This window comes from Acinonyx jubatus, chromosome D3 (assembly GCF_027475565.1).
Source record: "Acinonyx jubatus isolate Ajub_Pintada_27869175 chromosome D3, VMU_Ajub_asm_v1.0, whole genome shotgun sequence".
NCBI lineage: Eukaryota > Metazoa > Chordata > Mammalia > Carnivora > Felidae > Acinonyx > Acinonyx jubatus.
In genome coordinates this window covers 89,945,119-90,086,953 of record NC_069392.1, presented here as the reverse complement: position 1 = coordinate 90,086,953, position 141,835 = coordinate 89,945,119, and the positions used below count along the sequence as shown (strand labels likewise).

At 54.4% G+C, this 141,835-nt stretch overlaps 1 protein-coding gene across 5 annotated transcripts; it reads left to right on the top strand.

Moving 5' to 3' along the window:
* The first annotated feature begins 21,744 nt into the window (after positions 1-21,744).
* Positions 21,745-139,238, top strand: MBP (myelin basic protein). Of its 5 annotated transcripts, none has more exons than XM_053206054.1 (10): positions 21,745-21,875; positions 46,103-46,178; positions 72,244-72,331; positions 106,168-106,604; positions 113,136-113,213; positions 127,640-127,747; positions 128,632-128,667; positions 129,031-129,063; positions 132,173-132,280; positions 137,722-139,238. In XM_053206054.1, exons 2-10 carry the CDS (start codon positions 46,128-46,130, stop codon positions 137,764-137,766), a joined length of 984 nt encoding a protein of 327 aa, XP_053062029.1. In that variant the 5' UTR covers positions 21,745-21,875; positions 46,103-46,127; the 3' UTR covers positions 137,767-139,238. The 5 variants fall into 5 exon arrangements, with proteins under 5 accessions (XP_053062029.1, XP_026925006.1, XP_053062028.1 ...); XM_027069205.2 differs by lacking the exon at positions 21,745-21,875 and adding an exon at positions 24,588-24,727; XM_053206053.1 differs by lacking the exons at positions 21,745-21,875; positions 46,103-46,178; positions 72,244-72,331; positions 113,136-113,213.
* The last annotated feature ends 2,597 nt before the right edge of the window (positions 139,239-141,835 follow it).

Below are 141,835 nucleotides of genomic sequence, written 5' to 3'. Positions count from 1 at the left end.
CCAGGTACTAGGTATATAATCCAAAAACAAGCCAGAAGAAGCCATTGTTCCATGGAATATAAGGCACCACTAGCTTGTGTCACACGCCCACAGAAAACTGCTCATTCTATCATTCATTCACAGATACTGAGCTCATAACAAGCAAAATCTCCATTTATTCACAATAAACAAAATATTCATTTACTGAGTTTCTTGATGGCAGACTGTCAATATTCTTGGTCATATTGTCCATGGTCTTGGTCACTTCTTGTATGAGGGCATCTCACCAAACCACCTTAGTAGCCAGATGGCGACTTGTTCAGAGAGAATTCCAGTCAGCGAAAACAGTGACGATGCATAATCAGGTGTAAAAATTCGACATGATTGGAGCCATTTAAAATGAAGTCAGGGTGACTGTTGGAGAGAAACCACCTTACCCACTTTTGTTTGAACTGGGTCAAAACCTCTGGACTCATCAAAATGGCAATTTTCAGGTTGACACGGGTCATCGACTTCAGCTACCAGGTCTCCTTCATATCCTGGGAAAATGGGCCATCTGGGGGCACCCTGGAGACCCAGGCAGGAGTGGCAGTCGGGTTTTAGTCCTCAGTAACTTCAAATCAGGGGAAAATGAGAAAAAATGGGAAAGAACCTGGGGACATTTCAAATTTGGCAAGAGTTGGCAATTTGGGCAACAGGAGCCAGTCCAAATGCAGCCAGGCCTTAAATCCATCTTTTCCACAAGCAGAAAAGTCAACTAAATCTCTACCACGCAAGAGTTTGCATATCCGTCAGTTAACCACAATTTACACAAAATATAACATCGTTCAAAGACAATGAACAAGGATCTGATAACTCAGAAGGATGGGTGTTACAGAAGGTGCAAATTTTCTACTGAAATACGAAATGTCTCTCTACAGCCTTTTGATCAAAAGTAATCTCAAAGAAAGATTATTCTTGTTCACAAAATAAAACTGATCTCATTAGACTTGGCTTCATTTATTTTTACCTAGGTGCTATAAGAATGGTAATTTTCCATATAGGCCTTCTTAAGATGCTTTGTTAGAGGTTTTCTTAAGGACCCTCAGACTGGATTACAAAACATTCTTGACACTGGGGCGCCTGGGTGGCTCAGTCAGTTGAGTGTCTGACTTCGGCTCAGGTCATGATCTCTCAGTCCATGAGTTCGAGCCCTGCATCAGGCTCTGTGCTGACAGCTCGGAGCCTGGAGCCTGTTCGGATTCTGTGTCTCCCTCTCTCTCTGCCCCTCCCCCATTCATGCTCTGTCTCTTTCTCTCTCTCTCTCTCTCTCTGTCAAAAATAAACATTAAAAAAAAAAAAACACTGTTGACGCAAGGAAGCTAAGCCAAGAACTTGCACCAGATTTCACTTGCAAAACATGTAGATTTAGATGAACTCCTCTCTTCTTGAGGTCTCCAAACTATCTCAAGTTTCCTGAGTCTTCCAGGAAGTGACCATCCTTACTCACTTGTGAGGCTTGGAGCCCGGTGAGCAAAGTACCAGACAAGTTTTGCCAAGAGGACTTTGAAGCATCAGCTCTATAAGGCGGACCTTAGCTCCTTGGAAACATCTGGTCCCATGTGATTCGGCGAGCATGGTTCCCAAATGTGACGTTCCAGTCAAAGTCTCAGTGGCATAACCAGTGTTTCCAATCATGCCCTTTTCATGAGGACAGACTCTTACTGAACCCGTAAAGATAACCATATTGCCATGAAATTAAGAAGACTCCATAAATGTTTCAGCATTCTAGATGCATCCAGCAGGGAGAACACGATGTCATTTAAGTGATTGTCGCAGATTACAAATCAAGGTGTATCAAATTGTTATAAATTGTAGAACTCTTAGAGGAAGGAGAAAGAACTTTCTTGCACATTCAGAAAACAGACCACGAAAGCATCAAGCATATTCCAAATAAAGCCCACAGTCATCCCTCATCAGCTTGGCCAGTCCTATTGTAATTTATTAATTCTCGTTCTACTTGATCCTGAGTTAAGAGTCTCGGGATCCCATCTGTTCTTCGCTGGAATCTGAAAGTCCTGACTCAGCCACCAGTGGAGCTCCGATGGTTTAAATGATGCCGTTGGAAGCCTGTGCCCGCGAGTGCCTGTCCTAATGCTGGTCCACGGGCTCTGCGGACGCCCTCCTCTGTAGAAGGTGAAGTGCTCTTGCCAGAATCTCATTGCAAGCAATTTCCAGAAATCAGCAGAGTAAAATTAACAAACAGCTCTCGATGACAAAAGACTTAAAATAACTATGGTTTATTTACTACCAATAATTTTCAAAAGTGAACGATCTGATGAGTTCACTACAAGAATAATACAACTGACGAGGGCTTTAGTTGTTTTGTGGCTTTCAACCCAAGAGAAAAAAGTCAATCCAAGTGGGTTTTAGACAAAAAAAGATCCATAAACATAATCATTGACGCTATTTTCAAAGAAGGAGTGTTTGTAATTTGTAAGAATGGATGAACATAATTCTTACAGAGAAAGGTATCTTCAGACAGAGCATACAATATCCTTGACTTAGTGCATCATGAACACACCAAGACTTTATCAAGAATATCAGGTAAAGAGACTCTCCCATCCTGGAATAGGTCCTAAACCCCTGAATATTGAAAAGACTACATAGGTTCATGACATGAGTCCCCGGTGGAAAACCAATGGCTTAGAAAATGCTAAATTCAAGTTAAAGAAGCAATGTGTGACAAAACTAACCCTTTAAAGGATAATTGAAACCATGACCAATAACACCGTGTTATTACCATGTTCTTACAGGTAAAGCAGGTGGGGACTCAGACAGACAGACATCACAGATGGTGAGGACATTCACGGATCTGTGTGTGTCCTGTGCAGCAGGACATTTACCCACACAAATTTAACCTAAGGAGAGCTGGCATCTGTCTGCAGCAAATGCAAATAAGAAAGAAGAGTATAGAAATGTAAATCATAATTAATAACACTTCAGTATTCGATCTGACTTGCAAACGATGCATGTATCTAAAGAAGACGTCAATCAACTGAATTTAGTATCAGTCCAAGATTTTCAAAATACCTAAAAGTCTAGAGAACTACTTTCAAGTTGGAATAATTACTCTGGAAATCAAGTTTGTCAGAATAATGATTAAATATCTGTTAACTTCCCTTTTCCATTTTGTACCACATTAGCCATCAGGAGAAGCAATCTTAGAGCCCGCTGGGTCTGTACACCCATGTAGGGTTAGGATGAATATACCCAAGAAGAGACAAAATGCACCCTTGGTTTATACTTCACTGTGACAGCTCAAAGAATAGGGTTTGTTTTTATTAAAACAATAGTAAACTAGTCTTGTTTGCCAAAGACTTATCAAAATTGTGTGAACCAGAATTTTTGAAGTATTTCCAAACTGATTTCTTTAAGAACAACTTTTCACATCGAAAGAACTACAGGTTAAGTTTCTTAAATTTCTGAGAATTGAATGTATATAATCACTTATTTATCTATGAACCAATCAGAATAGGCCTTCATGCAGAGACTTTATAATCTAATTTGGTAACACCATCTGGAGGTAGGAAAACACCAACATTTACACAATGAGAAACAAAGACCTTTCTTTTTTTTTTAATTTTTTTAACATTTACTTAATTTTGAGAGGCAGAGACAGAGCAGGAGCAGGGGAGGAGCAGAGAGAGAGGAAGACACAGAATCGGAAGCAGGCTCCAGGCTCTGAGCCGTCAGCCCAGAGCCCAACGCGGGGCTCGAACTCGCAGACCGCGAGATCGTGACCTGAGCTGAAGTCGGACGCTTAACCGACTGAGCCACCCACGTTCCCCAAAACAAAGGCCTTTCTGACTGCGGTCTACACACACAGAGGGAAAGCTGACAGCTCCCATTCTAAAATTTCAACCATGGATGAAACATAAACACAGAAACACAACTTGCCACTTCCCAGTGGGCACGATGACACTTAACTAATTTGAACAGAAAAACAAAAACAAAAGCGAAGACAAGAGAGCAACAGATTCTCTGAGAATCTGAGCCAGATTCTCTGGCTCCATATAACAGAGACAATCTCTCCATAAACCACTAATCCATTCACAGAGCTCGCCAAATGGACAGATCATGAAGCCAAAAGAATTTGGCATCCGTAATGGGGTGAAAATTCCAAGGAGTAAAACCCATCACTGCTCAAGGACAGAGCACAGAGGGCCAGAGGGCCTCCTTTCCCGGGTGGAGACAATGGAAATCCCAAGACAGTTAAGGAGATGACTTTCTTTCGGCAATTCTAATAGAGATTGTGCAGTAATGAGGGACGTTTCAAGCAAGAGGGAGACACCGTGGAGTTTCGGGAAATGAGAGAATCAGGGAGCAAGGCAAAGGGGGTCTTACCTCAGAATACGTCATCAGTCACCACAGAAGGCCAGAGCTGGGGGGTTCGTGCCCATCTCTGGTACCTAGGAGAGCAGGGCCCGAGGACGGGTGAGGTGGAGGGAAGAAAACAATTCAGGGGGTACACAGCGCTCAGACGTGTCCACTGCCAAGGGGAGGCCTGACTCACACTGGGCAGAACCGCGGAGGCTTTATCTGGAAAACCAGCTTCATGCAGAGCTAGGGCTCCCCAGTCATCACCGTGTGTAACTCAACTTTTCCCCTAGCCTTTCAAAGTCTCGAATCAGAGACGCTACACCGTCCTTATAGATTTCCAATATTTATGATGCAAAGGAATTTAACAAGTTTTTCACCAGGAACCAATATTTATAAGTAAATTTCAAGGTTTTGGCCAGACTTGTGTAAATAAAAATTGGACTTAGTGTCATGAGTTCCACAATTTTTCAAGTCCATTCTGTTCATACCCCTCAGTTTTTAATCACCGATTCTGGCCAAAATGCTAAGCAACAGTCAACAATTCACACGAGGCATTAATTTCTGTGGTGTTTGGACGGGACTTACGGTCTGTTGTTTCTCAGTAAAGAACATGCTGGAAAGGCATCCAAAAATCCATCACGTATTCACAATGCTGCTAGTTTTTTACTTTATAGTCACAGCATTAAAGAAAAATAACGTGGAACATTTACATTTGCATTTTTAAAAGCCCTGCCTGAGGAGAGGAAGCATTTTTCTCGCATAACCGTCATTATACAACAAAAAAGAAAGTGGTGATCACAACCTTGCATTTAGACACTGCCTTCCTCCGAACTGAAAAGTCATGGGAATTCGGAGCTGAAAAGGACCTTGCAGAGAGAAAATCAAGTTCAAAGGTATCACGTGTGGTGGGGAACCGAGGCCCAGACAAACATTAAGTGACTTGTAAGGGTAGACTTCACGGGGTGATCTTGGGAGGGTCTGACGTAGATGAACTTTCGAAAGTCTTTGCACGGGGATGCATATAATTATGCCGTGAATGTCGCCAGCTAGTCTGGGTGATGGGGAAGGGAGTCAGGAGAGGTGGACAGCATGGCCCCACGTGGCCTCTCTCCTCGGGGCTGTGGCTGGCTCTGAGCTGGTACTCAGTGTCCGGCAAGTTGACCTTTCTTCCCGAAGCCATTCTTGTAGTCACTGTAGGATGTGAAAACGTGAGAACAGCTAGTCTGTGCGTCTTCACTGATCATCATTTATACAGAATCAAAGAGTATCGACAGATGTCTCGATGTCCGAATAACACTTCCTCGAAAAATTCAAGATCCTCCTGGACGACCTCCGTGAGCCCAGCTGCCAACAAACGCTCCAACACAGGACAGATACGCGGAAGCACCACCTATCAGTCTTCATTTCCAAACTCCAAGCTTCATTTCCAAACTCACGTCGAGAGCCCGGGGAGCAGATGATACCATGTGGGGCAGGTTTCCCAGGGGATCACAGCTTCAGTGATTTCAGAAATCAGAAAGAGGGTTGGCACAGAGCTCCTGCCACAGGAGTGCAGCTATGGATGTGCGTGAGCTCCCAGGAGAGAAACTTAGAGAAGGAACTTCCAGAGGCCTTGGGTTCTCCTGTGCCAGGCTTCTTGCTGAGCCTCAAGTGTTACTAAATTTAGAAAGGAGATGGGGAAATTAGGACAACAGACAAAAGTCCTAAGATATGTCTTTTTCAAAGTTTTGTTAATGTTTATTCATTTTTGAGAGAGAGAGACAGAGAGACAGGGTGTGAGCAGGAGAGGGGCAGAGAGAGAGGGAGACACAGAATCGGAAGCAGTCTCCAGGCTCCAAGCCATCAGCACAGAGCCCGATGCGGGGCTCGAACCCACAAACTGTGGGATCATGACCTCAGCCGAAGTGGGACGCTTAACTGACTGAGCCACTCAGGCGCCCCCTAAAATATGTCTTGATTGAAGAGTATTTGAATTTCAAAAGCCAATTCTGTCTACGTCCTCTTCCAGGAAAATGGAGTAGGACTTCTACCTCCCCCCACAGACTAGTACAACGATAAATCCCGGACAGAAGTCACATTCAATAAAACCAGAAAGCTTCTGACCCACGGGGAGAAGCGGCATACTGGCCGCAGACAGTGGACAGCATGGCGGTGAGCTCCCTGCAGTCTCTTGTTGCCCTCATGAATTCCAGGCTTTGAGCAGAAGAAGCCACAACCAAGAAACCTGGTAACAAGTGCTCAGAGGAAACACACTAAGACATAATGGCAGAAAAGTAGCAGCCAACAAAAGAGATCCACCAGGAAGAAGCTGAACAGAAGAAGGCTGGTTAACTATCCATCCGAAATGAAACGTATTTTAAACGCATATCCCAGGGCGCGCAGGCAGAGGCTCTGAAGCCGAGGGCCCACTGCGCGACCTTGGGTGCAAGGCTTTGCTTTGCTCTGTGTGCCTCAGTTTGCTCATCAGCAAACGGAGATAAAGAAGTGGTTTCCTGCTCTCTGGGCATCTGTGTCTGTGACCAAAGTCTCCTCCTCGTAAGGACACCGGTCACTGCTGGTAGGGCCCCCCCCCAATCCATCATGACCTCATTCTAACTCAACTCATTACATCTGCAAAAACCCTACTTCCAAAGAAGGTGACATTCAGAGATTCTAGGTGAATACGGATCTTTGGAGAACACTGTTCCACCCTGTATGGGGCCGTCCCACAAAATAACTGGACAGTCCCATCAAAAGCCTCAAGCTCATGGCTGAAGAGACAGACGCTGACCCTGTCTTAGGTTAGACAGGCAGAAGGAACGACTGCTAACTCAGCGCGGAATCCTGGGCCAGCGACTGGTGTGAACATAGGACATCAGAGGGACAAGCGGGAAATGCACACCAGGTCTGTAGAGCACTTAACAGCGTTAGTTTCCATGAATGTAATCTGGCCGCGTCTGTCGCTGACATTAGCTGGAGCAGAGTGACAGATATACGAGAGAACTGTCTACAGAGAGGTTCACAACATTCTGTGGGTCTCAAACGTATTTTAAGTGAGAGGTTTTAAAAATGAGTATGTCTGCGGGAGATTGAAACTGCATGCCTGAGAAGCTTTAACGCAATGGACACACACTTCCAACGGTCAGGCAGTGCAGGCCGGAAACGGTTATGAAAATCACCCATGTGCCGGATCACACAGCAACTCTCAGCAGAGACCCGAGAACTGGAATCAAAGCAAGCACGTCCACAAGGCAGTCACGTTACAAATGACTAACAAAAAGGTGGCTACGACCCACCCCACACCCATCTGGAAATGAATCACGCACGGAAGCATGCATTTTCCCACGCACACGAATAAGGGTCAGAGAACAAATCACGAAGGGAATTTTTAAATAGTTGAAATGAACAAACATGAAATCTTTTATGAGATAAGGCTAGGATGGACAGACACCTATCGACTTCATTGCATATATCACCAAAAAAAAAAAAAAAAGACCAAAAAGGAAGAAGCTAAGTGTCCAATCAAGAAGGTTGATTAAGTGTAAGGGTTCACCGGTGGCTCAGTAGGTTAAGTATCTGACCGGCCCATGTCACGATCTCGCAGTTTGTGGGTTCGAGCTCCGCATCAGGCTCTGTGCTGACGGGTCAGAGCCTGGAACCTGCTTCGGATTCTGTGTCGTCCTCTCTCTCTGCCCCTCCCCTGCTTGTACTCTCTCTCTCAAAAATAAATAAACATTAAAAACAAAGAAGGTTGATTAAGTGTAAAAACGCCCAATGAGCACAGACATATATGAGAATGTTTACCGCAGGAAACTCTTTAATATTAAAATGTAGACACAACCTAACAGCCCTCAGAAGGGAGACAAAAGCCTAGGATTCATTTACACAAGAGCATCGACAGTGGCTGTTGAAATGAGTGAACTACAGCAACAGGTATGTTGCAGATAAATCTGAAAACCAAAATGTGAAACGAAAAAGCAAGCTGTGTAAAGATGCAATGTGGTCTAATACCACTTATGTGTTTTACTTTTTTATTTTTATTTTAATTTTTATTTTTTGAAATTCATTGTCAAATTGGTTTCCATACAACACCCAGTGCTCATCCCAACAGGTGCCCTCCTCAATGCCCATCACCCACTTTCCCCTCCCTGCCACCCCCCATCAACCCTCAGTTTGTTCTCAGTTTTCAAGAGTCTCTTATGGTTTGGCTCCCTCCCTAACTTTTTTTTCCCCTTCCCGTCCCCCATGGTCTTCTGTTAAGTTTCTCAGGATCCACATAAGAGTGAAAACATATGGTATCTGTCTTTCTCTGTATGACTTATTTTACTTAGCATAACACTCTCCAGTTCCATCCGTGTTGCTACAAAAGCCAGATTTCATTCTTTCTCATTGCCAAGTAATATTCCATTGTGTATATAAACCACAATTTCTTTAGTCACTTATGTGTTTTAAACGCACAAAATATCTGCGAAATGAAAACCATGTGAGCTTTGCCTCCCCGTGTCAGGAAGGCACCAAAGCGGGCACGAGAATGATGCCCATGAACCTAAGAGAGGCAGGGATAGAAAAGAGAGGAAGGAGCTTCAGCTTCACCTGTGTCGTCACAGGTTCCAGCAAGAACGGAGACACCTGAAGCAAATCCCCCATGCTGCTCACGTCTGTCATCCTCATGGGGTGCCTGTGGGTCTGTAGTACTTGCTCCTTTTCGGTATGTTCAAAACCCTTCATAATCAAGGGGTGCCTGGGTGGCTCAGGTGGTGGAGTGTGCGACTCTTGATTTCAGCTCAGGTCATGATCTCACGGTTTGTGGGTCCGAGCCCCGCTGTCAGTGTGGAACCTGCTCATGATTCTCTCTCTCCCTCTCTCTGACCCTCCCCCACCCATGCTCTCTCTCAAAATAAAACATCATAAAAAAAATCCTTCATAATTAAAGCAAACCGCTGGGTCAATATTTGTGGTGATCATTTTAAATCTCTGTCAATTATCAAAGCATTACTTCCCCATCCTGAAAATGGAACATATGTCTTTATATGTTGGCCAGGAGTCAAGTTCCCAGAATCAAACTGAACTTCAGTGTGACTTATCTGAGCAAAGGTTAGGCTTTCAAAAAGCTCTTTCACCCGATGTGACATCCCGGGGCCATGTGGGCTGCCGTCCAAGCCAACATCGGCTCGCATTGAATACGTCTCCTGAAAAGAAACACAAAGTGCCACCACCACTCTTGTCCTCGGATGCATGCAACAACCTGCAGAAGTCCCCCGGTGGGCTGGGCTCTGAGCCGGCCCCCAGCAGGTGTGTTCTCCCGGGAACAAGCGCCCAACACGAGTCCTCACCCCTCCCGGAGCGGACGCGGAAGCTTGGCCAGTTCACACCGCCTGCCCTGCTAGGGTCTCACCAGTGGCAAGAGATGCCCTCCCCAGTGTTTTTGTGTTGTAGTTTTCTTTCCACTGGCACTAACCACACTCCGTGTTTGGTGCTCGATGCCTGTGTGACCTTCCCGGGGCCACCATCACAAAGTACCACGACCTGGGTGGACTTGTGGCCCCACAGTCCTGGAGGGCGCTCGGCCACCCCCGCCCCAGCCTTCCGTGGCCGCTGGCCCTCCTCGGGGCCCCGTGGCTTGTGGCTGCGTTGCTGTGGCCTCTGCCCCTCCCCCGCCACATGCCTCCTCTGTCTGCACTTTATGTCCAAAGTTTCCTCTTACAAGAGCACAGGTCACTGGGGTGTGTCCACCCCGATCAGCCTGACTTCATCTCACATACGCAACGTCTGCAGAGACCCTCTTTCCAAATGAGGTCACATTCGCAGATGCCAGAAGTTAGGCGATATTGCTAAAGTGAACTCAACTAATAAAAAGTAAAATGTCTTCTATTTAACAAATACATTAGATTAAAAACAGGTCCCGTAGCTCCCGAGTCGAGGGGTCCAGAGGTTCCACTGCCCTGGGACAGAGCTACCCTCTCGGGATGACACACGGGGCCTGGCATGACGGGACCCTCCCTCTTCCTGCCACCCCCCGGCTGTCCCAGCGCCCATTCCATCCACCTGGGAAGCTGCACCACCCCCCTACTGCACGTCCTCTGCCCTGCAGACTCCTGCTCATAGTTCGGGCGACTCTAACATCATGAGAGTTGTTTTTAACAAATACGATGGGGTTCATACACCTGTGAAAGGTGTCATCTTTCACAGTCGTCCAGTGGGAAGCTGCACACACAGACCCTGGGCAGTTGCACGCTTTGCTCACTGCTCAAAACGTCCTGGAGCCTCTTCTTCAGAACCACCTTCAAAGACGGCTAAAGACAAAGTCGTCTCCTTGTTACCTCAAAACAGCAGCAACACCTCATCAGTCTTCCCTGTCCCTCAAGAGACAAAGATTTGCCACTCCCAAGAATTGTCACAAGATTACATCTCACAACGAATGAACACCTTCAAAAAGGGCAAAATCCCCTCACAAAGTAAAAAGGCGAAAAGAACCGCTTTTTTCCAACTCCCATCCCATGAGGCTGATTTCCCTAATATAGAATTTTTACAAAGCATTAAGAAAAAGGCTGATAAAAAGGCCAAATATGCATAGGAAAAGAAAGTAGGGAAAGGCCCTGAGCAGAGAAATCATATAAAATGAACTAATCCCCTGGAAAGAAGTTGATCGCACACAGTAGTCTCTCCACTGGGGGCTGGCTCTGTCCTCCCAGATCCGCACGAGAGGAAGCTTGATAACACTCCATGGGGCCAGTGAGAAGCCAGCACCATCGACGTAACGTCAGGTCACAAGCTGCCCCTGACGCTGAGGGCGGGAGAGACCAGAGAACTGGGTGGGGAACCCCAGATGGGCGGGGGCGGCTGCTGTAAGGGCCAGGGAACCTACCTGGGGGGGGTTGCCCTGGACCCCAAGGCGAGGAGGTCTCCGACTCAAAGTCTGGAGAGAAGTCTTAATGGGGCTCAGTCCCATCCAGGTGCCCTCAGTACCATGCTGCTCTCTCAAGGCTGCCCGCCCCCACCCCGGACCAGCTCCTAGTGGTGCCGCAGGATCTGGGAGCCCACAACACGGAGCTTGTCCTGCCCCAGGCCCCCCGCTTCCGTGCTGTCCTCTGGGACCCTGTATTTTATGCCACAGACCACATTTCAGCTGGGCTTTCCAAATGATGAGTTATTAACATGCTTTGAGCAATTTCACAGTGTTCTGATTATTTAAAGAATCTCCCTTGGTTACTATAATTTTTACATTGATTTTTAAAATTACACATGTTGCTTTAGTTCCCTGTGTACAGATGCATAAAGCTTTGACAAGCAGAAAGTCTTACTTCATTGTTTATTTGGCTTCTGAACATCGATAAAATAAATGACCGTGGTAATAATCTTTTTATTGATTTCTCACAGTGATGGGATTACACCCAAAAAGAGTTTAAAAATTACCCACTAAACAGGACCCCAAGCTTTTTGAATTATACCTGAAGATTCTGAAATATTTTATGACGTGCTACTTTTGTGTGTACAATTCCGACTTTTCGTGATTTTGTGTGTATATTCCAAATTCGATACTGCTAGGCAACACATTCTTACCAACCGTTTTCCAAATACAAAATTACTGGGTCTCCTGTGTGGCTCAGTCGGTTAAGCACCAGAGTTTGGCTCAGGTCACGATCTCAGGGTTCATGGGTTTAAGCCCTGCATCAGGCTCTGTGCTGACAGCTTGGAGCCTGGAGCCTGCTTCGGATTCTGTGTCTCCCTCTCTCTGCCCCTCCCTTGCTCGTGCTCTGTCTCTCTCTCAAAAATAAATAAACATTAAAAAAAATTCAAATATAAAATTACCAAAGTTTAACTGAAATGTATTGTATCATTTAACAAATATTTATGAAATGTTCATAACATGTGACGCAGACGGAAAACTCTCTTAGACCTACTCTTGAAAATGACAACGAAGAGAGGGGCTCCTGGGTGGCTCAGTCGGTTGAGCGCCGGACTTCAGCTCAGGTCATGATCTCACAGCTCATGGGTTCGAGCCCCAGGTCGGGCTCTGTGCTGACAGCTCGGAGCCTGGTGCCTGCTTCAGATTCTGTGTCTCCCTCTCTCTCTGCTCCTCCCCTGCTCATTCTCTCTCTCTCCCTCTCAAAAATAACTAAACATTGAAAAAAAATTTTAAAGAGTTTGTGGAAATGTGTAGAAGGTGTCACATTTCCCCGCCATCATGGTCTCCTACTGTCCCGCTTATGAATTTTTAATGGCCCCCGGTTATCCCCAGTGTAAATCTCAGAGCTCTTGACGTCAGTGACCTCTCCTCTCTTACCCGTCCAGCCTTATTTCATGACACCACCTCCTCCCTTCCACACTCTCCCTCACGTCCAGAACTTTCTACACCCTGTAGTTACTCCTTCTGTCACTAGCACTTAGTGTCGTGTAAGTTGTGCTGAAATACTAACCCTTGTTTTTCACGTCTGTGCGAGCACTTGCAGTCAGGTCTGTTCTGGGTAAAACCGGGAGGAGGGAGAGCTCGCGGCACCCCAGCGCGCACAGCCAGCCCGCCTCCACCGAGGGTCTGCCCCCCAGCCCCCCGGAGCTCTCTCCTCCCCGCTCCAGGAACCAGATCAGGGAAGACCCCAAACCGGTCCCTGCGACACGAAAGTAGCTAACAGCTTCCATTTCATTTGCCGCTCTGGTAGCATTTGCATCCTATCATGAATCAAAGCCTTAAAATCAAGTTATAACGTTATCATGCCAGACTTGCTGTCAGCAGCAGCAGAAAATTGTGTTTGGGGGGAAGGCAGGGGATGACCTTTCAAATGCCTACAGTTCCAACTGTCTCCTGCCCTCACGTAAGCCTGCCCTTGGCTGCACTCTGCTCGCCGGGCAAGCATTTACCGCACAGACGAGTAAGCCGCGTTTTTCACTCAACTGGCTATTATCGCACCTGCTAAGACAGGACCGCGCAGCTATCCGTCAACACACAGCGCACATAAATTTCCACGATAAGCCAGAGATGATTAAATAAGTTTTGTAGAACAGCATTTGAAATTTTGCTTTTATCTACATTTTTCATGATAGTCGGCAGAGAACTGATTGCCCCCATCCAAGAAGAGAATAATTCGGCATCTTAAAGAAGTTCAGAGGCGCACATTAGCACAAGAAACACATCGAGCTGCAGCGAGCTGGGCCCACGCGGCCTCGAGGCCGCTTCAAGCACTCTGTCTTTCAGTTCCGCCAAATGCTAGTTTTTCAAAGCATCCAGATGTCTATCCCGAAGGCAATTATTTCCTTAAAGTTCATGAGGAGTTGGAGACAAACAGAAAATACATCTTAACATTTGTCTGTTTATCCCGCGGCCACAGACGTTAAACAGTAAATTCACGACGACTCTAGGCGTTGTGAGGAAAAGGGGGCCCAGGTATAAATTCAGCCACTGACACTAGGACATCCACGTTAGCTGAGAGAGTCCGTACAAATTTGCGAGTTCTCTCAAGAAACACCGCCAATGCCCCCGTGATGGGCACGTTCGCTGTGTCCAGTTGCCTGGGCTGTGGTGCCCAGCTGTCCGGTCACATACTAACCTAGATGTTGCCATGCAGATATATCGTAGACATGATTAGTATCTTCAATCGGGTGACAGTAAATAGATGACCCTTGAGAATATGGATGGGACTCATCCAATCAGTCGAAAGCCTTGGGAGCAAACACGGAGGTTTACTGAAGAAGGAATTCTGCCCCAGACTGCAGTATCGGCTTCTGCCTGAGTCCCCAGCCTGCCTGCAGACGACGAGCTCACCGTCTCCGGGGTCTGTGATCCACTCCCCGGGCATCAACCTCGTCGTGGGTGGCAGCTGGATCGACCCATACGTAGACATCCACGGCCCATATTGGTTCTGTCTCTCTGGAGAGCCCCAGAGGGAAGCCACCTTCCCCTACCGGAATAGTAATTCATTGATGACCCACATGCGACAGTTTTTGCAAACGTAGAAGCCCTGTGAATACATTTAGATATACTGTCTTAAAGAACAGATTCTTCATGGCATTAGATCGGTTTTTTCAAGCCATACCTGGTGCCCTGAACACATCGGCAGAGTGACTCAACAGGCCAGAAGAGGCAGGAAACCTTCCAAAGGGCTTTATCATTTCCAGGATTCACTTTAAGATCTGATTCCCTGTGACTGGATCGGTCAGAACCATGCAACTGGAACTTACATGTGCACACACGGAACCACGACACCAGGCTAATCTTGAGATGCTTCCCTGCTGCTCCCGAGGTCTAACGAGAGCACACAGCTACTACTTAGTCAGCTTTAACTGTGCTTTTCTGCCAACTTGATTATTACATATTTGTCTCATTTCACTGCAGTGAAATTCACATGCATGCATGAAAGATCCTCATTAACTCCTGGGAAGAGACCTGCCTGACTGTTTCTCTGTAAGGGTTCATTTAGGAACCCTCTAAATGAAAAGTGGAAATCGCGGGCTATCTCCAAGGGGATCAAGTCTGGTGTCCCAGAAGAGATTGTCACATTAACATAAACTGACACCTGTGACCCGTGGCTTCTCCTCAGCCGTATCTCCTCACGGCTCCCTACCTGCACCATGTCGTGCAGTGTGGCAACGTGACATGTTACAAGATGCTGTGAGTCCTGGGTCTCAGTCCGTGGTAGCCGTGATTTTATAAAGGCAAGTTTGAATTGTACATGGAATTATAAGTAATTCGCTGCAAATGAATGAGGGGACCTTTCTTTCAAAAGATTCCTAGGGCTTTTGGAGCGCCTGGGTGGCTCAGTTGCTTAAGCATCCAACTTTTGATTTCGGCTCAGGTCATGATCTTGTGGTGCGTGAGTTCGAGCCCCGCGTCGGGCTCTGCACTGGGTGTGGAGACTGCTTGGGGTTCTCTCCCTCCCTCTCTGCCCCTCCCCTGCCCACGTGTGCACTCTCTCTCTCAAATAAATAAACTTAAAAGGATCTTCTGGTTTTTTTAAGTTCTCTGGAACGCTGGAATTTGGGTGGCTTTTCTCAAAGCAGGGGTCAGGTTTTACTAAGAGTATAAACATAAGCCTGTGCCGTGAAGTCACCAGTATCTAATTTGGATTAATTGATCGTTCCAGCCATATCCATCCCATAATGATGGCCCAAAGCGTCAGGAGTGCATTTACCCGTGGTAGCGTGTGTTTCGTCCGGGATGTTGAGTGGATTAGGTACTTCGACCAGTGGAGACTTTCTGTTATTATGTGTAACAGGAATGCCACGGTTCCACTGGTTCTCAGAATTTTCCACGGTGCATCCGTACACATTTTCTCACTTAATACTCACAACCTCCTATAGCTTTACCTTTCAGATGAGCAAATTGTGCCTTAAAGAAAACACGTGAGTCATCGGCAGGATATGATAACCCGGGGGAGTCAAAAGTGGACGTGACCCCCGAGGCCGGTGCCCTCTGCGTCCTACCGTGCCGTGTTCTCTGGCCCCGACGCCTTCCCCAGCTCCTCCCCGGACACTTAGCTGCTTCAAACCCACTTGAGGACTCCCGCGTAAGGACGCCTCACGTTCCGAGAGCTCTTCCTTCCCCACGGATGGCCGAGGACCGGTCTGCGCGTAGATAGATGTCTTTATTCCGTTCGGCTTCACGGTGTCACTCTAGTGACCAGCTGTGCTCCAGTATACTCCAGTGATACCTTGACAGCCACACAGAACAAAGGAGGGTTGATGTAAGAGGCCAGGGGGCCTTTGCGGCAGACTCACACACAAGGAACTGAGTCCCCAGCAAGACCACCAGCCAGTCGCCACACCCCACGGTGAGCAGTGAGGAGGGGGGTGGTCGGGATCTATGTACTGACACAGAAGAACTAGCTTATGACATTCTGCTCAGTAGGAAAAGCAGATTACAAAACAATAACACAAAATAATGGCACGATTACAGTTTTATAAACAGAGACAGAACGAAAATGTCTGGAAGTGAAAATGCACGCCATGCCCAAGTAATCACTTCTCAGGAGTGTAATCTGAGGCTTTTTATTTTAAAAACAAAGTGTGTCTGCATTTTCTAACTTTCAACTGCAAGCAGGTGGTGCTTGAGTAATCGTGTTACCAGTCACTCCTGGCTCAGCCATCACTGTCACACCAAGGGCCCCCTCCCTCCAGGGGCCTCCAGGGGTCAGGGCAGGGAAGGGCAGGGACAGCACTGGGCCCCACACCTAAGCACTGACAGGCGTGAGCACTTGTAACGCCTCTCCTGGTCTGCAAGATAAGCATCTTCGAACCCCTCAGGACCTCGAGTGCACTTTCCGCTCAGCTGAGACACCACCCGCCGATGCTGAGTGGCCCACAGCGGCATTGCCACCGCCCAAGGTCCGGCCTCCAATCACCATCCCAAGGCACACCCCACCGCTTGTAAGGTGTTATTTGCAGACATCTAAGTATATATAAAGATATGGAGAGGAGGGCGGTGGATGGGGGACAGAGAGAACGGGACCAGAAAATATTTGGAAAGGCAGGATCGAGCCCCCTAAATTCCCCACTAAATGTTAGAAATGCGAGTTCCTTTTCGCCGGTGAGCGGCCTGGTGCGATTGGGGTTTGACGTCGCTCGGCCTCGGAGCAGGTGTGTGTGGGCGCGAGGGAAGCGCCGCGGGGTCTCCCTCGGGCACCACGGCGGCAGCTACTCCTGACGCCCCGAGGTGCGCGGGGGACGCAGGCTCGCACGGGGAGGGGTTTGCGCAGCGCGAGGCTGCAAGGGGAGCAGCTGCCCAGGCCCCGAAGACGGCGGATGCCGCTCTCTCACTTCACCCTGCGATGTCACGTCATCAGCGCTGCATCGACGGGCAGACAGCAGGCGACGGTCGGAGAAGCACGTTCGACCTGCTTAAGGGCATAAGCGACTTAAACACCCCTCCGCGCCCCACGCTCCCGGCTACGGCACGCGTTTCTCCTGACTCGTGTCTTACGCTACCAGAGCTGTCCTCTCACGGCCTCCACTCGGGTCTCCTCTGTCGGCCTGGCTGTGGTTACCCCAGGCGCTTTGGACAAACCTTTTCTATTTTCCGTCACGGGTGGGAAATGCACCGACGCGGGCAGACGCTTCCTTAGTCTGTATGGTCCTGGCCCCAGGCGAGCATCTTACACCCAGCACCTCACGGGATCCGTGGGACAGTGGACGGATAAGGGCGGGACCACTGCCACCACTTACAAGTGGGGAAACCGAGCCGCGCAGGGGCCAACCAGCTCGCCCGAGATCACACAGCCTCTTGCAGGGCAGAGGCTGGAGCCAGACTTCCGCCTCCTGTGTCCCTGCGGTCCCAGTGACAAAAGTCATTGTTCTGTGCGTGTCACATGTGAGCGTGAGCCGCCACTACACTTCCTCCAGAGTGACGCCCTCCCTGCTGACCACCGGGGACCACGCAAACTCAGCCGGCCCCACCGACGAGGCCCCGGGCTCTCACTCGGAGACTGAGCCTAAATCAGGAGGCAGAGCCGGAAAGCCCAGGGAGCACCTGAGCTGCTGCGTCAAGCCGCACCTGAAGGCAGCGTTCTTTGTGACCTTCCTGTGGCAGCATGCAGTGGAGCCCTTTTATTGCTCAAGCCATGGTCACGCTGGCTCTCTTCCACTTGCACCTGATACGTAATTTGGTCCCAGAGTGTGATGTCGTTACCAGCAGCTTTACACGGAATGAATATAGAACGGGCTGCACTGGAGACGGGCAGTGACTGGCCGTCCTTGACATTTGAGAGTGAACACACAGCTACACGATGTCGGCTGGCCAATGACACCTGGAGGCGTGTGGCCGCAGGACGGCAGGATGTTAGGACAAGTCCCATTGGGGCAGGGGGAGCACTGAGCACCTCAGGAAGCAGATAAGCTTACCCTGCAGCTGGCCACCGTCTGTGGACAGAGCGGACCCAAACGCTGGCTTGGTGTTCAGGACACCTGTCGCCCTCTAGCATGCCATCCAGTCTATGGGGCAGCCTGGGGACCAGGAGCCTTGCAGGGGTGTCTCCCCACAGGGCCGAGCCCAGGGACAGCAGGGACTTGGTAAAAAGGGAAGATGGGGACAGACGGTGAGCCTGACCTTCAAGCAGACCCCAGGCTACTGGCTCTCCGCCATCTGCCGTCGAGGGGTGGACAGGACGTGCCCCTCCCACCGCCTCCCACCGGCGCAGGGCAAAGCACTTCGGTGCAGAGCGAAGCAGAGGGACGCCCTGTTCCAGGATCGAGTCCCCGAATGCTGGCTCACACACAGTGACTGAGAACGAGCCCTGGGCGGTTACTAAGCAACCGACAGGAAACTAATAGGACAGAAGCCTGACTTGTCAAAAACACTGTGTTGCCAGGGAGACTGATGCTGACGGTGAGGTCTCCTCACCCCTCGGATCCCTCCAGCCGGCAAGTGGCCTCACACTGGGCTGGCTGGAAGGCACCTCAGCCCCAGGCCCTGGGGTGGCCCCGTGGGCCCGGGCCTGCGGGATATTCTCCCAGGAGCCCGGGCTGTTCTGTCCACCCCAAAGGGCCAGGCTGTGGGGTTTCCTCCCTCCTCTTTTACAACGAGCCCTTGTTTCCCTCTACCATGGTGGGGGGGGGGGGGGGCAGCCACGGGTCCCCAGACCCTCAGGAGCTACCCCCCGGTGAGGTGAGAGGGCTTCACCTCACCCGAAGGCCCGAGCCAAGGGCGGCCGTGAGTCTGTGTGAGGTTTGCTTTCTTCTCATGCAGGGCTCGGTGAAGGTGTCTCCTGCCATTCCGGAAAGTGAATGTCTGTGCGGAAGCCCTAAGTGGCATCCTGCCGTCTCTTAGCTGAGGACGCCACCGTTCAGAGTCCCACGTCCCCTCCGTCCGAGATACGGCCTCTGGTAGCACGTGCACTCGGGGCAGCTGGCCCCGTGCCTCGGCTCTGGGGCTGAAGTCCAGACAAATCACGAAATCCCACCTGCGGCCAACTGGCCAAGGGTGGTCCCAAGACTTAAAGTGTCCCAACCGACCGCAGCCCTCGACAGGCAGGGCAAAGCATGAAGGTAGGGGGCCCTCGGCTGCCCCGTGGGACAGAGAGACAGAGGGACGGAGGGGGAGACACTTACAAGGGAGGGAACTGGGAGTCAGGGGCTGAGAAGAGAGAAACCAGCTTCTGATCACGGCTTGGGATTGGCCGGGACACCCACACGCACACCGACACGGGACGATTTTCCTAACCCGCCCGGGGCCCTGGTGCTGCGCTGGCCAAGCCACTGGGAAGTTACGTACACGGAGATGTGGGTAAGCTCGCAGGATCGGGATGTGTCCTGGGCCCTGGCTGGTCTGTGAGGTCCTTCCCGGGGTGGACAGGACTCCGGCGTGGGCAGGGGGGTGGCAGGACACGTGGGGTTCTGTCACGCCGCTGGCTCCCGGGGTTAATTAGTGAGGCCACATCTGAGGACACAGGATCTTAGGGACATTTAACATTTCTTCAAATCTGTCACAGAATAGACCGCTTTTCTTTGTGCAAACCCGGTCGTATCTTCGGCTACCGTAGAGATAAAATCACCGATGATCCCGTATGATCCAGGCTTGTTTGCATTTCTTTTAGTAGCCTGTGAAACATGCCCTCTGCCAAACAGAAGCTAATTCTATTTTCCTCACCAAAGCGAAACCTCTGGAATTGCTGCCTTTGGTTGCCGTAAGAACACTTATATACAAATGTTCGATCCCAGGGACAGGATACAGATTTGCAGGTTAATTGAACCCTCGCGTGGTTTCTTTCATATCAGCCATTAGGGTCAGATGTTTTAAGATGGGACATAATTAAAAGCCCCAAGGTATACCCGTTTCAGTAAAAACCCCCGGGTTGCATTTATCTTGCACTATTGAGCCAGAAGCTTCAAGTACAAAACCACCTGCTGGTCACGGGTGGTGCTGAGCCTGTTATGACACCGACGTGCGAGCGGAAACGTTTCCCGAAGGCGAATGGGGTTCGTTAAAGTGTCAGACGACCCAGAGCCCCGCCTCACTTGCACTGTGAAGAAATGAAGTCCCAGAAGAGCTAAATGCTTGGTCCAAGGGCTCAGGAGAGACCGGCTGGTGGGCTCAGGCACTCGCCTACCAAGGCCCTGGAGCCGACAGAAGGACCCTCCCTGACCCGGACCCACTGCATCACCACTCTGTTCTGTTTGTTAAGAAGGGTTCCCAAGTGTTACGAGCTCTGGGCCCCGTGACACTTGTCCCCACGAGTGTACAAGAGGGTTGAGGAGGGTCCTTTACCATCCTTGAGGAGCACTTTCAGACAGGAATGTAGGCAGCCAGGGGCCCTGCTCTCTGGAAGGTTCCATCAGCTTGCAAATGGGCTGCACTCTTTCACATCCTAAACAGTAAGCATCTCCTGACTCCCCCATCCCCCCTCGCACCCGTGTCTTCACCCTTTTAGCAAACTCCCGGAAGGGAGGGTGTGCAGGCACGGCCTCAGATTGCCCCCCCACACTCAGATCGTCACTCTGGTCCTGGCGACGGTGACCCAAGACCTCCATGCCGCTAGACCTGGGGGCCCCCGCCGCACGTGGCCACCTTCCCGAGAATCATTGGCTGGCTCCTCCCCCCACCTGCCCCATCTGTGGTGGCAAGCTCCATTAAACACACCCAGTGAGCCTCCGTTCAGACCCGAACAGGCGCGTCCGAAAGAGAGCGGCTGACCTCTCCCTGGTCACTCAGTCCTCCAGCCGCTCAGACTCTGTGCTGTGGCCCCAGGCCCAAACTCCCATCTCTGTTCCTAGCCACCCCCTCCTCTTCTCTCTCCTCCAGCCACAGTGGGCTCCTACAAGTCCTTGAACACGCAGACATGCCCACCCCAGGACCTTTGCACTCACCACCCGCATTTCCTGGAATGTGCTCCTCCACCCACACCCCTGAGACAACCACAGGGCTTGCTCCCATCACATTGCGAGCCCCCTTCCCTGTCTTGTTTTTCTCCTGGGCACTTCTTTATAAGGATCAAGCCCTCATTCGACCCGTGATCTTCCTGTTGGTGAGCCCCCGCTGCTAGGTCCAACCGCTGGGACAACTGCAAGGACAACGAGGACACCAAGGAGATGCTGCCCACCCACCGGGGCCCTTGCATTCCGGAGGAGGTCCTTGGCGCTGGGCGCGTGGGGCAGGACCGTGTGAGAAGGAGGCTTTGCGCCCGCCGCTGTTTGTAAGTGCCCATCCTGCCGCGCTCTGGGCGCAGGGCCCCTAACGGGGTGTGTTATCTGAACAGCCAGCCCGCCCTTACAGAGCCCTTATCTCTCCCTCTCCCCCTCGGCTGGTGTCCGGTCCCGCGAGAACCCCCCCCCCCCACCGCCCGGCAGAGGCCTGCCTGTCGGTGAGACCCCTCCCTCCCTCGGCCTCAGTGCCCCTCCCCACCCTGCTTGTCCCAGTGGGCACCTTCTTCAGTCACTCTCAGCAGCGGGCCCTGCGGGCCTGAACTGCAACAGCGATGACAGGGGGGTGTCTGCTTCAGCTGCGCCCTCGGGAGCCCAGGGCCCTTTGGGACACGGGAAGCAGGTCCCGTCCCAGAGCTGCCTGGAGGACGCAGGGCAGTGCCTGGAAAGCCCTTCGTGCTGGAACCAGCAGAGGCCCGAGCACGATTTCTAAGGTTGGCACCGCACACCCTAGGTCCTCCCAGCTCGCGGGGGGGGGGGGGGGGGGGAGTGCCCGCCTGCCTCCTTCCCCATCTGGCTGTGCGCCCGGAAGGGGAAACGGCCACCGGGTTTTCTCGGCGCCCGTGCAAACACGACCATGCGGCCCCGCAGTGGGGCCCTGAACCCGCACACGGGCTGGGCGAGCTGGGGGCGGGGGGATGGGCACGGGGGCCTAGGGCACACAGGTGCTTGGAGCCGCTGTGGAGGCCACGGGGACATCTGCAAGTCGGGAGAGGAGTGTGGGGTGACGTGCGGGGGGTGGGGGTCGTGGCTGCGGTCTCGAACCCTCAAGTGTTTCCTCGTTCACGCGTCTTGTGCCGCGTTGTGCTTAATTGCACTTTCTGGAGCGCACGCCCCTCGTCTACGGGTGTTTGTGACCCGAGCCGAATCCACCCACCTCCTAACTGGGACGTGTGAGGACGCAGTCCACCCCTCCAGCCTTTGCAGCTACATTTTCTGCTTTGCGAAGGTCACCGGCAGACTGTTACTGACAAACCGGGGTGAACGTGAGGTTCTGTCCTCGTCCGAGCAAAGACACAATCACCAAGGTGCAGTTTGCTGGTGCGGAAGAGAAAGAAAACTCAAAATGCATGCCGTCTTGGCCACTGGAAATTATTTAGGTTCATTTGCTTACTTCTCTGGCTGGGGTCATCTGAAGTTCAGTTCCACTCAACGCAAATTACGGAGTGTGTGTCTGCAGTAGGATGGAGTCCTGGGGGGTCCCTGCCCTCCTTGCCCGATGTGTACGTGGGTCGGCGGGAATTGTAACAGGATCTTCTCAGAAATACCAAAGAGAGGGCGAGGCTTGGGTCATCTTTCCCTCACTTGTCGAAAGACCTCTTTCGGTTTTATTCAGCAAAATGGATGTCTGTGTTTGGTTAAGGGTGCGTGGCCATGCTTACACAAAGCGTGACTCTCCCGAAAGTCTCCCGACTTTCCAGACGCTGGAAAGCCCTACGACTGGACCTTCCAAATGCCACCTGTCGCTTTACCGAATAGGGTTCGTTACTCCCTCACACACATCTTCTTTCAAGTACCCATGGATATGAATTTGGGGGCACTATATCTCCCAAAAATACGCACGGCGGAATTTTATAAATACTTTGAAAAGCATTTTAACCGCCAAGCCGGAAATTTGCAAAGACCCCCGCTGGCGTTTGTAAAGTTTCTATAAATCCCTGAAAACCAGCAGAAGCAGCTGGAAATGGAGGAAGGATGCTGTTTCAGTGCGGCCTAAGGGACTCCCCCCACCCACCCAGCTTTCAGGAAAGTCTGCAGGGTATGACCCCAGGGAGGAGGGGGAGGAGGAGCTGTTTGTGATGCAGAAACAGACATCCAAAAGGAAGCCAGGTTCTGGGCTCCTCGGGTCTGAACTTTAAGAAGCTTGGGGTGGGGGTGGGGGGGGGGCTGGGAGTGGGTGAGTCAGGGACCTGGGAGCTGCCTAGGTCTGACTCAAGGCCCTGTGCGCCCTCAGTATTAGCCGGGCTCCCTCACTCTTGCCCTGTTTCCCCGTTTCTGACCCGGAGCCCGAGGGCATGAGGCAGGAAAATTGTAAGTGTGGCACAGGGGCGTGAGGTTTCCACTCCTCCTCCTGACCCCGCACCTCACACTCGGGAATCTGTCTTTCCCGAAGAGAGGATCAGTTTGAACATTTATATTACTGCGGACAGATTTCTCCTAGAATCACCAGCACCTGAACTTGGTTGCCAGACCCCTGGGGTCCATGAGGGCGGCCGGTTGGGGCAGACAGCCGTGAACCCACACACGGCTGGCCCAGGGGACACAGGCTCGCTACATACTTCCCCCTGCTCCTAACAAATACCGCCGCTCCCTGTGGGCTCCAGGGCAGTGACAGATTCAATTCCCTGACCCCGAGTCCAAGTCAGCTCTCCCTCCCACCTCCGACCTCCCCACGGCCAGGAGGAGGCCTGGAGCCTGCCGGGGAGAGCCCACCTGCCCATCAAGTCCATGTGTCCAGGTGACTCATGTGCAAACCGCAGGCTCCCTTCAGGACCAAAAGTGTGGCACTGACCAGGGGCCCGCCGCTTGGGTGACCCAGGGTTCTTCGCCCCTCCCACTTGGCCGTTTTCTGGTCTGTTTTGTGTGTGTTCTCTCCTGCCTCCTCTGGGGACACGCGGAGCCCCCACGGATTCCCTGTTTGTGGTGCCGGGATCCACGCAAAGCTAATGACCCGGGGCTCCCAAAGGCCAGCCCCGGGAACTCAAGGGGAGTCGGTGGGTGGATTCGGGCCCGCAGCTGCGCTTTGGACCTAAGTGGCCAGGCTGAGAAACGGGGGCCTGGAGACGTTATCTCAGGTCCCTCCTGGCGGCCTGGGGGTGGAGGGGGTGGGGTTGGGGTTCAGAGGATTGGCCCCGGGAAAGGTTCCCAGAGAAGCGGTTCGGAGGCGGCCCAAGCCGGCCTCGCCCCGCCCGCACCGACTCTGCGCCCCGGTCCCCGCGCGTCCGCGGCCCTCCGCGTGGCCAGGCGGTCCCCGAGGCGGTCCGGGCGGCGGGGCGGGGGCGGGGCGGCAGGTGGGCGGGCTCCGCGGGCGGCCGTGTTTACCTGGCTCGCAGGAAGCCGGGGCGGCGGGGGCGGGGGGCGGGGTGCGCTCCGGGCCGAGCAGCCGCTGTCAGTCACCGCCGCGCGCCAGCGAGGACGAGCCTGCGGCCCTGGCGGCCCGCGTCTCCCTCCCCGGAAGGCGGCGCCGGCAGCTCCGGGACCCGGCCGCCCCCGAGGGGGACCCGGGCAGCGGAGAGACGGCGTGGGAGCCCGCGGCGCCCCTCGGCCTCGGAGCGGCGAGCGCGCGGTGGGTGATCGCGGCGGGGGCGGGCGGGGCGGCCCGGAGCGGGGACCGCGGGGACCTGGGGCGGGGGGGTGACGCCGGGCGCGGGGCTCTCCGGGGCAGCGGCGCAGGTGGCGCGCAGGAGGCCGCCCGAGGTCTCCCTGCGAGCTGGTGGGCGCGGGTGTGGACGCCGGTCTACAGCGGCGGGCGCGGGAACCCGACGGGTGGCCGGGTATGGTCTCTGGCGGGGTCCGGCGGCCCCGTCGCGGGAAGAGCGGGAGTCCTGGGGTTGGCGGTGGGGGTGGGGTTCGGGGGTGGGAGGTGACCGAGGTCAAAGGAGGCGGCTCTGGGCGGCGTGGAGACGGGTGCCGGAGGCGGCGAGCTGAGGAGCAGGCTGGGGGGGGGGGGGGGTCCCTACCCGGTTAAAGTGCCTGCAGATTCCCCGCGTGGAGCCCCGCGGACGCCCCCGCCCCGCCCCAGACGGACCAAGTTTCCCTTTGATCGCGGGGGGGCGGGGACCGGAGACGCCTGGCTTCCGCTTTCTCGGGGCCTGTCCCAGCTCCGTCGCGCGCCGCCCGCGGCCACCGGGGTCCACCTGCGCCCACCTGCGCTCCTGGCGCCTGGGAGCCGGCGGCGCGCGCGCCCCTCCTGGGCCCGACGCGGGGTGGGGGGGGCGGTGACCCCCAGGGTGTGTGTGTTGTGCTCTCAGGGCGGTGGCGCGCAGGTGGCCCGGGTCTTGTGGGATGCTGGTGGCAGCGCCTGGTTTCTTTTAGGATCTGCTTTCGCCCCTCTTATCGGAAGGCGGAGTGGAGTTTGCAAAACGTGTACGTTTTTTTTTGGGGGGGGGGGATCTCAGTAAGGCTCTGGCAGGAAATAGGCGCGTTCTGGTTCCTGTTCTCTGTTTTCCAGTTGCGACAACCTGAGAGGCAGCCACATGTGTTGTGTCCCTCTCTGCTTGAGGTAGCAGGGGTGTGTGCTGAGGGGTGTCAGTGTGGTTCCGGGGGGCCGGCTCATCCGGCCAGGGACACCCACGCTGCTAGAAGGAGGTTTCCAGAGGAAGTGGAGTGTGGGGAGCATCCTACCTGACACCCGTGGTTATTTGAGATTTTCAGCGGCCAAGGTCAGGGAGACATTTCACAGACCATGGCCTTCAAGTCAGGGACCACCCTGAGAGACATCACTGCCAGGTGTAGAGCCGGGGAGCCTGGGACACAGCGGCTCTTAAAGGGTAAGCCGGGTGGCCCGCACGAGGCGGGCAGCCCAGACAAGGAAGAATGGCCATCAGTAGTTTTTGGTGGGTTTTTTTTTTAATGGAATGAACAAAAACCTGAAGGGAAGGAAACCGGTTAAAAGTTACTGCACAACATCGCTTAACAGTAACTCTCAGGGATGGGACTGTTCTGAAATGACTACTTTTATTAACCTGGGGTCACACAAAAGTATTTGGTTCAAATCCACTGTGAAAATCTTTACCTAAAGTATCACACTCTGCCCCCAGATAAGGAAGTTTGGGAAAAGTCACTTGCTCTGTGATTTGCCTCTGAATCCTCCGTGGTGGTTCTGAACGCTGGGTCTTTCTTGCTGCCTGGTGGGTGATGGCAGTGACTTTGTGCTGAAAACTAGACCGCAGCCTTCCCTGGGATGTTCTGTTGCCACCCGAACTTCTAAATGTCAGTTGAATCATGTGGTCGCCGACAGTCAAGTAAGACGGTGCCACCCCAGGTTTCCACAGCCTGTCCTTTCTAGCCACCGCCAGTGTGCACCCTCCCCCCTCCCCCCTCCCCCCTCCCCGAGCCCTTGGCACCACAAGTCCTGTTCCCCATTTTCTACAATTTCATCATTTCGAGAATGCTGTAGAAATGGAGTCTTACAATAAGCAGCCTTTCTTTTTGACTGGCTTTTTTTTTCCCACTAAGCGCAATTCTCTTCAGATCTGTCCAAGTTGATTATATATCTGGCGGTCTTTCTGTTTTATTGCTGAGCAGTATTTCTTGGTACGGATGGACCACTCTGGATTCTTTGGTTTTCAACCATTCACTCTTTGAAAGGCACGCTGATCATTTCCAGTTTGGGGTTATTGAGAATAAAATCGCTGTGGCCATCCACGGACAGGTTTTCCTGCGAACATAGTTCTCATGTCTTTGGGATACACGCCTAAGAGGTCAATTGCTAAGTCATATGGTAAGCACATGTTTAATTTTATGAAAACAAAAACAAAAACAGAAACAGCTACACTCTTTTCTGGAATAGCTGCACCACTTTGCATCCCACCAGCAAGGGAGGAGTGACCCAGGATGCGCACAACCTTGTGGGCATTCAGCGCCCTTGCTGCTTTTTGTCTTAGCTGTGAGAACAGCTAAGGTGTCTAACGTGACGTCCTGATTTTAATTTGCACTTCCCTCCCGGGTAACGATGTTGAAGATTTTCATGAGTGTAACGGCCATCTGCGTATCCCGTCGGTGAACAGCCTGCTCGTGTCTGACGGGCTGTTTGGCCTTGATCGTTCTTAATGTGTTCTAGACGCGGGTCCCGGTGGTTTGCAGTGATTTCCTTTTATGAGTTGTGATGGCGGGGGTGGGTAAGTAAGAATTTTCTGTGAGCCTGACATCCTGGAGGCTTTTCTCCCGTTGTTTTTTCTACGTATTGCAGTTTTGCATGTTCTGCTGAAGGCTGATTTAATTTCTCCTGAAGCGTGGGGTGCAGGTTGAGGGCTTTTGGTTTTGTTCGGCTGGTTCTGGCCTGAGTGTCTGGTTGTTCCCAGGGTCACCCCTCCCTCAAGGTGCTTTCCTCCTTCGTCAGATTTGTGTGTGTCTGTTTCAGGGTTGTGGGTGTCTGTTCCGTCCGCCAGGACTACACTGTCTGGATTACTGTCCCGGGGGAGTAAACCTTAATGTCAGGCAGACTGGGTCCTCTCTGCTTTTCTTTATTAAAAGCATGGTGGCCGGGGCGCCTGGGTGGCTCAGTCACTTAAGCGTCTGACTTCGACTCAGGTCATGATCTCGCAGTTCGTGGGTTTGAGTCCCTTGTCGGGCTCTGTGCTGACAGCCCGGAGCCGGCTGTGGAGCCTCTGTCCCCCTCTCTCTCTGCCCTTCCCCAACTCGCACATGAACTCTCTCTTTCTCTCCCTCTCAGAAATAAATAAGCATAAAAATTTTTTTAATTAAAAAATAGAAATCGCGGTGGTTCCTGAGGGCCCTGTGCCTTCCCACGCAAGTGTCACAACAGGCTTGCTTACATCAGAAAACTCTCCGTGGGATTTTGACTTCCTTGTGGCTAATTCACTTTCTTTGAGAGTGAAGGGGTTAACATTTTCCAGAACAAAAGAAGGGAAATGCGGTTTTATTGGTAATAAGCGATGAGCCACGTTGCACGCTTAGTGTTACGGTAGAGATAAATACAAAAAATATACCAAAAGGCAAGTAACAAAGGGGAAAGAGCATGGGGAGACGGGGCTGAGAGGCAGAGAGCAGGGCAGGGGCCGAGAGAGGCTTTCTCAGTGCCTGAGGGCCTAGTTCTTGGCCACACCCCCCCCCACACACGCAGAGACACATACACCCACACACTTCTCCACACACACAACCTGACATGCACACCCCCACCTGCTTGCCCCTGGATTCCATGTGTGCTGGCCGATGTTGGGGACACTCCCCCATGGGCACAGAAGAGCTGCCACTCTGTCCCCAAAGGTTATTTTAAATAAGGGTTAGTCCTCTGAACCTCTCGGCCCAGGAGTTTCTGTTTATGGGACACCTGTTCTTGGATATAGACAGACATCTTCAGGACATCCATAAAACCCATTCAAAGGCCTAACTAAGCTCCCCCTCCCCCAGTCAGATGTGTTTTCTGGAAGGACACAGACGGACTGATGGTGCACTCTGCAGGAAGGCTGTGTGTCCATGGGTCCAGGCCCTCCCTGGCACCCAATGGGGAAGCCTGGCAGTGCTCCTTCTCAGGCCCTCAGCCAGCCGTCGAATCCAGCAGGCCCCCTCCCGGCCACCCCCTAGTGGCACCAGCAGGCCCAAGGGCTCAACCCCGCCCCGTGCCAGGCCGGCCACACGAGCGCCTGGGGACCGCTCAGAAACCAGAGGCCTTTGCAGAACAGCTCTTCTTGGGAGGAAAGAAGCAGATAGGAAAACACTCACTTTTTTCACGTGCGGGAGCATGAGAAGCTCTCTCTTGATGGGGGTAAGACACAGCACAGCAAAACCGACCCCGACTTTGAAAAGGGGTCAGCGGCTCGTAGATGATAACCAAGCGGGTGACACCTTTCAGAGTGTGAGGGGGTTTCTCTGAGGCCCGTAGCCACAGCCTTCTTACAGGAAATGAGCTTCTGCTCAGAGCCCCTTGGCTGTTTTTCTTGAGGATGAAGTGCTTCTCTTTGCTACGTGTTGTACAGTTTATTTTTTTTAATTTTTTTTTAACGTTTATTTATTTTTGAGACCGAGAGAGACAGAGCATGAACAGAGGAGGAGCAGAGAGAGAGGGAGACACGGAATCGGAAACAGGCTCCAGGCTCTGAGCTGTCAGCACAGAGCCCGACGCGGGGCTCGAACTCACGGACCGTGAGATCATGACCGGAGCCGAAGTTGGACGCTTAACCGACCGAGCCACCCAGGCGCCCCTTGTACAGTTTAAAACACGACGGTAGTCACAAGAGCCGTTCAGTATTTCATTAAGTGCAGCGGTTTTCAGCAGCACACGGATTGTGATTTATGCCATAACGAAGGCTTCGGGTTGGTTTATATATCTCCCCTGTTTTAAAACCGCCCAGAAAGGGGCTCCTGGGTGGCTCAGTGGGTTAAGGGTCCCACTTCAGCTCAGGTCATGATCTCGCGGCTCGTGGGTTCGAGCCCCGCGTCGGCTCTGTGCTGACAGCTCGGAGCCTGAAGCCCGCTTCGAATTCTGCGCCTCCATCTCTCCCTGCCCCTCCCCCTCTCCCTGCCCCTCCCCCCCCCTCTCTCTCTCTCAAAAATAAACAAACATTAAAAAAATTTTTTTTAAAAAAACGCCCAGACAACCGCGAGGGTTGCTGACGGGATTGTACTTGCTTGCGGGTTTCCTTGTGATCGGTGGTCAGCATCTGGTGCTGACCACCTGGACGTCTGGTGACCGTGCGCTCTGAGTACTCGGCAGCTGGGCCCTCACTCATCACGGCGCCACGTACCCCCCCCCAGCCCCGCCCAGCGTGGGGCCCACCGCCTGTGCTGCCCCCCCCGCCCCGGGGACCGGCCCAGCATCTCCACCACCCAGCGGCCTGGGGCCTGGGGAGACCCGGCTCCGCGAGAGCAGTGCACCTCGCTGCACCCCGTTGCGTGAGATTCGTGTCTCAGAGAATGACTCCTCTTTGCTGCAGCGCAGTCGGGTGACGGTTTGTTTTTGTCGGAGAGGGTGACAAGTGTGGCCGTGCCGGTGGTTTTGTTTTAAAGTTTATTTAGAGAGGGAGAGAGAGAGAAGGAGTGATCGCCTGTGAGCAAGCGGGGGCGGGGCAGAGAGGGGAGCGAGGCAGAGCCCCAAGCAGACTCCCAGCTGTCTGCACAGACCCTGACGTGGGGCTTGATCCCACGAACCGTGAGATCGTGGCCTGAGACGAAATCAAGAGTCGGACCCTTAACCGACTGAGCCCCCCACCCCGCCCCCCGGGCGCCCCCACGGCCCCAGTGTTTTAAGTAAGGGTGGGAAAGGCGGGGCTCCCGAGGGCCTCGTCGCCACTCGCTGGCCTTCCTGCACAAGTGCCGTCCCCGCCTTATGAGGTCGGGCACCGTGGGATCTCCCCCACCCCAGCCACGTCCTGCCCGCCCCTCCAGGGACAACGTCGGTCCCTGCCGGCGGGAGCTGAGAGCCGGGCGGATGCTCTTCCAGCAAAGACCTCGAAAACACACGAGGCCACCACCTCCCCAACCAGCAGCCGAAACAGAGAGGAAGGACTCACGCAGGCACAGTTTTTCCTTATCCGGGGTCCCGTGGAAACCTGGAGGCGAAGCTCGCACAGAGCGAACCACCCCCCCTACCCCCCCCACCCCCCCCCCCCCCCCCGCCTCTGTGTAGATTGCCAGGAGGCACAGAATTGGCTTGGCGGCCGGCTGGCGGGGAGCCCGCGGGCCCCGTGTCTTCTCACGAGGCTGCTGGGACAGGGTTGGGTCAGCCAACCACCTGCGCACACTTCATCCAGATTCCTGTGGAATGCAGAGTCCCGGGCCCCCATTTCCGCCGCACCACCCACAGCTTGGGGATCGGGTGCAGGAGTGTGTGTTCTCATTAGGTCCCCAGGAGACTCCGAGGAGCCTGCTCTAAGGGAAGGAAGGAGCCACGTCCAGTCTACACGGGGTTATCCGAGTGTACACGCATGTGCTCACACACGTTTTCATAAGGGCACCGAAATCCGTGTGTTTCACTAATCGAGTGACTTTGCGTCAGAAAGAGGGACCCATGGGAAATAAATTCTGTGCTTTCGTGTTTTTATCTGTGTCTTGTTTGTTACTGTCTCCGTATTCGGAGAATAGCTTTTATTTCCTGCCTAGTGAGCCCTGGCGCCTCTGACGAGGAGTATTTACGGGTGCCCCTGTTCTCATCCAGATGCCTGGACACCTGAAGCCTAACATTTTTTCGAAACTTGCTCTAAAAGCAAACACTACGAGCTGTGTTGCAGGCTTCCCAAATGCAGCGAATGCATGATTAATCTTTTAAAACCCGTTGACCATGCTCCGCACTGCGTTCCCAGGTCCACCAAGATAAGACGGGTGTGGTTCTTGGCCCGAGAGGCTTCTCCGTATTACTGGGGGGTTAGATGCACACAGACAGGTTTCCCAGGGCAAAACGTCTGCCCACGGCCCCTCGCTGCACACAGACAGCCACGCCTCGGGACTGCTGGTGAGCGGGACCCCCGGGGAGAGAGAGGGAGACAAGGCAGCCTTCCCCAACAGCACTGTGCAGTGAGGGGGACTCTGCCCTGCACCCAGGTCCCTCCCAGGCCTCCTGCTCCCCCAGCAGCTCCGCACCGCTCCCTGGGGTGGCCTGTCTGGCCGTCCTGGAAGTCCTGCTTCCTCATAGGCCCTCTCGTCCCCGGGGCCCTTCCCTCGCTGTGTTTCCAGGGTGTCCACCTTCCCCGCTCAGCTTTTAGCAGCGGTGGCTCTCGTCTGTGGTTTGGTAGCATTTTGCCGATGAGGGATGGGTGTTGGCTCCCGCCTGTGCATTCTGGGAAACCTCCACGTATGTCTACTGGCCTGGGTGTCATTTCACAGCGTGTGGGGCTCGTGCTTGCCGCATCCACGGAGGGACGGGCTCTGCTGATTCTGATCATCACCAAACAGCTGACACAGCAGGGTCCGGATTGTGCAGGAGTACGCCCAGTCCTAAGGTTGACTCAGCTTACTGTCCTGCCTTAAAAGACCAGATAAATTAAAGCAGGAATTGAATAGAATTAGGAAGTAGTGGTGTGTGTGTGCTTGTGTGTGCGTATGTGCACGCGTGGCCGTGAGGGTGCTGTGGTTATTTTCATTCTGGTTCTTTGGTGTCTGAAAATGTAATAACCTTGGACTAGCTGGGACCGAGGGTGTCTGAGTGTCAGCAGCAGCTGCCCTGTCCTTCCTAGAAATATAAAGACGATCGATGACACTTCAGAGACGGCATAATGCATCCGTAGCTTCCGCTCATCGCTGTGTGTTGCTGTCTGAAAGGCGGTGTGGTTCCAAACGAGAGATGGTGGCTCTTTTATTCTCTCGTCGTTTGCATATGTCCAGACTCACTTTGGAAGAGAGAGGGATTTAGACCAGATGCTGGAAGCTGACCTTACTCATTTCAGGCTGCTGGTGGGAACTTGCTCTGTGAAGCAGGGTGTGAAAATGCACTGAAAATGCAGTGCAAGGTCACGGTCGAAACCACATTAGGGAACCGTCCTAACACCATCTATAAACTCGGGTCCGTAGATCTGCCTTTACAGGGGATTAGCAACACCCAAGTGAGTGTGCTGTAGGAAAAGGACGTTTTAATGGGAGAGTACATTAGAACCGGGACAAACTTCAAACCCCTCCAAAAGTAAAAACACAACTGAATTTGCTCATGAAGAAAGAGACGGTTGCCGGTGGTGCCTTTGCACGAGCTACCGTGATCCGGTCACCTCAGACCTTGCGTCTCCGCGACGTGACTCCATTTGCTCTCGTGACGTGGGCTCCAAGAGGAATTTGAGGAAGGCACCCCGGGCTCAACCAGGGTTTGTCCCTGACCTCCTCCAGTGGAGTGACACTTAATGACCGTGACACCTGTCATCGGGTAGGGTCCCGGGCGTGGTTGCTCTGGGCTCCCTGACTGATCACAGACATCTGATGGTGTCTGGTGGAGGCCAGGGGAGGGCAGGCCCCTCGCCGTGCCTACAGTGAGGTCTTGGGACAGCCTCAGCCGTGGGCCTCGCTCGTGCACCAGTGGTCCCTGCTGGGCTCCTCTGCCCCGGCAACCTGGCCGGTGGCCAGATAACCAGGCTGCCCTCCACCTGGCGGCCAGTCGCCGTGCCAGATGCTGCTTGGATTCACCTGGCTTGGGGTGCTTCTGTGTAACGACATTTGGGTGAAATTTTATTAGAACCTAATGTCTGCCTTAGCACCCTGAAAGGGTAATTAACTCACGTAAGAACGCTCGCCCCTCGACATCTATTACACACTGTAGTATGTTTCCACGTGGTGTCACCCAGGCCTGTCGTAACCAGTGACTGGTGAGCTGAGCACAGGTGGGGCTTTATGTGACCCTGGGGCCACCTTGTCTTCTGAAGGGCTGTGTGCCACGTCTGTGCTGGATCACCTCCCGGACCCATAGGAGCCCGTGTTTGCCCTTGACCATGGGCACCTGCACACAGCGTGTGGGGGAGGCTGCTGGTCCGGGGCTTCCACACCCTCCACCACATCTGCTCCTCTGGTCCCCATGTGACCAAGCGTCAGAGGGCTCCGTGCGGAGCTGAGGGCGGGGCCTGCGACTCTGGCCACCGCCCTGTGTGCTCGGCACCCCAACCAGCGTGTGGACCCACACTTCCTTTCTGGTTCCTTCTGAGCAAGGGCTTCTGTTTTAAGAGGGCTCTGCCTCGAGACGGCCCTTCAGTGCGCCTGGATCCGAAACTCCTCCCCTGCCGGTGCACCAGGCTGGACGGACCTCCCGGCCGCTCCTACCCCCCCGGGCCTCCCCACGGTTCACAGGTTGCTCCGGTTCCGTGGGATGCCACAGACCGACGACGGGTCTCCAAACACACGTGTGCCGTGTATGTGTGTGTGTGTGCACGTGTAAATGGGCATGTGCACATGTGATTGAGAGAGGGGACAGCTTCGAGTGCCTACGACGTCCTGGTCACCGTTGTGGTGCTGGGAAGGTAGCAGTGTGCCTCTGAAACTGGCCTCCGACAGCCTGTGGGGTTTTCTTTCCCGGGCGGACCCTGTCTCGCTCTAGAAAGGTCTCGGGCACAAGTAGGTTAGGTGAGGTCTGAGGATCTGCCTTCAAAGTGACCGGTGTCACACGTCTGTGTCCTCCTACCGCCCCAGATCTCAGAAGAGGGAGAGACACAGCACAGACGCACCGTGCATGGGCGTGCACGGGCGAGTACACGCTCGTGTGGGCACGTGACGCAGGCCAGCTCTTTTCGCCCTGCTCCTCCGATGCTCCTTCTGGCACCGAGCACCAAGGAGACGCTCGCGTCGTGAGTTTTCATACATCTCCTCCTGGACTTGGCCTCTGGCTTCAGGAAGCCAGCTGTCGTCAGCAGTCGGACACAGCGTGGGCGGCTTTGCCTAAACCTTGTCAGGAAACGCTCCAGTTGCAAAGACACAGGGAGTGCGAAGTCTGTGCTCAGCCCTGGTGGAATCTGAACGCCATGAGCGGCTGCCGAGTCTGGAGCCAGCCTTGCCCAGCCCCTTGTTTCTCCAGAAACACCGCAAACGGGGCCCAGAGAGGCCAGGGGGCCCATCCACGGCCGCCTCACTGCCACGGGCAGGTGGTATTAGAATCCGGGTGTTCTGCCCCAAGCCTGTTTTCTCCCACACGTCCTGCTCCTTTGCTCTTTCAAGTGAGCTAGTTCCGCTCTGCCTTTGGATGTCCCCGCCCTTCATCTGAATCTGGGATGCGGGTCAAGTAAGAAATGCTGCGGCTTGTATGGAGTATGAAGGGTTAAGACCCCTCATGATAGTATTATAGCACTTTATAGCCTACAAAAGGCCATCCCAGACGATCTTGATTTTGATGGAACAAGAAAATCATAAGGCCTCAACCTGGTAGTAATAAATCAGTGCCTTCTGAAAGGATATCGATCTTCCTACGCCTTCAAGGTACCACTTAGAAACCAAATGCTGCGCAGAAACTGCTTCCGAAGCTCAAGTTCAAAATGCAAGCTTCCGGCAATCTTGTGTTCACAATATGCTTCCTGCACTCTTGATTGCCTGTTATGTAATTATTCCTTTATTTTTTTTTTAAGTTTATTTCTTTTTGAGAGAGACAGCATGAGTGGGTGAGGGGCAGAGGGAGAGGGAGACACGAATCTGAAGCAGGCTCCTGGCTGTCGGCACAGAGCCCAAGGCGGGACTCAAACCCACGAACCTGGAGATCGTGACCTGAGCTGAAACCAAGAGTCAGAGGCTCAACTGACTGAGCCCCCCAGGCGCCCCTGTAATTATTCCTTTAAGTGCCATTTTTCAGGAACAGCTTGAAAAGAGACTTCATTGCATGATGTGGTCGTGTCAAGCTTCATTATTTACCGTTGCTTTGCGGTGGTTTTTATGCAGAAGGAGGTGAGGAAGGAAGGCTTTGTGAAGTTGTCGCTAATGTGTTTTGTACCAGGAGAGCATACGTTAAAAGGCCTGAAATGGAGGAAGAGGGGCCCCCTCTGACCTTTGGATGGAGCTTTTGTCCTTAATGAAGCCAAGACTCAATGCATGGAGAAATCCTTTCTCAGAGGAAATTGGGGGCCGTGCCCAGGTGCCCGGGTCCATTCGAGGCCGAGCTTGAGCCGAAACTCGGGGACCGTCAGAGGCTCATCTTCTGTAAACCAGGAGCTCAGAGCCCCCCCTCAGCGCAGGGGGAGCACAAAGAAGCCACACCGTTGATGCCTCCAGCTAGCACCTGTCACGTCGTCACCCCATCATGACGGCTGCTGTCAGCCTCCTGTATCCAAACCCACAACCCCGTCGCTGCGTCCTGCTCTCCCGCGACGCGTCTTCCCGCCGTTTCTATAAATACGATTACCACTCCGCAGCGTCCTGGACCTCTCCATTGCGTCTCGAGAAGTGCAGACTCACCCAGTAACTTGTGGCACGCCCAGGTGAGCCTTGGGCCCACTAGACGGCTCCGAGCCGGGTCTCCTGCAGGCCATGGTGGGTTGGTGACCAGGCGTAGCATTCTTTTCCCTGATTGCAATCTGGAAGGTTCTGGAAAGAAGTCACTCAGTACTGTGCTGCGTGCCTGTGTGAAGATAAGGTGCCAGTGAGATCTGCTGTCTCTGTGGGACCACTTAGGGGTTGGTGATTTGGATCTGGAGGTTTTAGATCAACAGTTCTAGGATCCGAAACACAGCTTTATCTTAGTTAAGACTCAGACTATGCTCTTTTGGCCCCAGGCCACACAGAAACCTACTGCCCGAGCAGGCGCATTTCCTCCCTGTGCTTAATGATCATGAGCCATCATGCCTCATGTCAAGGAATGCATGAGTCGTCGTGGAGGTGGGCTGAGATGCACTGAGTCGAACACGCATCGTTCTGTCGTTTGATCACTGGCCCGGCCTCTGAGCAATGCCCAGAGCGTCTGAGTTTCTTCTCACTGCCGCTGACAGTGCCCCGGGTCACGAGACACCCCCGGATCTCTGGTGACCGGGAAGGTGTGGCTGATGGCCGGCGCCCTGGGCCGTGTGGCCTAACACCCCTGTGATGATGTCGCACACGTGACTCCCCGCGGAGGCCGAGGAGGGGGATGCCCGTGGGCCGGTCCCAGAAGGCAAGGCCCCTGCGGGGGTTGATTATCCTCTGACCCAGGGTTTGTATCTTCAGGTGCCTGTAAAATATTAACCAGTTGTTTCCAAGCACCTCCGGGAAGTAACATTCACCGTCCCAGGTTTACGCGTTTGGAGCCACGTGGGCCAGAACCCTCAGCGCCAGGCGGGGAGCGTCTGCAAGAAAGGGCATGCCCTGCCCACCCCTGTTACTCAGGCTCTAGATACCTCCGCTCTGAACCCCCGCCTGCCTCGTCCCGGTGCTGGGTCCCTGGCTGGGACAGCTTGTGCGCTGCCTGCCTGACACGGAGCCTCACAGGGGCAGCGGGGCCCAGCATTCGCTCGTGGTGACGGAGTCGGGCCAGCGGTGCTGCGGGGTCTCCAGACTTCCCACCTGCCGGGGGAAGGGGGTGCCCCGATCCGATCCTCTCCCCATGCGTCGGCAAGGCCCGTCTCAACGTGACTTGTGATACGGAGCAAGGCCAGCTTCCTACCGCCTGTTTGTGCACGGAGACTTTTTTCTCTGTGCGCAGTAGCAGGCCGGGGAGGGGCCTCGTGGGGCGAGACCCAGTCATCAGCCAGGAGGGGAGGGGGAAGGGGGTCCGGACCGCTGAGGACTCTCCCTCCAGTGACACGAAATGGGAGAGAACAGGGGTGTCACCAGGCCATTCCGAGGCCCGCATGCCGTTGAGTCAGAAACTCAAACCGAGCCCAGTCAGCCTCCCTCGGCCTCCCTGCCTCCTTTCTCCTGGGGGCTGTGTGCTCGCACACACACCAGCGTCCAGACGCCTGCTCTCATCTCTGCTGTACGAATCGTTCAAGTGCTTGCCCCGGAAATTGCTTCAGACTCCCCGTTCTCACCTCGGCTCCCGTAAGCTTTCCCACGGTTGACGAGCATGTCACCTGCTGTTCGCTGCCGGACCCCCACGCCCGCCGTGAGGTCTAGCCCGCGAGTGGCCCTCGGAAGTGCTCTTGGCATCCTCCCTATCTCGTTTCCCAACGTGCTGGAAAGAACCCCCAACTTCCAGATGCCCCCTGTGCTCCCCTCCCCGTGCTGCTCACGCCGCAGATCTGCACGCGCCCGTTTGCCGTGACGGAGCCTGGTGCGGACGTGCAGAGTGTGGAACAGCCCGGCTCAGCCTCACGCCTTTGTCCCCAGGCTCAAAATTGCGCCACAGAGAGCGCAGCCGCTCCGGCGTGAGCTTGAGGACGCCCAGCCCGGAGCCCGCGTCGCGGCTGCTCACCGGTGCCTGTGGGTTGAATCCGAGGGTTTTGACCGCAGCTTGGTTTCCGAGACGACGGCTCGCAAATCCTTTTCAGCGTCTTTGCCCAGCGCTGTCTACTGCGGAGACAGTCCCGCGTTCCCGCTTCCTGCACGTGTCACGGTGCGGCTGTGTTACCCGAACCTCACAGCCGCCTGCTCAGGTGGGTCAGGCAGGTGTCACCGCCCCCTTTACAAGTGGGGGCCGAGGCTGAGGTTAGGTGAGTTGCTCAAGGTCGGGGGGCCAGGTCGCAGCCAACCAGGGGCCCAGACTCCGAGTCTGTCATCCCTCAACGCTGCTTTCATCCTGAACGACGAGCTTCTGAACTTAAGAAAACGCTCCCTTCCTCCCACGTCTCCTTTTGTGAGATGGCTCAAAATCCTTAGAACGCTACCCCTCCTGACTAGGAAACCTTTAGACCTTTCAATTGAAGAAAATCAAACGAGACCCTGTTTGCTTTGGGTGCATTTCACCAAGGGTGTGTGGCCTTCCCCGGGGTGGGCGGGACGGCTGGCGACTCCCTCTTCGTGTTCAGTTCGCCGTATTGATGGACACGTCACGTGTGACTGACGAGCGTGTGGAGCCCCGCTCACCACTGGGGCGGCCGGTGTCGGGAGATGCTGGGATCTCTGAGGTGAGCGGTCTCCCCGCGCAGGGCAGATACGGCGAGGGTGCTTCCCTTGGGAGGGTCAGCCTGCAGCTGTCCTGGGGGTCCTTCTGTCTGTGGTTCACGTTCCCAAAAAGGAAATGATGATGCCCCTTTGGCAGTTTCACAGCCTCCTGTCTTACTACCTTTATTCAGGTTACCCCATTTCTGGGCTACCCTGACTACACCCTATCAGTCTAAACTCTACAGTTTTCCTCTCCGTGTTCAACCCGCGATTCAGAGGTCAAATAGACCACTTCTGTGCAAATCCACAATCCTCCTCCTGCTTTGCATTCTTCTAGAATGTATAGTCAGACCACCTCCAGAATCCAGCAGCACACTCACGAGCACCTGGTGATTCCAATACTCGTGATTGACACACTCCGTCCCGAGGACCCAGATCCCTGCCCCACGGCAGGTGTCCGCAGGGCATCTCCTGGCTACTGGCTACTGGCCCCCAGTAATGAGGTGCGGGGGCCATTCGGACCCAGGACCCAGATGAAGTAGGAACCGTAGTAGTGACAGTGAAGTCTGTCGACCTTTTAAAGTCTAGTAAAAAGCAAAAATCCCGTCAATGGTTAATGACAAAGTACGTGGACTTGTGAAAACGTTGCCTTCGTGATTTAAAAAATGAAAGAAAGCAGAAGTTCCCAGCCCGGTGGGATTTTACATCCTGCTGCTCTAAGTACATGTTAATGCTCCTCTCGGCTGGCAATGACTCTCAGGGTTCCTAGGGGGTAGATTTTAGCAAATTCACTGTGGGCTCTACGCCTGGACCCGTCTCTGGTCAGTGCAGACCCCAGCCCGTCCCTCCCGGCACCCCCCAGTGCCCTGCCACTGCGCTTCTTACTGGCCCCACCCACACTCCCGCAAGTGCACCCAGGACGGGGAAAACATTGCTCTGAAACAGCACACGTGAACAGTCGCACCCGAGACCGATGACAAAGGCACATCGCCCTCTGGCTCGACACTGATCACGAAGCAATTATTTATTTTAAAAAAAAGGTATTACAGGAAAGTTGAACTTTTCCAGTTAAGACATGTGTGGAAGATAGGCTCTTTGGGGTCCTAATTAACTCCCTGTGTGTCTCACTCTGCATTCGGCACCTTACGTGACATACCAGCCATTCTGTAAGAGGGGGAGAGGGAAGTTCTCCTGATGTGTGGTCAGGGCCGTGGCTGTCGGTCCATCGCGTTACCGAACCCTCCACAGCACGGTGCTACAGGTGTCCGATCCCAAGGGAAAACCAGAAGCCGAGAGAGATCAAACTTGCTAAGGAAGCTCTACAGGTAACAACTATTGGCAGGCAGGGAATTAAAACCCAAATAGTTTCTCACGTGCACTTCTCACCAGTTATTCTTGTGAGATACCCGGTAGGGATTTAAGAAAGCCTCTGCCCTTCCCGTTGTTAAACGTGTGCACCCCGCCCCCCATACAGGTGTTTAAAGGAATGGGTTCCTGCAAGTTCATATTGTTTTCAAGGCTACTTGCTAGAGTAAGGTCTTACTTACTTTTGTTGTGCCAATTAATAATTTAGAAAAGTACGATGCTTAGATCTACTGCAATGGTTTATTCCACATAAGGCATATTTATATGTTAAAACAATCCCTAGTTTTACTGAAAATACTTTCCTAAAAGCACGGTACCCTCAAATCTAGATTCAGTCTTCTGAACTTCACTTTCTCAGCTGTGAAACGGGAACAAAGCTTACAGGGCTCTTCCTGTAATTGCGTAACCTACAAGGCGGATGCCTTGAGCCCAAAGGCACCGTGAGGGACAGTAGCAGACCAGCTCCCCACGTCACCCTGCCCCCGCACCGCCGCTCCCAGCTTCGCGGGCAGCTCCAGCTCAGTCCCCACATTCTGGGAGGTTTGCGTGCACGTAAGAGGGTCTGGGTGATTTCTGGGAAGACCGGTATCGAGACCTTCTCTGTGTCACAATAACGTTAGCCCATTGCCTGTAAAAACGCACGTGGTGGTGCCTCAGACACAGCCAGTTAGCGTTTCCGTTTCTGAAGGCTCTTCCGTAGGGGAACCACTGTCTCTGGAGTCCCCTGCTCGCGGTCTCCTTTGTCGCTTGCGTGGTGACTACAGTCTCGAACCAGCAGAAGTGCTCAGTTAACTTGCCGTGCTGGGCTGCTCTGTGGTTCGGGGAGCTCTCCTTACGGGCTCCTTGTTTGGTGTCGCTTCTGGGCTTCTCAAGGGCCGCTGCTGTCCCTGCCCCCTTCCCTTCCCTTGACCTTGTCAGCCTGAGGGGATGCCCCTGCCTGTGGGAGCCCCTGGAAAGGTCTCTGCAGTACACATGCAGTCAGCAATGGTGGCTGCAGCTGTTTACCCCCCAGCACGTGCTCCCATGCACCTGCTGGGAGGATGGAGGGACGGAGGGACAGAAGCCAGGGTGCCTAGAGCCCCCCACGGGGTGCCTCGTTCTCACCACTGGGCAGTGAGAGGGCTTTTCTTCCCTCCACTTGAAAGGAAGCTGAGGCCCAGAGAGGTGGAGCCAGCTGCCCCACGTCGCCCAGCACAGCCTGCCCTGGAGCCTGGCTCCGACCTGCCGCGTGTGCCCTTCATAGAGTGAGAGCAGCTGGAAGTGTGGTGTCTCTGCCTCCACATCCCTGCGCACGTCAGCCTCCTGTGCAGGTGCACCCAGACACCCCCCAGGGATTCGGTCCCTGTGGGTGCCTTCAGGGTGCCCTCCGAGGTGCCGTGGGTCCCAGCCGCACAAGGGGCGAACAATAAACCACGAAGGCCCAACGGCTGGGTTGCTTTCCAGTAAGACTGGATCACTCACGTGTGAGGCTTATGCTCACTTCTAGCTCCCCCTGCCCTACCCCCAGCTCACACCAGTGTGGGTAACCGTGCGGGCATTATGGAAGGTTCCAGAAACCCCCGGCGCTGACCAGGAGTGTCCTCTGGACCTGGACTTCCCTCTAAGGAGAGGGTGGCAGCCGGCCACAGCCAGAGGCCATTCGCCCTCCCCTCCCCCACCTTCGTCTTGTCACTGTTGTACAAGAAGCTTGATGAATTACCCAAAATGCCTCACGCTCCGCGGGCTTCCTTGCAGCACCCCACACGTTTGCCAGAATCCTGCTCTCTCGAGTCACTTAATGGCAAAAATGACGTGGCCCAAAGACGCCCTGCCAGTGTCCCACCTGTGTTCACGGCGGGTTCGCGAGGCCGGCGGCTGGCGGTGAGTCCCCTGTGGTCCCCGTGGCGGTCGGGCCGTCACTGGTGGGTGCGCTGTGGTTTGCCCGCGGTCCTACGAGACGCCCCTCAAGCACCACAGGTGCCTTGGAAGGCGTCGCCCCACGACGAGGCCCTAATCTGAGACGAAGATCGGATGCTACTTGTCACTCGTATCCCCGGTCTTTCTCTCCCCTCCCAGTTTGCATGTTGCGCATTTAGGGCTGGAATCTGCACGCTCGAAATGATACGTGTAAAGTAAGTTCTCCTTCGGTAAATCCGAGAGGCCAGTCAGAGCTACCTCGTTTTTGTACGCCTTCAAAAGTCTCACCCGGACTTGCGTTACTTCCGTCTATCCCGGGTCCGGTGGTCTTGACCTTTCTGAATATTGATTAAATATTTCGGGAATGGGATTCCCAAGTATAGCCTGAAGTTTTGCTTGGAAGTGTGATGAAGTTTTGATCAGGACAGACCAGCTTGGAAAAAGCATTACTTTTGCAGCTGGGGAGAGATCGGTCACTGGGTTTCAGCCGCAGTGTGTGTGTCGAGGTTAAATCCTTAGAGCGTGTCTTCTGGAAGGACGGAACATCTCTCTGGAGTTGCCCAAATGCCAGCCAGGGCGACGGTGAGGGAGGCGGTGGGCACCAGGGGGTAGGGGCTGGGGAGCAGGGCGCCGGGTTGGAGACCTGCCCAGGTGAGAACACTGAACATCGCTCGTTACGTTCAGACAGAAGACGACCCCGGAAGTCCAAGTTGTCGACTTCAAGTTACTCCTTTTGCCTGTGTTTCATTTTTTCCCCTTCACCTGTTTCACCCACCCACCCCCCCACCTCCCCTCTGGTGCCCATCAGTGTGTTCTCTGTAGAAAGAGTCTGTTTCTTGGTCTGTTTCTCTCTTTTTTTTTTTCCTTTGTTGCTTTGTTCTGTTTCTCGAATTCCACACCTGAGTGAAATCATATGGTATTTGTCTTTCTCTGACTGACTTATTTCATTTAGCATAATACTCTCCAGTCCCATCCACATGGTTGCAAAGGGCAATATTTCATTCTTTTTTATGGTTAATATTCCACTGTACGTGCGCGCGCGCACACACACACACACACACACACACACACTACATCTTCTTTATTCATTCATGTATCAATGGACACGTGGGCTATTGTAAATAATGCAGTGAACATGGGGGCTTGTATACCTTCAAAATAGTGTTTTCATATTCTTTGGGTAAATACCCAGTAGTACGATTCCGGGATTATAGGGTAGTTCTATTTTTAACTTTTTGAGGAACCTCCACACTGTTCTCCACAGTGGCTGCACCAGTTTGCATTCCCACCAGCAGTGCAAAAGAGATCCTCTTTCCCTGCATCCTTGCCAACACTTGTTATTTCTTGTTTTGTTTGTTTGTTTTAGCCGTTCTGACAGGTGTGAGGTGATATCTCATTGTGGGTTTGTTTGGTATTTCCCTGATGATGAGTGACGCTGAGCATCTTTTCATGTGTCTGGTAGCCATCTGGATGTCTTCTTTGGAAAAGTGTCTATTCATGTCTTCTGCCCATTTTTGCACTGGATTATTTGTTCTTTTGGTGTTGAGTTGTATCAGTCCTTTACATATTTTAGATACTAACCCTTTGTCAGATATGTCATTTGCAAATGTATTCTATAGGTCGTCTTCTAGTGTTATTGATTCTTTCCTTTGATGTTCAGAAGCTTTTTGTTTTAATGTAGTTCCAAGAGTTTAGTTTTGCTTTTGTTTTCCTTGCCATAGGAGACAAATGTGGTGCTATGGCAGATGTCAGAGAAATTACTGCCTGTGTTCTCTTCTAAGATTTGTGTGGTTTCAGGTCTCGCATTTAGGTCTTTAATTCATTTTGAGTTTATTTTTGTGTTGGTGTATGAAAGTGGTCCAGTTTCATTCTTGTGCATCTAGCTGTCCAGTTTTCTCAACACCATTTACCGAAGAGACTGTCTTTTTCCCATTACATATTCTTGCTTCCTTTGTCAAGATTAATTGATCATATCATCGTGGTTTTATTTCTGGGATCTCTATTCTGTTCCATTGATCTGTGTGTCTGTTTTTGTGCCAGTACCATATGGTTTTGATTACTGCAGCTTTGTGGCACATCTTGAAATCTGGGATTGTGATACCTTTAGTTTTGCTCTTCTTCTTCAAGATTGCTTTGGCTCTTCAGAGTCTTTTGTGGTTCCATATGAATTTTAGGATTGTTTGTTCTAGTTCTGTGAAAAATGCTTTGGTGTTTTGATAGGGATTACATTCAATGTGTAGATTGCTTTGGGTATCATGGACTTTGAACAATATTTGTTACTGCCTGTGTTTAGTTTTGAATAGTCAATTCTTATTTCTAAAACAGAGTGGGAGATCCCCAAGTGTGTAATGCGTTGTTATTCTGTGTCCTCTCTTCATCTCGCAAGTTCTCAGTATTCAGTTAAAACCCTGCGTGGAATCCAAGAGAAGTCAAACCTCATAGTAACAGCTGCTTCACATCCACATTCAGACCCAGGTCTCCTGGGAGAACACCCACTCACGTTCCCTGACGACTGAGCAGACTCCCAGATGACAAAAACGAGTTCTCCCTTTATTGAGTAAAGTACTATGTGTGCCCAAACCTCCATTTTCCCCGTGAGGGTTCTGTGGTGATCCAATTTAAATGAATGAGGACAGAGATGACAGAATCACACCGGAGGCTGAAATTATCTGCAAAGGTAAACTTGCATCTTTAAAAGCATGCATTTTTAGGGGCGCCTGGGTGGCTCAGTCGGTTGAGCGTCCGACTCCGGCTTCGGTTCGTGGGTTCAAGCCCCACGTCGGGCTCTGTGCTGACAGCTCGGAGCCTGGAACCTGCTTCAGATTCTGTGTCTCCCTCTCTGCCCCATCCCCACTCATGCTCTGTCTCTCTCTGTCTCTCAAAACTAAATAAACATTAAAAAACTTGTTTAAAGCATGTATTTTTAAATATTGGGGGTTTCTTTCACTCTCATGCATCAAAAATGAGGAATTCACCTGAATCCTCTAAGCTTATGGTGTTTTCTCACTGCCAGAGCTGTGTCTGTGATTTGCCAGAACTCATTATTGCCACGTCACCGAATCTTTCTCTTCCCGGGGCCGTCACTGGAAATGGGATCACCTGCCCCAGTTTCTATTTACAAAGCGTGAGGTAGGAAGGGTGTTCTGTCCACACGTGGTTGGCTGTTGCCAGTCTCTGCTGTGTAATGGCTCACGTACTCACACACACCCTGGGAGGTGACGCTCGAAAATCCCTTTCTCACCCATCCTGCCCTCAGTTGGGGTCCTGTGGACAAAGGCAAGGGCATCCTTCAGGGTCACTGAGAGGCATCCAGAGCTATGGGAGGCTTGGAAAAATTCAGATCTCAAGCAATTAATTCCCCTTTTTCCTGAGGAGTACCTTTTGGGGGGGCAACTCTTGCCTTTCATCCAGGCATGTGTAACGTTTTAGAAATCCTTCCCGTTTTCAGAAGACAGTTCGTTTTGTTACCTTTCAAGGAAAGCTGTTTCACGTTCAGCAGGGAGTCGGTTCTGTCATAGTCGTTAAAAAGGGTTCCTCGTGGAAAGTTACATTTCGGAACTGCCCCTAAATACCAGCACCTGCGGCCCATTGATGGTTCACAGCGACGGAGTGAGCGCGGTCTTGGTGGTCGGTGCACGTCCAAGGGTGAAGGTGGAAACACAATTGGTGTAGAGTGGGTTTGGCTACATTCTGCCAAATGTTGATCCTTTTGGGGGGGAAAATCATGAATTTGCTGCTGAAGTTTATGTTAAAAATACAAATGAGGAACAGAGTTGTTTTTTTTTTAATCCAACTTTATCTTCCTTGCAAATGCTGCAAATTCTTGGGATACTTGTCTGATAAGCAGTCCTTGGTCTGATCTTGCGGTTTCTGTGCTCACGTGATTCCCCAAACAGTGAGCCCGAGTGGACCGCCTCTCATTTTCAGGAGGGTTGCCCTGTTCTGCCTGTCAATGCGTCTCACCATGCCTGGGGTGGGGGGAGGCGTGACCCCCAAGTGTGTGTGGGTCGCCGGGTCGACACCATCCACGAGTGTTCTCGACCCGGGTTCTTTGTTTACAGATGAGAACACACTGGAGAGTCTTGGAGACTGAACAGAGTGTGGGTACGGGCAGGGGCCCCACTTCCCAGTGTTTGGCTTGGGATCGGGGGCCAACAGAGGCACCCGCTGGTCAGGCTTCCCGTGCCTCAAGTCTGGGGGTTTTCGTTTTCTCCTCTCAGAAATGGGCAGAACAGAGCACGTGTCACAGGACTGTTGCTCGGATTGGAAACTTTGAGAGTCCCAGCCTTAAGGCTAACGCCTTCTGTTTTTCTTCTAGCTTCTGACCAGCGCACCGGCTCAGGATGGGAAACCACGCGGGAAAGCGGGAGTTAAACGCGGAGAAGGGCCACAAGGTAAGAAGCGAGCCGGGCTCAGAGCATCCCTCCAACAGCGTTTGGTTTTGTCCTTAAACACGACCCTCCCGATGCACACGGTGGCTGCCAGGGCTCCTGGTACAGCTGGTGGATTGTTACCCCCTACCTTAGAAACCTCTAGGGCAGACAGACCGAACCCCGCACGCCTCCGCCGGGACCCCAGGCCCACGACCTTGCCAGTGACACCCCCCTCCCTCCCGTCCCACACCATCGCCGTACCGCCCTTGGAAAGTACAGACGCGCCAGAGGGGAAAGGGCCAATAAAAATGGTCCGATTCCTTCCAGGGAGTCCTAAGGAGTCTCCTCTGTATTTTCCACACCACATCTGCCACCCACCAGGCTCCTGGTGGCCTCACGCTCTGGCCGGGGCTTTTTCTCCACCACCAAAGGGTCATTTCAGATGAGGAAAGGGGGCTGACATGGGGTGAGACGTGCTGAATCTCCCCTGACTCGGGGGGGGGGGCAGGCAAGGGAAATCACTCCTTGTCCTTGGTGCCTAACTCCACGGAACCTGACACGTGTTACAGCCCCAGACAGATGGCAGTTCACAGCGTCCTGGCACTGAGGCACCCCCAGCGCCACGTGGGACCGAACTGAGTGGAGGCCCACCCCCTCGTTGTGTTGCGTAGCATAGTCCTTATATGATAACAACCCACCCAGCAGCACTGGGTCCTTCCTGCTCGGTGCTTGGACCCCATTTCTGTACCAGCCGGCTGCGACATGTTCCGGAATTTGCTTTCAGGTCTTCCCCTGCAAAGGAATGAGTGAGAACTCCCTGTTCTTGCCCATGTTTTACCTCAACTGAAGTTGCAAACAGCATCATCTAGTTTCTTGACTCACGATTTCAGGCCCAAGGTGAACGGGAAGGGAGTTACGTGCCTGTGACGTTGCTATGGGTTCGGAATCCTCCTTTTCCCGCCGAAAGGGGAAAATTTTATGAATACTTCAACGATTCCAGTCAATACTGAACGGGGACTGACTTGTTAATTTTTAAAGGTCAAACCATTCTAGTGATACTCTCGTTGTCATAATGGGCAGAGGGGTTGAGCTCTGTGCCGGGTTACCGTGGAGCCTGGAGATGCGGGGACCGGGGTGCCCTCTGACCCAGAGCAGAGTCTCCCCCAGAGGTGAAAGTGGAGAGGGGCCCTAGGCGGAGCTCTGGCCTGTCAGGGCCGCGGGAGCGCAAGTCTTGTAGGGACAGATTTGCGACTCCGGTTCTAAACGCCACTCTGTGGCTCTCCGTTTCTTTCCTGTCGTTGGACCTCATAAAACCCAGAGACATGGTCTTAATTTGTTAATTCTACCTAAGAAAGGTTGTTGAGCAGCAGTAAAGCCTATACTTGAGGCTCTTGTCTCCTGACATCTGATGTGTAACGTTTGGATGGTTTGCAACATTGGAAATTTACGGACACTGGTTCCTGCAGGTGGTTGTTAGGTGTAAAAGCTCTTTGTAAAAAAACTGTTTTGTAACTGGATAGAAAATGTTTGATGCCGTTCAGAGCGAGTGCCAGAGATGTTACACGGCACGTAAACTTGTACCAGGACAGAAAACAAGTACACGAGCTCCTGCCATACTGTTGCCCATTCTGTGTGTTTCTGCATGTCATCCTGTGAGGCGTGTTTTGACTCGCGGGAGAGTGGAAGGAAAGCTTCTGTTGTGGCAGAGCGCTGGGCTGACCTGTTAGTGGGGGGCAGCTGCAAGGCAGAGTCCCTTCCGTTCCCCCCCCAAACCCTGGCCTCCTCCTCTGGCGGGAGCTGCTCCCTGGCCTGTCCACCCCTCACCTCCCGCATCGTGCCGTGCACGAGGGTTTTGGCATTGGTTGTTTGCACAGCTTCCTGGTCCGGCCAGGCCCTCTGTCCAGCGCTGGGGAAGGAGAGGTAGTCGCTTCCTGCCGGGACCTTCCAGTCTCCAGCTCTCGGGTTTCTGCCCGTGACTCAGCACCTTGTGCCTTCTTACTGGCTTCTCTCTCCTCCTAAAGAGGATGTGTCGGATGCAGGAGGGAGGAGCGTACGGAAGGAATTACTCCTCCAAAGGTGAAAGGAAAGGCCCCCCTTTCCACCCTGGCATTGCTGGTAACCGCTGGGGCAGGACGCACGGCCGTGTAGCAAGGTGGCTGACAGCCCTGTGCCCGTGGCCCCAGCACAGAGCAGAACACCCCATGGTGAGTGTGAGGGACAAAGACCCCAGCCCCGGGAGGAACCACGGGAACAGAACGTTTCCGTGATTCCTTCCCGTTCCCAGAAATGAAGAAACCCCTATTTTGCCTTTGATTCCCCATGTTTTTAAGACTCGTGGTAGAATTTGATTTCCAGATAGCACCAGCTCACTAACTTATCAGCTCTTTATCAGTCGCTCCCTGTCTAGCAAGGTGACTTGGTAGAACCAAAATGTCCCAGCTGCCCTGGATGAGCCAGAGGGCACCCACGTTTGCTGCTGAAACAACCCCCCCCCACTCCCGGCTCCAGGCCAGACTCACAGGGTTCTCAGCAGGCCCCTCCCCGTCACACAGAGGCTCCTGGAAAACTGGTTCCACAAGCTAAAAATAGACTCCCCTGCCTTTGGGGAGGCTGCACCTGGCTGATGGCCCTGGGGAACCTGGCAGGACACCTGCACAGGGAGAGGAGACATTTGGCTCACTGGCTACTACCGGATTCCTTACCTTTCGTCGGCTTGAATAGAAGGTGTCAGACCAACTGTTCCTTGGGAGGAACTGCGTATGCAACAGGCCCCGAGCAGAGGGTCCGTACATGACGGGCACTTGGGACATGGTCTTTATGCCACGGGCCCTGAGCAGAGGGTCCACCGATGACGGGCCCTGAGGTTAGGGTCCATACACCTCAGGCACTCCAGCCAGAGACCACGTATGTTGCTTAGGCTGCCCTGGGTTTGTATCCCACTCGGCATGGGACCCTGCATTTCCCCGTTTCCCAATTTCCTACCTACCTTAAGGAATTAGGATTTCCAGTGCCCTTGAACTATTTCTTAACATCTGAATTCTCAGCTTTGTCCGTTTTGTTTGTCTGTCTGTTTCTGTTTTTGAACACTGACATCAGTTTCCTTGGGAATGAACTTTAAAAAAAGGAGCCCTTAAAGTCCTCTGATTTCTTTCTTCTCCCGTGAAAGTAGAGGGTGTCACTCGTTAGAGTCATTCCTACTGAAATGTGAAAAATAAAGACAGCCAGTAGTCTGTGTTGACATATTTTCTCCTTTTTCCAAAATGAGTGAAATCAAGTGATGAGTTAAAATGTTGAAATCCTAGCCAAGCACAACAGTCCTGAAAACCTGCTTTCATCTGGGGGTGGCCTGGACTTCTCCTCGTGGTCGTATCTGGCCTCACATACTTTCTCCACAGGTGCCTGGCCATGTTTCTGGAGGTTTCTGTTTAATCAGCCTAAGGAAAAATAGACCACACTGAAAAACAAAATCTGAGAGCTTGCAAACATTCACATCCAAGTTTTACAGTGGGGAGTAACTTCGTAGTTTGGTATTTCCAATTAAACGGATTATCTGGGCTGTTGTTCAAAGCCGAGCGCATGCCAGCCAGGAACCACCAGCCCGTGCACGTTGCCTCTCCGGGGACGTTCACATCCCTGAAAAGTTCATTCGCGTATTTAATGATCATTAAAACCCACTTCCTTGATGAGACTCTCCAGAGAACATTCGAAGGATGCTCTGAGAAAAGAGGCACCAGTTTGCAGATGTACAAATATACCCAGCAACGTGCGGACCGTCTTTCCCTCTGACGGGAAAGTGCGTTTCCTTTGAAACCACCGACATCCCCGCTGTGCGAGGGGCAGACCTTGTCTGCCCGCTGGCTGGTTCCTCAAGGCCACGCCTCCACGGAGCCCTGGGTCCAGCAACTTCTCATCCCAGGTATGGGATGGATGCTGTTAGGTTGCCCCGCCTGTTTGGAACGTTCCGTTCTGGCTGTACCATCCTCAAGGGTGAGAAGGAGTTCTGTTTGAAACCATCATTGGTTCGAGCTAATCCTCTCTCCTCCCCACATGGAAGTCAAGTTCAACAGGGTCCTGACCTGGGCCAGCTCTGCTCGTGGATGTGTCCCCAGGCCCCCTCTCTTCCTGGCGCTGCGGGTGAGTGTGGCCAGTGCACCCCTCCCACCGCCAGCTCCAGGTCGCCCGGGCTCCCCCGGGGTCGCCAGCCTGCGAGCCCCGGGCCGGGCGCTTGTACTCCCTGCAGCCGCCCAGGCTCCAGCCAGCAGCCTCGTGAGACTGACTGAGCACAGAATTCACCCGGAAATACTTCCCTTCCTGATTTGACTGCAGTGCGTTGGCAATTGTTAGAGCCATAAATGCATAATGTCTAGTTTCGAGGCACATCACCTAAAGGAAACTTTGAGAACCCAGATAATTCTTGTGTTAATCATATGTTTAAAAGCTTCAGGAAGTGAAGGGGTGCCTGGGTGGCTCAGTTGGTTAGGCATCCGACTTCGGCTCAGGTCATGATCTCACGGTCCGTGGGTTCGAGCCCCGCGTCGGGCTCTGTGCTGACAGCTCGGAGCCTGGAGCCTGCTTCGGATTCTGTGTCTCCCTCTCTCTGTGCTCCTGCCTTGCCCACACACTCTCTCTGCCTCTCAAAAAGTGAATAAACGTTAAAAAAATATTAATAAAAAACAAAAAAAAAATGAAAGCCTGGGGAACTGAAAAGCAGAAGGTGTTTCCTTACAGGCACGTACCAAATAGTCTGATGGTCTGAAACACGGACACATCTAGACAACATCTAGTAAATTCATAGATGGCGAGGTAGAAACTTCCACTGTGCCTTACCCTCAGCAGCACCTCAGAGCTCGTTCTCTGTCAGTCCTGGTCTCTGTCTCTGCATCTCTGTCTCACACACACACACACACACACACACACACACACATACACCCCTGTAAAGGATTCCTCCCGACCCTGATGGTGGAACGTTCAACTGTCTCTCAGACGCATGTGGCCCAGAAGCACGTGATGTGCGGCTAGCACGACCCAAGAGCCACATTTGAAATGTTATTTATTTTTAAATCACTTAGACTTAAATGGTCTAAGTTTGGAGGTGTGGCACGGCCCCGCTGGATGTTCCGTCCCCATCACCCTAATCCTCAGGGTACCTGGAACCCCGTCAGATAAGCGTCAGCACCTTTCTGTCGGCGAAAAGAATTCTGGTCTCTGTCAAAGTCATATAGTTTCGTGCAAAGGTTAATGGTACCAGAAAGTACCATTAGTACCAGAAGTACCAGAAACTGCCGAGGGTGATGCTGGTGCCCTACAGTCTCCGACGGTGAGAAGGAGGTCTCGGGGCGCCTGGGGGGCTCAGCCAGTGGAGCATGTGACTTCAGCTCAGGTCATGGTCTCACAGCTTGTGAGTTTGAGCCCCGTGCCGGGCTTCACCCTGACGGCACGGAGCCTGCCTGGGATTCTCTGTCTCTGCCCTACCCCCCTGCTCTCGCTCTCTCTCAAAAATGAATAAACATAAAAAAAAAAAGAGAGAGAAAGAAGGTGTTCTTGCCCCCTGCAGCCCGGAAGGCCCACAGCACGCTGCTCTGTCTCCATCTCGTTCCAAGGCGGGCTGCCCGGGTCAGAATTCAGGCACGTGCGCGTTCAAACAGCGTATGTTGACACAGGCTGTTTCGGGATTCAATGAGCACTCGAGTCCACCCTCCTGCTTGCTTCCAGAGAACTTCAGTGAGCGCCGAAAAAGAGAGAAATACAATAATGTGAAAGACATGCCCTTTGAAAGAAGCCTTCCAAAATCTGTGAATAGTCAATAACCTTCTCATTACAATTCTGGAAAACTCACGGTGAGTCTGCATCTGACTTGAGCACAAGCCAGAGAATGTCACGCGAACCATCTTCCTGCCGTTGGGTTTTGTAAAGTCACGTTCGCGCTGGGGACCAGAGCCAGCTCTGGGGGGGGGGGAGGGGGCTCCCAACCCAGCGGGCAGGTGTTTGTGCCCCGCAGGGAAAGGCCGCAGTGCCCACTGGTGGGCATGTCGGTGCTGTGTCCGAGATACAGAGTTTTTTTTTACCAACTTTAGAGAATAGTCTTACTAAGTATTTACAGCAGATTCTAGAACGTGTTGAGTCAGCAGTGCTCCTGCCTGTAGGACGGACTCAAAAAGAAAGTCCCTTATCACCAATTTGCGTAGAAACATGACCCTAAGGTTGACTCTGCTGTCGAAGGGTCGGAAGCAGGCACTTGTTTCGTCAGCTGAAGCAAGAACGCTCACACCTTTGCGGGTCGGGCGGCAGTGAGTGGACAAACACCCGTGTAATTACCGAAGACAGAAGGTGTAATTAGTGACACAGCCACCCCTCAACAACCCTTAGTAAAAATAGCGCCAGGCTGATTATGACGCGGTGCCCCAGGCCACGTAAACCCACGAGCCGAGCCGTCAGCAGCCAGCCTGTGGACCGTCAGCCCGCAGGCTGACCCTTCCTGCTCCCTGCCCGGCGCCCCCGTGGCTTGGAGCCGGCCACCCTCCACCCTGGGGGGACCCCTTCCATGCCCGCTCCTCCTTCGAAGCCAAGGCCTCAGGATCCTGGGCCTGCGGTTGGGAAGGGCTCCCGACAGTCTCCGGGCTCAAGACCCCGAGGGCTCCGGCGTCTGGTTTGGGGCTTGAAAACCCCGCGGCCGGGACAGCCGTGCGATGCTCATGTTCTGTGTCCTTGCATGCTACCGTAGGGTTTCTGAGGTCTGCAAGTTCGTGGGCAAAGCTGGTTTTTATCAGAAACTGTGACCCAGTTCGCAAGCTGCTAACTTGAGACCCGAGCGGTTGTTAGATGTAAGTGATATATTAACACTGGTTATTAAAGTGAAATCAGGCACCAATAAAATAATTGCGTAAAACTACGGACAGGACAGAACACGCACCAGATGTCACATGTCCTCCGTGTTCGCCCGGCCTGCAAACCTGTCTTCTGTCTCCCGTCCCGGACTTATGTCCTTGGCCCGAGACGAGGCGGCCAGTGCTCCTGTGAGACAGGCCTGTTTGCCGGCTTGTTTCCAGCTGGACGCACCGAGCTTTCTTACTTCACTGGCCGATCTTCCCTAATGGCTCTGTCGCTGCGTCTGTGATGCTCTCTTATTGTGCGTGTGCGGACGGGGAGGAAGGGGAGTCCGAAATCTTGCCCTAGCGTCAAAGGGAGCACGGAGCGAGCAGAAGCACAGCTCCTTTCATTCCGTGTGTGTGTGTTTCAATCGAGAAGGCTTTTGAGCTTGTGATGAGTGTGCTTGCTCTGCATGAAGCGGTTTTTAAGCTCTCTTTGGGGTTTACCTGTGACCGAAAACATGGTCTCGGGTGGGGCCGAGCACATACTTGTTCGTGAATCATCAGTGACGTGGAGGGTGTTAGACGGGGGGGGGAGGCCTCGGGGACAGGTGACGAGCCACGTTTCCCGGAGCCGGCCGTGCTGGGGCTGAGGCCGCTTTGGGTGCTGAGTGGCTGTCATCACCCCCCGTGACTCAGTCCCTTGCCGTTCTGGCAGCTCACACAAGGCTGGCTGAACCCCGTGTCACAGTCCAGGCCAGGTGAGCTCAGGGACGCCACTGAGGAACTTAATCTTTGAAGGCAGATTTGTCTCTGATACCGACAGGGAAAAGCATGTCCTTTCATATGAAAACTCTGTGCTGCTTTATTATTAACAAGGAACGTGGGAATGCAGGCTGGTGCAGCCCCTCTGGAAAACAGGATGGAGGTTCCTCAAAAAACTAAAACTAGAACTACCCTACGACCCAGCAACCGCACTACTAGGCATTTATCCTCAGGATATAGGTGTGCTGTTTCGAAGGGACACGTGCACCCCAATGTTTATAGCAGCACTATCGACAATAGCCAAAGTATGGAAAGAGCCCAAATGTCCATCGATGGGTGAATGGATAAAGAGGATGTGGCATATATATACAATGGAGTATTACTCGGCAATCAAAAAGAATGAAATCTTGCCATTTGCAACTACGTGGATGGAACTGGAGGGTATTATGCTAAGTGGAATTAGTCAGAGAAAGACAAAAATCATATGACTTCACTCATATGAGGACTTTAAGAGACAAAACAGATGAACATAAGGGAAGGGAAACCAAAATAATATAAAAACTGGGAGGGGGGACAAAACAGAAGAGACTCATAAATATGGAGAACAAACTGAGGGTTACTGGAGGGGTTGTGGGAGGAGGGATGGGCTCAATAGGGAAGGGGCACTAACGAATCTACTCCCGAAATCACTGTTGCACCCTATGCTAACTAATTTGGATGTAAATTTTAAAAAATAAAACAATAGAACAAGTTAAAATAAAAAAAAAATTATAAGCAAGGGACAGAGAATATAAAAAACAGTAAGGTTTGAAATAAGTTAAATACAATTTTTTTAAATGAAAAATGTAAAACTCAGTTGACAGGTTGAAGTAAACGTTAGATACAGCTGAAGAAAAAATTATTGAATTAAAAGCTAGATACGGAGAAGTTACTTGAAAGTAGTCCAAAGATACAAAAATATGGAAAATGTATGTTCCTAAATTATGGAAAGACACAAAACACTGATTCCAGAAACCCACTGATGGCCTTAAATAACAAATACATATATGACTATATTTATATAGTTAGTCATCTGACATTTTTTTTGAGAGAGAGAGAGAGGGCACAAGTGAGTGAGGGGCAGAGAGATTGGGAGAGAGAGAATCCCTTGTGGGAGAGACAGAAGTGAGGCTCACCGGAAGCAGGGCTCATCCCCACCCGAAGAGGAACTCGAACTCATGAACCGTGAGATCATGACCTGACCCAAAGCCAGATGCTTAACCAACTGAGCCACCCAAGCGCCACAGTCATCCAACATTTTACATGAAACTGTGGAGCACTAAATGGAGTAGGATATCTACAGAAGCCTGAGCAAAAGGGATGGTTTTAACCTGATAGCTGGAAGACAGAAGCAGTGGGAGACTCTCTAATGTACCTAGAAGAAAATAAATGTCAACCTAGAACTCTATACCAGCAAAAGTATTTTTCAAGTCTAATGATGAAATTTTGAGTTTTTTCTATCTCAATGAAAACTGAAAGTTTACCAAAAATTCTCACTGAATAAAACTCCAAAAGTTTTCCTCACTCAGAAAGAAAAAAAAGAGAGAGAGAACATCTTTATACTTCGTAAAACCCTCTTACGGTACTTTGAACGAAAGGAAATGTAAAAATCCAGGTGTCAAAATGTTATTTCCTATCTTTTCTCACTTAACTCCTTTGGCAGTGTGGTTTTAAACGTTTAAATTTGGAAGCAGGAGATTTTATGTGCTGGAATATGCTTGTGAAAAGTTGTCTTCCGTGTGTGTGTGTGTGTGTGTGTGTGTGTGGAGGGGGTGTTTCGAGCCCGCCAGCCCCAAACGCCGTGAACACTAATCACCAGCCTCCAGTTCACCTTCTCCTGCTCAGCCCAGCTCCGCAGTCACATGCATCCAACCTAGTCTCCTAGCCGTGACCTGGTACCTGCATTACTTTAATTGTCCTATAGTTAGGCAAAAACCTAGATAAAGTTCATTCTTCATGTTTCGGTGGCTATTGGCCCTTGCAGAACAGACTGTTATTTAATGCACCCTAAATTACACTTGAGCACGAGGCATGTGTCACCAAACACGGGCCATACGTCAACAAGTAAGGCAGGTGGGTGATGACATTAATTACACACGGCGTGGTAGGATTAGGGCAGGGAGGCGTGTGCTCCTGCCTCGAAATTGCGTTAAGACACGTAAGAAAACACCAGCGTCTTCAGATTTAAAAGTAAAGGCTAGCTCCGGTGCTGCTTTCCGATGTGTTTGAGGAGGGCCTTGACGGCTCAGCTCTCCCTCCAGCCAGGCCATCCTCTCCTGCCCCCGGGGCCCGGCCAGGCCGCCTCGCACCTGCCGTCTAGTCTCTGGCTTCTCCCAGACCCCCTCTTGCAGCTACTCTGAGTCACTGTGCTCGTGTAGCACCCTACCCCCAATGACAGGTCCCTTGTGTGTGTCTCTGGGGTTTTGCCCCGGATGCCAGCACCCACTGTCAGCCCGTTTCCTCACCCGTGAAAGGTGCCGTGGGTACCCCGCTGGCCCCGAGCACTGAGCCGTTGTGTGCATTTGGGCATCTCGCCTGTCTGCTCTGCACGCACTTGTGGGGCCCTGCTGTCCCCAGGCTCTGTGCTATGATTTAGAGACACCAGTTTGCACTCAGTGAGTGGAATTTACAGAAGCCGCTTCTGAAACCCTGAACTCTGCATGCATGTGGTCCCAGGTGGAGGCTTAGAGCCCCCGTGGGTGCGGGAGTGGCTTTGCGAGGACTTGTGCAACAGCAACCACTCTGGGGATCCTAGCACCACCTCCAGGAGGGACCAGGGTCCCAGCTGGCTCCTCACTGTCCAGACCTCCTCCCCCTGGTGCCTGAGGAGCGTTGAAAGAGGCCAGACTAGGGGTGCCTGGGTGGCTCAGTCGGCTAAGCGTCCGACTCTTGGTTTCAGCCCAAGTCACGATCTCCTAGTTTGTGACTTGGAGCCCTGCATCTGGCCCTGCGCTGGCAGCAGGGAGCCTGCGTGGGATTCTCAGTCTCTCCCTGTCTCTGCCCCTCCCCTGCTCATGCTATCTCTGTCTCTCTCAAAATAAATAAATGAACTTAAAAAAAAAAAAAAGAAGAAGAAAGAAAGAGGCCAGACTTGAGCCAGATTCAGTGGGGGAGGGGACGCAGCGGCTGGCCTTCTCAAAGGGGAGTGGTGGAACCCCCAACCAGGGATGCCCTCAGACACCATAGCTCCTGGGAGCTCTTGGGCTTCTGTGCAGTGGCCCCAGCCCAGGCTCATCTCAGGGCAGGAAACAATGAGAGGAAATGGCCTGATCGAATGCATGTCCTTGTCTTTCTAGAAAGTAAGGCCTCCGTGAAAGCACGTGTGTCTAAGGGACGCTCAGTGACGCTGACGGCCACGTTCGCTTCATCGTCTAGGCTGTCCTGGCTCGTTGTTCCTGAGGCGCTAAAATCATGGGTCTTAGATTTTTAGACCCATGAATTAGTAAAAGGGCTCTTGTGACTGCCACCCACACACCAAATAAATTGAATGCAAAATCCTTTTTTTGTCCTTCTATTCTACTTTGTCACAACTACAGTGTTTTAAAAAACGGTTCATTGCAGCGCATTTCAAGGTGAAATGTGACGTGGTATTTGTAGAATATTCCAAGAGTGTATGATTCTTCCTTTTGACGAGCCATGTTTAATGCACAGACTCCTCTCCTTTGATGGTTCGAATGCAAAGTATGTAGTTACTCGGTTTAGGAACATTGCATTTCATGCCTTTCTTGCCAGCTCTTCAGTGTTTTAAAAAGAAAATCAGTCTTTGATTTTCTGGTCTTTGTTCGTGAACATACGTGATAGCACTCTACTAGGAGACAGAGTGTGGTTTTTTAAAGTCACAGTGCCCACAGTGCTCAGAACACCAGGATGCTTCACGAGCAACACGGAGAAACCCAACGGAGTGCATCTGTCCTGGGTGACCCAGCCTCCACGTGACCTGTCGGGTCCATAAAGACTTGGTTCAAAATATGTTTATAATTTGTATCTTCACCTAACTAGATGCTGCCTTGATTTTATCGTCAGTTACGAAACAAGAGCGGTCTGTGGCCTGAAAAAGAAATTTTCTCCTGAATGTGCCTTTGCAGCCAACGTCACGTTCAGACCCTTGATGGAGGGAGGACTCGATCTCATCACCCCTGGTGATCGGACCTATCACCACCTGTACTCCTGGAGTTCTCCAGACATTCCCAGTCTCTTAATGGAGTCCACAGATGTAGCCTGATTGGTTTCTCCGGCGCCGAGAGCCCGCTGGGGCCAGGTCTGCGGCTCTCACGGCTCGGCCCCCATCACAGGGACAGCAGGGTTCCTCTTGGAAGACGAGCGTGTGCGTGGACCAGGGATAATTCCATGTGCAGTGCGAGTGCGTTTGCTTAGAGCGAGGACACCAGAGTGCAGGTGCAATTCTAGTTCTGTGGGAAATTTCTCTTTCTGTTTGAACCTTACCGCATTAACAGGCTCACGAAAGCCTGTTTGTTGCTTAAAAACGATTTTACGTTCACCTCTTCTAAAGTAAGGAAAATAGAAGAGGCAGGTTTGCAAGATAAGTAATGGTAGCTGGCAGGCTTCCCACACGGGGCCGTTGGGACCCTCATGGCCACTTTCAGCAAGGAGGCCGGGAGGCTGGCATCGCTGAGGGCTACGGTCAGAAATACAGAAGTGTTAGACCTTATTGTCCTTCTGCCCTGTCCTCATTGGGGGAAGCAAGTGGATAAGCATGTGCGGGCATGGGGGCATATGTTTGGGGAACATAAGTAGGACCCCGAGGTTTTTATTACATGAAACTGAAGGCAATGCATTCAGCTTCCAGTTGAGAAGATGAGAGTTTTCCACCGCCTTGTTCTGTTTTCAGTAATGTAGAACATCCTTTGGAACTGAATGAACTTCCTTACGTGAATCGCCTTTCAGTGTGTTTTCATCGAACTTGCAATTTACTCTAGAACTCTAAGCGAAAGAGCTACGCTCAACAGTCTCTCTCTCCCTCTCCCCCTCACACCCTTCTTTATGTGACCATCCTTCTCATTTAAGACGTGACCGGCTGATACAGCAGTAGCTTCCAGGAATAAATGGCAAGATATTTGTGTTCCGAAAATAGAAGTTACTGTGTCCGGTTACGCAACGGGCCCCGATAAACAGTCTTGCTGTGACGCTGGTCAGTGCTTGTTTTGCTGTGACTTCTGAAAGTCACTGTTTAAATCAAACCCTGGGCTCATTTCTTTGCCCTGATTATTGGAACACCACAGTCCTAATTACATTACAAAATGATCTTGGCAGAGACGGTGGCTTTAACACTCAAGTAGTTAAAAGAGCCACTTCCTAATCTAGGGTAACGGCTCCATAAACCGCCTCGAATACTGAGCTCCAGACTCCCTTCCAGTGATGCGGGGACCTTTCGCTGTTAACTGCCTGCAGGCCCAGCTCCCACGCTTTTTAAAAACACCTTTATGAAGATGTAATTCACATGCCGTACCATTCACCCATTTGAAGTGTACAATTCGGTGGGTTTCTGGTGTATTCACAGATATGCAGGACAGTCACCAACGGTCAATTTTAGCTATTGGCGTCATCTCAGAGAGAAGCTGTCATTCACAGCTTCTCCATCCAGCCCTCAGCCTCCGTGCCCCGGCCCTCAGCAACCACCAATCTCTTTTCTGTCTCTAGGTTTCCCTGTTCTGGGCATTTCACCCGAATGGAATCATCTGATAGGTGCTCGTTTCTGTCTGGCTCCTTTCGTGGAGCATAATGTTTTCAGAGCCCACGTAGCACGGGCCAGCACTCCATTCTTTTTTACGGCTGAATAATGTTGCGTTGTGTGGACGGACCACATTCGGTGTATCCGTTCACCCATGGATGGGCATCGGGCTCTTTCCACCTTTTGGGGCTTATAAATACCACGGCTAGCAGCAAAAGCTCATGTACGAGCTTTTGTGTGCACATGTGTTTTCTTTTCTCTTGTATCGTTTCTTAATTAAAAAAAAAAAACCTGGATTTTCATATACTCTTGTTAGCAGAAATGCTTGCTGTGTTTTCTTTGATGCCATTAAAACAGACAGGTCTGGATAAGGAGCACTGACTTTGCAATCTCACGCCATGGAGACTTGTAACATCATTGTTTGTTTCTTTCTTTCTTCTGGGGTCTGCGATATTGAGCAGGAGACGTTTTCTGTGCCTTTGTCCGTAAATGCATTGGAGGTAATCACTGTCGCCAGGTGTAGAAATAACCAGCCTAAGACGTAGAATAAAGTCTTCCAAAATTTTAATCCCCCACATTTCAAAAACCAGTCTGGGATCCTAGCACTGAATCCCACGCAGTCCCCACAGCGGATGAGCCAGCTACGTGAGGAATGATGCCTCACCTTTAACGTCATAGCCAGAAGCTCACCGGGTCCTGGCTATGGGGTGCATTCCGCTCTTTTTCTTCTAACCAATAGTTCTATTGAGATAAATTCAGATACCCTTAACCTTCACCCATCTGAAACGTACAGCTCAGTCCTCTTTAGTATCTTCCCAGGATTGTGCAGCCATCACCACAGTCTGACTTTATAACGTATTTGTCACCTCTCAAGGAGACCTCGCAGCCACTAGAAGCCCCCGCTTAACCCCGTCCACCCCAGGCAACTGCTAACATACTTCCAGTCCCTCTGGATTTGACTGTTCTGGACGTTTCGTTCATAGGTGATGACGCAGCATGGATGTTTGGCGACCGCCTCCTTCCGTATAGCACAGTGTTTTCAAGCTCATGCCTGTGGCAGGTGGCAACACTTTGTTCCTTGCTGTTAAAGAATTATATGCCCTTGTAGGAATAGGCCACATTTTAATTATCCATTCATTCGCTGCTGGTCATTTGGGATGCTTCCGTCGTTTGGTATTGTGAATATGCTGCTACGAACACTCTTACACAGGTTTTTGCCTGGACGTACGTTTTCATTTCTCTCGGGCGTGTACCCAGGAGTGGATCTGATGAGTCCTACTACGGTAACTCTGTGATGAACCGTGTGGGGACCCATCAAGCTGTCTTGCACAATGGCTGCACCGTTTTACTGGCAGTGTCTGAGGGTTTCCGACTTCTCCGTGTCCTGACCAAGTTACTGTTGTCAGTCTTCTTGCTTGTATCCGTCCTAGCGGACGCAAAGTGGTACCTCACATTGTGCTTTTGATTGTATTTCCTTCATGCACGATAATGTTGAGCATCTTTTCCTGTACTTACTGGCCATCTGTCTGTCTTCTTCAGAGAAATGCCTATTCAGATTCTTGGCCCGTTTTTTAAAAAATTAGGCGTTTTGTCTTTTCATTGTTGAATGGTAGGAGCTCTTTACATATTCTGGACACGAATATCTTATCAGATAGGTGATTTGAAAGTATTTTCTCTCTTTCTCCAGGTTGTTGTTTTCCTTTCTTGATGGCGTCCATTGCAACACACAGTTTTAAATTTCGACGAGGTCTGATTTATCCATTATTTCTTTTGTGCTGTGTTCCGGGGTCCCATCTAAGAACCATTGCCAACGGGCCCCTTGTTCTAAATTAAATCTGGTTCTCACCTTCGGTTTCTAATCCAGTCATGTTGTCCCCTCTCTCAAATTAAACTCAAAAGAGTTTTTGATGACTTACAAAGTATTTGAATTTGTTACCAGCAAGCACACTAGTGAATGGATTTACAGTTTTCTCTCCTTCTCAAATACTTCTTTTGGTCTAGACCAGGGGCTCTCAGCTAAGAGTGACCCTCCCTTCCCATCCTCAGGGACATTTGTCAACGTCAGGAGATATTTCTTATTGTCACAGCAGCAGGATACCATGAGCATCACGTGGGTAGAGGCCAGAGACGCTGCGAAACATCCCACAGTGGACAAGAAACCCTACACCGCACAGCCAACACTCATCCAGCCCACGGTGTCAGTAACACAACACCGAGAAGCCGTTGTCTAGACTGTCGGAGGCCTGCCCTTTTGCACTAATACGTGCATTCTGTGTCTGCATTCTGAGTCTGCAATAAGGAGGTCACGCCGTGGAGATGAGCCATGAGTCTGGCTTTCATTTTGCTTCAAATTCTTTACTTCGATCCTAAGATCTTCCAATGTTTTTCTAGTTTCTTCTGCTGCTTCTCCAGACCCAGCCTAGAGCAGGAGTCAGTATGATACTTCGTTTTTTCGTTTTTTTTTAACATTTATTTATTTTTGAGACAGAGAGAGAGAGAGCATGAATGGGGAGGGTCAGAGAAAGAGGGAGACACAGAATTTGAAACAGGCTCCAGGCTCTGAGCGGTCAGCACAGAGCCCGACGCAGGGCTCAAACCCACAGACCGTGAGATCATGACCTGAGCCGAAGTCGGACGCTTAACTGACTGAGCCACCCAGGTGCCCCTGATCCTTTGTTTTTAAGAAACAAACCAAAATTGCGGAGTAATGAGTGCAAAGTTGTAAGAACTATTTATATTACACCCCCAACACAGGCATACACACACACACACACACACACACACACACACACACACACTCATACTCAGGAATTTTTACTTCCATGGTTTCAGACAAAGTTTATCACCACATTTAAATAACAGGAACATACAGGAGGATGTTTCCATGCACATAAAATAGCGGTGATTTGACCCTCGCTCCGCCCTAGCCCATGAAGAGCGGCTCAGCCCCAGACCGCGTCGGCCAGACAGACCTTGGCCGTGGCTTCTCCTCTGCTTCGGTGGCACGTGCATCTTTGGGATGCAACCGAAGGATGGAGCTGTAGGCCTTCGGCGTGTACACAGCCAGCCCGTACAGGGCCTGGACTCAATCCGAGCGTAAGAGAATGTTTTGCCTCTTGAGTAAAATAAAAGGGAGCGAGTTTCCCTTAGCCTCCACAGTTCTCCGTACAAACGTGCCGGCAGCCTGGCCTTCGCGTCCCCGGTGCCCGTGCCGCCCAAGCCACGGCCGAGGAATTGTCACCCTGCCCCGAGCCCTCCGGGGCTGGGTCCCCAGCAGCCCTCCCCTCCTGGGAGCCCGTGTCACCTGCCAGTGGTGTGGGGCCGGGGTGGCTGCTCTTCCCACCTGACGAGTGCTTGGCCCTGTGACCTCCGTCCACAGCTCTTCATCCCCCGCTCTGAGCACGTGGGGACCGTGTTCTGTCTCTTCGCTGACTCTGGAGCCTGGAGCTGGGAAGCATGAGGGTCCTTCGGAGGCTCACGTCGGGGGAGATGACAGCCAGTGCTCTGTGACTCTCCCCTCATTGCCTCCCCGGCTCTGGCAGGCCTGCTCTGTGGGGCCAACTCGTCTTGGCTCACCGAGCCGCCTTCCTGGGGGCTTGGTGGATGGGGGGGGTTGCTGAACCAGGTGTGTCCTGGGCAGGTCCTAGGAAGCCCGGGCAGGGCCAGGAGGCTTCCCTGTCTTGGGGTGCACAAGATTTGGGCAGGCTGGGCGGTGGAGCCATCCCAGCCCCAAGTGCAGCCCCTGGCCGTAAGAGGCTGTCTGGGGCTGTCTGGGCCACGTGAGGCACACTGTTGACATGAGCCGTAACCCCCCCCCCATCAGGAATGCTCTGCCCCCCCCCCCCCGACACCTTCCCCACGCTTCTGTCCAGACCAGAAACGCCCTTTCTGCACATCTGCCTCGAGGTTTCCGTCTGGGCTCTGACCTGAGAGGCTGGTGCGTGAGCACACATCATCGGAACCTCTCTTGGCTTCAGTGATCTCAGTAGTAAAATGGGCCGGTTGGGCGGCCTCTGGATTCCTCCCAACTGTAGAAGTCTTGCCTCCCTCTGTCTCCTCTGAACTCAGCTGAGCACAGCTGCCCTGGAGAACTTTGAGCTGGAGAAGGAAACATGTCAGGTTGGGTGTGACCGTGAAGCGGTCAATGCCAAGAGACTGCGCCATCACGTGGCCGACGTTCGGGAGGCCGCCTGTTCTGCAACCAGCTCTTAGGAGGACGCCCCAGCGTCTCTCGTATTCTACACATCCTGCAGGCAAAGCCTCAGGATGGTGGGGCGGGCGGGGGGGCGGGGCAAACATACTGTCTCTTGTACAGGATTCGGGGTCCCTAAGCCAAGATCCTTCTTCCAACAGCACAACCCTGCACATCGGGTCCGTGCCCACTGACCTTAAGAACCGGGGCTTGGTCCCCACGGGCTCGTAGGAACCTGTAGGAACCGAGTGCCCAGATGATGAGGTTCTAGGACTGCTGTGGGTAATCAGCCATCTGTGGTCTCTGATCCAGGAGTCTCCTGTCTTCCGTCAGCACCCATGACACCAGCAGGCCAGCTCGTCAGCCTGCAGCCTGCATAGAAGTAAGATCTCGGGTTTTTCACGGCCTTCAACACTAACCTGGTGTCAGTTCTTTCCAGAAAAGTAGATAATGCAAAAGTTTCTATCTTATGAACCGATCTTCTACACTTGTCGTGCTGAACATCGTTTGCATTATAAAAACAACAAATCGCTGTGTCATTTTTCTTCTGGGGGGTCTCAGAAAAGTAGGTGTGGTGTGGTTCCTACAGCAAATACACCCGGGGGTGGAGTCAAGCTTGCATACCCCGCACTTGGTTCGACTGAACGCCGGCTGGCTTGTTTTCCGATTTCATTTCCGACGTGTCCGTTTTGTTTACTGCACTGTGAACTCCTCCAGGAAGCTCTCTTGTCTTGTCCCAGCCCCAGCTCCCAGCACGTTTGGGTGGGAACCAGTCAGTGAGTGACTGAATGGGAACCTAGTCAGGGAACTCAAACCAGACCCAACTCCCTGCGTCTAAGCCTGTGAGTCCCAACTCAAGTTTTATGAAATCACATGAAATGTCATCTTCTTCTAAGGTATTGCAGACTTTTCAAAATCACTTCTTTTTTTCTTTTTTAAAGCAGCCCGTGGTGGGTCACGCCTCCGAGTCCAACAGTTTAAAATGGTCTTGTGGTTTAAAATATCACTTTTAATATCTTTCAACATCTTTCCTCTCCTGATGCCTGTTTTTTAGTTTGAATCAGAATTTTGTAAATTGTATAATTTTTTTAAAACTGTGACTCCAGGGTTGTCCTCTCTCAGAGACTTTTTAATTTTTTTTTTTCCGGATGTTGCTATGGCGATTAGAAACTTATCTTCTGGGGGGCGCCTGGGTGGCGCAGTCGGTTAAGCGTCCGACTTCAGCCAGGTCACGATCTCGCGGTCCGTGAGTTCGAGCCCCGTGTCAGGCTCTGGGCTGATGGCTCAGAGCCTGGAGCCTGTTTCCGATTCTGTGTCTCCCTCTCTTTCTGCCCCTCCCCCGTTCATGCTCTGTCTCTCTCTGTCCCAAAAATAAATAAACGTTGAAAAATAAATAAATAAATAAAAGAAACTTATCTTCTGGGCCATTCCTCCTAAAATTGTTGCTTCCAGACCATCAGCCTTTCAAAAACTCAAGGCTGATTAAATGCATTTTATACTTACAATTCCGTGTATGTGTAAATAGCTACACTTTAAGAAAATCTCTTAGGATGGCTGGGGTCCCTGGACGGTGGGTTAGGTCGCAGGGAAATGACTGGACAAGATAGGTACAAAGTTACAAGTGGCTGAACAGACCAGGGCCTAAAATAATTAAACCCGGATGCCTTTTACCAGTGTTTTGGTTTGTTTGCAGCTTTGGTAGGTTTGACTCAATTTTATCCTTTGTTGTTCCGTTTGGTCCTCATGGAGGCGGCCCTGAATCGTACTTCCTGGGTACCAAGGCGAACCCTGTGAATTCCCAGGTCCCTCTCTCCTCACACCGACCCTAGTGCTGGACCCACACTGGCCCATGAGGAACACTTTGATGCTTAAAGTTTAGAAGTCAAGGCCAGGTGAGGTTTTTGTGTTTTGTTGGTTTTTTTAATGTTTTATTCACAAAAAAAAAAAAAAAATGAGAACGTTCTCTGGTTTGTAAGTAGGTTAGGAGACTAGAAATTCCTTAATACCAAAAAAAGCACTAGAAATTCCTTAATGCCAAAAACAGTGCCTTTCTCTGTTTCACTATTCATGTTAACATCCAGAGCTATTTGTGCTACATATAGAGGGACGTAGAGGGACTTGTGTTCATTTCCTGATGCTTCTGCAACAAAGGTCTGCAAACCGGTGCTAAAAACACCAGGAATTTGGTCTCTCACACTGTTGGAGACCAGAAGTCCAGAACCCAGGAGTCGGCAGGGATGGCTCTTCGGAAGGTTCTCATGGCAGCTGCGTTCCAGCCTCTGTCCTAGAATCCGGTGGTTTCCAGCAGTCCTTGGCTGGGGACGTATCCCCCTGTTGGCTCACGGCCCCCTCCCTGTGTGTCTGTGTCTGTGTGTCTGAATTGCCTCTTATGAAGACACCCATCGTGGCTTAGGGACCCACTCACGGCAGTATGACCTCTTCATAGCTGATCTGCAGGAGCCCTCATTCCTGTTTGAATATTTTTTTAACATCCAAGGATGGACTCAGACTGGACCCAGGCATGTGGACCCCTGAGGCGCCCTCCCTGAGGCTGGTTGAGGGCCAGATGCGGGTCTTTGGTTTGACCTGATTAGATTTCTGTCAAATCTGGAGGAACCAGCTCTTCCCTGAGCATGGAAGCTTCGCCTGACTTTGGTGGAGCGTCCCCCAAGCAGTGACCGCACACACCGCACGTCCCCCAGGTGACCACACCGCACATCTCCCAGGTGACCACACAAAGCACATCCCCCAGGTGACTGCACACACAGCATGTCCCCCAAGCACCGAATACACACACCGCACCTTTCCCTGTAGGTGAGTACGTGACTCCTGGTCCCCTCAACAAGTCTCCTTTGAAAGTCAGTGTTTCTTTAGGAAATGCAACAAATACCCACCCTTACATTGAAAGCGAACTTTGAAACACTTCCAACGCTAAAGTAGATTCCGTCCCGGGGTTTCCATTCAGGACGGTGCCCAGAACCAGAAAAGACGAGAAACGCTGTCTGCTCAGCTTGTGTCCAACAGCACAGACGAGGGACCCGGGGCCCCTAGGATAGCAGTGCCCGGAGCAGACAGGGCCTCGCTTCTCTTCTGAACAAGGACGGGAGGGGGCCAGACACTGGGCAGGGCTTGAGTGCACCTGTCCCTCAGGGGCGTCATTCAGTGAGCAGAGAACCCGTTGGTTAAGAGGGGGGTTTTAATCCCACTTGGATGAAGACTGTTGAGTGAAAACATACAGACCAGGGATGCGGTAAATTGCTTACTTTATCATGAGTGTTGTATCCGTGTTGAAAAATAAGTCTCATCTGCATTTAGAAATATTTTTAGTTTTTTTTATTTGGGAGAGAGCACATGAGTTGGGGGGGGGGGGACAGAGGGAGAAGGAGAGAGAGAATCTTGAGCAGGCTTCATGCTCAGCTGGGAGCCCAGTGCAAGGCTTGATCCCACGACCCCAGGATCATGACCTGAGCTGAAATCAAGAGTCGGACACTCAACTGAGCCCCCCAGGTGCCTCAATATTTTAAAATATTTTTAGGGGCGCCTGGATGGCTCAGTCGGTTAAGGATCCGACTTCGGTTCAGGTCATGATCTCACGGTTTGTGAGTTGCAGCCCCGCGTCGGGCTCTGTGGTGACAGCTCGGAGCCTGGAGCCTGCTTCGGATTCTGTGTCTCCCTCTTTCTCTGCCCCTCCCCTGTCCATGCTCTGTCTCTCAATAATAAATAAACGTTTAAAAAAAATTGTAAAAATATTGTTAAACCGGCATTTGTAATTATGAGACTTTTGCCTTATTGTGTTTACCCCTAAAGTTAATATGGAAAAGTAAGTGAATTCTTACATCGGTCACCTCTCTCATATTTAGGCTGTTGGAAATGAAAATTAGTACAAATATTATGAAGGAACCATGACTGCTTGAAACACATTTAGACACGTGCAGTCACAGACACGATTTGAGAATCAGGACACGTTGGGGCAGTGACACCCTGGGTCGCGGGTCTTGTCGGCACCGACCCTCTTTGTGTATCTGAGTGTTTTATGTCTGTTATTTACTTTCTTTATCGTGAAAATTCCCTTACGTTTGACCCACACCATCTTGATCGTGTGTGTTTTGCTGGTGGACGTTTCGCTTGTTGGAAGTGTGTTCTCCGTAAATCCTATTTTATGTTCGCGGTAAAGCAACAGCATCAGGTCTCAGAAAGTAACTCTTTGTTGGGACAGAAGTCAGCGAGTAGATTTCCCAGGCCGTGCGCGTGGACTTTTCGCACAGCGTCCTGCACAGCGCGTGGAGTTATGACGCATTATGACCGGAGGAGGTGGGTGAGGTTCGGGGTCCCGTCTGTCATCGGGACTCCGCCCCGCCTCCCCCTGTGGCCCCTTGAAGGAGCAGACGGTGCCTGTTCTGATGCTGCAGCAGGGAGGCCTGCACCGGGCACGGGCTGAGGACACCAGCTATCTCTTCACCACCACATCCGGCCGCGCCGACCCCAGCAGCCGAGATAGGCAGGCTGTGTGACCCTATCATCCAGCTGCAGTCACTGAGGGCAGAGTGGTTCGCTTTCAATACCAAGCTTTGACCCTGACCCCGAAGTGCCCTCATCCCTGAGACTCCAAGCCTCCCAGAAGGAAGGAGTCCTCGGTTCTAAGTCGAAGACGCTGCTGGTCGTAAGGGGCTTCTTGATCTAAATGTGAAAGCGTGAGAAGATGCACCCGCGATGAAGGAACACGGCAGCTAAATTGTATTCGATCGATTACTTCTCCAGTGATGGGTATTGTGTGCTTGGCAAAGAAGACGACATTGCTGTCAGCCTCAAAGCGAGACGTGAAACAAAGACACGAGACTGGATTCACGGCTGACGAACGGACCTGTCGAGAAGTGCTTGCCCACCCAAGTTTTACTCTCCTCTGAGTAAATAGGTGGATATGAGAAAACGCCCATTGAGCCACCTTTGGCTTCCTCTGCCACCAAAAGCTTTGTAAATGTAACAGCCAAACAGTTTTCTCTCCAGCACTTGCTGGGTGCCAGACGCTGGCGAGGTCTGGGGACAGAAGGGTTTATAAGGCAAGGTCCCTCTTGTCAAACAATTTACAGCCTGGTTGGGGGAGAAAGGAGTGAGCCTACAGGGGCGGGGGTGGGGTGGGGGGATCGGTGGCCAAGTCTACAGGGGAGAGGAGTTCAGACCTGCCCTTGTGGGAGGGGAAGGGTGTGGGGAGGAGGGCAGGAAGAGAGGGAGGGGAAGAAGGGGAAGAGGGGGAGGGGGGAGGGGGAGGAAGGCTGAGGGCAGGAGGAGGAAGCCACTAGGGGTGGGGCTGAGCCTGGTCAGGTCCTCCCTCCCAGACACTCTGACCCTCCTGGACCCTGAGGGCAGGAGGCGAGAGCCTGATCCAGGGGAGGGACAGCTTGGTTTTGTTATTGTTGGTGTCACAGAACCTGCTGTGAATGTTTATTCAGCTCCCAGAGGGCTCCTGTGTCACTGCATCCCCAACAAGGCTGCAAAGTACTTTTTTCTCAACTTTGTCAAGTTGAGAATACGTCAGGATGTTAGAAAACAGTCTCTCATTCTTGTCTTGCTTTGTATCTTTTCAATTACCAGTGAGTTTGAACACGACTGTGTGCTGTTAAATAGTGATTTTATGAGACTGTTAGATCTCAGCCTGGGAAACCCCAATTTAGTGTATTAACCAGCTGGTGGGGTACCTGGGTGGCTCAGTCGGTTAAGCGGCCAACTTCGGCTCAGGTCATGATCTCGCGGTCTGTGAGTTCGAGCCCCGCGTCGGGCTCTGTGCTGACCGCTCAGAGCCTGGAGCCTGTTTCGGATTCTGTGTCTCCCCCTCTCTCTCTGACCCTCCCCCGTTCATGCTCTGTCTCTCTCTGTCTCAAAAATAAACGTTAAGAAAAAAAAATTTAAAAAACCCCAGCTGGTAACATCAGCTTCACTGTGAAAATGAAAGCAAACTTCTCCCTCCTCCGTGTTCTGGGTGTTAATTAACAATAAGCCTTTTTTTATATGTATAACATCGGACATCATTTAATTGTAGGAACCGGGTTCTAAATGTTGGCCAGTGGGATCTCACCCATCCGTCTGCCCCTGTCTTCCCCATGGGGAGTGGAGACCCCACGCCGGTGTGGGAGAGGAGACCCCATGCTGGTGTAGGAGCGGGAACCCTACCCTCGTTTGGGCTAGAGCCTTCCAGAGGGACCTGGGGCAGTGGTGGGGAGCACAGGTGTGAACTCCAGAGGGCTGGCCTCCACCTCCCCAAGGCCACGGAGGTCACCTCCAGCCTGGGCCCTCACCTCCTCTCCCACCTGCTGGCTGCCTGCCTGTGCTGCTCCCTGACTGTGAATCCGTCCTGGTCTGAATCAGACCTTATGTTGACAGGACAGTCACTTATGGCCTCCTCACGAGAAGACTCGTATTAGGATGGGTTTTGTTGCAATGCAGACCCAAGTAGAGCCGGGAACCTGGGAAGGAGGGGGACGGAGGGGCGGGACTTCCTGGGTCAGATTAGCTGGGCACGTTGGCGTCCCAAAGGGCGTCTCTCTCCCCGCCTCCTGCCCACCTGGCCCAGGGGGAGCACACTGCTGGCAGTGCCCGGAGGTGACGCCGGTCCAGCCGGCCCCAGAAGCTTCTGCAGGGCTGGTGCCCAGCCTCGGGGCCACGTGCCCGCTCTCTAGGCCCCCCAGAGATCTGCCAGAGCATGGGAGAAGTGGAGGGGGGAAAGCCGGGCAGGTGAGGCCCACCGGCTGTAAGACAAAGCTTGGGAACAGAGCTGGGGGAGGGGCAGCCAAGAGCCAGAGCTGAGACAGAGGGGAGGGTGTTCACCTTCTTTTTTTCAGAGTTTCCCTTTTATTTAACAAACACTCATTTTACAGTTTCTGTGTGCCAGGTGTGTTGAAAGCACTTACAAATAAATATTAACTTTATTAACCCCGATTACCAGCACGATAAGCAGTATCAGTATTTCCTCTCTTTTATAGAAAAGGAAACTGAAGCCCAGAGAGGTTAAGTGACTTGCCCCAGGTCACACAGCCAGTAAATAAGAGCCAAGCCTGAGTATACACCCGGGCGGTATGGCTCTGGAGCCCACTGCCCTGGTCACTGTTTCTCCTCTCTTTAGAAGGAAAGGAACGTAAAATAGGAAAAAGTCCTAGCTGGAACCTCAGGAAATGAGAGCGGCCTGGGACAAAGTGATACAGAGCAAGGGTGGAGGCCGGAGTGCGGCTGCGGGAGCCTCAAGCCACGGGGGCAGAGTCCGGGAACGAACCCTGGGCTTGTGGCCCGTGAGTCAGCAGCCCCAGCTCACGGGCGCTGCTCGTAACCAGGAAAAGTGCAAACCAGGTGAACGGTCACCGGCAATGGTGGCCATCGTGGCAATGGCTCAGGTCGGGGCGCGTGCTCTGGCCGCAGAGGCAGGTCAGGCCGCGCCGGACGCCGGGCGCCGGGCGCCGTGCAGAGGCTCTTCTAAAGGAGCACAGGACTGGGGCGCCTGGGTGGCTCAGTCGGTTGAGCGTCCGACTTCGGCTCAGGTCGTGATCTCGCGGTCCGTGAGTTCCAGCCCCGCGTCGGGCTCTGTGCTGATGGCTCAGAGCCTGGAGCCTGTTTCAGATTCTGTGTCTCCCACCCTCTCTGCCCCTCCCCCGTTCATGCTCTGTCTCTCTCTGTGTCAAAAATAAATAAACGTTAAAAAAAAATTTTTTTTTAATAAATAAATAAACAAAGGAGCACAGGACAAGCTGGAAAGGCCGGGCGCCCCTGCCAGGGGTGGTGGGGCAGGGGGAAATGTGGCGGGGAGGGGAGAGCAGGCCCTCCCGCTGTGCTTGTCAGGGTCCTTTGCAGGGGCGTCTATGCGAGCCTTCCCGACTGACTGCAAAGAATAGAAGCTAAACCATATCTACTCTATGCCCTTAAACTCTTAAAGTCAAAAAGAATGTGCACTCTGGTGCTGCCGTTAGGGCCCCAGGAAGGAGCAGAGGGGAGGTCTCTGCCCAGCCTCCCACCAAGGCTGCCCTGCCTGGCTTCCAGGAGGCCAGAGTTGGAATTCAAGAAAGTCAGGTTTGGCATCCATCCTTTCCTGCAACCCAGACAGCCACTGGACCGGCTTCCGGAGCGCAGGCCGTGATGTGTAGCTGATTTATTTTATCCAAGGTGATATGCAATTTCCTTTGTGTGAAAACCTATCCCCTGGAACAAGAGAATGCTTGCAAGCCCAGGCAGAGAAAACAGGCCGGAATCCAGAATCCTCTGCAGAAAACCCACCCTGAGCTAATTATCTTGCCACAAAGTTTACAAGAAGAAAAATGTATTACAACTAGCTTGTTGATAGAACACTGCATCTTTTTTTTTTAATGTTTATTTATTTTTATTTTTGAGAGAGACACAGCACGAGCGGGGGAGGAGCAGAGAGAGAGGGAGACACGGAATCCGCAGCAGGCTCCAGGCTCTGAGCTGTCAGCACAGCCCGATGCGGGGCTCGAACTCACTAGCCATGAGATCACGACCTGAGCTGAAGTCAGATGCTTAATCCACTGAGCCCCCCAGGCACCCAGGTGAAACACTGCATCTTACGAAAGGGTGTTGTCTGTTTTGTTTCGTTTCCAGGATGCAGACACGAGCACAGGAGAATCTAGCAAGAGGAGGAACCCCCACTACCTTTCCCGGGAGGCCTCGGAAGACAGTGACGTGTTCGGTAGGTGACACGGAACTTGTAGACGTGGCTTCGTGTGACATCTGTGTGCACGTGCACTCATTGAGGGCTGGTTTTAATTTTATCGTTACATGAGTAATCCATGGCTCTGTTCTCAGTATTAAAACTGCAGACCCCCTAGAAACGTGGAGGTAAGTCCCCTTCATTAGCCACCTGTTGTCTCTTCTCCCCAACAACGTGACCGCCCTGGGGGCCCGTCCCCTTCGGGTTCTTGTGTTGTGTGCCTGTCTGTACACAGAGGCCAGAGACTTCCCACGTGTATCCTCACTGTACAATATTTCTCTCATCATCTGTTTGACCAATTGGGGGTGGAAAACCTAACGGTGCCGGTGAAAAATATCTAACAGGGAAGTGAAACGGTCCCAAAGCCCAGATAGTTCAACCACCAGGAATGACTCAGGAGGCATTGGAAAATAACCGTTTTCTATAAAAGTGTACATTTTGTGGAGCCCAGCTGACACACGTCGCCGTTATATACGTTGTTCATTTCCATTTCTGTGCCCACCCCCGCCCTGAGAATAAACGAGTTCTCATCTGATTTTACATGGAAAAAACTCCCCTTTCCCATGTGACCACGATGCTCAGTGATGCCCCCAAGGTCACACAGCCAAGCAGATCTGTCCACGCGCCTTACTGTGTTCTCTTCTCCAAGAATTCCCAAAGAGGTGGGGACAAGGGGGCAGCAGGGGACCAGCCAGGACCCTGAGGGCACAGGGTAGAGGGGAGGGGAGGAGAGCGGTTTTCTGGCTACAGAAGTAAGCTCCCCCTGCACCTGCTCATCATGGCTCTCCTGGCCGACAGCCTCTCGCCACGTTCCCTGGCCTGGCCGCTGCTTACTTACGGAAAGGGCTTCTTTGTCGTTTGGTTCTCGGGCAGGAAAAGCCACCCCAATTTTTTTGTTCCTGATTTGCTTGTTCTTTTTCAAAAATCCCTTCTGTTCCTGTGATCCTGCCCTGAGTAAGCGCTCGTAATTACACAAGTCCCACTGCCCATTTGCTCGGTGTCTTAAACTGTAATGAAAACCAGCACAACCCAGAGGCCCAGAGACAGAAAACCAGGAAGATTCGTTTAACGGAAACCAGTCAGATACTGCCACAGGAATCAATACCCGCCTGGGTGGACGTGTTGCGCGTCGATTTTCACGGGAATTGGGCGGAGGGGCATAGTCCACTGCCTTCCAGGTGGGGTCTCCAGGCCTTAGAGGCAGCTCTCGAGCGAGGCGCCCCCCACAGGTGTTCTGAATGCAGAGGGAAGGCAGTCTGCAGATTTGAAGGGAATGTCCGAGCGTCGATGATTTCGAGAATAAGTCCGTCTCTGAACCTCTAACACAAAGGTTTCTCTCGACTCTCTCTCTCCTCCTATATTCCAACTGCATATGTATATACACACGTAAAAGAAAATGACAATATAAAAATGTCCAAATTTAAGCTTTCTATATGATAAGAATACCTTTTGGAATGATTTGGCTAAGCTTACTTGTTTTTATTTTTTAAAGTTTATTTACCCATTTTTGAGAGAGACTGAGTGGTGGGGGGAGGGGCAGAGAGAGGGAGGGAGAGACAGAATTCCAAGCAGGCTCCACGCTGTCAGCACAGAACCCACCATGGGGCTCGAAACCACGAACTGTGAGATCATCACCTGAGCCAACACCAAGAGTCGGACCCTCAACTGAGCCACCCAGGCGCCCCGAAGCTTACTTATCTTTAAAGCAACCACCACCTTCCTCATTGTTCCCCTGGTTGTTTTCAGAACAGTGGTCCCAGAGGGAGGGTTTGGACAGTGGTCCCAGAGGGACACTTTGGACAATGGCTGCCTACAGTTGACGGTGAAAACCAGCAGAGATGCTGCCGTTTCAGTCATGTGACAAACTTAGATTTGTCTCCCGGTGGGAAGAATAATGACACAGGCCCCCTCCGCCTCTTGTGTTTACCGTGACTTCTGGGGCCTAGAGCCCTGGAGACGCTTACGGATGTGGGGTCGACAGCCACCCTCACGTGGTCAGGAAGCAGCTCCCGAATCATCACCTTGGCACGTGCGGCTCACACTGGACCCAGGCCGAGTCACCGCAGAGGGAAGCGCGAGGAGCCCGCCCTCTGACCTTGAGTAAGGACGGCCCAGGGGCCTGCTGGCTCCCACTGTTCTGTGCTCAGCAAGCCTGAAGACGCAGACAAGGCGGCCCCGCAGAGCGGCTGGGCCCCTGCTTTCGACTTACGAGAGTCACCCACCCGTAACCCGTCCTAGCGCTTTCCTGAAATGCAAAGGAACCCCAGGCTGGAGGGGCAGAGTGACAGGGAAAAGAGAAGCAAACGTGATCTTGGCTCCCGGTCTTGACTGTATAATCTCAGGAAATACGTATGAGAACTCATTCTAAATTACAAAGTGTTCGGGGCACCCGGAAAGCGTCCGACTTCGGCTCAGGTCATGATCTCGCAGTTCGTGAGTTCGAGCCCCGCCTCAGGCTCCGTGCTGACAGCTCAGAGCCTGGAGCCTCTTCAGAGTCTGTGTCTCCCTCTCTCTCTCTCTGCCCCTCCCCCACTTGCTCACGTGTGCTCTCTCTCTCTCTCTGTCTCCAGAATAAATAAGCATTAAAAAAAATTTTAAATGAGTTACAAAGTGTTGTACAAATGTCACTCCGAATGAAATCGGCAGCCGTCTCCCACTTTTCCTGACTGGAAAGTACGCTAAAAAGTGCAGAAGTTTCCCAAGTACGATAAAAAGCCCTGCTTTCGCGATGCTCTGTGAGCCCTGAGTCAGCGGCACCCGTTTAGCGGTAATCTCCAGGCTCCTAATGATCGTGTTGTCCGCGTGTCAGAAGAATGGTCCTTATCCCTTACCTGACACGCTCCTGCAGGATGTACTCAAGGTCTCTGTGAATGTCAGGACAAAAGACTGTCTTACCGCGGCCGGTAGGAGCCCCACATGGAGGACGGGACTAGAGGGGCCGAGAGAGGCTTGCGCTGACCGTGGTGCAGGTGCCTAAGCCGCCGGCCTGCACGCCACACACTCAGAATCACCAAGGGCACAGTTAGCCCCCACCTCTGGGAAGGCCACGGCTGGTCATCTACACAGCGATGCACCAAAGCTTTGTATTGACTTTTCCATTTCAAGGGAAAATCCGAATGAAGGATTGCTGTTGACCTAAGTAAGTAACTCATCAGAGCACACGTATAAATCCCTTTCTGTAGTGTTTTTTTATGACAGTGTGTGGTTATACTTCAGGACTGTTTGCCTAGTTACCCGAAGAGGAAGGAAACACGGTAGCCTAGGGAACCCTGTGTTGTCTGAGCTTTGGGGAACCAGGTTGTTTTGTGGTAGGCCTGTTTTTGAGCTTTTTTTGAACCACACACCCACACATGTCATACGTGGCCCTTGTCATCTGAAGCCCAGTCAGCAAGGAACACGTACCTCCACCCCTCCCTCCAGAGTTCACCAGCCCCAGGACTGAAACACGGGCTGGAACAATGCAGTTGCCACGAGCAGACGCCTTGGGTCTCCCTCAGTTATAGTGACAAAGGAGCAAAATCCCCAAAAGAGGGCACCCCTGCTCTTCCCAGACAACCGTGGTTCCTTCCGGACGCGACCCGCATCTCAAAAGTCCGAGCAGAAGCGACGCGGCCCCAGCACGTCAGGGAGATTCGGGCGCACCTGTGCAGCGTGTCGGGGTCCCGAGAACATCGCCTGCAGGACCCCTCGCGTGGCTGAGTGCGGACCCCTGTGCAGATCCACCAGCACCTTGGTGCTCAAATGATGGAGATACAATGAGCCATGTTTAAGGCGAAGCCAAAAAGTAGTCCTACTAGAAACACTGAAGTGTATACATGTATCTGAAGTATAGATACGTGTGTGTGTATTTGTGTATCTTCATGCCACAAAGCTTGAGTTGGCTCACACACCAGGAAACAATACAATATAAAAAGCGCAGAGTGGAGGTCGACTAAAGTAAGACCATGGGTCTGCCCTACAGCAGTTGCTCCTAGCTGGACTTCTCGTTGAACCCGGAGATTCCCAGATGCCCAAATGGAAAGTGAGACCCAGTCCGTTTGTTTTTTTTTAATTTCTCCCGTTAACGTGGGAGGAAATGTGGCCGCACCACCTGTTAGCTGTGAGATCTCTGCCCGTGTGCTTATCTTGTGTCTTGGTTCCCCCACAGGCAGGCAGGGGGGACAGCAGACGTACCCGTAGCTTAGGAACCAGCTAGGGAACGTGCACGTGTCTGACGCTCCCGTCTGCCACCGGGACCGTCAGCCCTACCGGCAGAACCAAGGCTCCTTGCCTTCCTCAAAGGATGCGCAGCTCTGTTGAGCCAGCTGTAAGAATTTCCCTCCTGTTTAAGTTGTTGTCTCAGATAACCCTGCGGTCATCAACAACCCTGGGGTTCTTGTCCGGCGAACGCACTGGTTAGTTGCACAGGCAAATTGAAATAAACTGGGTAACGAGCTTCCTCGTGCCCGGGCGCTCGGCCTGATGCACGCGTCCTCCTAGTGACCTCGCCTTGTGGGTCTCCCGCATGGCCCCCTCACATGCCTCCAGGGACCCGGGCGGGGTGGGGGTGTCCCTCCTGGTGGGAAGTGTCCATAAGAGCAGGACCAGGAGGAGGAATGCTGTGCCGCAGACAGAAAGATACGTTCCCTGAGTGCTTTCACATAGCGTTAAAACAATCGTTGCTTTTTGTGGTTTCCAAGGCCTTTCCATGAGCAAAGCTCTTTGAGATGCTTTGTCGAGGCATCTTTGCATCGAATCGATCCTGATTCGTAGATTAAGCTAGAAAACTAGTAGGTTGTAGTCCTTACTGATAGAGGGTTCTGGGTCAGCTCAGTAATAGCTCTGTGCCTTCCTGGGGACCCCTCGTTAACTGTCTGTCTGGGGTGGTCCTCGGTGCCCTCCGAGAACGGCTGTTGCACCACCCACTCTTGGAACACCGGCTGCTGGCTTTTGTTGCTACCTGTGGCTCAATGGCTGCCTGAGCCCTCTTACTCGTATGCGCACCAGGGACAGAATCAGTCCTGAGTGTGTCTTTGGAGGCAGATATAAACCTTAGAGTCAAAACCACGAGTCGAGAACTTGAAGGAACATTGGAAATCGTCTTGTCTGACCCCTCGTTGTAGAGACGAGGGCCTGACTGCCAAGACGGTTAGAGGCTCAAAGGCCACAAGGACAAGACTGTGGCTCCTGGCCCTACTCTGAGCCCCACGGAGGGCACAATGGCTTAGCCCCGGGGGGCCCGGGGAGAACAGAGGCCGCTTCCGTTTCTATTTGACAGATACGTCAAAAACAGTGAGACAACATAATACGTATTAGTCTGTGCATTTCGGTGACTGTGATGGTACTTGTGTCTCTTAGACCCATGGACATCTGTGAAGATGTGCTGCGTCCTGGTAGCTCCCAGGCCGCCCCTTGCCCCCCCTCCCCAGCAAAGTCAATTCCTCGCTCCCCGAGCTTACCTATTTCCAGCCACGATGCCCTCCGGGGGGGGCGGGGAGTGGGGCAGAGCGCAGAGGCACCCGCAGTGACTGTGGGCGCTCAGGCCCCCTGGGACGTCTGCTTCTACTCACCAGCCCCCAGCACCAGCTGCTGGACACATGGCTTGGCCACGTATCTAAGACTCTGGCCCGCAGACCTCTGGGCAGGACCCACAGCCTCAGGCGCTTGCTGACGCCCTAACGGCCGAGCCCTGGGCTGTCCTGACGAGTCCAGGGCGTCCAAGAGGAGCCACGCTGGGTGGAGCTCACCAGGGAGGACCGCCACCCAGCGTCTCCACCAGGGTGCAGCTGCCCCCGAGCGTCTGGCCACCCTAACGAAATGCATCACGCCTTCGATAGTCGGTATGCCGTGTGACCCTTGGGTGGGCAGTGTTTACACTTAGGTGCGTGGAGGTGTGTGCACTGTCTTCCCGGAGACAGGGACGCCTGAGGAAGGTAGTGGGCGAGCAGGACGGAATGGAGGCCGGTGCCTGGTGACCACGCACCGGTTCTGGCCGGACTCTGGGCCTCCCTGTCCTTTGCCGCTCAGACAGCAGTGTGGCCGGTGCGCCTCTGCTGACAGCGCCCGGCTCTAACGCCCCCAGGACCCTCGCGGGCTTGTCTAGCTCCCGCCTGTCTGTCACTGCGGTCCAGGCCACCGTCGGCACTCACCCGGGTGGTTCTGGGAGCCCCACCTGGCTCCTGCTTCCAGCCAGACCTGCCCTCACTCCCCTCCCTGTTCAGAGCCCGCCACCCTCCTCACAGTCTGTGGCTCCCAGTGGGCCTGGGGGCCTCCGACTGCACCTCCTGCACGGCCCTGCCTCCCTCACCCACCTGCTCTCTGCTCCTGAGCGTGGGGCCTTTGCACAGGCTGTGCCCTCCCTCTGTGCCCTCCTTCCCCAGACATCTGGAGGCAAGCTTCCCACCTTCCAGTCTGCACCCCCACGTCCCCTGCAGAGCGAGGACTCCTCTGACCCGCGTACTGAGAAGACCGTTGCATTGGGACCCTGCAGACACCAAAATCTCAGAGCTCCGTGACACGGCTTTACCATGTCACAGCCCAGCAAGGTCAGGCAGCTGTCCTCTCAGCAGCGACTCAGAGGCCCCGGCTGCTTCCCCTGGGGCCTGGGGACCTGGGGGGTGGCCAATCGTCAGGGAGACAGGGTTCATCCCTTCCGCCGACACTCCCTGGGCCAGAAGGAGTCACGCGGCCCCGGCACACAAGCCCGTTGTGGCCCCGTCTGGCCGGGACAGGGGGACACTGCCCCCTGCTGTCTGGGGTTGGGCTCACCACGCCCGCGTGTGTTGTCGGCCTCCCCGCCACCTGTGCAAGGTGAGTCCATGTGGCGGACGCAGGGGCGTCCGTGTCCTCGCGGAGGGCCAGCCCCGTGTGGCTGAGTCCTCATCTGGCGATAACGCGGTGATCCGAGGGACGCTGCCCCAGCCCGCTGCCCCCTCTTCCGCAAACTGCTCTGTTCCAAGATCAGGCCACCCGACTGCACGTCCTCAACCTGAGCTTTGCCCTCACAAGAAGCTCGCCTCGTGTGCGTAAGCGTCGGGCGTCAGAACACGCGTGTGCATGTGTGCATGTGTGTTATGCATCATAACATGCATGTGTGTGCGTGTGTGCATAAGCGCCGCACGTCAACACGCATGTGCGTGTGCATGCGCGTTGGCCACTTGCATGCACACTCGTGTGCACACATGTGCTTCACTGACAAAGTTATCTCTGAAACTCGGGGAGTGGCTTTCGTCCTTTGAAACTGGCAGATGCCAAGACTGCCTTCATCCCAGTGTTTTCGTGAGGACGGGGTCCACAGACGCGGTTTGTAGTTTTGGGGCTTGCTGGTCAACCTGTTCCGTAGAAATTCCGCATGATGGTGAAACCCTGGCCACGCGGCCCCTGTGGGGAGCGGCTGCCCCCAGCTGAGCAGCTCGGTCCCACCTTCTGGTGCACCCTGCATGGCACGCCGCCCTGAGGATGCCCCCGGTGACAGCAAGGAGCCCCTGCAGACAAGGGTGTGGGGGACCAAGCGGGGCATCTCCTCGCGGTCATGGCAGGCCCTGCTGTCCTCGCCACTGACCTGCCCCAGCAGAGGCCAGTGTTGGCGGCTTCTTCACGGCCTTCTACGTTGGGAGACAGAACCCGTGTTTCACCTTCTAAAGAGAGCTGAGGGAGGTTTCTCCAAAGCAGGCCCGGGCTAGCACACGTTCCCAACACCTCCCCCAGTGTCTCCGCTGGTGAGGTCAGGTGAGGAGGGAGGGGGTACTGGGTCCAGAAGGAGGCTGGGAGGTGGCCGCGAGCGTCGCAAGGTCCAAGCCCAGGCCACGCTGCACCCGTGGAGGCTCCACTGCCGAAGGAACGACTCTCAGGAGCACCGCGAGCTTGCTGGGCGTCCGGAGTCGCAGAGGCCTGATGGTGGCTGCCCTGTGCACTTGCCCCCACTGGCGTGGCCTTCGCCATAAAATGGGTGGCTAAGAGTCACTCGAGGCCATCAGAGCCACAATAGGACAACTGAAAGACTTCCAGAACAAAGAGGGAACACAGACCTTACAAAGGCACAAATAGCATCTGTGATGGGCTGTGGCCAGTGGACAGCACCGTGTCCCAGCCTGAGACCCGGGGACTCAGAATCCTCCGGGCCTCTGTCTATGGATCCCTTCATCTGCCCCGCTGCTGTGCTCGTGGGTCTCAGGCCCCCAGTTTGAAAGCACCCGCGTGCGGCTCCCCCAGTAAAAGTTACATTTCTTGCTTCCTCCGCACACCCAGCCCGGACTCACTCGCGGGGTGAACTCAGGAGCTGCCGTGTGGCTGTGGACCGTGTCCTCCTGACGCCTCGGCCGCCAGGAACGCGTCCAGGGGCCGGGCACCAGCCCGCGGGCAGAGCAGTGCTCACGCCCCCTCTGCCCGCCGCGGGAGGGACCTGCGTGTTTCTACAGTGAATCCTCTCCGGGGTGAGCCTGCCCGCGTCCTCACTTCCGCCGAGAGCGTTACCCTGGATGGTTTTTAACTGAAGGAAGGAAGTCTTTAAAAGGAAAGCAAAACACCATGCTACGCCCCAGTTTAGCGGCACTGCGGGCCGGACACGGGGCGTCACAGCTGTCCTTCCCCAGCACACGGACTGACCCCTCTCCTGTCCACACCACTGGCGACTGAGTCGTGCTCTGCAGGTGCACTCTGACTGGTTCTGCCCTCAGAGCTGTGATGTGTCACTTCCTAGGAAGCTGTCTGTGCTCCTTACGCCTGCCTGTCCCTCCCGCACGCGCGGGCCCAGTGGCCACAGCCTCCTAGCTCACAGCAACTGACGGGTGAAAGTCGGGTCCTTGCTTCACCCAGACTTCCTGCTGTGTGGAATGTCACCAGGCTCCAGATCCAAAGAAACAGTCCCACGTCTGTGTGATAGGGGACAGCTGTGATGATGGTGACAGGCGGGCTTCTAATCTAGACGATGAACACAGCACAGTGCCAGCAAATTTGATGTTCTCGTTCGGGGGGTCAGAGGCGGCTGGAGACGGTGACGTTCGGGGGTCAGAGGCGGCTGGAGACACTCACATCATGTCGCCAGCAGGTGAAATCCAGGTAAACGGATGCAGTTCGTGCACATTCTAACTGGAATGTTTCATTAGGTAGACTTTGTGTATCCGGGCCGTTTTTATTTCAGGACTTTCCAGATTATATAAAATGTGCACAGGAAGGGACCCCTACCTTCCTCCCTGTCTCTCTAACGCCGGGGCGGGGGGGGGGGTGGTCTTACCTCTGCCTCTAGCTGAAACTTTTGTATTTCAGTGACTTCAAAAAATGACGTCTTACTGTTCAGTTTCTTTGTCTCGGAGTCTTTCTTAAGAACCAAAGACACCATGAGCATGTGTTGTAACCAGTGGTCCTGTAACCGGAATGTGACCCTTCGTCACTATGGCGTGCCGCACGTGGAGGGACGAGGGGATGGGGCACTTGCCTCCAGACAGCAACGCTCTGTAAGGTCCTCGCAAAGCTCGCTCCTCGGATTCCGGGTCATCTCGGGGCCTCAGGACAAGATTTGTCCATCATTCTGCCGGCCTGTGTGGCACCTGCCACAGCGGAGTGGAATCTGTGCTCACGCTCGCCCACGCGTGCAGAGACACGCTCACCTTTACACGTCCTCGCACATGTGCACAGACACGCACTCACACGTGCATGGACACACGTGCTCACCCTCACACACACAGTAAGGGGGTCTCCCGCGACCCCAAGCTGGGTCAGAGGCCCGAGGGTGGAGGTGCGCCTGTCTGCAGGCACGGGGGCAGCCGTGTGGACCGCGAGGCTCCGCGCACAAGGAGCGAGCGCCGCTCCAGCTGTGCGGTGGAGTGTGCTGACAGAGGGCTTCCTGGGGGCCTCCCTGTAGGCGGTGGCTTGCCTGGACGGATGACTAAAGGGCTTCAGTAGGATCAGGAAGCCTGTGCTCTCAGGGCTGCTTCGAGGAGCACGGTAGTCGCCGGGGCTGTTTTTCTTGGGAACAGAGGGGCAGGATGTTTATCCCGCGGGACTTGGGGGGTCCCTTGGGCATTTCCCTCCTGAGCAGCGGGTTGTGGTTCCGGCTTTTCCAGTACGTAGGAATCGGCCTCATCCTTCAGGGGATGCTGTCTGGTCCCCTGAGCCATTCTTGCTCTCACTGTCATTCCAACTGAGTTAGAGAAATAAAGGCCTGAGATCCTGTGGGGGGTGGGGAGCCAGCTGGGGGGGAGGGGGCCACAGGAGGACAAAGAGAAAGTGTGGACACCTTGGCCCTCGGGCAGGGTGGGAGCCCCAGGGGCCGAGACGTCAGGATCACGGTCGTGTCTTCTGCACATGCTCCTTGGATTCTAGGAAATGTTCTTTCCAAGTTTGCGTGCCCGGGACGATCGGCGGCGGGCTGGTGCGCTCAGAGATGTGCCTTAGAAGTACTGTACAAACCAGTACGAGTCCTTCAAAGGCTGTCGTTTATAAGCCATTCACGGAACTTGGGCTCGGCAGCGGCCATGCGGTGTGTGTAGAGCTGGGGCCCCGTCATCGAGTGCACGGTGACTCGGTAGCTGGCGGCCGGCTCCCACAAAGCTCACGAAGGGGGAAATACACAGTTTGACGTCTAAAGTATAAATAGAACGCCATCTTCGCATTTCAGAACCCTAGTTTATCTTCGAAAATGGTAACAGACTATGTGAGTCTTCAAGTCCTTATTTTTGCAACCATGTCTGTCCTCGGCCAGATCCACGAGCCAGAAGGGGAGGGCTCACTGCCAGATCGTCCCGATGAGTCAGCAGCTCCCAGGTTTCCAGACACTTCCGTGGAGCCGCGGTGCTCCGGGGACATGCAGCTTCTCGGAGTCAAGAGAGGACAAGAATGCGGGAATGGAATTGCTCGCGGAAAGCGTGTGGCTTCCGTCGTTGCTGCCGTCACCGGGTTCAGGGCCTCGGCGGTGACAACGTCCGCACTCCGAGAAACCTGAAACGGCGCCTGTGCCTGTGGCTGCAGGGGTGGGCTTCCCGCGGGGAGTCGAGGGTCATCAGGGGGCACCCAGTGGTGAGCACGTAGCACACCTGCGTGTGAGCAGAGACCGTGGTTGGTAGGGGCGGGGCTGGACAACAGCGCTCCCCGTTCCCTGCACACCTGAGGCCTGGCTTCCCAAAGTGAGGATGTTCAAACCACCGGGCATCACGTCCAGGTCCCCCTGGAGCTCCCCACGTGGCTTGGACCCTACACTTGCAGGAACTTCAAAGACAGAAAATAGAACAACGTTTTCTTTGCTCAGATTTAAACGGGGGCCGGGCTACGACGCTCTCACCACACGGCCCATATCGCCTACTGCATCCCGCGAAGGTTGTCTTCTTATTTGAAATAGGAATCACTTGTCCCACCGATCTTTATCGTGCAACGCTTTCGCCCCAGGCTGCGTCTGAGTGCAGGGGTACAGCACTGAACAAAACAGCCGGGACCCTGCCCGCCCAGAGATTGCTTTTGAATGGGGTTCAAATCCCGCCTCTTGCTTAATAAGTGCGTGTTTTCTGTTTTGACCTCGTTGGGCCTCGCTGTTGACATCGGTAAAACAGAGCTATAATAGCGGCAATTTGGGGGGAGTGAAGTCAGTAACGGGCCTGACACGCCGACCTCGTAAGGACGACATTTACTTTTCCTACCTTCCCCCCCGTATGGGCCATCCTGGCGCCTCTTTGTTCCACGGCCACCTTCTCAGCCGGGGGTCCAGTCCCTGCCTGTGTCATCCTCAGGGGACAGCACCCCTGCACGCACGCTAAGGGTACTGGCCATTGGGACCACTTCTCGTCTGCTTCTTGTTGAGTGCGTGAGCCCCGGGAGGGGATTTGAGCAGGAGTGTGCTTCCCAGTGGAGACAAAGCCAGAGAGACACCTGTTACACTGAGATCTTTGATTCTCAGCCCACAGCATCCTTCTTACCGGCATGGCGGTCCTGTGCGGAGGCCACAGTACAGAAGATCGTTACATTTCTGTCTCTGCAGTGGTTTTCAGTAATCCTGTGATTGTAAGTTTTGCTCAGAACCTGCTCCTGACGAGTAATAGATCTAATTATTTTATTGCATAGATACATCATCATCAGTGCGCTCGCCGGCATTAGGAATTAAATACTCAACACGGTTTGGCTTTTTTCAATTGCGTGGAAAATCTGAACGCATCCCCTTTTTTGTTCTGGTGTCTCTTCTGTTTTGTTGAAAAGTTGTAGTAAAGCACCGCGAGCGAAGTGACCTCCGTCATCGCTTTCATTGTTCGCAGCTTTATTGAGATGCGGTTTCTAGCCCATCAAGCTCATGGAGGCGGGCAGTGCTCGCATCACCGAATCCAGAAGCTTCTTGTCGTCCCAGAGACCACACGCGCTGATGGCGGTTCTTAGCCCCCTCTGCTGCCTCCAGTCCCCGAACCGCTAATCCACGTTCTGTCTGTGGATCTGCACACTTCTGCCATTTCGCTCAGCGCTCTGCAGGTCTGTCCACGTGGCGGGGTGTCTCGGGCTTCGCTCCTTGCGGACGGCCCCTGTGCTGCCGGTCCCTCCCGGCTGGCGGGTGTGTGGGCTGCCTCTTCATCCTGCCTAGTGTGAGCCCCGCTGCTGTTGACGGCCTCGGCGGTCAGAGGCGTTTGCTGGCTCGGGCGGACGCCTACCCGCCGTGGCTTTATTTTGTTTGCATGCCGAGCTCCAGAGGGCAGGCTGTCTGCCTCTGCTTCCGTGTGGATGTCTGCCATTTGCATTTGGGTGTTTGTCGAACACCGTCCACCGCCCCCTGGAAAAGTGCATTTTCGTGTCTGATTCGCTCGATCCTTGAAGATGTCCGGTGCGCAGGCAGCGGAGGGATGGAGAGACCCTAGATATTTCTTCTCCAGCCTCCGCGAACTGTTGTGGTCATTGGGTGATCACCTTCCAATGTAACTTCTCTAAGCCGACACTTCCCTGGACTAAAAGCCCGCCGCTCACATCTTCCAAGATGGGTGCCTCTCCCTGCACCCAGGGGACAGGACGTGGAGTGAGCAGGGGGAGGTGATGGGGGAGGCGGTGTGAGCAGGGGGAGGTGGTGCGAGCAGGGGGGGAGGCGGTGTGAGGGGGGTGGAGGCGGCGGGAGTGGGGGGAGGTGGCGGGAGCGGGGGGGGGGGAGGTGGCGGGAGTGGGAGGGGGAGGCGGCGGGGGGGGGAGGCGGCACGAGCGGGGGGGGGGGGGGGAGGCAGCGGGAGCAGGGGGAGGCAGTGGGAGCAGGGGGGAGGTGGTGTGAGATCCCGGCTCTGCCCGTCAGGTGTGAGTGGCATCTGTGAAAACGGTATTTTAGGCAGATGTGGATGGCTCAGCTTTGACGTGTTCTGCCTTTGTTGTCCCTCGACTCTGGGACCTCGTGAAAGCAGAGGGAGAACGTAGCCCCCTCACGTGACAATGCGACCATTGCTCAGTCCGTTACAAGACGCATGATATTCATGGAGATCAAAAGGTTCGCATCCTGTAAACCACTTTGTGGCGACGACCTTTCATGCACTGCATTTGAACTCATGTGGACATACAGGCCGAGGTGACTCTGCAACCCACCCCTGCTGTGCTGTGAGGGACGCTGGCCTTGGGTGATGACAGCGAGCAGTGACACCCGCTCAGTGCCCGGGGGCCTGCACAGCCACCTGGCAGGTTACATCACACAGCTGTGGCTCAGATACTCAGGGACCAGGAACCGGACCCCAGAATTCACCCAAGACTGGTGGAAATGAGCACACTGTCCCTGTGATCAAAAGTTTGAATGTCACGTTTGGTTCAAGGGGACTGATTCCCCGTAGAGACCTTTGTAACACACACCCACGTAAGAGCATAGATACGAGCTTACTTCCATGCGGTGGAAACGCTGACTTTCTGCTTATAATTTCCTTTCGGAATGACCAACCTAGTGAAGGTTCATGGAACAAAACATCAGAGTAGATTATCATAAGCACCCCCGTGGCTAATTTAGAATTTTCATACATAAATCTTCAAAAGTACTTAGGGGATTTTTGCTGTTTCTTCAGTTGGACACCCTATGACATCGGATGGTATCTGACGATAGGATCGTGATAAACGGTCTGGAGAGGGTTCCCAAAAAAGAAAATAAACCAAAAAAAAGCGTATTCGTATGCCCTTTACTGAAACAACATATTTCTAAGAAGAGTTAAAGCAGCAGGTGAGCTGAAGAGGGCTCACCTGAGGCCGTCTGTGTAAATGGTATCTTGGAATGTCTTTTTCTCCCCGTGTATCTGGCCGGACATCGCTGTTTCTTAATCTGAATAACATGTCTCGTTGCCTGAGTTTTTTAAAGCATTTCCCTGAACGTTTCTCAACCTGAAGAGTTTCCAAGTTATTTTTATCCTTAAACACCAGCAGCAGCTAACACGGGCTGGTACCAGGCTGGCACCGTGTCGGCACTTTCTCGGTGCTGGACGCTGCTTGTGAAAAGCAGACATTGTTGAAGAACCCCCGTCTCCGCGGTGCCAGACATTTGACGGCATTGTTCCTTGGCTCCCAGGGACAGAAAGTGCTGCTGAACAGATCTGCAACTGTCCCCAAGAAGAGACCTAAAAATAACTCTCTCATTTACTGAAATGTAAATGTATCGATTATTTGTTGACACTGAGAGCCGTGGGTGATGCCGTCCTGTTTCTGACCCGTCCTGGGTAAGGCGTGACCAAAGTATTCTCTGAATACTTACGAAATAGCATTCATGTTTCGAGGTGCGACGGTCAAGTTTGAAATTGTTTCAGCTGAGAGAAGGGAGGCCGGTGAAAACAGTTAAATCATGGACCCCTGTTTCCTCTTTGTCCGGTCACAGCGCACGCCCCCCATAAGGCGGTCTGGTGCCAGCGTCCGATCTTCTCAGAAGACCAAGGACACAGTTTCTGGAACCTGTGTCTTTGGCTGAAAGCATGAGAAAGCTTGCCACTTTCCGTGCACCTGCTCTCTGCTCCCTTCAATCCGGAACACCCGCAGCTACGCAGTCAGCAAGCAAAAGTTCCAAAAAGATCTCAGAGGCTGTAGACGCTGGCACCAATTTGCATTTCGTCGTGAATGGTGCTTCTTCACGTCCACACTGGAGAGCTCCAAGTTTGGCTTCTGTTGTGCTGTGATTCGTAGGAATGGTGCAGCTCTTACCTGGTTTCCAATAGATAAACTCCGCTGCAGTCCTCACTTGCATTTTCTACAGGCCTTTTATCGGTAATTTTTCCAAAATAAGCAGTCGTGTGTCATCTGATGAGTTAGTGAACAAACTTCAGGATTGTAAAGGAAGGAAGGGGCGCCTGGGGGGCTCAGTCGGTTGAGCGTCTGACTCTTAATTTCAGCTCAGGTCGTGATCATGGGATCCTATGGGATCATGGGATTTCAGCTCAGGTCACGGGATCAAGCCCTGTGTCGGGTTCCAAGCTGAGCGAGGAGCCTATTTAAGATTCTCTGTCTCCCTCTCTCTCTGCCCTCCTCTCTCTCTCTCTCCCCCCTCTCTCTCTCTCTTTCCCTCTAAATTAAAATTTAAAGAATTTTTAAGATAATGAATCATAAAATAATCGTCATTAATTTTTCTCATTACGTTAAAACCAAATGCATTTTTATCACCGCCTTATGGGTCAAGCCACAACACTTCCACAGCGCAAAGAACACCTTCCCATGCGTCCTGACACTGAGTGCAAAAAAAGAGTTACGTAGATTCTTGGACTCTGGGGCTCACAGTTCGCTGACTTCTCCTGAACTTGTGTGATGTGTAACTGTCCGTTTTGTATCCTATGAAGGCCGCATGGCTAATTAGTCCTGTTCTTAGAGCTGAAAATTAGATTATACATGACAGGGGTCAATAAGCTTTCTCTGTAAAGGGGCAGGCAGTAAATGTTTTAGGCCAGATGGTCCCTTTGGCGCTTACTCAACTCTGTTTTTGGAGCATGGAAGCGAACACAGATGCTTTTGTCAGTAAATGAGCAAGGCTGCGTTCCAATAAAACTTTATTTATGGACACCGACATTTGAATTTTATATACTTTCCATGTGTCACGAAATACTATTTTTTTCTTTTTAAACTATTTAAGAAAGTAAGAAAAAAAATTGTCGGCTTGCAAGCTGTACAAGAACAGGAGACGGGCCAGATTTGGCCGTGGGTGTAGTTTGCCGACAACTTTTGCGTCACCGATGATGCAAATGGCCCGCTAACCAGTAAAGTCGTGTTGATTTCTGCTCAGTTCAGAATAGGAATGAAGCACTGTGCCTATAGCCAGTCAGAACATTTCCTGTGCTTGAAAAACGGTCCACGAAGTAACTGACGAAGGATTCCTTCATTAAGCAAGTGCTGTATGCACACACGTGCTGGTGTGCGTGTGTCCGTGCACACAGCCGCACAGATACTGCGTGCATGCATGCACCCATGCACGGCAGTACTCCCTTCCAGGCCCTTCCAGGCCTTTCCGGGCCCTGTGGAGGTGGGACTACAGGGAGACTGAACAGAGACGTCACACATCCGGGACGGTACGTCCGTCTAATTCCCAGGACTCGTTACGAAGCAGCGTGAAAAACCACACGATATGGTAGCAGAAAGCCCGGGTTGGCATTTCTCCTCGCTGGGTAAGACCGCCCAAGCATGACTGCGTCACATGTAAAATTGGGGCGGTGACGTACGTTCTTTGTGGAGATGTGTCCGAGCGTCTGTAACCCCCAGGTCCCCTCGTGCCGGTTCTTCGAGAGGCCGCTGCCATGCTTCGGAGCTGTTGGTTCCGAACCTGCCCTCCGTGCTGTGACGTGTTCTCATGCTCTTGTCCTTGCAGCCACTGCTGTTCCCGTTTCCTTTCATCTAAGATTTCTGCCACCAGCTCTTAATTCCCATGCGGATCGATTAATCCTTCAGCGGATCGATCTATTGGGTGATTCACTGAACGGCCTCCTGCCAGTGGTAACTGGGCTAAATTATTGGCCCTGGTACGGACCGAAGCCGTCGTGCGCGGGGAGGGTTTTTAAACGTTTAATTTGCTCGCCGTCTTCAAGGGGGATTATCGATCACCTTACTACTCCCTGCTGTGGCTTCGAGTTTGTGTGGAAATACCCTCCAAGTGCAACAGTGTTTTATTTCAGGATTGTGTCTTTCTGTAATTGGTTCCCATGCCTTGACTCAGGGGGTCAGTTGGATGGACCCCCCTCATCCCCCTGCACCCCGCCTGGGGCCACGTCCCCTCTGTCACCAGCACGTGCTCCGTGCCTGCCCTCACCAAGCATCAGCGTGGCCCCCGGAACCTGGTGTGCACGGAGCAGCCTCCCCCAACCGCCGAAAGGCCGTCCACCCCTCAGGGAACAGACGCTCCCCCAGTGAAGGTGAGGAACCTCCCCACAGTCACAGAGCCGGTCAGTGCAGCCTCCCCCCCAGAGGGTCTGTTCTTTACCAATTTCTGCGTCCCTCCTGGAGAACCCACCGGCATCCGCTCCCCCATCCCGCTCACTGACCTTCAGCCGGGACTGTTGGGAGCAGCCAACAGTCTGCTGTGGTCTCTCTGTGCCTCTGGCCAGTCTCTCCAGAAGCTGGACACACTCCTGACAAGAGGGCATCACTGGAGAAGGATATCCAAGGGCTTGGTCAGCCAGTGCTCGGAAACGGGGCCTGATGTGGAGCGAGCCTCCCTGGTCTGTCAGTTTGTCCCAAGAGATGATGTCCCTATTCTGCCCGCTGGATCAGCAGGCAGTCGGATGGACGGGAGGGTGCGGGCTGCTCGGGACCCGAGGGCAGGCCAGGCGGAGGGCAGGGGTCAGCTGCCAGAGCCGGATGGCCTGAGCCTCCTCCTGGGACCCAGGGAGAGCGTTTGGAAGTAGGGAAAGAAAGCTGGAAGGAAGATGGTCGCACAGGCCCCAAGGTCAGCGAGGCCTGCAGGACAGACAGCTTCCGCCCGAGAAGGTGGCGTCCTCCGACGGGAGAGGGGCCCCCGTGGGTTCCTGAGGGTGCCCGAGAAGGCACGTACGCAGGGGCCTGAGCAGAGGGTGGGCGCTGGGAGGGCGTGGGGGACCGGAAGGAGCCGGTAGAGCCGGTGTGGCCCGGATCGCTTCTCCAGGCACCCCCACACTAGGAAGGGAAACAGACCTGTGTTCAAGTCACAGCATTGGCTTTCCAGCAAAAGTCCTTTAGCGGCATGGTGGCGTCAACGTGACCCGGCACACCCAGTATCCCCAGCACACGTGTGCCCATGCACACACACGCACGCACACATGTACACTCGTACACACGCTCGCATGCATGCACATGCACATGTATACATGTGCACACATGTGTGCATTTACAGGCACACGAGCACATATACGCATGCACATGCCTACACGTGCCCATAACGCACACATGCACGTATATGCATGCGCACATACACACATGCATACTGTTACATGCACACACACACACTTACATGCACACATACATACGCTTACATGTACACATATGTGTGCATGCACTTACAGGTGCGCACAAATGCACAGGCACGCACACATGCATGCACACGTGTACACCACACGGTTACATGTATGTACATGTATGTGTGCACGTGCGCGCACGTGTGTGCACTTACATGCACACATGCACATATACACATACACGCATGTACACACACCCACATGTGCACACAATGCACGCATGCACATATATGCATGCGTGCACATGCACATACATGCACACATGCATACTTACATGCACACGTGCACTTACATGTACACATATGTGTGCGTGCACTTACATGCACACACTCACATGTGTGCACAAATGCATAGGCATGCACACACATGCATGCACACACAAGAGGAGCAGAGGAATCAGGTGCAGCAGAAAGGCACTGTCACCAAGCTCCGCATGCGCACACTGTTACAGGTGTTGCATGTCCCTCCCTGCCCCCCACCTTCTCCCAGCAGGTGACTGTCTTTCCCACAATCCTACAGAGAGGAAGTCTGAGGCCGCGCCCAGATGGTACCTGCTCCAAAGGCTCCTTACGGTAGGAAGTCACCTCCCCTCCGACCTTCTTTGACCGCTGCACACAGCGCTGGGAGACTCTGACAGCACAGGGGCCCCCCTGCCCCCCTGCAGTCGTCCTGCCACGTGGCCTCTGAGAAGAGACCCCCCTTTGCTTTTGCAGCCTTTTCTTCCCTTCTCAATAGTCACTGTGGCGGGGGCTGCATGCAGACTCAGCCTCGTTCCTGGTGCACGATGGCCACCTCCAGCAAAGGCCATGCACTTGGCTTTCCTGCTTTGGCCTGGTGTGTACCTGCTCCCCCCAACACCGCCCCCCATGGGTGCCCCTCACACACGTTTGCTGTAAATGCGTGAGCATACACGCAGGGGGGTCAAGGTGTGGAGCGCGTGTTTGAGCTTTCCTCTGTGGTACTTCTTGTCCCCACAAAGGAAGCAAGCACCTGTTCACATCTCCTGGCCCCCGGGGAGGACTGGGAGCGGGGGGGTGGGGGGCCTGACTGCCCCGAGCCAGGACGAGGGCTCCTCGACTTGTGACATGCCCCGGACGGGGCTCCCGGCCCCCGAGAGACCCTGAGCCGCCCCTGGATCTCCATCTCAAGCCTGTGCTGAGTTGGCCGGCTTGAGGGTGCGCTGGGCAGCCTGAGGTGGCCCCGTGGCTGGTGGGGCAGGTGGCAGCCTGAGCTCTGGGCGTAGAGCGCCTGCCCACGACATTTCCAGCCCAGCTACTCTGTGCAGAGTTTCAGGGTGTGATAACGCACGTCAGATGACATTGTGATGTTCACACAAGTCAGCCGTGAGGTCACAGATCCGGCTGGGAGATCTCAGACCTGCCCAGAATTGCAACGGGGACAAGGGCTGAACGGGGTCAAAGTGAAGGAAGTGACCTGAGCGCAGGTTGGGGCCAGCAGGAAGGGCTCGGACCGCGGGCTGCTACCTTGCGGCTGTTGACAGTCGTGACCCAGGGCCAGACGGCTTCTCCCGAGGAAAGGTTACTATCCTGGCTGAATGCGTCAGCACAGAGCTGGAACGCGGTGCCCGCTGAGCTCTGGAAAGCCGCTGTTGAACTTGTGTTTGGGCTAAAGGTAAACCGAGACGGTTTAAAGGTGATGTTTAAGGTGCATGATGCTGTTTTCGTGTTCTGAGGATGTTTGCACTTTTCTTTACTGTTTGCTGCACTGACTGTAGCTCGTCGAAGCCCGGGGTCTTCTTACCTTCTTGTTTGGTTTCTGAGGCCAAATTCTGGGGGGAAGGAGAAGAACAGAAAGCTGGAAGGAATTGGCCCGGCACTTCCTCCCGCGGCTCCCGTTCACGTATTGAAGTGTTTGCACTTTAAAATCGCTGCAGGAGGAATCTAAGCGCGATGCGTGGGGCCCGCTTCCAGAAGGGGCAGATCTGCGTCAGCCAGGCTGGCGTTGGGACCACCGCACAGGTCGGTGTTGAAAGCTCCCCGACGTTCCCTGGGGGAGAGGACGACACCCGTGTTCGTGAGTGAGACCCGCCCTGCCCTGAAGGCGGTTCATCAGTGGTGACACAGGTCCTGGGCCACTCGGGGGAGACTGTGGGGAAGGTGGCACCGACACCCGCCACCTCGGTGGCCCCGGAGCCCAGGGGATGCCTCTAAAGGTGCCCTCACCGCGCCCTGAGCTTTTTGTTGACTTGGTCTGGGGGCGGGGCGTCCAGAGGCTCGGACGGAGGGGAGTGCGGCCCGCATTGGGAGTGTACGTGACAGCCTCTCTGGGCGGTCGTGTTGATTCGGTGGATGCCCACCCCTCCGCCCGCCCGAGACTTCCCGCTCTGCAGGTGCCCCGTGATCAGAATCCCTGCGGAGCTTTCTCAACACGCAGACCGGGGGCCCGCCCGGCTTCCGGTCAGCAGGCCTGGCACAAGCCAGAGAATCTGCACTTCCGGCAAGTTCCCAGGCGATGCCGACGCTGCCTGGAAGCCGTCCTGTCCCCCCCTCCCCCCTCCCCACCCCCAGAGCTTTGCCATAAGCCGTGCTGATTCTTATCCCCTAAACTCCCGGATCTGCACTTTGCTCCAGCCCCCAAACCCTGACCCCAGCCCAGGCCTCCATCATCCCTGGCCTGGTTGACCCTTCAACCTCTCTGCTGTTCCCTGGCTCTGGCTTTTTTCCTCAGTGGAACCAGGAGGGCTTTCTGAAAACATACGTCTGGTTATGTTGTGACCCAGTTGAAAAGGCCTTTCTGTGGCGTCTCATGCTCATAGAATAAAGAAGAAAGCACATTACGTGACCTTCAACACCCAGCGCGCCCACACTCGGCCTGCTGGGACCACGTTCCCCTCCGTGTCCAGGCCCCTTTCCATCTCAGCCCTGGTGTGTGGCTGACCCTTTCTCACCCCAGGCCACAGGGAAGCGAAGTTTCTCTGACCCCCAGGCCCTCCCACTGACGAGATTCTTTCTTTCGTGTAAAGCCCGTGTATTTATCTGTGAGGTTGTCCTGTGAATTCCCGTCTCCTAATCCACGAGCGCACGGGGACAGGAGCCCAGTTTCGTTTGCCTCCGTCTGCTCCCCCAGCACACAGCAGACATGGATGCGTTTTCTGTTGCTGCATAACCAGTCACCACACTCTCAGCAGCTGAAAACACAACCTGTCCGTGACGTGCTGGGTTCTCTGCCCAGCACCACCCAGGGCGGCGTCAAGGGGTCAGCCAGGTCAGACCCTTATCTGGAGGCCCGGGGGGACATCCGGCTCCAGGCTCAAGCAGGTTGTTGGCAGAATCCAGTTCTGTGTGGTTGTTGGGATGAGATCCCCATTTCTTTGTTGGCTGTCTTCTGGGGTCGCCCTCAGCTCCTAGCGGCCAATCTCTGGACCCTGCACGTGGACCCTCTGTCTCTAAAGCCAGAGACGGTGCTTTCCACCTTTCGTTGCTTGATCGAGAGTCTCTCTAACCTCTGCCTCCACTGTCAGCTGAAGAAAACTCTGCCTTCAAAAGGCTCCTGTGGTTGGAGTAAACAGTCCCAGATTATCTCCCCTTTTCCATGTGACATAATATAATCACAAGGGATGCCTCATCATTTTTATAAGTTTTTTAGGATTATATAAGGGTGAGAATTATTGGGGGCCGTTCGAATTCTGCTAAACATAGGAATGAAATGAGTATTGGGGGGGATGTATACATGGATGGCTGGACACATGGGTGGGTAATTGGATGCGTAGATGGATGGATGGCTGGTGGATGGGTGAGTGACTGGGTGGGTGGACGGGTACCTGGGTAGATGGATGGGTGGTGGATGGATGGGTGGGTGGGTGGATAGATGGGTGGATGGATGGGTGGATGGATGGGTGGGTGGATGGGTGGATGGATGGATGGGTGGGTAGATGGATGGGTGGATGGGTGGATGGATGGATGGATGAGTGGGTGGATGGATGGGTGGATGGATGGATGGGTGGTAGATGGATGGATGGGTGGGTGGGTGGATGGATGGATGGATGGGTGGATGGATGGGTGGATGGATGGATGGGTGGGTAGATGGATGGATGGGTGGATGGATGGATGGGTGGTAGATGGATGGATGGGTGGGTGGGTGGATGGATGGGTGGTAGATGGATGGGTGGGTGGGTGGATGGGTGGGTGGATGGGTGGATGGATGGATGGGTAGATGGATGGATGGGTGGGTAGATGGATGGGTGGATGGGTGGATGGATGGATGGGTGGATGGATGGATGGATGGGTGGATGGATGGGTGGGTGGGTGGGTGGGTGGATGGATGGATGGGTGGGTGGGTGGATGGGTGGGTGGGTGGATGGGTGGGTGGGTGGATGGATGGGTGGGTGGATGGATGGGTGGGTGGATGGATGGGTGGATGGATGGATGGGTGGGTAGATGGATGGATGGATGGGTGGATGGATGGATGGGTGGGTGGATGGATGGGTGGATGATGGGTGGTAGATGGATGGATGGGTGGGTGGGTGGATGGATGGATGGATGGGTGGATGGATGGGTGGATGGATGGATGGGTGGGTGGATGGGTGGATGGATGGATGGATGGGTGGGTAGATGGATGGGTGGATGGGTGGATGGATGGATGGGTGGGTGGATGGATGGGTGGATGGGTGGATGGATGGGTGGGTGGGTGGGTGGATGGGTGGATGGATGGATGGGTGGTAGATGGATGGATGGGTGGGTGGGTGGATGGATGGATGGGTGGATGGATGGATGGATGGATGGGTGGGTGGATGGATGGGTGGATGGGTGGGTGGATGGATGGGTGGGTGGATGGGTGGATGGATGGATGGGTGGGTAGATGGATGGGTGGATGGATGGATGGGTGGGTGGATGGGTGGATGGATGGATGGGTGGTAGATGGATGGATGGATGGGTGGATGGATGGATGGGTGGGTGGATGGATGGGTGGATGATGGGTGGTAGATGGATGGATGGGTGGGTGGGTGGATGGATGGATGGATGGGTGGATGGATGGGTGGATGGATGGATGGGTGGGTGGATGGGTGGATGGATGGATGGATGGGTGGGTAGATGGATGGGTGGATGGGTGGATGGATGGATGGGTGGGTGGATGGATGGGTGGATGGGTGGATGGATGGATGGGTGGATGGGTGGATGGATGGGTGGATGGGTGGATGGATGGGTGGGTGGGTGGGTGGATGGGTGGATGGATGGATGGGTGGTAGATGGATGGATGGGTGGGTGGGTGGATGGATGGATGGGTGGATGGATGGATGGATGGGTGGGTGGATGGATGGGTGGATGGGTGGGTGGATGGATGGGTGGGTGGATGGGTGGATGGATGGATGGGTGGGTAGATGGATGGGTGGATGGATGGATGGGTGGGTGGATGGGTGGATGGATGGATGGGTGGTAGATGGATGGATGGGTGGGTGGGTGGATGGATGGATGGGTGGGTAGGTGGATGGATGGGTGGGTGGGTGGATGGATGGATGGGTGGGTAGATGGATGGGTGGTAGATGGATGGATGGGTGGGTGGGTGGATGGATGGGTGGATGGGTGGGTGGATGGGTGGATGGATGGATGGGTGGATGGATGGATGGGTGGGTAGATGGATGGGTGGTAGATGGATGGATGGGTGGGTGGGTGGATGGGTGGGTGGATGGATGGGTGGATGGGTGGGTGGGTGGGTGGATGGATGGGTGGATGGGTGGGTGGGTAGATGGATGGATGGATGGGTGGTGGGTGGACGGTGGATGGATGGTGGATGGTGGACGGATGGATGGATGGTGGACAGATGGATGGATGGATAGTTGGTATGTGGAAAACGTGTAGGCTCTTACTGCTGTATACAAGGTATCCCCAGACTAGTGTTTCAAATATCACACCAGCCACAGTAACAGAAGCCCTGACTGATGGGTACTCCGTCTGCACCAGGGCTAAGCCACTTTATTATGTGCCCCTCACGTACTTGTCCCAGCAGTCCCGTGAGGGACCCCAGTAATTCGCTCCATTCTGCAGCTGAGGCGCCAGGACGTGAACACATGGACTCGTGCTCAAGGCCGCAGAGTCGGCAGTAGAACCAAAGTTCACTGGATTTGACCTCAGCGACCTTTGGTCTCACAGTCCCAAGTCAGTTTAACTCTGCCATGATTACCGAGCCCCAGTGGGTACGACAGACGTGGAGACAGGAACACCTCTTTCAGCTTATTCACCCCCCGCTGGAGAGCAGCCTGTAGCGTTCCCGGGATGCCACCTGCTTGCAGGCGATCTCGTCGCCTCTCCGGGCCTGTTCATTGCTGGTACCCAGTTTCACTGAGAATCGACAGAGGCTGCTCAGGGCACAGAACCCACGTGGACATCGGGCTTTTGAAACAAAAAAAATCCCGTGTCTCTACACCAGCTGTGCCGGGGAAGCCGGCATCACGTTGTACGATGAGGAAACTCGGGCCCCACGAGGTGCAGACTCGCAGTGGAGCCCCAGCCCGAGCCTCGCGGGCCGTTTGCTCTGCACTCGGGCTGCCTCTCCCGCGACCCCGTCCCTGCTGTGGGAGGGCTCCAGGGGTGAGCTATTTAGAGCACATAAAAACTATATGTTCTGGGCGCACAAAGGAGGCATTTGTGCGCGATGGGTGGGTTGATAAGATTCGTTTGTGGAAAAGTTTTAAAGAGGTCTCTGCCAGTAGCCTGGCGGGCGGCCGCATGCCTCTCATAGATGCAGAATTTCTGCCACAGCACATCCACGGGCCACAACCATGGGCCTTTTTGTTTCCATCGCCCTCCCTGGTGACCCCGAGCACGGGGAGCCAAGGACAGAAGTATTCCACAAACAAGGAGGGTCCTCTCAGCCCTGGCCTACACTGGCACATTCCACGGCCCCACCCGCCCAAGGGCCCCGAGGGCTCCTCTGCCGAGAGGGGCTGGGCCGCCGGGACGGGGACACACAGGCACTCACAGCGCCCCTGTTCCTTAAAGCGGGTGGTCAGCCACGTTGTGGCAGCTTGAGGTCCTGTCCATGCCGGGCCTGTGGCGTGGCCTCAGAAGGCCTCCCCTCGCAGGAAGGGGGTCCCTCCTGCCTTGGTCACGAGCACCGGTTCCCAGGTCGCAGGGGGCTGGGTCACGAGCACCGGTTCCCAGGTCGCGGTCCGCACCACAGCGCCTGCGGGCCTCTGTCTGCCGCCAGTCCCTGGCCTTCCCGCGGGGGCTCTTGGTTTGAGTTTAACCAGAGCCCGGCGGAGCCACAGGCTTGGTGGCCGGTGCGGTCCTCTGGCCCCCCCCACGATGGGCGGGGGCTGGTCCACACGCAGACTGGGCAGGATGCTTCTCCTGGGGCCTCCCACGTCAGTGACACACCTGTGTGCCCCATGCTAACGTCACTTAGGAAGAGGGGACTTCCGGCTGGAGGTGGAGGAGGGCACATTGCCCCTACCTCCAGAGCCCCACCCCCCATCTCAGCCTCTCAGGCCTTAGGCGAGGAAGCACGGGCTCCCCAGCGACTCCGTTCCCGGGAAGGCTGCCTGGCCCCGCTTGGAGGCGGGTAGGGGTGAGGTGGGGCAGCCAGGCCTGTACCTGTTATTCCCAGCATCTGCTTCCAAGCACCCGCCACGAAACATCGTGTGCCCTTCACACACGCGCGGGTTTTATTTCTGCACTTGGCTGTAGAGGGTCTGAGGAGCTCTACGTTCGCCTCTCGGCTGTCAGAGTGCTCTTAGCTTCATGGGTCCTCGTTAGGGCTCCAAGGAGAGTCTGCCACCTGGACTCTCCCCGTGGGATGGGCTGGTGGTGGGACACCGCAGGGGGTCCCGCACCTCCAGGCCCAGAGTGGCGAGGCAAAGAAAAAAAAAAATTTAAACAAGCAACAACAACCAAAACATCACCCTTACGGAAAAGCAACCTGGAGATTTTGTTCCGGTAATGACTGATTTCATACTTTGAGTGAAAATGCGACTGTAGCCCAGCCTCGGGTCTAAGCAAAGGGAACGGTGTCTGCCTCCTGGTTCTTTCCTGGAATCTGCGCTTGGGGGAATTGGAGCCCCAGGAGCTGGCGTTCTGAGCGGTTACCGATGGGCTGGCTGGGAGAGGCCGGGCGCGGGAGGCCGGAGGGGCCGGACGGGCAGGGCTCAGTCGGCGGGCAGACAGGCGTGCTCCCGGAGGCCGTGGGCTCATCTGCAAAGCTGCCTTCCTTAAAAGTCCCGAACAGAGAGATCCACACCGCCTGCCCCCAACAGAAGCGAACAGAGGATCAGAATTTAACAAGACCCGTGGAGGAGAGTTAATGGTGTCGCTTCAGTTCAAGCCCTGTGTTTCCCGACAGTTTTCCCCAGGCCGTACGAGGCAGGGCCACCTTCTATTGGTTGGGGCTCTTCTGCAAAGGCGCGAAGTATTAGGTAGCTTTTCCTGAGCCCCTTACAGCCGTCTCTGCATCTCAAGACCTTTTAGCCTGAGAAGTCCCTTGTGTGACTTCAGCTCACCCGCTCTGAAGGACGTGAACTTGGCGTGTGAATTTGGGTGGGCATGCCCTTGCTTGCCTATGGCAACTCGTCCCAGGAAGAGAGGACCCGAAATCAGGTCAGTTGTGGTTCTCTAGATTGCACAGTGGCCTTAATAGTCTCAGGAATCTCTAACGTACCCGATGAGGAAAAGCTCTGGGGAAGAAAGTACAAGCTAAAAAAGCGTGAGTTTAAAAACAAGAAACCAAAGACCCAGTAATTGAATATTTCCTTCATTGTGTGGGTTCCATAATGATGGGCGTTAATCGGTCATGCTGCTGCTTTGAGTTGGGAACGAAGGACTAGCCTGGACAATTACCAGAAACAGGACACATTGGTGCATTTGGATATATGGACCTATGTGGGGATAATACTTCCCAAAGCAACCATAAGCTAGAAAACCAGATTGCAAATCACTTAGGAGAAAACCGTCCAGTGTACCAGGACAAGGGCGCATACAGCGCCTCTGAATTCTGCCATTGTGTATTTAGATGAAAGTCACCAAGTGTCCCCATCGCTGTGCGGATGCACTCTCCGGCCCCGGAAGGTGACTGAGCCCCATTGAGAACCTCCTCCGTGCGGGGTCCCTGCCTTGTCGCAGGTGCTGCAAGGTTGTCCGCGGGGCACAATAAAGGACAGGACAGCAGGGTGATGCCGACTGCTGTCTGGGCATCTGGGAACGTGCGTTTTTAGCTGCTTGTCTTTTCTTTATGAATATCACCATTTCGTTAGTTGTCTGTACTGCAGGCCCCACGGAAGCCGCGGAGGAAGAGATTCCGCAAGGCCTCCCGTGGGGTCTCCGAGACCCCGTCCGGGTCCGGTCTGTGTCTGGGGCCCCCACAAGGAGGGGGTGCGGATAGGAAGCTGGGAACCTGTGTTTTTCAGCCAGGAAAAATCCTAGTTCCTTGGGTGAAAAAACCCTGTGATGGAGGACAGACTCATCAAATCAGTTCAGCTGTGGCTTTGTGGTTGTTTGCTCACTTATGGGAACTTCAAACACCTCAAACAAGCCTGACCTGTACTCTGTGCTATAGACCTGACCAGATCTCCCCCCAGGACAGGTGCTTTTCTTTTTTTTAAGTTTACTTATTTATTTTGAGAGAGACAGAGACAGCGTGAGCAGGGGAGGGGCAGAGAGAGAGAGAGAGAGAGAGAGAGTCCCAAGCAGGCTCCTCACTGCCAGTGCAGAGCCTGATGTGGGGCTCGCACTCACAAACTTTGAGATCATGACCTGAGCCAAAACCAAGAGTTGGTCACTTAACCAGCTGAGCCACCTGGGTGCCCCAGGACAGGTGCTTTTCAAACCAAGGTAAGAAGATGCATGAAATCAGTTCAGTCTGATCCCTCAAAATGAATGCACAAATTTTATTTTCTGCCCAAACAGTTGATGGATGTTGTGTAGAAAAAATACGGAGGGGTGGCTCACAAAAGCCCCTCTGTGGGGAAAATTGTAGTGGTTGCCCCACGTGGAGGCCGTGCAACTTGTGGGGTTTGGGACGTTTGCAGCGAGTGGGGGGTGGGGAGTTGGATCTGAATTTCAGGTCTGATGCAGACCCCAGGCTTCCTAATGCTTTCCCAGCCTTGACCTCTCCAGGAGGCCGCTCACCAGGGCTGGGCTCAAGGCCTCCTCTGCCTGGGGTGGAGATAGGAGTGTGCATATGTAAAATAAGCCAACAGCGGTGGTTTGGGTGGGATGAGCGTATAGGGCACAGTTTTAAGTTCAATGTTGGCAAAACGTCTCATCACCTCAGCCCCACAAACAGACTCAGCACGCAGGGGGGTGCACCTTCTCAAGCCAACCCAAAGGGGCGAAAAGTGCCGAGCCCCAGCCCAACGACGGCGGGAAAGGGCCCGACACACAGCGGGCCTAGGATGCTCCGCTTAGTCTCCGAGACTAAGCTCTCCTCCCAGAGACTGTGGTCTGTGAGTGGAAGCAGGGGGTGGAGGGGCGGGTGGGGGGAGGGGATGTGCCATCGTCACACGGTGAGCCGAGGTGTCCTCAGAATGACCGACTGGGCACTTCGCCCGACCTGTTAAAAAAGCAGAATCGGGTGCCATCCCGTGCGTCCCGACCTATGGGGTCTGGGGTGTGCCTGGACGTCTGTATTTTTTCCCATGTGCGTGCACACGCGGGCAGTTCTGATGGAACTTATTCATGAGCTGTGATTCCCACGGGTGTGGCGGAGTGGAACAGACGAGGTATGTTCCACGTTAAATGCAGTGATACTTAAATACAGGACAATATGCACTTCGTCCTCAGTTTCATCCGAGCCCATCCTAGGAATATCGGGCTCTGGTTCGGGGGGAGCAGGGGACGTGCAGGGAGGCACCTCTGCGTATGCCTGAACAGCTCCCGGAGCCCAGGGTGCACTGAGCCCGCGGGGTGCCTCCGGTGGGTCTCCTGTTTGCAGGTGGGGGCGCTGGCTGAGCTGCTCGCTCGGGACGGGCGGCTTTCTGTGAGGTCCCTCTGCCGCCCCTACGCCTGTCCCTCTCCATTCAGCAGCTGTGACCCACACGTGGCTTAGCGGTCAAGTGTGTGCAGTTAAATTCTCCCCGTAGAGGCAAGAGCCCAGCTGCAGGTAAGGCCCGTCGGGGCGTCGGGGCCGGAAGAGACCCCGAGCAAGGCCCGGAGCCGTGGTGTTCCGATCGTAGACCTGGAATTAACACTGTGTCCTCCAGTGAGTCCTACTTAGCTTCCCTACGTGTCTGTTTCCTCATGTGAGTAAAAGCGATCCTAGAACTACCTGCTTGTTAGGGTTGTTGATAATGCGTAAAAGACACCCAGCACGGTCAGCCAAGGCCTCCTGTCCCGGGCTCTCTGGGGACAGCCGCATGTACGGGAGCGGCCACCCTGGGTGAAAACTCAGCTCGCCAAACCCTAGCGCGTGCTGCTGAAAGGGTATCTGAGGCAAGAACGTAGCCATATCGTCCCACGTCATCACCACAGACGCCCAGTTCAGCGACCTGCCCAAAGCCATCGTCCGGTCGGAGAGGTTGAGGCTGGTCTGCAGGGTCCTTCTCCGCTGCGCCCTGCAGACCTCGGGCCCTCGCTGGCCCTGACTCCAGATACTGCTGTCCACAGCATGCGGCGATGGCAGTTTCTCTGTTGTCCACGGGCTCAGCTGTGGTCCGGCGGTCCCAGAGCTCGTCAGGTGCGTCCCACTCAGTGAACCATGGACATCACGAGCAATCAGGCCTGACGCACAAACTTGGATTTGGACTTGATGAAAGAATAGAGCCGGGAGACTGAATTCCTCATGCTGGTACCTCAGAGCCACGCTGACGGGTTACATTTAGACTATTACAAACCCTTTGCGTAGCCGGAAAGAGTCAGATGATACAACTGAAATTCGTTTCCGAGCCAGAGCTTAGACCCTGCTGCAGGGCCTTTCAGGACCGAAGGGAAATCTTCACTTAAAAATAAGCATATAAGAAAACAGTTTAACAGCAGCGATGCCAATGGCGAAGTTCTTCTAGCAAAGAAGAGGCGGGGATTTGACTTCTTTCCTCTGGGAGGAATGGCCCAGCTCACATCGGCATGGCTGTGATCTTGCTGGGCACCTAGTGCCAACCACGCACCGCATGGGATGCGTAGAGATCAAACAACACGGGGGGCACACATGTGGGACACGGTGGAGGGCAAACGGAAGAGCAGGCAGGCGAGTCTGTCCTTGGTGCACGTGACATCGGGGGGCAAGTAAGGTCATGTACCGTGAAACCTTGTACGGTCCTTCCAGCGGCCCTGGGTACAGTGTGGGATCCCACCAGAGAAGCCCACGGCCTTGGGACCAGCAGTGATGGTGAAGCAAAAACCCCAGCATAAAGTGGCAGAAAAAAAAAAAAAGAGGAAGAAGAAAAAGAAAAGAAGAAGATGGTTACAGTCAGTCAAATAAGAAATCACCCAGGGGGGCCGGATTGAGGACACCCCGCCTGGGAAGGAGCCAGACACACAGGGATCAGCGGGACCACTGGGACCTTCAGCTGGAGACTTGCTGTGGTTAGTACGTCTGAGTTTCTTCCAGCAATACACACCGCCTCCCCCTAAATCACCCTCTGGTTCGGTGGGTGTCTCTGTTCCAGAAACCACTCTCGAGTGAGTGATGTCTCTGTTTCTCAGAGATGTTCCAGGAAGCCATTCTGTGATTTTAACAGCATTACTTTCAAAAGTCCAATACGTCTCCCCTCCGAAGCTTTCTGGGGGCCATTCTAGCATTTAGATGAGGTGGGCTTTAGAAAAAAAAAAGTTGTATTGCGAATCCGTGTAGAATTTGAACAACAATAGAGCATTGTAAGTGCATGTTCTGGTAGAATCAGGTCCATGGCTTACAAATTGTGCCCTAAATTGCTATGCTCCACACTTCAAGTCTCAATAAAAAGACTACATTGGGCTGTAATTCGATGAAAGCTGATATTAATTGACAAATTAAAACTGCATTTGTCCCTACCCAAAATGCTGCACATCACAGATTTCAGTGTCCCCGTGCCCCTTGTGTGCTCAGAGAAGCCCCTTTCAGGACAGGAACGCCTTCTCTGTGCCCTCACAAACAGCCGTATTCAGGGACACAAGGCCCAACTGTTACACAAATATTAGTATTCAGATGCGCTTGTGTTTTGTTAATGTGTTTAATTATGTACAATATAGCTTTTGTTTTCTCTCCCGCATTTGCATTAATTTATATTAACCACAGAATATAAGGCACAGCTCGAAAATCAGACTCTATTTCTGTGGCAACCTATAAATTAGCATCCCATCCCTGCGAAAATCGACAGCTTTGCGGCCCTAGGATTCTGTACGTTGCTTTTTCATGTTGCTACTGTGCCGCGAGCCATTTAGTACATTTAGTACATACGTTGTAAAAATACTTGTGTTGCTACCTAGCTGAATTTCATCAGGGGTCCCGAAGGACGTGCCATACTCTAAGGGACGAGTTTCTGAGGCATCGGGCACAGCTGACCCTGCGTGCCTGTCTCCTAGGAGCCTGGATAAGGTCACGGTGATCCCGGGTTCCGGGCTCTGCCTTGTACTTTGTCACTGGCAAACACTGAGCACGGACGTGGGGAGTGAGGTACTCTACTTTGGAAGTACAGGTCAAGAAACCGTGTGATGAGTGTCATTCACGGGACCGTCTCCTGACGGCCGGGATTTTGTTGAAAGACAGTGGAATCGTTCGCCTTCTGTTTCTGATGTGTTTGTGAAAGTATGTGTCGTATAGATGCACAAACATCCTCAAATACTCCCTCCATCTCTCCCGTGGGCAGCATACCCCCCCCCCCACCTGTGCACCTGCAGACCCAGCCCCTTCTTCCTGCCGCCTGTGCACTGGGTGCCCTCCCCTCCGCCGGGGCGCCCCCACCCGGGCCCACCCATCCCATCCCTCGAGGGGCCTCCCTGAAGCCCCTGCTCCTGCCCTGTGGTCTCCGTATCAGCAGCTGACACGAAATTGTACGTTATGTTGGTGTCCTGTGGCCGAAGGGCAAACCGCCACGCGCTGGGTGGTTTCAAACAACGGGAATTTCCATGCTCACGTTCTGGAGGCTGGAGATCCGAACTCAGCCCGTCCGCGGGGCTGTGCCGTGGCTGCCAGCTTAGGGGAGGGTGGGCGCCAGGTCTCTGACCGGCCGGTGCTCCCGCATCACTCTGGTCCCCGCCCCCATCTTCATGTGGCCTCTTCTTCCCGGTGTGGCAGTGTCTGGATCCAGAGCCCCCTCTTTCTGCAAGGACAACAGCCATTGGTTAAGCCCACCCTCCTCCAGTAGGGCCTCATCTTACGTAGGTGTCTACGAACGACCCTATTCTGAAAAAGCTCGCATTCACAGCTACTGGGGTTTAGGGTGGGGACCCGCCATTTTGGGGGGACACTTCAATTCATGACACTCATTCTCATCAGTGTTCCTGAGACAAGGACCAGATGTTCATCACTGCAAACCAGGCGCCTAGCACAGTGCACCCCGCTTACTAGGTCCTCAGCAAATAATGGCTGGGTGGCTGGGTGGGTAGATGGCCGGGGTGGCTGGGCGGGTGGCTGGGGAGCTGGTGGTGGGCGGGAGGGAGGCTGAGTGCCTGGATGGGTGGTGGGGAGCTGGGTGGATGGTCTGCGGGCGGATTGGCGGGTGGATAGAGAGGTAGGTGGCCAGACGATGGATGCTGCCGTTGGGTAGATGGCAGTGAGCAGATTAGTGGGTGGTTGAAGGATGGAGAGCATTATAAAAAAGCGTGAGGAAACCCACATTTTCTATAGATAAGTAGCAAAAGGTGGAGGGGGCTGGAGTGGACGTGCACTTAAACCTAACCTACAACTTGAGAGGAAAGTGGATGCGTTGCCATTCTGGGAGGAAACGCTGCGTTCGTGTGTGTGCACAAAGCTATGAGATGGTGGGATCCCGCTTGAAATCCACCATTCCCACTTCGAAGTGTACAGTCGTGGCCACTTACAGAAGAGAAGCCAAATGAAAATGTCCTGAATAAGCAGTTCTCTAGTGCAACAGGCCTCTTGTGGAATCTCAAACTGAAGAATTCTAAATGCCCCCTTTCTTTAAGGCATGAATTGCAAAAAGATGTGGGAAGTTCCATGTTTATCAAGAATGCTAAAAATACCTTTGGTCAAATAAATGCTCCCGGACACGCTTAGCTTATGCACCAGTGGAATTTTCGAGATTCAACGTCCCACTAAGGTGCCTGCGGTGCTGGCCTCTCCAAACGCGGCAAGGCGGCGCCCAAGGGGGATTGGCCACGTCGGCAGGAAGCGGGGGTGCTCTTTATGTGGGGCGCCAAACCTTGAGCCAGTGAGGCAAGTCCCGGGGCCCAAGAGCGGCAGGTAGGGTGCTCGCTCGGTCCAGGTCGGGTCCTGCCCGAGCGAGGTGGGGTTGCCATGCAGCTCGATGGCCCCTCGCGCGTCCTGTGGATTCGGTAGGACACTAGCCCTGGAAGAAAGCGTCATTGTCCCCCGCTCCGCTTTGCACGGCCCGTATTCATATCTCACTGTTGTTTGCAGGGGAGGCAGATGTGGAGCAGAACAATGGGGCCCCCTCTCAGGACACGGCGGTGACAGACTCCAAGCGCACAGCGGACCCAAAGAATGCCTGGCGGGACGCCAACCCAGCTGACCCAGGGGGCCGCCCCCACTTGATCCGCCTCTTTTCCCGAGATGCCCCCGGGAGGGAGGACAACACCTTCAAAGACCGGCCCTCGGAGTCAGACGAGCTCCAGACCATCCAAGAGGACAGCACAGCCACTCCCGAGGGCCTCGATGTGATGGCGTCACAGAAAAGACCCTCCCAGCGGCACGGCTCCAAGTACCTGGCATCTGCCAGTGCCATGGATCACGCCAGGCACGGCTTCCTCCCGAGGCACAGAGACACGGGCATCCTTGACTCCCTCGGGCGCTTCTTTGGCGGTGACAGGGGTGTGCCCAAGCGGGGCTCAGGCAAGGTGAGCTCTGAGGAGTAACAGGGGTGCACAGAACGTGTGTCCACTGTAGTTGACAAGGAGAAGGAAGGAGAGTGCGCAGGTGAGCTAAGCCGTAGGGGAGATGCTGGTGCGGCCCCTCCGCTTTCCACCTGCCGTCCTTGCTGGACGTGCCCCCCCGGCCGCGGGAGGGGCCCGGGGGGCCGCCTGCCATGTTGGCACACAACTCAGCCTCTTTCCCCTCCTCCCAAGGGATGCCATCGGGATGTGGCCCAGGGCTGCAAGAACGTTCCGAATCAGGCATCTCTAGGGTGGCCTGGTGTGGGCACTGCAGGAAGGGCACCGCGTTCTCGGCTCTTTGGTGGCTCATGCTTGGGGGCTTCGTGGCTGCTTTGCCTCCTGCGCCCCCGCTTTCAGGTTCGACATTGGGTCGTGCTTGTTTTTCTTGGAGTCCGCACTGCTAGCTTCGCGTTGTCTTGCAACAATAATGCGATTGAGGACTTTCGCACAAAGCCGAGATTTAAATTCGCCTTGAGCAGATTTTGTCTTTTGTCTGAGTTATTTTGGGGGCAAGGGGTGGGGGTGGGGGGGCGGGAGGGTTGAGTGTGCCTATGAATCACAACTGTATTATTCTGTTATTCCACTAGCCTGAATCTAGAATCTGTGAAGTTTCATTATTTAAATGTTCTGTAGATGAGAATTGTATCACGAGACAAAAGGCCCCCATTATACTCCCATGTCCAGCGGTGGCTCCTGGACTGGATTGTCACTGGGTCATCCGTGCTCATGTTTCATCCAAGAGCCAAATCCCAAGTGGCTTTCCCATAGCAGACACATAGCACGTCACATGCCTTTTTGGGGTGGCGCATAGCTGAGCATTTCGGAAGGAGAGGGTGTTTTCAAAGAAGCCCGGGTTTACTGGCCGGGCGCACAGAACTCACACGCCGTAGGTCTTGCCCTGGCTGCGTATTGTTCTTGTTCTGAACTCGGTCTTGGGAACGTCAAGAGGCTTTTGGGTAAAGTGTGGAGCAGGGACCCCGACCTGCGGTTTCTAAAGGAGCTTCTAAAAGTTGCTCTCATCTCTAACTACAATTCTTAAAACGACTGGTGATCGTGAAACGGTCACGTGCGAACCACGCGGTCAGTTTCGCTGCACACGCGGGGCCCCGGGCGCTGCTAATGTCTCTCTCTGGTACCTGCCCCGAGGCGAGGCCACTCATGTGGCTCTTGTCATGCCTTCTTGGGACTAACACTTGGTACATCCTACGTGCTGACGGAGTTCGTCTTCTGCTTGGTTCTTTGAGTGTCTGTGTTTGGAGACGTGCGCTCTTACTCTGGGGCAGTCTCGCGTCACCCTAAAGTGTCGGTCCTCTGATCTGTTTCGAATGCTGGTTTCAGTCCGAGGTGCTTTCTCGAGCACAGCTGTCTGACCACACCAGGTTCTGGCTGCCCAATGAAGCCTTGCTATGATGCTAAGCACCCCGTATGCATGCAGCCACTCTGGAACCATAAGCTTCTCTGCTGAACTCAAGGAACAGGAAAAAATGTATTTGAAGTGTGCAGAAAAGATTAAATGGCTATATAGCATATATTATAAAACAAACTTCATTTCAGTGCTTGTGGCTTCAATGAAAATAAAATTGTGAATGCATTTATATCAACCATTGTGACTCTATTTCCGAATGATGTATATGTGTGTGTGTGTGTGTGCACGCATACACGTTTTTCTTCCTTTATGTAGGATCACAACCTTTATTGCTTTAAGGCTCTCCTCCTCTTTAATACTTTCAAAGAAAAGATTCAGCTCAGAAGTAGGCCCCAGCTTTGCAAAATAGGGTTGCTAGATTATCAAGGACCCAGAGAAATGACAATATTTCCACAGGATTTTAAAAACGAAAAACAATGTTTAAATAATTGTGTTAGAGTTTCTGAAGTGTCAGCCCTGTTCACTGCTGAATGTTGAATAAAGAAGGTTTAAAAATGAACAGCCTTGCCTTTTGATGCCGGAGAAAAAGTTGGGAGTTTGGGTGTGTATACTTACTCGAGTGCTTACCAGGCACACCGGCCAGAAAGCAGTGTGTTTTCAACACCCCTGTTTTATTGCGGCCTCTGTTTGCTTTTAAACACTGCAGATGTGCGCTTAATACACTCTCCACCCAGGCACACCCCCACGATGGCCCTAGGATTCTGGGGTCCTTACTGGCCTGGGCTGCTGAGGGGTTCTTTTTGGGTTTTGTTTTTATTCTTGCTTTGCTCTGTGTATAAATCAGGAGAGCCCTCATTTTATTGAAAGGTCTTTGGGTTGAAGCTTGAGAAAAGAAGAGAATCCGGAGGCCCAATTATCATCCATAAAAGCCCATTTCAGGTTTCCACCGTCTGTCGCTGCCGGGGTCGTTGGGTAAGGTACGGGGAATGCTAGGGGCCCCCCAGGTCTGAGTGGCGGCCTGCCCCCACCGTGTGGGTTTGGGGGAAGCAGTTACTCAGTTACTCTGTCCGGAGTAGGTTTTTCATGGGACAGTCATGCAAGACTGAATGCATGGCCCCTGGGAAGGAGGCTGTTGGCCTCTGGCCCTTCCGGTGCCCCTCCCCCTGCTGAGGCCACGTGGGACTCCTGCCCCCACCTCCCCAATCCTCGGAATGCACCGACAACACCCACCCACCCCGGATGGCCGGGGCGTTGACATTCAGGGAAAGTGCATTATAAATTCCTTGAGGAGGCATATTCTTTTGAGAGCCACAAATGAAAAGTGTATTCATGGGGAACACGTTCCTTTGTTGCAGGAGGAAAGAAGGACCGTGTTGTTGCCTTTAAAGGACAGGTTTTCCAACGCCCTGGGACGTGGGGTCCTGGGAGGAACGGACAGGCGTTTAGGACAAAGTTTAAGATGCATGTGGTCTTTGTGAGAAGGGCGGCTCTCAGAGCTGTCCCTCCCCACCCGCTGCCGTCCCCACCCCGTCAGACCTCACGTGCCCACACGGGGGCTGCGGCCACTCGGGCCCTGACCGTTAGCTTTGGAAACTGTCCATGTTCCTTTTTATCTCGAAGAGGTGAGGTCTGATGAAAATCTAAGCTGGACACGGTGACGTAACACCTGGACGGTTCCCAAGTAAGAATGCAGCCAGAACATGCCCATCGCGGATTTCTCCATACCGCTGTATTTTAAGAGTTTTTGAAAGTCGGTCCTGCACTGATGATCTTGCCTTTCTGCATTCACTGTCAAGGCTCCGTTTATAACCTGCTCTCCGTTGTTCAGCACTGAGGATGATGTGTATGCCTCTAGTTTTGGTTGTATGGGATGAAGACCGTTTGTCATTTACTGCTATGGCGTGTCATCGGTCTTGTAGATTAATCACCGCATCCTGTTTGCTGCCTTTTAATTTCATTTAACACATTTTAGTTCTGCCGTAGCTCAATTCCTCATTGTTCGCGTAATATCCCAGTTGTGTAGATACGTTCTGTACTCTCGTGGGGAGTGTGGTGTTCAGAGGCGGCAGGAGGGACGTGGTAGGACATGTGTGTTGGGTCCTCCGGGCCGCGTGGCACCTGCCCCCGAGTCCTCGGCCATTGGTGTCAGCGGGCAGGACCTGAGTTAGGACGGTGGGGGCCTTGCCACGTCCTCTGTACAAGCCACACGTCTGTACACTATGCTGATGGGTTCGATGCTGACTGCCTTCTGGTGATTGTATGCCAGTTTGATTTTGTGATGAACTTTTGTTTTATAGACATTTCTTCCTTTTTATGCATTCATTAAACATTTTGACAGACCAACGGTGGTGTACTAATTGCTCGTGAATTTCCTAAGCTGCCTCCTCCGGGTTCCCTCCCTCCCTCACTACATGCATCACTGGTGTGGTTGTGGTCCCCTGATGGGACAGCCAACAGGTGAGTGTGCGAGCACCTGCCACCTGTGCACACCCAGGTCTCTTTCTCGCTCGTGTGCTTTTGCACAGACATTCGTTTACTCTTTTCTCTCCACGGACAGACAGCTAAGCGTCCCAGTCTTTCTGCCGTGACTGCTCTCGTTCTGCTCGACGTGTGCAGTGCGTGTCTGGGAGTGCTGTCCCACGCGGGTGGGCAGACGTGGGCACTGAGCACACTCCGGTCCCCTTTGTGTGTGTGGGACACAGTCCCCAGGGCAGCACTTCCTGAGCGACTGTGTGCCCCGCTGAGGGTACGTCCGAGGGGGTCCCAGGAACCCGGGCAGTCTGGCGTTGGGGGGCGTCGGCGAGTGTGAAGGTCATGCATAAGGTCGGGTCGTGGATGAACGAGGCACAAGAGCAAGAATGTGATTAATTTGGACGCACTGACCTCTCCAACGACCTCTGCCGGGAGATGCTCACCTCCTTCGACGTTCATTTCCATACGGGGCATCTATTGATTTTCCTTTTGGTAAAACATCAGCCATTTGGTGGCAGGAATTTCTGGCCGGTGATGGAGATCTTGACTTGACATCTCAGGGAGCGTACCCCACTCTCCGGAGCTCCCGGGAGCGTCTAGGGCGTTTAACCACCAGAGAATCTCTGGTCAAACTCTGGCTCACATAGTAAGCGTTTCTCCACACGTCTACACCACACCCTTAGGTGTCTGGAGCCTTCCTCTGTTTCCTAAGAAAGTCTGATGGGCAGGGAGAGTCACAGGAACGAGGGCTCCTCTCGGGGGCCCTTCTTGCCATCGTCGCAGGCCCGTGGGCTGCACCCCTGCCCACACCTGTGCAGAAGAAGCAGGCTGAGCACCGCCTGCAGAGGGGGGAGGAAGCCGCGTTCCCCTCCTGCAGGTGTGGGGTTGGGGGGGGGCATGTCTCCTGCAAGCCAGGCAGGTCCCGCCCCCCAGCCTCCCCGCCCTGAGCTGCGTGGCCAGCAGCCCACGGAGGCAGCTGACACGGACCCCCCCAGCCACCTGACACAGCTCGAGGAGCTGAGCCCCGTCCTTAAGAAGGGACATTGTCCTAAACGGGGGAAACGAACTGGAGAATTCTCCTTTGCCTTTTGGCCAAGGGCGTAACAGACTTGCCTTTCTGCCACCCTCTGAGGCACTTCACGCCCTGCGGGGACAACCCAGCCTCATCAAGTCAGAAGCCACCCCAGGCGTACCCTCCCAGACGTACTTGAACCCAAATACTCAGTCGCCTTCCTCTTAAGTGCTCAGGACCCTGAACTAAACTCACCAGGGCTTCTTACCGGAACAGAAAGATCCCCTCTCGCGGGGGAGGATCAGTTGTGGGACGTAGAGCTGAGCCCAGACTCGCCCCAGAGTTGCCTCTGGAAACCCCGTGTGCTCACTTTGCAATAATACTTCTAGAGTGTCCTAACATTCTTGTGTATCATAACCACTGTTCATTTCCACACATAACCAACTGGTAACCTGTTTCTAAAACATTCATTTAATCTGTAGCCAACCTGAGACATCTCTTGAAACCTATTACGTTGATTTTGTCTCTTGACCACTGTAAGGCTCCTTCCCTCCCTCCCTGCCTCTCTCTCCCTCTCTCTAAAGCCTCTCTCTCCCTCTCTCTGAAGCCTCTCTCTGTCAGTCTCTCTGTCTCTGTCTCTCTATCAGCCTCTCTCTGTCTGTCTCTGTTTCTCTATCAGCCTCTCTCTGTCTCTCTGTCTGTGTCTCTACCAGCTTCTCTGCCTCTCTGTCTCTACCAGCTTCCTGTCTCTCTGTCTCTGTCTCTCTCTGTCTCTCTACCAGCCTCTCTCTGTGTGTCTCCCTCTCTCTGTCTCTCACCCACGCACACACCATTCTGCGACGCACAGACAAGAGGACCTCTCTGCAGGCCATTTACCTTGGTCCTGTAATACTGTCAAGCACACCACTCAAAATCGCATGCCACGCAGGTACTTCCCTGGAGCAAACAGAGCAGGGAGAACGCGACACTAGAGGCAAACGCTACTGAGGAAGATTTACGGCGATCGCGCTCAGAGTCCAGGTTAACGTGCAGCTCACGTCCAGGAACGTTACGTTAATATTAAGCTCCTCGGTCTCGGCAGCAGGAGACGTGTCAGAGAGCGTGACCCCCGCACCGTCGCCTGGCCTGACTTCGGCCACCGCGTTCCTCTCGGAACTACTTCCCGGCGCCCTGTGTCCCCCGCAGAGCAGGCGTGGTCTCGACCGCACGTCCCGCATGGAAGCGGCCACAGCTGCTCTACGGGGAAGAAGCCTCTACGGGCACCCGCCCCACGCAGGCCGGGAAAGCCCGTTAGCGCATCACGCCGCCCGGAACGTGCTGCCTCCGTGCGAAGCCTTACAGGGCTGGGCCCGCCACGACCAGCGCTAAGAAACCTTGCTCACGTGACTGGGCCGGAGCCCCAGCCTCGCCCCTGAATCTCTCCTCTCGCTCCTTTCTCTCCCTGCCGTCTCCTCCCGCCCCGCGCCCTTGGCGGCCAGCACCCATCATCCTCGCACCGTCTCCCTCTGACCTCCATCCCCCACTAACCCTCCTCGCCGCGCGGGGGCTTGCCGAGCCCGGTCAGGAGGGGACGTTTGGTGGAGGACTTGGGGGCTTCGCCGCTGGTGCCTCGTGGACTCAACGGCCACTCTGTGTCCCCCGGCAGGTGCCCTGGCTCAAGCAGAGAAGGAGCCCTGTGCCCTCTCATGCCCGCAGCCAGCCCGGGCTGTGCAACATGTACCAGGTAAGACGCGCTGACCCTGCCAGACCCTCCTCGTCCTCGGTCAGCACGGGCCGCGTCCGGGCCACAGCAGGTCGCGAATGCGTGGGGAAGTCACTTTTGCCAAAGCGAGTGGGGCAGCCCCTGAGGGGAAGCAGGCAAAGGAAAGGCGTGGTGGCAGAAAAGCCTTCCAGGGGCCTTTGAATCCGCAAGTGGGGTCCCGCGCAGGTGCCTGGGGCAGGGCCGGCCGCGGGGCCGGGGCAGCGGACTAGCCCACAAGGCCACGGGGGCCTCGGCGCGCCAGGGTCGACCCGCCCTTGGAAACTAGCGCCTAACACGCGTGGAGCCCTCGCTAGTTGGGTTGTCACGTGACGCGTGCCCTTGGGAAGTCAGGTGGCGGGTCGCTGTCCCCGCCCGGGCTCGGCTGAGCCTGCGCTGGGATGAAGGACAAGCCACCGCCTGTCCTCTACTGCTTGCAGCGCCTAGAGCCCCCGGGCGCGTCTGGCTGGCAGGGGGGCAACGGGAAAGAGGAGGCCCTAAGTCGGGCGGGAGTAACACTGCTCCTTGCTCATGGGGGCGGCCCACACACAAGCTGGCAGCCACAGGCCTCCAGCGGGCGCCAGACCCGGATGTCTGAGTTTTTCACCTGGGAGAATGCAGAAGGTGGGGAAGCGAGGCCCGGAGACGATGGACAGGACGGTGAGCCCGCTGTCCCCACGTGCGTGTGGAGAGTCCCCACCCGCGAGCGTCCACGCGGCGGCCGGCATCTCAGCTCCTGCTCCACTCGTTTTGGAAAGGCCTCTCTCAGAGGCTCCTCGGTCAAAGCAAACACCCTACCCGGGAGGTGCGTGGTCCCAGACACCCGGCAAAGCCACCGGAGTGCCAAAGCCACAGCAGCGTGTGTGATGGGACAACAGTGAGCCCCACAGCGGAGTTAGAAGCCCCTGGCGGGGCTGGCTTGCTCCCTTCACCCTGTCGCCACCCGGCACCTCCCTGCCTCATTCTCTCCTCCGCTGAGGAGACAGTTGCCATCGGAAGCAGACGGATCCACGGAGAGGCCGAGACTTCACTGGAACCGCCCAGATGCAAAGTCGAGGAACACAGGGCTGTGCTCCTGAGGTCATGTCAAGACACTTTGAACGGAATGTTGATTTTCCTCTTTTAAAGAACTGCTTGGCAGAGAGAAAACAACACCCCTCTCCTCCACGTCCTCACCCCAGACTGACTTTTGTGCATCCGTCAAAAAAACCTGACCTGAAAGAAAGAAACATTCTGCCCAACAGCATCTTTGCGGGACCACGCGGACACGTCGTAAGGCACACAGGACGCACTGCAGGCTCCTGGAAATGGGTCCTCCTCTGCCTTTATCCTTTGTTCGGTCACGGAGACCCCGTTCCGGTCCAAGTAGGATTGGGATTGGCTTTGGAGGACGTACACGAGAAGGCTGTTAAAACACGGAAAGTACCGGCCGACTGTGTACGTATTCACACGCCTGTTAAGTGACGGGAATTCCAAGACAGAGCCTGAGCCGAAACCAAGGGCAAATTCGCCACACAGACCCAGCCTGTGGGCTCGACAAAGTCCTCGCTGACCCCGAAGGCCCCTCACGGGCTGAGTTCCAAGGGCCGTTGCGTCCGTGATCCACGCGGTGGGTGCTCAGGACGCGAAATGCCTTTCAGGAGGTGCTTGTGCATCAGGTGCACACGGAAGGTGGGGCGGCCTGGTCTGAGGACCTCGGAACCCGCCGCCCGGAACCCCCTTTCTGCAGAGAGGGCCTCAGCAGGCGGCCCGTGCTCTTCTCCACCTGGGGTCTTCTCTCTGAGCAAGAACTTCCCGTTACTTGGAATGTCTTCCCCCAGCAGCTTGGGATTCCTTACTCTTTCAAGAAGGTGGGTGTGTTTACTGGAGGTCTGACGGCACCCGCCGTGGGGAAGGATCGCAAGGGCGGCACTAAACGGTTTCAAAATGCACTTGTCTGAGCATCTGTGACCAAGAGCACTTGAAACAGGCTTGCGGAGGGAAGGAAGGCCGCTGGATGAAACCACAATATGAACAGCTGACTCTCAGCTCTCAGAACCAAGAGTGCCTTCCCGCCCCTGTGGTTTGGAAACTCCAACGGGGTCGATGAGCACTGCCTTCCTACCTTCCAGAATACTCTTCCTTCTCTCTCTCTCTCTGTCGTGGTCGATCTCTCTGCCTCTCTGCAAATACACCAAGAAAGATGGGAAAGCCTAGGAAAACTGCCATGAAATCAGAGGTAACCCATCCAAGGGCAGATCGGTCCCAGCGCTGCCCCCGGCCTTTGAGAGCCAACTCTCCACCAGGAGTTCTTGGATTCCAGGAGACCCGACATCTGTTCTAGGAATACAGAGCTCCACTTTTCCAGGGAGGAGCGTGATCACAGCAGGCGAGGAGGGGGAGCTACAAGCTGACGAGGAGGGCATCGTATTCGGGAACCCAAAAGCAGGTCGGAAAGGCAAGAATTCCAAGAGAGGAGCAGGGAGCACACCGGTGGAGGGGAACAGCAAATCCTGTTCTCCTGGGGGTCCCGCTCTGCACAGCCGGCCACCTCGCCCTGCACAGGGTCCCCGTCTTGGCATCACTGCGTGAAGCAAGGGCCCGTGGATGAAAGAGGGGCGGGATACGCCCAGAGCCGGAGGGTGCCGTGGGTGTGTCGAGCCTTACGCGGGACACCTGGTCCCGCAGCCAGCGCCCCGCGTGTGGCCGCCACGTGGGCCCCGGGGACGAGCGAGGGGCGGCAAGGGGACGGCACACACTCTTGCTTGCTCTCCAGCTCCCGTTCCCTCGGGCCTCTCTGGGGCCGGAGAGGGTGAGGGGTGGCCACCACGCGCAACAGGTTTAAGGGACCAAAGACTTCGTACTGCGGAAAAGCGCCGAGCACGAATCAGACACACGGGCTGTGGCTCTGATTTGACCACCGGGCTCCCGTCCTCACCTTAAAGCATCAACAACAGCGAAAGCAGCCACGAGTGCTGCCCACACCGTGCGGATCCCGTGCTAATGGAGCGAGATAGTAGGGGCGAACGTACCGCCCCAGCCCGGGAGCCCTGCCCCTCGGCCGCACGAGGCCTGAGCTGCCCAGGAGGGACACGCGGTGGCCCCGGCAACCGCAGGCCCCCCTCTGCCGCTCACCGGCTCTGGCCTCGGGCTCACCGGTTTCTGCCCTCAGACCCCAGTTTCTCGACCAGAAAATAAGAGTGTCAGATGACGTTCCTTTGAGGACGATGGTGTGGCGGTGTTCGGGGACGCCTGTAGCCGCACGGGGTGACTCCAGTCTTGCTGAGGCGGCAGCCATCGGGGCATGACTTCCTGTGCGCTAGGCTTGTTAGGAACAGAACGCTCGTCACGCACACGGGGAGGCCTCCAGAGATTCCCTCGTGCTCCTCCTTGGCATTTCCTGAGTCCGATTTCTTCATCGTCGCCGGACAGACGGCTCGGACAGAGTCGAACGATTTCGACGACTGCGCCTTGGACGGGCGCTGGAGGTCTAGCTGTGGAGACCGGGAGCCCACCAAGCCCCTGGGACGGGGGGGCACGCAGGCCACCTGGATGTCCTCACCCCAGAGCGGGGCCGGCGGTCCGTTCTGCCCACTGAAGCCGCCTTGGGGGCCCACGGCCCTTACTTGCCGGAAAGCATCTTGCAATTTGCCTTTTCTTTCCGAAGAAGACAGTCCAGACCCCGCAGCTCCGAACATGCGTGTGCACAACCTGCGCACAAAGACAACTGGGTTCCAAGCCCAGGAAAGACGTCCAGGGAAATTGTTTTGGCTTCTGTCCTCCGGGAAGCTAGCCCGATGCTCCTGCCAGGAAGAGTCTACCGTGCACGCTGGACACACTGAGGTCATTAAGCATGTGTGTCTGCAAGGGGCAGAGGTCAGAGCGGTGCGGGCCGACCTCCGACCCTGCCTCCCACCGCTTTGGAGGAGCCAGCAGGGAAGCGGCAGAGAACGGAGCTGAGCCGGACTCCGGCTCTGGTCAGCGCCCATTGCCCCAGCTGTGCAGCACGGAGCTTTCCTGCGGGGAAGACCACCGGTTCCTTCCTCTACGAGCCGTCCCCGGTTTCCTGCAGCAAGTGGGTGGGGGGGGGGCTGCCTGTGACAAGGTGGAGATGACACGCTGGTCCTCGCAGACGCGCTCCCACGCGGACTCCTCACTAAAGCGCCCGTGAGGCACCGGGTGCACCAGCTCGTTGATGGGAGACAGAGCCCAGGAGGCTGGCAAACTCTCCACCATTTCTCCCCAACTTGGGAACCGCTTCCCGCCCCAACGGGCACCCCTGGTCCACCTCCGTCGCCCTCCCCTCCAAGGCACCCACTTCCCAGGACGAGGGGGTTGAGCACCAGGCACCGCGGGCCGCGACACTAGGCTGGCCGCGTCTCTCTGCGCCCAGGGTGACGGCCTCAGGCTCGCATTTCAGTTCATTTCCTGGAGATCCTGGTTCTGGCCTCAGCCCCGCACCACCGGCCAAGGGAGGGAGAGCCGTCCCCGCAGGGGAGGCGGGCCGGGGGGTAGTTTCCCACAGCTTCATTCTCTGCCGACCTTGGAGCTGGTCCCTCCGATCACGGGACAAAGCGACAGTCCCTCCTGAACGCCAGGAACGGCACAAACCCCCGCACCACTCTCCTGCCAGCAGCCCGCACCGTCCGGCTCTCTGACTTCCCAGTGTCCGCGGAGAAGGCCGCTTTGGGACAACCGCCAGGTAACCTAGAATTTCCATCTGGATCAAAGGTCTGCCTGTAAAGTCCTCCAGAAATAAAGAAGAGACATCCGCTGCCACTGCACAGCTCTCTCTCTCTCTCTCTCTCTCGCCAAAGGAAGAAGCCGCAGCTTTAATTAAACTCCCTCGAGTCAGCAATCCAGGAGCAAACATATTCTTAAACTTGCACAGGGCACCTTGCACATATCATCCGGACGGAAAAGAACTCTCTCCGGTTTACAAAATCTAAAATGCCTTGACTTTGCCAACAACGGAAACGGAAACGCAAACTAACCCTGTCTCCCGAGGCACAGCAGAAGTCTGGACAAAATGGCATCATTGCTTCCTCTGGAAAACGTACGTGAACAGAACTAGTGAGTGAGGCCCAACGGGCTGTAGGAGAACCTCGTGTCCATCGGTGGTTTCTGGGAACACCCGGGGGCCGTGGGCATCTGGGATGTGTGGATCAGAGCAACGCCCCTGGGGATTCCGCCCCACACACCGGGACCCGCTCTGAAAGGGACGAAGGTGACGCCTCGAATACCTCTTGGTTGGACCTGTCATTTCGTCCCCAAACTTGTGCCCCTTGATGCACACGCTGGATTCAATAACACTTACCTCAGTGGCACCTGGGTCGGCACCTGGGCCAGTGGCCACGGTGGGGACAGGAAGATGCCACGGTCCTTACCTCCCCGAGGTCGATAGGACGGGGTGGGAGGGGGCGGACAGGCCAGTTTTACGGTAGGAAATAGGTGTGGCCGGGCAGGTATACGGAAGAGTCTTGGATAGAAAGAGGAGGCTGTTCAGGCACGGAGTCTTTCAGGAAGTCCTCCAGGAGGATAAACCATTTAAGCAAGATTGTTTGTGGACGTAAAGGGTTTGGACACGCCGTGGAAGAAGCATGAAGGACGAGAGAAGGGGCAGAAAAGTATCCAGGTTTCGTAGTAAACTGTTAGCGGTTCATAAGTATAAAGTACATCGTATGCAGAAGCGTATTAGGACTCATGACCACTTTCACAAGAGAAAACCGTTGTGTTGATTCCAAGTCTCGCTCAGGTGTGGGCCACTCAGAACAATAATGACACCATTACAGTCCGTGGCTCCAAACAGGGAAAGGGATTAACCACGCGGCTCCCCGGATCTGAGTTTTCTGAGACCGCCACAGAAGCAAAGATTTCTCTGGGGGTAAAAAGCAAAGGGCACATTCCTTTACTCCCGCCCTCTCAAGATGTCTGGGGAAACCTCCTAAGCGGTAAGTGTCCTCCCTGCCACGCCGTGGGTATGGGCAGCGCTCCGTGTTGTCGACCCTGTCCGCTACACGAGTAAGTATCCAAGATATGTTGGTCTGTTGGACGGCTGGTTGGTGGGCTGGTTTCAGTGATAGGAACAAAACAGAATGACGTGGATGAGACCATCATTCGCGTGGAGCCATAACTTCCCCTGGACAGTGGGAGCGAACTGGCTTCTAGCTTTCGGTACATAGAACCACAGCCTTTATACCAACAACGAAGCAGAGACATCCCACTTCATTAACCAGACTTGCTCTCCTTGTCCCCGGCCATCACGGTCGCCAAAACAAGCAGGAACCAATTTTGGAGGGACGAGTGGAGGGCACGGGTCCCCAGTGCTCCGGGCATTAGCTGACACCTCTAACTGTCTCCATCAACACGCATTAATTTTTCCTTATACACGAGAACATTTCTGTTTCTAGCCCATCGTACCTCCACAGCTTAACGTAAGGTAAGTCTCCTCACTTAAACAAAAATAAACCAAATAAACCTCCAGGTTTTAAAATTTTATTCTTCTTTCTTACCTTTCCCTTGGGGCGTCCGGCTAGCCCGTGAGGAGTGTTAGGTCGGGAGCATCAGCCTCTGTCCCACGTCGACCCCACAGGCACGGGCCCCGGACTCCCAAGTTAGGAGACGGGCCGGCACACGCCTTTTCCGCTCGGGTACCGGTCGTCACACCTGTTAAATGGAGTGGCTGGTTCAGAGGGTGCCGTGCAACATTTTTGGTCCAGAAACAACGAGGGTGAACGTAAGAATCATACGCCCCATATTTGAAAGCAAGTGCAATCGCTCTCTTAATTCCCTTTTTAAATCGAATCCTTTGGGGGACACATGGAGAAACTCCTGGAACTTGCGTGACTTACGTAATGGGGAAAGTGGCCAGCAAGAAAAGCGTCCCTGCCGTTACCGTCGCCGGACGTCAGGGGCCGTAGCACAGAGTGAGGCCGCTGCAAGGGGTCTCCGGCGGCTCCGGGCTTCTCTTCACAGGCTCCGAGCCGGCTGACGGGCCAGACCGGGAGCACGTCGGAGGTCTCGGCACCAACCGGGGCTTGAGGGGAGAGAGCCCGGTGTGAGGAGCAGCGAGCTCATTTCTTGTCCGTCATGTAGGAAAGACGGAGCTGATACCAGCCACACGCACTGTCAGGTCCGCACTGGGTTCCAAGGGCCAACGTCCCCCGAACTAGCGCATGACAGAGTAAACGGTGGAGGGACCGAATGTAGTGTTAGTCAACGCGTGTGATCCGCAGGAAGCCGGGCCACACTTAATGATATTTGAAAGATGGTCTAATATTGTAACATATCCCGAGTCGTCGCATGGTTGTGAACACTCTTGACCGTCAGGGACAGGGGGCTGGACGCACCAGAATGTGAAGTTTGGGCTGTAAAACACCGGCAAGAATAGATCCTCACACGGGCTCCTCATCAACCACGTGGCTAATCAAAGCCCTTGGTCTACACGTGGGTGATCTTCTAGCTGTCTTCATGTGTGCGCGTGCATCTAGTGATTTGTCACTACCGTCTCGGCTCCGCCTTTGCACTCATGCAACACCCCCCGTCCAGAAGAGAAAGGCCAGGCATGAGAGGCCCTGCCCGGCCCGTGAGAGGAGGGGACCCGAGTCTCCCTGGGCTGTGCCTGGTGCAACAGGGGACACACAGGTGCATCTCGGGGCCCAGGCCCCGAGAGCACCGAGCACACAGACCACCAGGAGACACGGATTCACTATGATTCCCTTCCTTGACATGCTGATGGCTGACTCCCTCGACTTTAAATTCCTCTCTCAGAAAAGAAAGAAAGAACCAGAACTTTTTTTCCCTAACCACAAAACCCCAGGCACGGTGATATTAATTTTTTTCAAGATACACCATTTTCTTCTGAGAGGGAATGACTCCCATCAGTTGGTCTCTAATCAAATCCAAATGCAAACGTGGTGTAGACTAATGTCTTCTCCGTGTTTTCGGGAGCCGGGGGCTGTATTCAAACGAACGAATCTTTACCCCACCTGATGTGCATTGATCTTCAGATGTGTCAGGTGGAAACTAATCTCCTGTTATTACTTGTCAGTTTAAGAACTCCCAGCTCCCTGGCTAATTGGAAAAGAGTTAAAAATCCCTTCCCGACGTCTGGACGGAACACGGAAGGGGCCTGGAAGCCAGTACATGAGCTCCCCCTGCTGGTGACGGACATTATCCCAAGTGGGGGGAAAATCCTGTTTGTTTTTCAAAAGCAACACGATGACAGGAGGTTAGTGGAAAAAGCAGTTTACCCCCAAAATTTATGAAATGGTTGCTCTTTGTCCCCTGGCTTCCCTCCCATGGTGTTTAAAACTTCTCAGCATGAGGTTATTTGCCATCAAGGAGTTGCTGTGTTATTGGTCATGATGCCAAAAAAAAAAAAAACAAACAAAAAAAAAAACAAAAAGGAACACAGTAGCACCCGTGCATTCTGAGACCGCGTTTCAGGGCACCTACACGTGGCTGTGTTTAGGCGTGTTAAGCCAGGTCTGAACATAGTTTCACCAAACTGAGAAATGAGGGTCATCCTTAAGTGGTAGAATTTCTTCTACAACCTTTCAAATTTTGACTTCTTTATATGAGTGTGCGTTATTTTGCCCGTTAGCCGAAATGCTTTCAGTAGATTCTTTTTTTCGAATTTCGCTTGTCCAAAATGTCCAGCGGCACATGCTTCGGGGATACCGTGTTGAGATGGCCTAGCCTGGGGTGTAGACCTGTGGACGTGGGGTGGGACTCCCACGGCCTCCGTCTCCGCGTCTCAGCTCTCAGCCGACGGGGAGCCGCTGCCCTGCCCCTCACCCACAGCCCGTGGCCCACCTTCGAACGCCCTCCTTTGCCCACTAACCTCCTACGGAGGAAACGAGCTCCCGGGACGGGGTAGACGCGGGCGAGGACACAGCAGTCTTGAGAAATAACTGGAAAATGTTAACAGTTTGGCCTCCTTTTCTTTTCAACCTTAGTGAACACAAAAGTTCTTCATCAGAGAATTACTGTGTGTCTTAAAAACTAAATGACAAAAACCGTTCCCCTGTTAGGGAGCCCCGGCCCAGTGGGCCAGTGGGACTGAGGGAGGAAACCGGACAAGTCAGTGGCCCGAGACTCGGAGGGTTTCCACAGGGGACGCTCAGCGGCCGCCGCCTGGCCCCCGCCCTTCATGCCCTTGCCCGGCCTGGCCCCAGCTGGACCGTGGGGCCAACAGGTCACCCTCGTGCCCCGGGGAGCTGCCCCTCTTTCCTGCAGACCTAGCATCCTCCCCGCCCGTCCTGCCCCAGCAAACAGGTCCCCTTGTTCACGGTGAGGGCTAAGGCTCCCCACAGACTAAAATATGACCAATAACCAAACCCCGCTATCTTTCAAGTGACTCCGCAGGGCTCCCAGGGGCTCCCGCTGCTCTATGGACAAAGGTGCCGTGCTCTGACCACGGCCTGAGCAGAGCCAGGGCAGGGCTTCGAGGGCCTCGGCCTCACAGCCCAGACAGCCCTCCAGCCGCAGGTGGGCCCCTCGTCCCAGCAGAGCCCACAGGCCTTCGTCACGGTGCGTGCCCTACTCGAGCTCAGACTCCCTGCCAGGCAGCTGCACTTCGCGTTGTGGAGGTGGGGGAGTTTGGGTCTGGGCGTCCCTTCTGCCAGGTGTCGGAGGCCACGGAAATGTGGCCAGACCACATCAGCCTCGCCAGATCTGGTCGGACCAGCGGCCAAAAGGTGGGAGCAACCCAAGTGCTGGCCAACGGGTGAACGGATAAACTAAATGCGGCATGTCCGTGCGATAGAGCGTTATCCGGCCTTGAAAGTCTCGGAAAGAAATTCTGACCCTAGCGACAACGTGGGTGAGCCTTGAGGGCGCGATGTTGAGTGAAGGAAGCCAGACGTAGCAGGGCAAATCGGATGAGATACCGAGAACAGTCATGTTCGTGGTGACAGAGAGTAGAGGGCGAGTGCCAGGGGCTGGGGAGGGGACTTAGTGTCTAATGAGCACGGGGTCTCAGCTTGGGCAATAGAAGCTTCTGCAGGTGGGTGGGCCACTGCACTGTGCCCTCAAAACTGGCAAAGGCGGTAAATTTCACGTACATTTGACCACAACTAGAGACATATGTAACGGGTGGCTCAGATATAGCTGGCACCCCCACCCCACCGCTGCGCGAGGGCATCATCACCATGACAACCAGGGTGTGTTTCTCATTGTTTCTTCCTGTGCTCACCGCAGAAGCTCCTTAGTTAGTGATCCAAAAATAAGGAGGTTAAACACGAGGTCTAGCGTCTTAGGAAACGCCCTGAGACATAAACCTCCCTGGAGAATGATTTTCCTTCCGTGGCTGCTCTTCAGGGGCCCGGTGGTAATATTCTAGGAGGAAGACCCTCAGGGCGTCTGGCTTCTCATGTGAGCAAATGAATCAAAGCCCCAGCGCACGCCACGGCTTGCTCGAATCACACAGGCCTTGGTGCCAGGGCCTCCCCGACCCCCGCGGCGTGCTCCCTGCCGAGGCCGCAAAGTTGAGATCCAGCTGAAGGGGTAAGATGCCGAGGGAGAAAGAACAGTCCGACGGCACGTGAGGTCTTGCAGCCTCAAGGGACCGCGTTGCTCAGGAGACAGACACGTGGAAGGTGAAGGCTTTCGCGGCAAGGGCGGCCGTGGGAGCAAGAGCTCGGGCCTGGAAATGAGATGCTGCATGTGGAGGGAAGGCCAGACTCTGGGACCAGGCGCCCAGCAAGGAGGGGCAACGTGTAGCCATCAACGCCGGGCTTGGTCGTGACCGCCCCCGCTAGACGGGTCTCCTCTGGTTTAGATACTAACCCACAGTGACGCTCGTTGGCCACGTCCAGTTCTGCGAATTTTCAGCCAGGTGGGCTTTTGTGTAGCTGCTGTGAGGCCACAGCACCCCAGGACAGTCCCAACTGCGTCCACGTCGTACCCACGCCACACCCGTCCCCTCCCCCATCCCGGCTCCTGCCACGTGCCGCCCTGCTCACCTCGCTGTGGTTTGATCGTTAGAAGAATGTCACATAAATGAGATCGCACGGAAGGAAATCTTTTCTAGAACGGCGTCTTTTGCTCAGCGCTGCGCCGTGGCGATACCTCTGAGCTGTCGCAGGCATCCAAAATTTGTTCTCTTTTATGGCGGGAGTGGTGTTCCCCTGGATGGATGCGCCATTTTGTTTGTCCTTTCTCCCACTGATGAGCATTTGGGTTGTTTGCAGATTTAGGGATTATGAATTGAGCTGCGAAGAAACGTTGGTGGACGCGTTTTCTCATGAACGTAAGTTTGCAGTTAAGACTTAAATTACTTTTTCCCCTCAAAAATGGTGACCCATACTAGGAAAAAAAATCACTTCCAAAAATATTTTTTTTCCTTCCACCACTCAAAGCAGGATCATAGGGGAAGTAGATGGTTAACTTTATAAGAAACTGCCAAATGGTTTTACGGAGTGACCGCACCGTTTTTGCAATCTTGCCAGCAATGCAAGACCATTTGTTGTTCCGTATCCCCGCCAACACTTAGTGTTGTGAGTACTTTTAATTCTCCCCGTTGTAATACGTGTGTAGCCGTATCGCCCCATGGCTTTGATTTGCATTTTCCTAATGGCTAATGATGTTGGGGATCTTTTCACATGCTTATCGGCCCCCCACCCATCCTGGTTCCTGCGGTGTCAATTCCATATTTTGTCCACCGTTTTTAGCTGGGTTATTTTTTTTAACCACTGATAACATACGCTGGTATGTTCTGCTTTCAAGTCCTTTGTCAGATGTGCGGTTTGCCAGTGTTTCCTCCAGCCTGTAGCGTGACTTTTCATTCTCTCAATGGTGTCTTTTGCAAAACAACAGTTCTAAATGTTGATCAAGTCCGGTTTGTCAGCGTTTTTTATGGGCCGTTCTTTGCGTGTTGGGTCTAAGAACTATGTTTGCTTCTGAAATGTTATAGGTTGACATTATAGATAAAGATCTAGAATCCATTTTGAGTTAACTTTTTTATAGGTGTGATTTGGGATTGAGGTTCATTTGGGGGGTATGGAGAAGCTGTTGCCCCAATAACATTTTGTTGAAAAGACTGTCTTTTCTCCGTTGAACGGTCTTGTACCTTTCTCAAAAATCAACTGATCATATTTGGCGGGGGGTGGGGGGGCTATTTCTGGATGCAGTAGAGTTCCACTGATCTATGTGTCTTTCTCTCCTCTAACACCACACTCCCTTGATTACTATTACTGTATAGAAATCTTAAAATCAAGTGATGTGCCTCCTCGAACTTTATTCTTCTCTTCCGCAATTTTTTTGGCTTTTTTGGTTCCTTTGCATCTCTGTACAGTTATAGAAACAGTTTGTCTACATCTAAAGAAAACCCCGCTGGGACTTTGACTGGAAGCGCATTAAATCTGTGGAGCAACCTGGGGAGAATTGACATCTTGACCATGTTGAGTCTTCCCATCCATGAATATGGTACATCTCTCTGCTCACCCAAGCCTCCTTTGCTTTCTTCCTCCAGCCTTTCCTGGTGTTGAGCAGAGGGATCCTATCCTTGCTTTTCTAGATTCGTACATAACTTTTTGTTTCTTTGATGCTATTACACATGGTAGTGTTTTCAAATTTTCCTCTTTAACTGTTCTTTGCTTAGTATATAGAAATATGACTCGCTAAATGTCATTTCAGAACCAGGCCACTAAAAATATACCAATGTAGTCGTAACTGTGTGACTACCTCAGATTACTTGTGCAGCTGACAATTTACAGCCCGGGGCCCAAGTCAAGTCAGTCTTCACTGGGAATGTAACAAAAGAAGCGTGTGATTCCCAGACCATCCTCCTAGTGACTTAAGATCAATTCTTTGTGTGAGGCTCTGTATGGAAAGCGACCTAAGCAGTCTGCTCAGGCCGGCAGGGCACAGGACACCTTGTCCACAGCACAGCGAGATGTCCAGCCAGAGAGAAGATGCCGTATTTGGTGGGGCAGAGCAGGGGTGGGAGTGGAGGGAAGGGTTCACAGGTGTGTCTGGGCTGCCGAGGGAGGAATCAGAGGAGAAGCTCACGGCTCTTGTCTTAATGTCAGTAGCAGGGGAGGGGAAGGGATTCAAGAGATGTGAAAGGGAGACGTACAGGACTTGTTCCCGGAGGCCAGGGCGACCGCGGGGTTTCAGGCCCGGTGCTCTGAGGCAGGGAAGGGGGCGTCTGGGGACAGCCTCAGACGTCACCGGCAACGAGGTGCCGGGGACAGGGCACCTGTCACTCCAGGTGCAGCTGGCGCCGCTCACAGGAGGCCCCTCAAAGGCACTGCGTTCTGCAGAAGCTGGCTGCAGCCGTCCTGGTGACACGTGTCTCCTAAGAAAGCGTCATCTCGTGCAACAGGCACAGAGTGGACGGGGGCGGCGCCCCCAGTGACGCCAGCGCATTTGTCTGACTTGCTTTAAAGGAAGTCCCCGTCACGGGTGTAGGGCCCGTCTGGCGCCGACTCCTCGGACCTTCTTCGCCCTGTTCTGTCTCTGGGCGAGCGGGAGGAAAGCCCCGGGGTGCTGACGCTGCTGGGATGAGCCCGTGTCTCCTGCTGGTGGGCACAGGCGGCCAATACTCGGCCCGTGGGGTCACTGGAAGCTGCTGCTTGGTGGACCCCCCCCCCCCATCGGTGCCCCCATCCGGCGAGTTCCCGGCAGCACTCGCCGAGTGGGGAAGCCCTGGCGTCACTCCCCACGGCCCTTCCCTCTGCCCCGGACGTGACCGTCCCAAATGGGGCGGAGGCCCAGGGACCCTGTGACCTGACACGCTGACGGGAAACAGACGCTAGTTCACGCGATGCAGCCGCCCCGGAGCCGAGACAGGCTGGTCTTCTGCTGTGAGTGGCGGTCCGATCCAAAATTCCAGACTATTTTCTTTTACCCATGCCAGCAGCTTGGGGAATGAACGCCGGCTTGCCCCGTGTCCGTCGTGGGTGGGCTCCGCCCCCTGTGCGGTGTGTATGTGACCTCTGGGGAGCCGGAGCCTGGCTCGGTGATGGAGACGCAGCCCAGAACATTGCAGCCTGACCCCCGGGATGCTCCTGGTCCCCTGATGCCCCGGGAGTGTCCCCTGCCGGGTCAGCCACTTCCCAGTGTGAGGTCCTGGTCTAAACAGAATCTAGGGGCGCCTGGGGGGCTCAGTCGGTTGAGCGTCCGACTTCGGCTCAGGTCATGATCTCGCATTCGTTGGTTCGAGCCCTGCGTCGGGCTCTGTGCTGACGGCTCGGAGCCTGGAGCCTGCTTTGGATTCTGCGTCTCCCTCTCTCTCTGCCCCTCTCCTGCGCGCTCTCTCTCTCTCTCTCTCTCTGTCTCTCTCTTTTTCTCTCAAAACATAAAATAAAAAATGTTTAAAAAAATTTTTTAACAGAATCTAGATGCCCAGAGGAGGAGAGAGGCAGCTTTCCAGGGAGGCCCGACAGGCGGAACGCGGCCTGAGGTCACCATACTCTCTCTTTCAGGATGGACATCACGCGGCGAGAACTGCCCACTATGGCTCCCTGCCCCAGAAGTCTCAGCACGGCCGGCCCCAAGACGAGAACCCCGTAGTGCACTTCTTCAAGAACATCGTAAGTGCCAGCCACAGGGGGCAGGGAGGGCTGGCCACCGCACCCTCCAGGGGCTCTGAGTATGTCCCCAGAGGCCCCTGAGCTCTAATCCACAAGGGACGTGACTATATCCCCAGCGATGCCTCCCTCCTCCTCGGGGTGAGGCCGGCCATGAGAGTCGGGCCTCATCACGAGGGGCAGGCCGTCTCTGCCACTCACGGGAATTTTGTGTGCTAGCACAGAACTCACTCCTTTTAAGACTACAGGGCTACGAGATGCTTAGTTTAAAGACACAGGCTTTGCCAAACCACGGGGACAGCAAGACCAAAGAGATAAAAAGATGAGTGGCCGTCAGGGTTTGGGGGGAACACGACATCACACGTGCGTCTGCAGAGCCCGACGCGGGGCTCGAACCCATAGGGATCGTGTCGCACGTTCTGCCGACTGAGCCGGCCAGGGGCCCCTGACAAATTCAGGTTTGAAAACAGAAGCGAAACCACGCACTTCTGACCCTGAGCGTTTCTGCAGCAGGCATTGTAAGACGGTGTTTTGCAAGCGAGTTTTAGGAGCCGCAGACCTGAGAGCGCGCCGTCTGAAGCCCTGAAGAGTGGGGGACGCTTCACCTCCCACCCGGGAAAGGACCGTGGGGAAGGAGGCTCACCGTCTCCACCCGCGTGCAGCAGGCGTGCCCCGGGAGGGCTGGTTCCTGCCTGCCGAACCGCTCCCGTTCCCATTCCCTGACGTTGAACTAGGACGGGAAGGGGGCGGGGTGGGCAGGCAGCCAGCGGGTGACTTGTTAGACCCGGGGGGCCCCCAGCAGACAGGAGGTCCCCGGAAGCAGGAAGGGGGGGGCACGGGAGGGAGGGAGGCTCCCGGCCCGCTCACCGGCCTGCGTGTCTTTGTAGGTGACGCCGCGCACACCTCCTCCGTCGCAAGGAAAGGTAAGACCTCCGCGTGTTGTCGTTAATTATCATGGTGCGTAGGCCTTCCCCGGAATCCCTAAAGGTACCCAGAAGAGGGCCGGACTCACAGCTTCACCCCGGAATGTTCACCACGTGGTCCCGGCCGGAACAGGCCCCGGGGGCCGCCGGTCACTCAGTGCTGCTGGTCCCCAGCGCGCTCCCCCTCCACCTGGTCCCAGGCCCTCCCCCAGCTGCCCTCCCTCCCACTCCCAGGGAAGCGGCAAGTGTCCTAAAACTGATTCACCCCCTCAGCACGATCCCGATCGGTGTCTCTGGTTTGTCAAAAGACTTTACTTTTTCCTGCCTTGATCACAGTGTCTGTTTCTCTCTCTTGTCACACAGGGGCGAGGACTGTCCCTCAGCAGATTTAGCTGGGTAGGTGACACGCGCATGTCCACACGGCTGCCTCTCCTTCCTGCTCTCACAGCCACCCAGCTCCTGCGCTGGGCTCCGTTCCTTTGCCCGACGGTCCCCTTTCTTCCCCTTCAAGCCCGCTGGCCCGGCCATCGGGGGGCCACCTGCTTCTCCCGAGGGGAACCCAGCGCTGGGCCGCTGCCCCCTTGCCACGCTGGACCTGAGCCCCTCCCCGGGAGGGTGCGGTTCCGTGCTGGAGGGATGGGAGCACAGGGGATGGGAGACGAGTCCGTGCAGCGCTGGCCGAGGGAGGCCCCGCGGCCAGAGGACTCTCCATGGCCACCCCTGCCCCCCCCGGGGTTGACGCCTTGTTGAGGAAACACGACGCTGCCTTCGGTTACACACTCACAACAGCCTAACTGAGCCACGAGATGTGGGGTTTGACTATAGTGTGGTAACAGCCACAGCGTAGGTATCAAGCCATCCAGAAAAAGTCTTTTTGAGGAATTTTAGGCTTTTGAATACTAAGAACAAAGTGTCAGTGAAGATTTCCAACGGCCAGCTTGCCCACCTTCCAGATACCAGTGAACTTTGTGTCTGTGCCAGCCTAGAATGGCTGTTGGTAGAGTCTAACCAAACCCACAGACTCCACTCAGTAGTCATGGTGGGTAGAGTTCTTACTTGACAAAAGTTGTGATTTTCGGGATAAAATAGAAGAAAAGCCACTAACCTACAGGCCGGGAGTCATGTCCATCCTGGAAACACATCCTGATTCTCTAGCACAGAGCCCGCCTCTACTTGGTGCATAATTAAGAAGCATCATATAAACAAATGGATAAATTTTAAAAGAAAGAAAGAGAAAGGGAAGAGGGAAGAAAGACCAGTAAGGAGGAGGGGAGCGAGGGGGAGGGCGAGGCCCGCAGGGGTAGGGGGGGTTCCACGAAGCGGCTGCCTCGTCCGATGCATTCTTACGTTGAATTACACGCAGATATTTGCCGCACCATTTTACGGGAATATAGTTGAGCCTCTTCCTAAGCTAATCAATTTGCCAAAAAGGTGACACAGTGTAGGACCGTCACGTGGGCTGACCCCGCAGCTGATTGACGTGTGACTTTCTCTGCCAGCAGGAGACAGACGACATGGAAGGACGAACTCTTGTTCCCGTAACTCCTTGGTCTGCCCCCCGACTTTCTAGGCGTGGCCTCCCGGGCACTGTCGCAGCCAGTGGCCGGGGCAAGAGGACCTCTGTCCCTCTGGGCGTCCCCCGCACACTCGGCCCAACAGCTGACCGAAAGGACCTTCCCTTCCCTCCACATCTCCCTTCCGGCTCCTACTAACGTGTATTCAATTTCTCTTTTTTCCAAAGCAAGATGCTTCCACGTTTTTCCTTGGCTTGTCTGTTTTCTCGAGCCACAGGACTGTCTTCCCGCTTGGAGTTTCTGAGTGTCCCCTATTCTCTTTCTAAACTACACTGAGTGTTTCTCGGTAAATTCTAGGTTGCCTAAAGACATAAGTGACCAAGAATTTGAAAGGAGGAAAAGTCAAGCAGATTGTTAATCTGAGAACCTATGCGTGAATCTTGTCCTCGCAAGCTTTCATTTTCGGGGAAAAGCGGCAGGGACGGGAGGATTTAGCCCTGGCGTGTGGGGTGCGGTTTTCCGCCACGTCACGTGTCTGTGCTGGCTCTGCACGCTTTAGCCATCCGCCTGCCCCTCCGTGTGGGGCCGTGCGGGGAGCATGTCCGCGGAAACGTCTGGACCCCGGGGCAGCGCCGCCGCAGCCCTGCCTGACCCCGTCTCCAGCACCCTTGAAAGCAAGACACAGATTGCATGGCTCCCCCGTCCCCTCCAGCCCTAACGCGTTTGTGAAAGTCGAAAGGACTGTCGGCCGAGGCACGGGGTCCTAGGGGCTCCATCAGAAGACGGTTTTGTCCCGTCGACTCGATTCCTGGGGGGCGGGGCACGGAGTCTCCCACGTCCTGTTGGCACGACGGTGAAATCCCGGGGCCTGTCTGCCGAGCACAGAGCCGGGGGGGCTGCCGGCGACCTTCCGCCGACACCCAGCGGCTTGCTTGGCCCCCGTGTCGCACCTGAGGCTGGAGCGTGTACCGTGAATGCCCACTCACCGCGTCTGCACACCCCGAGCCCCAGCCCCTCCCCGTGATCGCAGAGGAAGGTCAAGCACGTCGGAAAACAAGGTGGTCGTAGGGACACAGATATTCTTACATTTCAGCTGTCAGTGACCACTGCCCTGTGCCACAGCCTCGGAAGTGAGGAGTGAGGGGGGCCGCTGGCGGCTGGAGGCAGGGGCTGGCTTCTCCCTTCATGACACACACGCCGTGAGCCCACAGGCTCTGTTCATAGAGCAGAGCCTCCTGACCACCCCATAAGGAGGGGCCGTTTATCCCCATTTTGTAGAAGAGGAAACTGAGGCTCGGAGAGGTTTTGACACTCGCCCGAGGTCACACAGCTAGGGAGTGGAGAGCTGAGACCGCCCAGGCTGTGCCCTGGTGCCTGGCTTGCTGGCCGGCCCCGCCCCATTTCCTTCTTCACGACCGGCCGAGATCCCAGGGCCCCCAGGAGGACTCTGGTCCTGGTGCCACACATCGGCGCTCAGGGACCCAAGCCATGGCCAGGGGTGGTGCTTCCTGGGAGAGCCTCCTCGAGGCCAGAGAATGTGGAATTGTCTTTCTGCTTTAGAAAAAGTCTGAGCCTCAAAATTTTGCAGAGTGCTAAGTGCAAAGCTCTGCACCCTCCGGGCCTCTAGCAAGAGGGGGCAGGGGTGAGGGGTCTGCACGAAGAAGCAGGCGGGGACCCCGCCACCCCCTCCCCACACCCAGGACAGGTGCCGGCCCTCCCGCAGCCGCCTTTGCAGGGACACGAGCCACCTCCTTCCGCAGACGTGGGGGAGAAGGCTTTTGCTTGACGCGCTGCACTTCTCTTGAAAGCCACACGGTGTGAGGAAGGGATCTGGTCTTTCAGTGACAGCACTTGGGTGCACGGCTCCTCACGCGGGGGCCGGGGCTGAGCCAGCGCTGCAGCGAGGAGCGGGGGGTGCTCGGTGCCGGGGTCTCCCCGTGCCCCGCCTGGCCCCGCAGGCGCTGCCCTGAGAGCCGTCTGGTCTCTTGCAGGGAGCCGAGGGGCAGAAGCCGGGATTTGGCTACGGGGGCCGAGCTGCAGCCCACAAGGGATTCAAGGGGGCCGACGCCCAGGGCACGCTCTCCAAAATCTTCAAACTGGTAATGTAGCCCCTCTTAACGTCAGGGGTGCGTCGGGGTTGCAGGTGGGGGGCCCTGGGGCGGCCTGCAGCCTTTCCACACCGCCTCTCCCACACGGCCTCTCCCACAGGGCTAGCTTGCCAGGCTGGCCAGTTCAGCGGGCCTTCTTCAGGCTTATGTGAGCAAGCCCTGGGCTGGGCCGGGCTCCCTCGGGGGCCTAAGGACACGCAGAGGGTCCCACGTGCCCAAGGGGAGGAGTAGGAGCCGAGTGAACAGAGGGGAGGTCACTGCATTGGGCGGAGCCCCCCAGAGGCCACACGGGGGTCAGCCGCACTGGCTGATGTGGACGCTGGAGTCACAGGGGCCACCATCTGTTAGCGCCTGAGCTCAGCAAGGCCCGGACACCAGGATGGGACTTGAGGAGACAGAGTAAGGACAGCAGGCGGTCAGAGAGCCCTGCAGCCCCCTGCTCTGGGCTGGGATCCAGACCTCCACCTGCCCCTGGGTTGTGGGAGGACCCCGTCTGGCCTCTGTTCATTCCCGGCCCCTGTCGTGGCTCACGGTCACGTCCCGGGTTCACTGTCGGTCCCGGAGGGCAGGAAGAACATTGCCGTGAACAGGCTGTAACTGCCTGGGAGCCGGACGTCCGAGGGCCTCGGCCACGGGACTCACCTGACGGCAGCCGCTGTCCCCGGGGGTGGGCACAGTGACTGGTCTGCGCCCCCAGGGCTGCTCCCAGCACGGGCAGGCCGTGAGCCCACAGTCAGGGGCCCAAGGCTGCCCAGGCATCCCATCCCTGGGGTGGGACATAATTCTCGTCGGGCTCAGGGACTCGTTGAGCATTGCCGCGTGCTGTTGGGGGTCCGGGACTGTCCCCCCGCACAGAGGAATCCACGGCCTCCCAGAGGAGTGGGTTCTCATGGTGGGGACGGAAAAAGATGGGTGTTACAGGGAAGAAGCAGGGCAGGGCCCACGGGGGGCACGGGCCTCCGCGCCCCAGAGAGCTGCTCACGGCTCCAGGGAGAGAGCCCCACCAGGCTGCAGGGCTGGCCTCACACCCAGGGGTTCCCGGCTGAGGGGAGACCACGGGTGAGGCATGGGGCTCCCCCCACAGAGGGCCCTCTGACCTCCCGAGGGCTTTGTCACTTGGGTCCCATGACACCTACACTTTACGTGTGTGTGTCGAGGGGCCAGCCGTGCGGGTCTGGCAGAGACCTGTAAAAGTGGGGCTGGGGTGTCCGCGGCACCCATGCGGGGTCTTGGTGGCCGAGCCAGCACTCGAGGGCCCGCAGCTGGACAAGGAGACGGGCGGCCCCAGCGGGGATGCATCGCCCCTCTGGGCAGTGCGGGACAGTCCCCAGGCTGACTGAAGGCCCCGGGAGCACCGTTCTCTGCCCAGTGTGGTCACACACTGTCGTTAGAGTAGCACCACGAGCCAGTTTCCACTCTGAATCCAGACGAGGCCGTCCCCTTCCTTGCTTGATGGCACCAGAGCCGGTTCTGAACAACCAGCCGCGAGTATTTGCAAGGCGGCCCAGTCCGCCCTTTGTCCGACCTGAACAAGCGTGATGCCTGCACGTAAAGGACAGGGCTCCTGTGTCACGGCAGGAAAGGCATCAGAAAAGGCGCAAAACCCCACGATGCCCGCAGCGCCCTGCCGAGAGAACCACAAATCGTGAAAGATTTCACTTTTATCTTTCTCGGGTGAAAGAAAGGTGAGCGAGCGTTGCTGTAGAACACGGAAGACGTGGTCGCCCCAAGGAGGGTGGGGGGATGGTCTGGGCTTGGTTCCCAGACACCAGCACGGGCGCACCTGCTCCGTCCGCGGCGTCCAGCCATCGCAGACAAAGCATCCCGGGTTCTTATTCCACATGACGGCCTCCTCACCTTGTGTCTTCAGGCCAGTGGTCACGTTCTGGGGGAGGCGTGTGTTTCCACGGAAACTGCACGTTGTCGGTGTTCTTGGTCGCGCATGAGAACAGGGGGTCGGCCTCTCTCCGCCTGTCCTCAGACCACGCGAGGGGTCCCAGTGAACAAGTTAATCTAACATTAAAAGGTCCTGCTGTACGTGGCTCGGCGGTGTCGCCCCGAGAGATTGGGCGGCTGAAAGGCGGGACCCACGCTTCCCCCAAGCTCCAGGTCACGCCCAGTTCGGGCTCCGTCTCCACCAGCCAAGCACGAGGCTCCTCAACCCGACTCGCCGTTGACACGAGGCCTCCGACCTGTGTGAGCTTGCTGATGGCTTCATAATACGCCGAGGTTTTATGATTTGTGCTGGGATAATTTGGCGTGTGGCCCAAATAGCCATCGTGGGGTCGCATGAGTGGTGTGCCCGGTGGCCAGGACACGCGGCGGGAACGGCCCAGTGAGCGCGTGCGTGTAGAATCCTCCCCCCTCCCCTGCCACGGCGAGTCCAGATTCGGCGGATGCTGGGCCCACACAGAGGTGAGGGGAAGCAGGACTGTGGTTGAGGAAAGTCAGCCGTATCCGGGAAAAGGCTCAAATCTGTGAAGTGAGTGGTCACCAACTGACTTGCTAAGTCGTCTTATGTCAGGTAAAGTGCAGGCAGGATCTTCTCCCCAAGGTCCATTCTAAAGCAAATCTGAGTAAGAAGACAAATCCTACCCCGCACATTCAAGTAACTGAGGTCATCGCGATGCCTTTGCTCAGTTCTGAGATGTGGCGACGAGAAGGTGAGGAAAAGCACCGTGTGGAGGCCCCGGGTACAAACCCAGAGCCGCGTCTGGGAGAGCAGCGCTTCCTAGGTGCCCAGAGCCTGGCCAGGCGTGCCCTCGCCTGCGTCTGAATTGCCTACGGTGCCCACGCCGCTCCTGGGCTCCCCCCAAGGCTTCCTGCCCCAGAGCGCCCCGGGTCGGGTCGGAGCCCGGAAGTGTGCAATTGGAAGGCCTCCCCCTCGTCGGAGAAATGCAGACGTACCCACTCAGGGTAAGCAGTTCCTGTGCTTTCCGGCGTGGTGACTGTTCATCCCGCGGACAGAATGGCCGGGGGACAGGGAAGGCCGAAGGGGACCTCCGTCTAAGGAACGTGCCTGTGTGCCAGCCTGGTCACCAGCCCGGTCACCAGCCCCACCGAGAGAGCCCCGTGTCTATCCTGCACATTTACGGTTCACGACTAACACAAGCCTGAGGCCCATTTGGGTTTTGTAGGTTCAGCACCTTTCCTACGAATTTCTTTTTGTACAAAGTGGTTTAGAAATTTTAGAACTCCTGTACAGACCCAGGGAAACTTCAAATTTCAATTCATATGGCTTTGATCAGATTTTACCACATGAAACGTTCGTGAACTGGCCGACTACAGTCACATGCTGCTGAAAGAGCCACCGCAGTGCGGTGACAGATTAAAAACGATCCCTCCAGAAGTGAGAAGGGCTCGGGGAGTGGGGGAGGGGGGGATGGCGGAGACCTCACGGTAGTCACGGTGGTGCTGTTTCCTTCCTCGTTGGTTGGACACTGGGTGGAAAGCACCGTATTTCTCCCAATCGTCAGGGAACGGAATCAAAATGTAATTGGAGTTCGCTATTTCCAAATACGCAGCTGAAACAGTTCCCTGCACTGGGGTACAAGTGGGGAGAGGGCGCAGTACCTTCCGGCAGGTTCTATTCCTTCCCAGCCCACGACTCAGCTTCGGGCCAGCCTTCTCCTAGTGAGGCCAGCCTCATCCACTCGGCCGAGCCCAGGGCCGACCAAGTGCTGGACATCAGTCGGTTCAAACGTGCTAAAAACCCAACAGAGAGAAAAGCGTGAGACCCACGCAGCAGGGGTGCTGGCTCTAAACCTGACTCTGCCTTTGGCTGACTGACTTTGGGGAAATAACTCCACGTCTCTGTGCTTTGGCTCCTCCGACTGTAAAACGGGGAAGCTAAGAATCCCTGCCTCCGGGATCGGCTTTCTGTTTCCTCAGAGGAAACCGATGTAATGGATTTTGCTCACGGGAGACACTCCGTAAGCTGTAGGTACAACAGGAAACAAAACCAAATGTCCACCGTTGTCTCCATCTCAGAAGGAGCCATCAGGAAGTGAAGACGGGGCCTCACGCCACGTGTCTTGCGAGGGGTGTGGGGAACTTGGTCCATCTCAGCACACAGGGGCTTTGCTCTACAGAGCAGTGGTTCTGCTGCTTTTCGGGAATAAATCACACTGTACAGGGACGCCCGCAGGTGGGTTTTTTGGGAATTTAGAGAACGGTGAAGCCAGTGCGCACTTGTTCTGGCTCCTCCCGAGGGCAGCGCTGAGGGCCGGTGGTCAAAGGCGAGCCAGGCACACGGGTGGGGGGCTGGCCCCTAGGACCCGGCTCAGGTGTAGGAGAAAGGCCCCCTCCGGTGACGCCTTCAGATACTTCAGAGGCTAGAATTCCATAAACGTTTTCACTTCTGAACATAAAATCCCACAAGTGAGTTGAAACGTAAAACCCTGACAAATCAGAACCGTCACCTCACTCTGTTGACTGTGCTGTTTATAAGGCGTTTTTGGCTTTAGCGCTCCCATTATTGATATTGTCGGGCAACGTGGCAAACGTGTGATTAGAACAGGTCAGGGTGGGCTCAGTGCACGTGTCATTGGGCAAATAGCAGGTTTCATGTATATCTTGCTTTCTGGGGGCTCACAGTCTCAAGGAAATCTTTGAGAGGTGACTTAATTGTTCGTTCATAATCCAAGAAGAAAAGGGGAATCCAAGGAGAAAGAGCCTAAACCTTGAATACAAATGTGAATGCCAAAAGAAAGGTACATTTCCCCCGGGTCCGTCTAAGTGGCATCTGGACCCACAAATGGCCCCGTCTCCTGGGGAGCTGATGCCTCAACCGAGCCCCCTCTCCGCCACTGGTCTCTGCACAGCTGTGTGCCACCTCGGCGATTGCCAATTCGGGTTTTCGTTCGTCCGGAAAATACGTCCATTCGTGGTTTTAAGACCTTGATGTCCGAGTCTATGGACGACCCCTCTGGGCAGCTGGTTTTATGGGTGAGGCGGGGCAGAGCGCGAACAGGACTGTTCCTGGGGATGACTTTGCAGGGTCTGGCCCTTGCCTGGTGGGCACAGCGGCAGGTGTGATCACGGGACTGAAATCTCTTCCAAGATGAAGCTGTCCCTATTGTTTGCAGACACCTGCCTCAATTACCCCAGAATCTCTAGCTGGAGACAACCAGGGCTCAGTCGGTGCAGCTGGAACAAATAGGGCTCAGTCAGTGCACGGGAACAGGGTGGGTGAGCTTTCCACCCCCAGAAGTGCAGCGTTCCATGAGGCACCGGCTCTCTGTGTCCTGGGCAGGAGGTCAAGTGAGTTTACCCCGTGTAAGAGAATCGCACTTGGCACTTGAGAATCTTACCCGCTTGAGAATCGCATTAGCGCCCGCATCGGCTGGTTTGTGGCCCGGCTTCCACCCAAGCGGGACGCATGCCCGAGGCTGCCTGTACGAGCCACCTAACTGCGTGTTTCCTTTTCTCAGGGAGGAAGAGACAGTCGTTCCGGATCACCCATGGCTAGACGCTGAAGCCCCGCCTCGTTGTTGTTATAGAATCCCGTCCTCAGCTTCTTAATATAACTGCCTTAAGATTTTAATACTGTTCACGTAAATTACCTACTTGTAGCAAACCCCCCTTGCCTAATGCCCGTTGAGTTGTGCACACAGTAGGGGCAGGCACGCCGCATCCTACTGGCAATTTCTGTCCATCAGCTAAATGGAGAAAACGCAGACAGAAAATTAAACGGCGACTCTGAGTTTGAAGATAAACGCCCTGGGACTCTCATCCCCCTGCGACGCGGCCCCGCCGCACTGTGCTGCAGGTGCACGGCGCGCCTCCAAGTTCACCCTCCGTCCTCGGACTCGCTTTGCTGACTCGGCATCCCTCGGCTTCCCGGGCACTGCCGTGGCGACGCTGCTGTGGACACAGAGACACGTGCGGGGCGGTGAGGACTGTTGATCCGAGCTTCCTTTGGTTTCTTCCCCTGCCCTTGCTCACCTCCTAACACACACTCACTCTCCCTCCAGGGTTAGGCAGTCGGGAGCGGCACAGGGGGCTTCGGTACGTGAAGTGCGGGCGGGCAGCTGTGGAGAGTCCCATGTGGTGGGCGCAGAGGGGGCGCCTGCGGGGGCGGCTGCCCACCACGGCCGGCTGGCAGAATTCAGGCGTGGCGGAGAGGGGAACAGGGAGGCAAACCTGGGCTGGGCTGCGGCCCCAACAGGAAACAGGGTCTTCTTGGACATTAGGTGATGGCGCGGCGGGAGCCAGAGCGGCCCCCGCGAGCCGCCTGTTTCCCCCCAGAGCCCAGCAGGAGGGTCTGAGCGGGACTGGAGGAGTTTTCGGAGTGGCCTCACGGCGTCACCCTGGTCACTGCGGGAGGTGACCGGCGGTATGCTTACCACGGCACGGCACACAGCAGACACTAACCCTGGGAGGACGGGTAGCGTCCCGCCCACCCGCATCCCAGACACAGACGTGCGTAGTCGGTAGGCTTCGGAGGGTTCTCTTCCCGAATCGCTGACCTGGACGTGCGAGCAGAGAGGGGGACTCCTCTGAGCTGTGTCTCTTCTAACGCGAGCTGACCTTTCCTGTGCGCCCCTCCTAACATACTGACCCCACCTTTTGATTTTAGCGTATCTCTCACAGGCCTTCCAAAGAGCCCCACACCGGCACCCCCGCCCCCTTAGAACCCAGATGAGGAGTAGTGAGCGTAATCCTGTCCTAATTCCTGCTCGGTGTGGGTTTAATGTAGTGTCTATTAATACCTAGCCTCAATGATGAGAGGGTGGGGGGGGGGGTAGAAAAAAGGTACAAAATTCCAGAAACAGAACCTCCAAATTGCTCAACACACACACACTCGACATCTTTGAGCCGACTGCTGACCGAGTGATCTCTCTTCGTGGCTACGCACCCCGTCAGCGTGCGCTGTGATGGGGGGGGTCTCATGGAAAGTACACACTGTTCTTGAATATTGAAATAAAATAATAAACTTTTAATGATATTTGTACGGGTGTCTTACTTTATCTTTATTCTGGTCTGTGGACCGCGAGCCAAACAGAGCAAAAGTCGCGTCTCGGAGGCGACGTGTGAGAGTGCTTCCTGAGCAGGGGCTGAGCCGCCGGTCAGTGCGTTATCACCGGACGGCTTTCCGTTAAGAGAAAGTGGAACACAGGTCATGGTTAGGGCACTGGTTTGCTCACTCACAAGGCAAAGAATTTTCAATTTGTCCCTGAACAGCCTGTTGAAGTATATTTACACTTTGTTGTTTTACCAGAGTAAACACCTGTTAACGTGAGCTGAAGAAACTCTGAGAAATTACTTCTTGCCACACAGAGACCTCAACAACCATAAGGGGTTTGGGAAATTTTGTGTGTTAGCTGCTGTGGGTTACAGAAGTTCTGTTTCCAAAAGATAAACCAAAGTTTTCACTTGTTTTGTTTTGCTTTTAACTAAAATCCCGGACTCCCTAGTGCCTCAGCCATGAGAAACCGTGCACGCCTGCGGGTTAGCGAGGGAAGCCCCCCAACTCTGGGATGCTTGTGGGAGCCCTTCTCCAGGGGCCCCAGGCCCGGTGTCGTGCGAATCCCCCCAAGAACGAACGGGGAAGCCGCCCTGCTCGGCCGGGACCGACCCCTCTCCTCTCCACCTCTGGACCCAACCCTCAGACTGACGAATTGTGAAACTCATGCACAGATAGACACGTTTTGAAAATACTATTCTTTCAGGGGCATCTTAACGGACATGTAATACAGCTTTTTGAAACTAACAAAATATAATGGGGTGCCTGTGTGGCTCTGTTGGTTAAGTGTTTGGCTCACGGTTCCTGAGTTCAAGCCCGTGTCAGACTCGGTGCTGACAGTACTGAGCCTGCTTGGGATTCTCTCTCCCTCTCTCTGCCCGCCCCGTGCTCCCGTTCTCTCTCAAAATAAGTAAGTTTTAAAAAGCCACACGAGAACACAGCATCACGTCTGTGATGTCTTGACCAAAGGTGCGTCACGAAGAAACGCTGGGGGAGAAAGTGGGGGACTGCCTCCTGCATGCCCGGCCCGGTTTTCAGAAATGTCGCCGTGATGGGAGCCACGGCCAGAGGGGGTGCAGTTCCGACCCGAAGGTCAGGGTAGGTGGGAGCCTGAAGCCCTCTGTTGGTGTGAGGGCGGTACTGTCCGTGCCCTTCCTGTAACTCGTATGGAAGTTTGAAACCGCTTCAGGAATGCAGGGTTACACAGAAGGGATAAAGACGGCCGGTCATTATGGGACGCCTGGGTGGCTCAGTCGGGTGAGCGTCCGACTTTGGCTCAGGTCATGATCTCACAGTTTGTGAGTTCGAGCCCCACGTCGGGCTCTGTGCCGACAACTCGGAGCCTGGAGCCTGCTTCAGGTTGTGTCCCTCTCTCCCTCTCTGCCCCTCCCCTGCTCACGCTCTCTCTCACAAAAAAAAACTTTAAAAAGGAAAGTGTTTAGGGGCACCTGGGTGGCTCAGTCGGTTGAGCGTCCGACTTCGGATCGGTTCATGATCTCACAGTCCGTGAGTCTGAGCCCCGCGTCGGGCTCTGGGCGGACAGCTCAGAGCCTGGACCCTGCTTCAGATTCTGTGTCTCCCTCTCTCTCCCCCTCCCCCACCCTTGCTCTGTCTCTGTCTCAGAAATAAACATTAAAAAAAAAAAAAGATGGTGGGTCATTAAACCTGAGAAAGATCACCCCAAGGGAAGCAGGAAAAGGGCGACGTGAAGAGCGCCCCGGGGCAGGTGGCCAGCTGTTGTCCCACTTGGCACAGAGCCACCAAGAAACTGGCGGACCTCACGTCAAGATGAGCTGCTCTGCCTGAGTCACGGGACCGTCTTCCCAGGGAGTGTGGTTACCAGGGTAACTTGGTTCTGATACTAGAGTGGCGGCATAGGACCGTGTCTCTTGACTGATCTAGGATAATGGAATCAGGGAAACGTGTTTGTCGGTAGAGAGTGTGAAGCAGTGTGTGTGGGTGTAGACAGTTTCCACATTTCACTTCTTCCTGAAGGACTAAAAAGAGCCAATACCTCAAAGGTGCTACGTGACAGTAACAGCTTCTCGTTGACGGGGACGGCATCGTGGATGGTGTGGGGTAAATTGGCCACTGACGTTTGTAATAAAAATTCCCATTCAGAGAGCAAGCCGAGCCAGGGACATTTCACGGCCTCCCGAGTGATCGGACGACGTAGCACCGGCAGCCGCGATGCATCTGAACTTCTCACAAGACGCCAGTTTCCTGGGCGCTGGCAGAGGGCTCCTGGGTCAGAGAGAAAGGGGGTGATCGGTCACAGCACCGGGGGAAGCAGGGCATCAGCCTCTGTGCAGATATCCCCACGCCCGACTCCCACAGGGCGACCCAAAGTGGGCCAGGTGATGCCCATACGCACAGGGCACCGTGGTGCAGGAGAGGAGCCCGGGCTTAGGGAACCTGGGGCTTTTATACAAGGCAGCCAGCTGGCCTGACCTGGCCCCAGAGGAAGACACGTCTTGATTAGACCGGTCAGGAAACAAGCATGGCTCTGCTCTGAAGATTCCCCAGCTCCAGAGTCCGCGTCCTACACGAACAGCCTCGGAAAGATCCTGGGTCAAAGG

Coding starts and splice junctions, on each gene's coding strand:
- MBP (XM_053206054.1), top strand. CDS start 46,128: ATGGGAAACCACGCGGGAAAGCGGGAGTTAAACGCGGAGAAGGGCCAC. Junction 46,179..72,243: donor ACGCGGAGAAGGGCCACAAG/GTAAGAAGCGAG, acceptor TTTCGTTTCCAG/GATGCAGACACGAGCACAGG. Junction 129,064..132,172: donor CCCTCAGCAGATTTAGCTGG/GTAGGTGACACG, acceptor GGTCTCTTGCAG/GGAGCCGAGGGGCAGAAGCC.